Source organism: Cnephaeus nilssonii (assembly GCF_951640355.1).
Source record: "Cnephaeus nilssonii genome assembly, chromosome: 7".
NCBI classification, from domain to species: Eukaryota; Metazoa; Chordata; class Mammalia; order Chiroptera; family Vespertilionidae; genus Cnephaeus; species Cnephaeus nilssonii.
This window is the reverse complement of record NC_137078.1, coordinates 16105777-16249955: the sequence shown is the minus strand read 5'-3', so window position 1 is coordinate 16249955 and position 144179 is coordinate 16105777. Positions and strand designations below refer to the sequence as shown.

Sequence of the window (144179 nt, the reverse complement as noted above, 5' to 3'; positions counted from 1 at the left end):
TTGTTTCTATTGTGGAGAAGTGGAAGGTTGGTTTTTTTAAAGCAACGAGTTCTAAAAAATGCACAAGTCAAGACTGAAATAATTAAAATGGTATGGATAGTCTGCTCTTGCAAGCTTATATTTTTGAGTCACTCTTCTGACCTTGTGTGCTCATTCTGAAGTGCAATAATTATTTCTGAAAATTGGTTGTAAATACAAGCAACGAGGAGGTAACTAACCATGAAGGCAATTAATTAAAGAGCTCCCACTTCATTGCATGTTTTCTACAGTGAAATACTTTTAGGAAATGGCTCACATTATAGTCTCAGATGCACTATTAGTGAAATCTTGATTTTAAAAAATTACAGCCCAGCAGGTGTAGCTCAGTGGTTGAATGTTGACCCAGGAACTAAGATATCACAGTTCGATTCCCAATCAGGGAGCATGGCATGCCAAGGTTGTGGGCTCGATCCCCAGGAGGGGCCATGCAGGAGGCAGCCAATAGATAATACACTTTCCCGTCCTCCCTCTCCTTTCCTCTCCCTCTAAAAAAAATCAATAAAAACATATTTTTAAAAATTACAACCACATACAATTTCCCTAAGAAGCTGGCCTGACTGTAGTGCCCCACCCCCAGCCATGAAAGCTAGTTTTCTAAGGCTATATCTTAATGTGGAGACACACTAAAGCAAAAGTAAGGTGGGAAGGAAGAAATTGCAAGTAAACATACACATGTCATATCTCTTCCATAGCATTTTATATTCATAAAATTTAAGCATAAAGACAACACATGGAGTAAATAAATTATCAATAATATTTTTATTGTGGCAAAAAGTACATAACATGAAATTTAGCCTCTTAACAAACTTTTAAGTTTACAGTACAGTATTGTTGACTATAGACATAGTGGTGTACAGCAGATCTCCAGAATTTTTTCATCTTGCAAACCTAAAACTCTGTACCCATTGAACAGCTTGTTTCCACCACCCCGCCTTCCTGCCCCTGGAAACCACCATTCTACTTCTGTCTCTATGAATTCGACTGCTCTAAGTACCTCATTGCAGTGGAATCATACAGTGTCTGTCCTTTTGTGACTGGCTTGTTTAACTTAGTATCATGTCCTTAAGGCTCATCCATGTCATAGCATTATGTCAGAGTTCCTCTCCTTTTTAAAGATGAATAATATTCCATTGTCTATATATGCCACATTTTGTTTATCCATTTATTCCTCGATGGACATTTAGGTTGTCCACAACCTTGCTGTTGTGAACAATTCAGCAATGAACATGGGAGTGCAAATATCTCCCCCAAATCCTGATTTCAAGTCTTTTGGATAAATACTGAGAAATGGGATTACTGGATCATATGGTCATTCTATCTTTAATTTATTAATGATGCTTTATGCATATTAAATCTGCAATGATGGTTTTCCTACTATTAAATTCCATCTATCATGCTCTAATAGAAACCTTTCACAGTCTCCCTTCTGATTTCAGCAAAATGCTTGTTTTCTTTATAACAGATAATGAGCATGTAAATTTTTTTTTATTTTTTGTATCTCATGTTATTACATGGAATTTTTTATTCTTGATGTGATTGTAGAGACACAGGACAACTTGGATGTTTGAGAAGTTTTGTGTGTCCCTGTTTTTCCACAGCCTGGGTGAGTAGGTATTTCTTCCTACCCCCTCCCACTGCCTGGGGTTACACAGCTTGTCTTGTCAAGCATCACTTCAAGGCAAATCAGGAGCTGTCACCAACTCTGATTAATATCTCAGCAACCTCCCTACCACAGACAAGAGAATATGTTCCAAGACCCAGGTTACCTTTTCCTCATCTTCCTTCCTTTCTCCCAAATTTTAGTGGAAAAAACTTTCTTCCTGGTATTCATTCACATTGTCTTTCTTTTCTATTTCCAACCTCCCAATTTTATCCTTTTATAACTCACAAATATGAGAAACAAAGTTCTTGCAGTTGAGAAAATAGTTCACAGAAGTAAACTCCTGCATAACACAGCTGTGATGGGAAAGGGATTACTACTTTGCTCTGAAATCATGTTTTGAAGAAGTCGATTGAAATTCGAAAGCAAGCAACAGCTATGGGTATCTCTGAACATAGGCTACTAATAGGGTATTAATTCTGTTTTAAAGTTCTTGAGAACCCATCAAAAAAAGAAGTATAGAAATTGTGACATTGTATTTTCCAAGGATGGCCACAACAATATCTCATATCCAAAACTATTTACTTACAATCAACTTTGACAACCCTCCCACAGAGATGTGGAGTCTGTTTCCAACCCTTAAATGTGGATAGGCTCATAGCTGGTGAAAGGGGTGTTGTGTGACTTTGTAGAGTAGATGGTAAAGGATGACAAACCTTCCCCCTGGTTCTCTTGGACACTTGCTTCTAGAGGTCTGAGTTAGCATGTCAACCATCCATATACTCAGAGGCCACCATCCTGGGAGGAAGCCCTAACTAACCTATGAAGAGAGACCACATGGAGAGTCTGAGAGACTAACTGAAGTGAGAAATGCCTGGCCAGCCCAGCTGTTCCAGCTCCAGCCAATGTCTGACCGAAACCACAACCACTCAGCCAAGCCTTTCCTGAATTCCTGATCCATACAAACCATAAAATATAAGCCACTAAGTTTGGGGATGATTTCTTACACAGCAATAGATAACTGATACAGAATTCCTCATATTTTCTCTTCCCTTTTAAACTTTTTCTCTTACATCATCTTTCTTAAAATTGAGTATTGAATGGGCTTAATGTTCACTCAAATAATTTTTTATTATAAAGATACTTAAGTATGTATTATAGAGGTTAAGGGAGTCATTCTGCTGGATCAGTATCTTAGCTACCATTTGTTAACTACATGACCATGGGCAACTTACTAAATAGGGTGAAAATTGTGATTACTTCTACTCTCAGCTCCCTTTCAGCAGTCCTCCACTGTGTGGGAGTAAGTCTCCCTCAACTCCCTGAGCAGATTTTGGTGGGTCTATAGAGCTAATCATGATCATCCCATCTCCATTGACACAATGATTACCTCTAGCCTAACCTAATTGGTGTGAAACATTTTCCTGGCCACTGAGATTGGTTTGAAGCAACCCAATCACAGCAAAACCAGTAGCTATTGTGGAAGTGGCTCATATTCCTAGATGTAAATGAGGAAACGTGTGGTCTTGGCAGATGAAAGCAGCCATCTTGTGACCTGACAGAAGCCACATAGAAAATGAAGCTGATGTAAATAGCAGGGGTCGGGCCAAAGTAATTACAGAGAAATTGAGCCAGAGCCCTGGCCAAACCATACCTGAAGCTCCCCTACCTCTGGACTTTTCAATTATGTGAGCTGACAAATCTCTATTATCATTTAAGAAATTTGGGGCTGAGTTTTCTGTTACTTAAGCTTTACCTCTCTGTGCCTCGCTCCCCATATACAATATGGGGTTAAGACGGTACCTTCTTCATTGAGTTGTTGTGGGGAACAAAGGCAATAATACATGTAAAGTTTTTAGATCAGTGCCTGGCACAAAGAAACAAGCATAAGGCTAGGACTGAAGTAATAGTTCTTATGCAACTATAAATTAAAAATAATTTCATAAATTAAATTCAAACAAGCAGAGGGACTGAAAATATGTGACAGTACTTGGTCATAATATAGTCATTTGGATGATTCAGAATATGCTACTATTAATTTTCTTATAATGTCATAAAAATGAAAAATGAACGTATAAAATCCTATGGACAACTCATTAATCTCCTAGAATACATGCGCTACCTTAACAGGAACCAAAATGTCAACTCCATACACATCCAGAGCATTCCTACTGAATGAATGAGGAGCATAACAAATATGATTTGAGGCCTTTTCTAGGGAAAGTAAACCAGCTGACTCTTTGCTTTCTATCCTGAAATCCTTCAAATTAAAATATCACCATTCACCACAGAAAAAGTCTCAAAAAATGAACTTTAAAAAAATTGATTGAGCCCGGCTAGGGTGGCGCAGTGGTTGAGCATCAACCTATGAACCAGTAGGTCATGGTTCAATTCCTGGTCAGGATGCATACCCAGGTTGCAGGCCCGATTCCCAGTAGGGGGTGTGCAGGAGGCAGCCGATCAATGGTTCTCTCTCATCATTGATGTTTCTCTCTCTCCCTCTCACTTCCTCTCTAAAGTCAAGAAAAAATATATTTTAAAGCATTGAGGGAAAATTCAGTTTTCTAATAATGGAAAAAGAGTTGTTAAAAATCCTTAAATAGAGTCTATTAAGTTAACATCATTTGCTGTAGTGAGAGATATTGCCTCAGAAATGATGCCAGTCCTTAAGATTTTTTTATGCAGTTTCATAATAAGCCATTACATTCAGAGGACCACCTGACAAACACAATACAGCTAAAAGCATCTTAAACGCAATTACACGTTCATGGTTCTAGAGCCAAAAATTATTCACGCTGAGTAAATTGATTTTGTTTATTTTATTGTCTGTGTGATATATTCTGAGGCTTGAGCAGCTGGTAAATTTTGTAACTTACAATTTTTTTCCTTTAAAAAATATGTTTTTATTGATTTTAGAGAGAGAGAAAGGGAGAGGGATAAAGATATAGAAACATTAATGAGAGAGAGAGACATCAATCGGCTGCCTCCTGCATGTCCCTCTTCCCCCAGCCAGGGGATAGAGCCTACAACCTGGTCATGTGCTCTGACCAGGAATCCAACCAGTGATCTCTAGGTTCATGGGTCAGCACTCAACCATAATGGCTGGGCATAACTTAAGTGTTTTTATTCTTATCTTCAAAACTTGATCCTACTGTGTTCTTCCCACCCCCACCCCCAACTATAGCTGTACTTATTATGTGAATTCTTGTGATGAAAATTCACAGTTAAAGATAATTGTTATATACATTTTGCTTATATTTGGTAGGAGAACAACCTCACCCATCACTGTTTTATCAACATAGCAACAGGGAAGGAGTCATTTGATCCAGGAGCATTTGACAGAACAGAAATGCTGACCTGGGGTACAGGTGAGATACTGTTTTGACAGTAAGTCCTGGCATGAGCCCAAGCTGTGAGACCAGGAGATTCAGACCTGCACAGTTTAATGGACAGAGAGAGAGCCTGTCTATTGGAAGAATATTTGCAGAGGGGGCTGAGACAGACTTAGGCAGACATGTAACCTTGGCACTAGTTGAATCTGGGCCTCTAAGAGGTGTCTGTGACTCTCATCTGAAGAGGGCAAAATGTTTAGAGGAAACTCTCTCTCTGGGTTTATTTTTTATACAGTGCAATTCCTATAAATAGACTTCATCAAGGTACACCATGACAATGACTGAATTCTCTGCCTATTTCCTGGGTGGCAGCCTTGCCTGTTCCAGTTATATGTTGCTTCATAAATCAACTACCCACCATGTAATAACATAAAACTATAATGTTGTGGGTCAGAAATTTGAGCAGGATTTAGTTGGACAATTCTGCTCCTCATACTGTTGATCAGGGTCACCAGATGTTCAGCTATAAGGGAGTGAGAGATCCCAGGAGACCCTTAATCTGTGGTGGGTAAGGAGGGTCTAAGAAGGCTTTACTCACATGCCTGGTGTCTTGATAGAAATATTTGGAAGACTGAGCTCAGCTGGACCCTACTCCCACTCCATGCAGTCCCAAAGCCTTTACCTCTGGTTTCTCCAAAAGAGTAAGTAGTTGGCCTTCTTACCTGGCAGCTCAGCCCTCCAAGAAGCTGCAATTCTCTCAAGGCTTAGGTCTAGAGCTATTATAGTTTTGATTCTACTATACTCAGTTATGGGAACAGTCATAGGCCAGCTCAGATTCAAGGAGATAGGATGTGGGCTATACCTCTCAAAAGAAAGAAATGGCAGCCATCACGATGCCCATCCTCTGCTGAACAAGCAAAGACCTGTGGATCTTAGCTCAAGGTTACCATTAGTGGAATGAAACTTGAACTGAGATCTTCCTCCTGAAAAGCTGGGGTAGCTGACCTTGACCAGATTCCATGTTTTAGAAGTCACATTCCCCTTCTGTGGACCTCAGAGGGGCACTCTGTGATCAGTTAGGTCCTATCCTTGTGTTGCTTCTTGTCATTCTTCACTGCTCATCTGAATTTTCTCCAAGTTAAACAGATCAAGGGTCTCCTGGGATCTCTCACTCCCTTATAGGCTTAATCAGTTGAACAGGTCTCTGGCGTCTTGGAAAAAGCTCCACAATATTAAAATAAGATGTAATGAGGTCTCATCAAAAAGGCAGATTCTTGACCACCAGGGGAAAAAAAGAAAGAAAAGGGAAATTCATGTTTGAGAAAAACATAAATACTTGGTGAGCTTCCGCAGAGTGCTTCAAAGAAAGAATGTTATGACTAAATCACAATCTGAACATAAAAGTTCAACAGATAACATGGTAATGCTTGCTTGGCAATCCCGTCTTCCTGATGGAAATGCAAACAGGCAAAGGCAGAGCCTTCTTTTCAAAATGGATTGTAAACACTAGGCTCTACCAACATGCTGATTTGGAGATTATTTTATTACTATGTACTTTTCAAGGCTAAATTGGAAACATCTGTCTTCCTGAGAATTAACTGGAAAAAGATTACAGCTGAGGATGAGATGGCACAGTCCCTTTGAGTTGCCTCATGCTGAAGATGGGTGTACCTTAAAGATGTAGGAAGCTTTTTCTTTTGAGGATAGGTTTATTAATTTTAGAAAGAGAGGAAGGGAGAATAGAAAGAGAGAGAAACATTGATGTGAGAAAGAAACATTGATTGGTTGCCTCTTTTATACGCCCCAACTGGGAATCAAACCGCAACCTTTTGGCTTATGGGATGACACTCCAACTAACTGAGCCTCCAAGTCAGGGTATTGTGTGCCCCATTATTTTATAAACTATTATTAAGAACATATTACAAATAGATAATGCACAGACTCCTCTTTATGAAACAAGTTAATTCTTTAGATTGTTTTTTCTTTTCATTTTTCCAAAAAGCATCTGGAACCAGATAACCCAGGTGCTACTGACTTACATGTTCAAATTATCCATGTTCTATTCAAGCCATATCTAGATGGTCTGATTCCTCACTTGCTTGATTCTCATTGCCTTGAACCACAGGAAGGCCTGTCCTTTTCCAGCATCCCCTTCTCCAATAGTCCCCAAAATCATCATGGGAATTATATACATAACTAGATTGATCACTAGGCTTTCTCTCTAGTGGTCCCGAACCAGTTTAGCTATAGTCAAAGCTGCTATCTGCAGCTCTAGGGATCCTGGCTTCCTGGATCCACTGCCCTCTCTTTCCTCCCACTGACTTATTTCTCTGCCTTTCTCATGTTGCCTCCCCTGCCCCAACTATCATTCATCTTGGAACCCCCTCACCTCCTAATGCCCGCAAGTCTTCCACACCTCCAATCTCAGACCCTTGGGAAATGCTTCCTGATCCTCATGACCAGCTCTTTCAGAGGGACCTTCAGAGTTGTTAAGCAACTAAGTTAGATATGGTTGTTTTCTTCATATGAAAGTCCTCTTCTTCCCAGTGTGCATAAGAGGTTGGGCTAAGGGTTACTGGAGGAGGAGCCACTGGTCAAGCATAACCTCTCCACATATCTGGAACCACTGTAACTTGGTCAACCCAACAATACTATTCAACCTGTCAGTTCTGCCAGCCTTCTTTCTCATTTATTGTTGTTGTTGTTGTTTTCCCAGTGACCAAGATGTCCTCTCAGAAATATGGCTTCTTGAGACTCTGCAGTCAAGAATTAAACTCAAGTAAGAGGATCCCTGTTTTGAGCCCCATGTTTTGAAGAATTATGCTTTGCCTTTATAGACATTCCCCATCATAGGGTGAGGGGTCTACAGAACTAGGAGAACACGGTTACTCAGAGACCTAGTCTTTCATGTCCCAGGAACCCAGGATTCTGGGATCCCTACCCAAAGGGCTCCAAGATCACTTCTAGAGTCCTCACACCCTCTTATCTGGGGTCTGTCATCGCAAAGTCAGGCTGTACCTCCAGTACATGCAGCCTAGACCTGGGAGGTAACAAGGAGCAATTGTTGGGGAGAAAGGTACTGTGGGCAGAGCTTGGGTCTAGGGTGTTCACATGAATTTCTTGTAATGACAGATGGTGCTGCATGTGCAAACAGAAGACAGGCAGAACACAGGCCAGGGACTGGCTCTTCCACACTGTGATGTTCAGACGTGGAAATCTGTGTCGTCTAAAAATTCTGAATTTGAACATGGCCTTCTAGGTAATTATGAAAGTACATTTGTCAAAGTTGAAGGATATACTGTATTTGAATATATTGTAGTTCTGATAATTTATTAGGTTGATTTATAACTTTAAAATATGTGGACACATGGTTGTGGGCTTTCATTTGCTCTCTTGCCCTCGTTCTAGCCCATGTCCCTTGGAAAGATCAGTATATGCCTGAAGTTTTTCTGTGGATAAGGCTTGATTTATTTCCTTTGTACTCCCGAATCACCACACATCAAGGGGTGTAGATGAGCATCTGTTATAAGTGTAATAGTATATATTATGCCACCTAAGATGATACCCCAAAATTCTGTGGTTGGGAAATATGATCAAGAGCACCAGAGCACCTCTAGGGGTCAGTATTGCCTAACCCACCACTCTAGCCCAGTCAAGGGTCCCTAATAGTACTATATCCAGAAAACTTAAAAATGGAAATGTGATTATCCAGATCATCCAAAATTTTCCCTCCCTCAGCCAGGTGAAATTTTGGCTCTTTCTGAGACTCAGTTTTATAAGATGAAGCTTAGTGGAAAAGAAAGAGCCTTACTAAGGGTTAATCTGAGCATCACAATCCCACCCCTTCCCTTTTTCCTCCACACCAGGGGATACAGTATAGGAACCAGGCTGCATAGGGCTACAAAGGAGCCCCAGAAGGAAGAGATTTGTTGAGCAATGATTCTCATTCACCCTTCAGGCAAACTCCATGGTCCCAGGGCCTTTGAGATCCCTCTAACTCTGCCCCAGGTTTCATCAATGCTAGTTCCTCTGGGTGATGAAAGGCCCATAATTAGAGGAATCGCCTTTCACCTCCATGCCCAGAGGAATCGACCCCAGAGACTGTCAGGGCTTTGTATCAGGAGATCTTATTGCTCCTATGGAAGCTGACATAAGAAATAACTTTGTGTCATGCTGGTGTGCTCAGTGATTGAGCGTCGACCCAGGAACCAAGAGTTCGCTGGTTCAATTCCTGGTCAGGGCACATGCCCAGGTTGCAGGCTCGATCCCCAGTGGGGGCATGCAGGAGGCAGCCAATCAATGTTTTCTTCTCATCTATGTTTCCATCTCTCTCTCCCTCTCCCTTCCTCTCTCTCTAAAATCAATAAAAATATATAAATATATATTTTAAAAACAAAATACTTTGCCCGTCAAGTTATGACCACCAGCCTCAATTAGCATCTTCACAAGCATGGAATCAAGTGGGAAAGAAGAAGCATTGACTGAGCATCTACACCATGCCAGACTCAGGACTTTATTTCAATATCTCCTTTGGTTCTCACAGCAGCCATATGGCTAATATCTACATATCTATCTGTAGCTAACTTTATAGATGAGGGACCAACGTTCAGAGAAATTGTGCCAGGATATTAAAATGCAAGTTTTGCTTGAAGCATGAAGACAACACATACCCTATTCCAGAGAGAGAGAGAGTAAGAGACAGAATTGATTCATGACTTTCGGGTCCCTAAACCCCACAGAGAGAAGAAGGGCAGGTGGAGTTGACAAAGAGGGAGCATGGACAGACTGCTCAGTGTGTTGTGCCCTCCCCGCTCCCTGGGGTGGGGTGGGAGTGGTTTCCTCACCTCAAGCCTAGGGAAAGGGCTTTAGTGGGGCCACTCAAAAGTATATGTGTCCTCTGCAGTTTGCGGTACTCAGAGGACTGGTGTCTGACTCATGCCTGGTAAGTCTAAAGGGGGCTCCTGAGCTGTGGGCAGAGGTAAGGAGAGACTGCTGCTGCACTGGGTTTGGCCTGAGCACCTAAATAAGTCATCATACAGGATGTGTGATGGGCAAAGGATGGGCCATGAGACAAAGCTGGGAAGGGTTCTCTTAGTCCTGCTCTAAAAGGACAAGGGGACCCTTAATAGAAAGAGTCCGGAGGGATACATCCAGATGCCTGGGGACTGTGACAGGCTCACAAGAGACCAGCTATTACAGAGATGTATTCACCTATGTCCAGAGAAAGATGAGAGATCCCAGTTAAGACAGGCTCTCGCAAGAACTCATAAGAGAATCCTCCTAAAGAAATGCTCAGCTTCAAACAAGTCTGCCAAGTGGAGAACACACCAATGCTAGTCTCTAGATCAGGCCAGTCAAGACGACCAGAAAAACCGTGGGTCCTGCCCGAGTGTTCCTCCAGGGCCAGGGCCAGCGCCGGCCCTCCGCCAGCACCCAGGAGACACAAAATCAGCCTGCTTTGGATTACCCCTCAAAATGGTCACAGTGATTTTCCCCAAGATAAGGGAACATAGGTTATTTTAATTTGTATATATTCAGTCAATCAATTTTTAACACTATATGCAAGGCATCGTTTTATTTTTGTACATTTTTATAAGGTTATAAAATTTTAGAGCTGGAGAAAAAAGTCTATGGAAGTGAGAGCTGTCTCTGCCTGTTCCCTTGGCAAGCAAGATGTAAGGCGAGACTCCGAGTGTCAGGAGCGAGCATTTGGCATGAATCCACTCTCCACAGTTTCATCCAGAAAACACAGCTGCATGAGGATAATGTGCAAAAGCAAGACCTACTGGAAGCATCCCTTAAGTGTTAACACATGCTACACAAATGCAAAACTTGAGTTTCAGACTCTATTGACCCAAAATCAAAAGTTTACCAGAGCAGGATCTAAGACTACAAAAAAGAGTGATGTTTGTATCTTATGTATTGTATCTACTATCATAACAGCCAGATAACTTAAAAATTAAAAGATATATCACTGACTGAGCCTCTCCTCCCCAAATGCAACAGTACATATAGTAGTCTTCCACATTCATCATTTTGCCATACACAGGCTCAAGTACTAAAGAATGAGCTCAAATGTTTGTGTTTATGTCTCTAGCCTCATGTCTCCAAATTGCCCTTTATATTCACACACACATTCTCTCTCTCTCTCTCTCTCTCTCTCTCTCTCTCTCTCTCTCTCTCTCTCTCTCTTCTCTCCTCCTCTCTCTCCCTCTCTTTCTCCCCTACTGCCTCTACTTACCTAACCCTTCCCAACCATCCACGAGTCAGTCATAGTAAATCTTTTCTATTTCTTCAAAGCATCATGCTCTCTTTGGTTTCTATATATTCTCCCAAAATCCTTCTTTGTCACCAGGAAGCCCCCCTTAAACCCCAAGTCAGAATTAGGTACAAGCCCAATCACACACTCTATGTCTACAATTAAATTGTCTACTTTTTTGTGTATCCTCTAAACTAGCTATTTTCAGTGGGTGTGCTTTGGCATACTTGCATGCCACAAGAATTTTTAAAACATGCAATACCTGACTATTTGGTCAGGGGTACTGACCTCTTTTCTCTTAGACTGTCAAAAAAAAAAAAATGACAACAGCCACCCTGTCTGGTGTTACTTAGTGGTTAGAGCATCAGTCCATGCACCAAAGGGTCTTGGGTTTGATTCCCTGTCAAGGGCACATAACTGGGTTGCAGATTGGATTCCCCAGCCCTGATCAGGGTGCGTGCAGGAGGCAACCAATTGATGAGTCTCTCTCACTTGGATGTTTCTCTCCCTCTCTTCTCCCGCCCTTTCTCCCTCCCTTCCACTCTATCTAAAAATCAATGGGAAAATATCCTTGGGTGAGGATTAACAACAACAAAAAAGACAATAGCCAACACAACAATTGCCAACTGGTGTGAATTTTTTTATCAGATTGGCAAAAAATATATTTTTGTTGTTGTGCTGCAGAATTTTAGTAATTTTATGTGTGCCATGAGATGAAAAAATTTTAAAATCACTACTATAAACTATAATTTCCATTAAAGCAAGGAATTTGTCTTTCACTCATGAACTTAACACATAAATATTGATGACACTCTCTGGGCCAAGCTCAGCTTTGGTAAGAATAAGACACCACCTAGCTCCCTGTATGGAACACTGTAGGTACCTTCTAAAAACTGGTTGACTGGATGGATGGATGGATGGATGGATGGATGGATGGATGGATGGATGCATGGATGGATGGATGTATATAGCAATTAGGAATATGTCAGTTAGGAATGTGCTTAGATGAAATAAAACCTAAACAGTGGCTTAAACAGATAACAGAGCAGGATCTAAGCACATCAAAATTTATTTGACTCACACAACAGGAAGTCATAGGTAGGTTGTCCAAGGTTGGTAATGGTTCCTCCGGGCTATCAGGAGATTTTACCTTCCTATTTTCTATCCTTAGTGTATTTTATGACAAATTCCTGGTACCTGTGATCTTATTTGGAAATAAGGTCTTTGCCAATGCAATCAGGTTAAGATGAGGTCATAGTCTCCAAATCCAATGGACTGGTTCCCTTATAAGAAGAGACACACACAGAGAGAATGCAATGTAATAATAGAGCAGAGATTGGACTGATGCTTCTAAAGCCAAGGCTCACCATGGACTGTAGGCAACACTAGAAGCTAGGTAGAGGCAAGGAAGAATTCTCCCCTAGAGAGAATTCTTCCTGTTGACACCTTGATTTTTAACTTCTAGTCTCCAGAACTGTGAGAGAATAAATTTCTGTTGTTGTTTTTTGAGCCAGCCAATTTGTGGTCATTTGTTATGGCAACCCTAGGACTCTAAAACAGTGTGTGACTTCTATTCTCACAGTTACAGGAGGACAACTACATTTCTGGGAATCACATCTACGGTCTAGTCAGGTTGAAAGGGCAAGAAGCAAAAGTCTGATGGGCCATTCAAGTCTAGTCTGCACCTTTAAGAAGCTTTCTTAGGAGTCCAATCAGTGATATCAATGAACATCTCATTGACTAGGACTGGTCACCCAATCTAGTCACCCTTTACCTTCAAGGGAGTCTGGAAAAGTGAGTATATTTAGCTTTCAAGCTCTATAGTTGAGGAAGGCAAGGAGGATTGTAAATGACTGGGTTTGCCAATCCACGGCGACATCAATATATCAAGCATGTTCTGGGCACCTCCCCCGTCCCCAATATATATTTATTTAAGCAAATAAGTACTTCATTCATGAGAACAAGTGCTGTGGCACAGTTGGCTGGTTAGCACACTGCCATTGGAAACAGGTATTTCATAAATGGTGGGTGTGCATGTGACAGGCCTTAACCAGGGTGAGATGGGGCCAGGAAGGAGCACTGCTTCGGGGAGAGCGCTTCCAGCAAGCGCTCACTCTCTGGGCCTCCTCCCTGCCTGCGACTGCTCTTCACCTCCTGAGGTAACTTGTAAGCAACCCTTGAGCCTAAACTAAGCTATTGATAGACCAGGTCAGGAGTACCTGCAACCCCCTAGTGTTTGGTTTCTACATTTGAAAATCATGCAATTAGTAAATATCAACAATTCAAAGATTTTTAGAGAAGAAATGAAAAGTCTCCCAATACCAGCACTCCACATCACCTGTCCCAGTCACATGTCCCTTAGCAGATGCAACCTCTAATAACAGTGTGTGTTTCTTTGCTTGCTCTCATTAACACACACGTATACATACCTACACCACACACACTCTACACACACCCCACACATACACAGTTTGTATATTTCATAAACAGGATTATACTGCCACCCATTTGTTTCATGTTACAGTAAGTCTTGGTATTCCTTGTGAGGATTTTCTATTATTTAGTTAACCAGTCTTATACTGGCTGTACATTGTATAACAAGTGATGTAGAGCACAGACTCAGGCCAGACTGCTTGAGGTCGCATTACATCACAATCCTGCCTCCTGCTAGCTGTAATATATTGAATACTAGCTTGAATATATTGAATACTAGCTTGAATATATTGAATACTAGCTTGAATATATTGCTTCCTCACCATGTGTGTCTCAGGTCCTTCATCTATATAATGGGGATAATAAAGCACTTACAAGGTTGCCATGGAGGATTGAGTTCAGTTGTGTAAAGTGCTTAGAAAAGTGCAGACCCAGAGAAGGCCTTGTAATAAGTATTGTAATAACATTATTTCTCATTTTTTATTATAATATTTTAGCAAATACTTGTAGATAGTTCTGTGTAAACATGTACTTCTACAGAATAGATTTCTATTCCTAGAAGTGGAATTAGTGTATTAAAAGGCATGCACATTTTAATTTTGCTAGACCCTACTAAAATGTGTCTCAAAAAAAAATGTGTGTGAAGAGTGTGCATTTATTTGTATCTGCACCAACACTGGATGTTACCTCCAAGTCTTAGGCAATCTATGGGTTGAAATGGAATTTGGATGTTTTATTCTGCACATCCCTGATCACCAGGAGGGGTGCATATCTTTTTTCAGGCTCGTTAGCCACGTCTCACCTCTATTCCCCTTTTTTTTCTTCTGTGAATCCACCCAACCATGGGTTTTGCCTGTTTTGTCCCTGGGTTACTTTTCTCTTTTCTTATTGATTTGCTTCCTACATATCATGGCTATGAACATTTAGTGATTATGTATGTTACACAGATTTTCACCCAGTGAAGTGTTGGTGTATTTTTAGTCTGTTATACAAAAGTATTAAGTGGTCAATTCTGACAGTCTTTTCCTTTGGCATTTTTTGTCTTGCTTAGGAAGATATTTCCCACCACAACTTTATGGAAAACAGTCCTCATTATCCAAGGATAATTGGTACTAAGACAATAATTTTTTCTAAATTTGGGTTGAAATTTTATCTGGAAAAATAAAATTAAATGTGTTTTTTATATTATATCTAGCAACATTTTTATTATAATTTCAACCATTTGCAAAATGAACAAGAAATAAACCAGGCTTTTGGGAAAGAGGATAATTTTTCTGATAAAATTCTATGATTATGTAATATAGTCTCCTTCATTTTTTACAGCAGTCATTTTTACAAAAATATTTGTAGATGTCATAAATTCTCCCAAGGGTTTCTCTTAATCCTTTGATGTTTAAATCACTCCCTTTAGAAGAATCTATCCTGCTTTTCTTATAATCGTTCTTTTCTTCATTCTTTAACTGGTCTCATGCTTTCAGAGCATCATGCTGATGGCTTTGCACAAGATCTGGGCAGCGATCCACCATCATTATCATCAACTTCATGACAAATCCTACCTCTTCTGCCAGATTTGCACTGTCATTTATGCAGTCCCTTTGTTTTGGCATGATATTATCCAGTGTTTATAACACCAGACTATAATCAGAGAAATTCGGTATCTGGGACAGATGTTTGAGTAGAGCAAGATTTTATGAGGCCAATCCATTACTTAATATTTTCATGATGTGTATATTTTTGCTTTCTGGGTGACTCTATAACTTGAGGAACTCAGTTAATGAGGACTGGGATAACGAGCCTACTGTTCCATTTAATTCATCCAATAAAGGTGAGGCACTGTATTAGTCAGGTTTCTCTCTCCTCCCCCCGCCCCCTCCGCCATATATATATATCGTGTGTGTGATATTTATGGAATTGACATTGACTCACTTGATGATGAGGCTAAATTCTATGATCTGCTTTCTGCAAACTGGAGACTCAGGAAAGACAGTGATGTAAGCCTCAGTCCAAGGCAAGAAGATTGATGTCTCAACTCAAGTAGTCAGACAGAAAGAATGAATCATCTCTTCCTCCACCTTTTTGTTCTGTTCAAGCCCTCACAGAATGGGTGCAGCCCACCCACATTCAGGAGGGAGTGCAATCTGCTTTACTGAGTCCACTGATTCAAAAGCCAATCTCTTCTAGAAATACCCTCATACACACCCAGAAATAATGTTTAACCAGATATCTGGGCACCCCATGGTCAGTCAATTTGACACAAAATTAACCATCACAGCACCTTTGATGGTTCTACCCTCTTTATCCACAGCATACATTTTCCTTTCTACTGAAGCAGCAGTACACTCTGAATAACAGTCTCCTCTCTCCCCACCCTACATCGCCCCTCACACTCACACACATGTGCTAACACCTCTAGCCTGCTTTCTCTTAATATTTCCCATGAAAACCTTGAAAAGTTATTTCAAAAAACATTGGGGGGACACAAAACTAAATACCTGTGAGAAAATACAGTCCTGGCCAGGGCATGAGGAAAGTTCAGATGTCAATTACATCTCTCATCTGACAAACTGGTGGACCAGGTCAATCTTGGAAGAAGATGAACCCTCGTCCTCTCAGCTCTAGCATTCCATAGATCAGCATCTGGCTGAGTCATGTTAGACCAAGCCCCCCAATCCCTATGTTATACAACTGTATCTGAGCCGCTGATAATGCAACAACACCATGAAGAGGGAAGAGAGATGAAAAGGCCATGGTCCAAGCTCTCAAGGACCTTACATTGTAGTTGTGGAGATAATAAATAATACAGCAAATATCGAGAGGGTCATTCCTGAGGCTGCTAGGGTGGGTGTTGGATTCCACACTGGGTTCCTCAGGGCCCAAGAGGCTCAATGGAGATTTCTATGGGCCACCATGAGAAGGACAGGGCCCTAGGCTGCCTCCCATCTCCCCAAATTTTGACTAGAGCAGCTGCTTTTGTCATCTTGACATATTGGGTGTTATTGAAAACTAGAGGCCCGGTGCACAAAATTCGTGCATGGGGGGGGCGGGTCCCTCAGCCCAGCATGCATCCTCTCCTATCCAGGACCCCTTGGGGGATGTCCGACTGCCGGTTTAGGCCCGATCCAGGGGGTCAGGCCTAAACCGGCAGTCGAACATCCCTCTCATAATCCGGGACTGCTGGCTCTTAACTGCTCACCTGCCTGCCAGCCTGATCACCCCTAACCACCTCTGTCTGCTGGCCTGATTGCCCCTAACTGCCCCCCCCCTGCTGGCCTGGTCACCCCCAACTGCCCCCCCTGCTGGCCTGTTTGCCCTTCACTGCCCCCCTCTGCCAGCCTGGTCACCCCATGCAGCCTGCTGTTCAGTCATTTGGTCGTCCCTCACTAACCCCCTGCCGGCCTAGTTGCCCCACGCAGCCTGCTATTCTGTCATTACTGTGAGGGCATCCTGACCAATTTGCATATTACCCTTTTATTAGTATAGATGTTATTTATGGAAAAAATTCTGTTTTAAAGATGAAAAACCTGTGATCTAGAGCAAAGATCAGCAAACTACAGCCTGGGGTCCAAATCTGGCCCATCCACTATTTTTTTTTAAAATCTTTACCAGAGGATATTTTTTCCATTTATTTATTTATTTGTTTGTTTGTTTATTTATTTATTTTAGAGAGAGTAGAAGGGAGGGAGGGGGAGGAGAAAGAGGAAGAGAGAGAGAGAGAGAGAGAGAGAGAGAGAGAGAGAGAGAGAGAGAGAGATGTGAAAGAGATACATGGATGTGTTGCCTCCGGTACGCACCCCAACTGGGGCTGGGGATCAAACCCACCACCCTTCAGGACCCTTGCATGTGCCGGCCCGTACTCTAACCACTGAGCGCACCACCAGGGCCATCCACTATTTTTGTACAAAAAAATTAGTCTACAGGAAGCCAGCCATGCTCATTCATTTACCTATTGTCTGTGACTGCCTTGTGCTATGAGAGCTGAGTTGAGTAGTTGTGACAGAAGCCATCTGGCCCACAAAGCCTAAAATATTTACCCTCTGGCCTTTTCCAGGAAAAAGTTGCCAACCCCTGATTTAGAGGAAAGAAATCTGGAGACAGACAAGCTCCCAGAGCTGTGCTTCCAAGGACGTAGTAAGTTATGACTTAGAGGCAGAGCAAGCCTCTAGTGGCCAAGTCTTCCTCCCAATGATCACCCAACATTCACCATTTGAAGTTTCGATGCTTCAGCCACCTGCCGCAGTGCCAATACTGCCTCTCTGGGAATGCCGGGAATGCCAGGGGAGTGGCTTCTATCTTCTCTCCCTTTCACCTGAGTGCTACCTCACAGACGACTTACTATGAGGAAGTGAAGCTTATGCCTCAGGGCCCCTGTCAAGGCTGGTACCTAATTTTGTAATTTTCACTTTAAAAGAGCTTCAAAAAAATGGGATCTGCTCCCAATTCTATTTAATATGTTCCAGGGAGTACCTTCCTGTCTGGCAGAGCCTTTTGCCTTTAACTCCTTTAGGCCTCCTGAGTTCAGGAACAATGAATTCAGCTTTCCACCTGCAGCCTCCATAGGGCAACTAGGCTTCTTATCAGGGAAGGGGATCATTCTCCAGTTGACATCTGAACCAGGCAAATGTGATGGTTAATTTTATGTGTCAGCTTGACTGGGGCATAGTGCCCAGATATATGGTCAAATATTATTCCGGATGCTTCTGTGAGGGTGTTTTTGGATGAGATTTAACATTTAAATTAGTAGACTGAATAGAGCAGATTACTCTCTATAATGTGGGTGGGCCTCATCTAATGAATCAAAGGCCTGAATCAAACAAAAAGACTGACCTCCCACCAGCAAGAAGGAATTCTGCTAGCAGGTGGCCTCCTGACTCAAAAGGCAACACTGGCTCTTCCCCAAGTCTCCAGCCTGCTAGTCTACCCTATAGATAGATTCCGGACTTGCCTATATAATCACATGAGCCAATTCCTTACAATAAATCTCTCTCTCTCTCTCTCTCTCTCTCTCTCTCTCTCTCTCTCTCTCTCTCTCTCTCTCTCTCCCCTCCTATATACTGTATTTTTCTGTGTATAAGACGTCCCCATGTATAAGACACACCCCTCTTTTCCAACCCAAAATTAAGAAATCAATCTTTTAAACATTTTGCTGTTTTTCCTCTTAAGGCCTTCTTTTTTGGCATCTTAAGGAGTTGTTCTTCCTGTTTTCTCCACTGTTTGATCATACACTCAGTGGGAGGAGGTCTAAATTGTCTCTCTGCAGTTCTATTTCCATGCTCTTTTGCATAGCTGATTACATTCAGTTTGAATTTTGCAGATTAAGACAATTGCTTACCTGTATTTATCTTTTTATTTTTTTTACATCTTTATGGGCTCAGAACACTTGGTCCCTGTTGCATCTGTGCACTCTCCACTTCCACCTCCAATTACAGCATCAGCTGACATCAATAACAATAAGGCTCATGATTGGAGGAAGCCTGTTTGACAAGGTATGGGCAGCTATGCATCCGCCAGGCTCCCTCCTCAGCTGACTTCGGTGTAGAAGACACCCCTCGATTTTCAGTCTAATCATTTTAGAAAAAATAGCGTCTTATACATGGAAAAATGTGGTATATAATATATATATTAATCAGTAATTCAGTTCTTCAGTTCCCACAGGTTCAATATGGACAAAGGTGTGGGAAGTCCAGGTACATCCTCCAATCTGGCTTTGCAGGACTACTAGTAAACACATTGAGGGGCAGTGGGCACTGGTTTTGTTGCTATTAATAAAATCAATTTTTGTAATATCTCATTTGTGCCCCTTGAACCTTTTCTTTATCATTAGGGAGGGAAGAGGGACAAGCAGGTGGCATTTTTAACCTTAGGCATTTATTATAATCGATTTCAAAAAAGATCTGAAATTACACAGAAAACGATGTAAATGACAGGAGTCTGTAGTATTCTTTTTTCCAGAGAGAACTGAATTTCATAAGGGAATGAATTTTACTGGAGTTCTAATTTTGTGCTTTATAGCTTTGTGAATTTTCCATACATTCTCTGATTAGTAGGTATTATATTCATATTAGAAAAATACATTTTAAATACAAACTTACTGTGTTTCACCACTTCCTCCCCACCTAAATCATTGTTATCCTTCCCTTGTGTTTGATATTGAGTGGCTAGCATTCTAATCTAAAGCTGAAGTCCAACCTCCTTGTTTTTGCAGATTCATTGGTTCATGTATTGATTCATTCAACACATTTGTACTCAACACCTCTGTGCTGGTGGGTTCCAGGCACCAAGCCAGAGCAGGTGCGGGGCCTCCTGGAGTCAGTCTGACTGAGTTCATATCCCGGGCTGCATCTCGTTAGTTGTTCAAGTTCCGCCAAGTTACTTAAGTCTCTCTGTGCCTTGGTTTTCGGTTTTGGTGTCATGTTTGTTTAAGTACAGCAGGACAACTCACAGATGAAATGCGTTGGCAAGAGAAGCATTTAAGGCAACCCTGGGTGAAAGCTCTCAGTGCGCATCAGCTGTTATCACTAATAATATAGGAAACCGCTTTGGTGGGGGAGGTGGAAGAAGAAGTTTCTGTTGGTTTCAGTTTGGGAGTGAGAGGAGAAGTGGTCAAGCTGTCATTCTGAGGGAAGAAAAGCAGATGTGAAGAAAGAGGGAAGTGAGAGGGCTAGGGGGTAGTGATTGGGATCCATACTCCTGAAGTGGCACCAGGCTCGGGGGCTATGGCATCCTGAGGACATGGGGGTCGGAACAGAGAGAAAGACTTGGATTAGTCCAGGCTGGGTTTCAACTGGGTGTGATGAAAGGCCATCGGAACCAGGGACACGGCAAGAGAGTGGGCGATGAGACAGGCAGAAGAAGCAGATGGCAGGAGCGTTGCACTCTGCCTGCTTCTGCAGAGGACACCAGACTGTCTTGTAACCAGAATTAGCCACCCCACCAGCTTAGGGCACAAGGAAGGCAACATTACTTTTATTTCTCAAACATGTCTGATGATTAGCAGGAAGTTAAGCATATCCCACGTGCAGCTTCCTGCCAACCTCTCAGCATTGTCCAAACCTCCACGTGCTTATTAGTGTCTCCAAAGCCACTCCCATCCAATCACATGAAGCAAAACTGAGACAGATGCCCTTGGGGCTGAGGAAACCACCGCCATGCCCAGAACACAGCTGCTCCAGAATTAGCTGCCTGGCTAGGCAGTGAGGACCACGGGAACTACAATTAAGTATTCATCTTGTCTGATTCAAAAAAATCATTGGTGCTGTTGTGGGCTTCAAGACAGCGCTTCTTCAAGGCAGCAAAATCCAACTTTCCAAGGATATCTCTACCCAGGAAGCTCCACACCTGGACCATCCCAGGTTTCCAAGGTCCCACTGCCAGCACACACCCCATATCAGGCAGATGGGTGTCAGCAGCCAACACTGCTTCGGAAACTCTTTCCACCCCTGATGCCCATTGAGTCCAGGTCACTAGGCCAGACTTCTCCTTCCCTCATGGCCAGCAGCCTAAGGAAGACCTTGGAGGTTTCTTATCTCTGTTGACCTGTCTTAGCAGGAACCATCTCAATGTGTATTGAAATGGTTCCTGCTAAGACAGTGTTCAAATTATGTTCAATCTCAAAAGGAAAAAGATTGGAGTTTCCTTTTTCTTTTTTTTCCTCACAGAAAATTCCTCATCTTTCCATACTCTGGTGACCAGAGGGATAAGTAGCTCAATCAAGTCACCAAAAAGGTCCTGCCCCAACCCCACAGGACATGGCTTTATGTTCATTTACATAAACAGAGTGCTCCCCTGGCTCTTCCTGGGACAGAGAGAATCTGACTTGCTGTCTTCAGCTAGACAGAGAAACAACTAGCAATGGCAGTTTCTCTAAAAAAAATTATTTTATTAAAGATTAAAACTCAACAATAAGAAAATAAGCAACCCAATAAAAAAAAGTAGGCCAAAGGTCTTTCCAGACACCTCGCCAAAGAAGAAATCCAGATTGCAAGTAAGCATATGAAAAGATGATACACAAGGTATGTCATCAGAGAAGTGCAAATTAAAACAGCAATAAGATACAACCACACATCTGTTAGGATGGTCAAAATGTGAAACACAGCCTATACCAAGTGCTGGTGAGGATGTGGAACCATAGGAACTCTAGTTTACTACTGGCAGAAGTACTGGTATAAAATTAAAACACTTTAGAAAACACTTTGGGAAATTCTTACAAAGCTAAATGTAGTCTTATTATACGATCCAGTAATCCTGCTCCTTGGTATTTACCCAAAGGACTTGAAAACTTATGTTCACATAAAAATCTGCACACAGATGTTTATAGCAGCTTTATTCATAACTGCCAAAACATAGAAGGAACCAAGATGTCCTTCACTAGGTGAATGGATAAATAAACTCTAGTACCTATTATTCAACCCACCCCCACACAAAAAAATAAATGAGCTATCAAGCCATGAAAAATATGGAGGAACCTTAAATACATATTAGTAAGTGAAAAAAGTCAACCTGACAAGGCTACCTACTGTATGATTCCAACTACATGACATTATGGGAAAGACAAAACTATGGAGACATAGTAAAAGAGATCAGTGATTGATAGGGGTTAGGGAGGAGGGATTAAAAAGCAGAGTGCAGAGGATTTTTAGGGCAATCAAAATACTCTATGTGACACTATAATGATGGATGCATGTCATTATACATTTGTCCAAACTCATGGAATATACAAGACCAAGAGTGAACCCTAATGTGATTATGGGTGATTATGGTGTGTCCATGTAGGTCTGTCAACTGTAACAGAAGTACCACTCTGGTGGAGGATATTGAAATGGGATAGGCTATGCATGTGGGAGGCAGGGAGTATATGGAAAAATCTCTGTACCTTCCATCAATTTTGCCATGAGCCTAAAATTGCTCTAAAAAATAGTCTTAAAAACATTTTTAAATAAATAAATAATTGATCAAAGATGCTGTTGCTGTTGCTTTATTTAAACAGAAGTAGATGGGTTAGAGAGAATATGTTCCTTTTCTTGAAACTGGATTACCTTGGACACTGGTTTCCATTCATTCATCCATTGAATATTTATTGCATGCCTACCCTCTGTCAGGCACTGCCTTAGGCATCGGGATGCTGGAGAGTGAGCAGAGAGACCAGGTCTCCTGCTCCTGTGAAACTCACATTCTCATAAGCTGTGTTAGGAAATTAATGTTCTACAGGGGAAAATAAGAGTCAGGGAAAGGGAGGGAGGAGCATGATTTGGTATAGGATGATCTAGACAGGCTTGTGGGACTAGATGACTTTTGAATAGAGAACTGGATGATGTAACAACTGAGCTTTTCAGGCAGGTAGAAGAGGGAGGACCAAGCCTCATGTGCCGGAGGAGGCTGGAGCAGGGAGAGGAGAAAGACAGTGACAGGAGGTGAGATCAGAAGCATGGGGATGGGCACAGACCATGTAGGGCCTTGAAGGTCTCAGTGAGACCTTTGTGTTTTGCTCAGTGTGAGGTGGGGAGCCACTGAATGGTTTTGACCAGAGAAGTGATATGGTCTTACTTCCATTTTAAGAGGACCATGCTGGCCCATGGCTCCTAGATGAAGAAATAGACCATACGAGGACAAGGGAGAAATGGTAGGAAGTTTTTTTTCTAATAATCTAGAGTGTTGTCAGTTTGGACTAGGCTGATGGTAGTAGTGGTGGTAAGAAATGGTAAAATATTAGATAAAGCCAATACAATTTACAAGTGGATTGGATGTGGGTATAAGAAAAAGAGTGAAAAATAAGCCATTGGAAATAGGAGATCACAATTTACTGAGAGGAGAAAAAACAGAGAAGGGCCAGTTGAGATGGCAAGCTGGGAAGAAATCAAAAGTTTGATTTTAAAAATGCTAGTAGACAAGCAGTGGCAGTAATGTCGTGTTTGGAATTCGGGAGGAATGGCTGGAGTCATTTGCAGTGGTCAGCATATGAATGGTATTTAAATTGGAGGGACTGGATGAAGTGGCCTAGGGAGTGAATGTAGACACTGAAGAGGTTGGCAGGCTGAGCCATTCCAACACCCAAAGGTCAGAGATACAGCCCTACCGGTTTGGCTCAGTGGATAGAGCGACAACCTTCAGACCGAAGGGTCCCAGGATCAATTCTGGTCAAGGGCACAGGCCCCAGTTGTGGGCTTGATCCCCAGTAGGAGGCATGCAGGAGGCAGCCAATCAATGATTTTCTCTCATAGTTGATGTTTCTATCTCTCTCTCCCTCTCCCTTCCTCTCTGAAATGAACAAAAATATATTTTACAAAAATAAAGGTCAGAGATACAAAGAGGAACCAGCATTGCATGCAGAGAAGGACTAGCTTCTGAAGGAGAAGGGAGAACGTGCAGAGAATGGAGTCTTGGTTATGAGGAAAGTCTCTCAAGAAGGGACTCAATGATGTCAATGCTGGGTCAAGATGTGGACTGAGACTCGGCCATCCCATTTGGTAACGTGAAAGTCACTTTGGCCTTGATCCAGCAGTTTGGGTGGACTGTTAGAGGCAACAACCTAAGAGAAGAGCAAGAAAAAAGAAAGTGAGGACAGCAAGTACAGAAAAGTCTTCGGAAGAGGTTTACCATTAAAAAAAAAGAGAAGAGAAATGGGGTGGTAACTAGAGAGAAGTATAGAGTTAAGGTAAGTTATTTGGGGTTTTCTTGTTTGTTTTGCTTTAAAACAGATGATCTATCAATAGGTTTGAGTGCTATTGGGAATAAGTCAATAAAGACAGAGGAATTGATGATGCAAGATAGAGGGAAATGTGACAAACAATGTGTTTAGGTGACTCATAGGACAGTTTCTAGTGCTTAAGGAGAGGTGCTGTTCTTAGATGGAGCACAGACTAATTCACCCATTGTAACAGGAGACATGATCAGGCTTTTAGAAGTTAGTAGAATTTTATGCGTGGCAGTGTCTTTTAAACTTTTTGCCAGAAGGTGGCAGTAGAAGACTTCATATAAACCAAACAACCCATAATACCTGGAGAAAAGGGCAAAAACTGAAGTAGATTTTGAATTTTTTAAAGACCCAACAGGTGTTGTGAAGGAGAGCCACACTGGTGCCTCCTCATCCTTCTGACCTCATCTTAAACAGCCTCTTCTCAGTCAGTTCTTCCCTGTCTGACTTCTTTAAGCAGGCCCCCAAGGCTTTCTAGGAGTGGTCATCTTTGATCAGACTCTCCAAGAGTGTGTGGTGCCATCCTGGGAAGAACATGGGGAAGGGATTCCAGGCAATTACCTAGGCAACCATGGCTGATTCGAGAATGAGGATGAAGGCAGAAGGAGCAACTAGGGGATGGTTGCAGCATCTAGGCAAAAGATTCTTGCCGATGGGACTAGAGCAGGGTATCAAATATGGGAAGGACAAGATGGACTTAACACATACTTAGGAGGTAAGATGTATCAGTAAACGACAGGGAGAAACCAAGACTAGCTGTTGGGTCCCTAGCACAAGTGAACAGGAAGATGGTGATGTGAACTGAATGTAGGGGACAAGAACTCAGGAGGCAGAACCGGTTTGGGAGGAAGTGAGGAACACAGTTTTAGACAGTGGATTCGGAAGTATGTGGAGATCATTCATGGAAATGGGCACATAAATATGGTGCTTGGAGGAGAGGGCTAGGTTGAAATCATTAAACTGGTTATTGTCAACATAGTCAAAATGCGAGAGAATTGGTTACTGTCAACATAGTTCAAACGTAAGAGTGGGTGATAATCTTATCTAGGCAGAAGCGTATAGAACGAGAAAGGACATCACCTGCGAGAATCACCAGTGTTTAAGAATGGACAAAGGACAAGTAGTCCATCCAGAAAGAACAGTTGGAGAGTGAGAAGAGAACGGTGATGCTGTGGGAATCCAGGCAGAGGCGAGTTTCAAACAGGAGGTTGTGTTACTTGGCTTGGGCTGCCGTAACAAAGTACCGCAAACTGGGTGGCTTGAACAACAGAAGTCTATTTGCTCACAGCACTGGAAGTGAGAAGTCCATGGTAAGGGTGCTGGCAGGCTTGGTTTCTCCTGAGGCCTCTCTCCGTGGCTTGCAGATGGCTGCCTTCTCCCTGTGCCTTCACAATCATCTTTGTTCTGTGTATGTGTCCTAATCTCTTCCCATAAAGACACCAGTCATACTGGGTTCAGGCCCACCCTAATTACCTCATTTAACTTAATTACCTCTTCAAAGGCCCTGTCTGCAAATGAATACAGTCATATCCTGAAGCACCAGGGGAGGGGAAAATAATTCAGGCCATCACTGTGGGTTTCATAGAGTCAAACATTGCACAGAAGCCCAGCCATTTAAAGATGCCAAGTGTCCTTTGGATTTGGCAATGCAGAAATCATGGTGGTGCTTGCTGAAGGCAGATGGCAGTGGATTAAGGAAGTTCTTGAATTGAAAACAAATACTCACTGGAGAGGTGTGAATAAATGCATATACATAGGGAATTTAGAAGAGTAATTATTAGTATCTATGCCCACTTTTCTCATTTGGAAAGCAAGGTATAAGGATCTTTATTACCAAATAATTTAAGTGTTATGAATATTATGAGATGATCTCTAGAGTAGAATAATTTTATTTATTGAGCACTTTTTATATGCTAGAAAAATTCATTTAATCCTCACAACAAATCTATGAAATAGTATTTATTATTCTCATTACCGAATTGAGGGACTGATGCTTTGGGGGTTTTAAGCAATTGCTGCAATGGCCAGGCTGGGAGTCACCTCACAGCTGTTTGAAAGCTCCAAAGCCCATGTCCCTAACCACTTCATTATACTGTCTGTATTTAAAGTAGACAGTCAGCAAATTAGAGATAGGTTGTTTACTAAAAGTTTGTTTGTAAGTCATTTACTTGGATCTTGGAATACATTTTCCCATAGAAATGTGATCAGTGGTGATTGGGTTTCCACCAGCCCACAAACATATGTTTAAAGTATAATGTATAAGAAAGGCTTTTTATATACTATACACACACACACACACACACACACACACACACACACACACACACTAAGGCTTTTGCCATGCTAGTGATTAAATAAATCAGAGAAACAAGAATATCATGTGCAAGAAGTTTTTTTTAAAATTATGTGAAATGTTAGGATTTGATTAAATGTTGATAGAGAAGTAAATAGGGGAAGGCTCTGGGGCATTGTTTCAAACATTTAAGTTTGAAACTCTTCTTTCTCCTTTCCAATTTATGTCAGGCATACGGTTCCCCTCCTCCCTCCTTGATTCAAGTTATTTATGGGCCATGGTTGAGGAGTTTTTTGAGTCATAATGTAACTTCAAGATAAATAGAAAATTTTCTCAGAAATTAGTTAGTATATGTAAATTTTAGAACAGTGCCTAGCATATAGTAATTAGGTTATATGCGCTGCATATGTTGAATGTATTAACTCGTTCATATTAACTCATTTCATCCTTATAGAACAATCCTACTGTTGCCCCTAGTATATGTTGGGGACATGGAGGCCCACAGAGACAATTAACTTTCCCTAGGTAACACAGCTAGGCGATGGCAGAGCTCAAGTCCAAACCCAGACTTCTAATGCCTTTGAATGGGAGGGAAAAGCTAATGAGGATATGTGTATCCATTTGTGATGGTTCATTTTATGTGACAACTTGGCTAGATTATGGTATCCAGTTGTTTATTACAGCAACCAGTTGAGATGTTGCTATAATAAAGGTATTTTTAGAGGTAGTTAACATTTAAATTCAGTACACTTTGGATAAAGCAGAAAACCCAACGTAATGTGGGTGAGCCTCATTCAATCAATTGAAGGCCTTAAGAGAAAATACTGAAGTCCCCCCATCCCAAGCAGAAGGAATTTCATCTCTAGATTACAGCATAGGAATTCCGAGTTTCCAGCCTTCAGACTCAAGACTGCATCAACACGTAACTGAGTTTCCAGCCCACTGGCCTGCCCCGTGCATTTCAGACTTGCTAGACACAACACTTACAGGCGCCAATTTCATAAAATAAATCAATTTCTCTTTCTCTAGATAGATAGGTAGGTAAGTAGGTAGGCAGCTCATTGCCCGATAGATAGATGATAGATAGATAGATAGATAGATAGATAGATAGATAGATAGATAGATAGATAATAGATAGATAGATAGATAGATGATAGATAGATGATAGATAGATAGATAGATAGATGATAGATAGATATAGATAGATAGATAGATAGATAGATAGATAGATAGATAGATGATAGATAGATGATAGATAGATAGATAGATAGATAGATAGATAGATAGATAGATAGATAGATAGATAGATAGATAATAGATAGATCTCTGTTGGTCGGTTTCTCTGGAGAACCCTGACTAATGCACATGTAATAAATATTGCCTGGTGTCAGCAATAACGCTATGAGAGTGAACGGCAGAAGCCAAAGGAAAAAAAATTCCTGTGCCCTCCTGCCTCCTGCAGAGGAAGATGTGGGAAGGGTGAACGTTGGCTCATGTTCCTAGAGCCATACACCAGTTAGGAGTGTTGAACCGAGTCGGCTTGGCTGCTCACCCGTGAAAGAAGAGCTGTTGGAGAAGGAGCACTGGGGAGTGGGTGGGTGAGGGAAGACGTGTGCAATATGCAGTTCAAACGCATGAAAGAAAAATTGGCATTAGCAACCTGGGGAGTCCTTTACATGTCTCTCAAGTAATCAGGAACTAGTTGTTTTATAACTTCCTCTCTGTTATCTTTATGTCTTCCTTTCTTATGATTTCTGTCATCTTTTTGGAGGCATGTTACATACAATAGAATTCAGCAATATTAATACACCACTTGCTGAGTTTCCACAGATGTACTCAGTCGTGGTACCAATCACAATTCCGTGCCCCTTTGCAGTCAGCCCCTTCCCCACCCCTGGGCCAGGGCAACCACCGTACCCACTCTGCTTTCTATGGCTGCCGCTTGGCTTCCTGGAGAATTTCATATCGGTGGGATCATCCTGCATGGACTCTTGTTTACCTGCTTTCACTTCGTCCATATGGTCCCATGTATTAATAATTCATTCATGCAACTTGCTTAGTAGTGTTCCACTGTATGGATATGCCAGATTTGGGTTCCATTTATCAGTTTGACATGTGAATTGTTTCCAGTTTGTGTCTATTATGAATAAAGTTGCTATGAACATTTAGGTGCAGGCATTTGAGAAATATGTTTTTATTTCTTTTGGGCAAACACCTACGAGTGGGATTGCCAGATCATGCGTACGTGTATATTTAACTTTAAAGAAACTGGTTTCCAAAGTGCCTGTATCTGATTTTTAATTTACAAGAGGAAGGGAGAAATGAAGGGGGAAAATCTTGCTGTTGTTTAGTTAAAATCAACAACAAAAAAGGCTGTAAAGAAGGAAAAGCAGTTTGGGATAAGCAGTGGGTTCCATTTCTATGTGCTATTTTCCCCATGGGCCACAATATCAAGAACTGATTATACTTTGACTTCTTCAAACCAACGTAATGTGACACAGGTATGACTATTCTTAGACCTCAGATTCAAATATGCCAGAAAAATGTATTTTTAAGTTTTTCTTGAGATCAAGTTAATTTGGACTCGGTCATCCTTAGGGTTCTCTCCCTGGCTCTAGAGGCGTGAAAAGGTGCCAGGGTTTGCTGGACTAAGGCAGAGGGATGGGACCTGCGGTCGCTGGCCCTCAGCACCTCTGGGACACTGACTGGCCAGTCCTGAGGTCACTTGGCTGTGCTAGAGCGTCACTAAGGTATTTCTACCAACATGGGGCTGACAGGAGGCCCCTCTTGGTCCAAGAAGTTCCAAATGTCAAGCACCCTGATACTCTTATGAGGTTCTTGGGGCACAGGAATGTGAGAAAAGGTAGAGAACCTGCACCCCATTCCCCTCTGAGGCACTGCCACCCGTGGGAGCAGGATGCAGTTCCCAAAGAGATTGGTAAATGAAAAGCGGGGGGGGGGGGGGGGAGCGGTGTCTTGAAGATAACTTTTACTTTCTACCCAAGTGACCTGTTAGCTACTGGAATTGGAGAAGAGAAGGAGAAAGGAAGGGAAACATAAATTACTACTACAAAAATTATCCTGCCAATACAGGGTAAAGTTTGTAACATGGTTCATAATAATTCATGTTTTTAAAAATTGACAAAATAAACATACAAGATATTGATACCAAATAAAAAAAAGCCTTAGCTGCCAGCTTGCATTCTGCCTGCCAGAGATGAAGATACCCTCCAGGAGGCCTTCCGGCTCCCTGAGCAGCCTTCACAGTGCTCACCCAGAGTCAGCGAACAGGCTCACGTGCCTGGTTGAATCAGAGGGGAGAACGTGAGCCCAAAGGAAGCCACTTCTAGAAGGGCAGTGAGGTGAGGTGGGGTGGGGTGGGGTGGGGTGAGGTGGGATGAGGTGGGTGAGGTGGGGTGGGGTGGGGTGAGGTGAGGTGGGGTGAGGTGAGGTGAGGTGGGGTGGGGTGGGGTGGGGTGGGGTGGGGGATGGGTCATCTCTGACAGCAACAGCAGATTGAGCTGGGTTTGGGGGCTTTTCTCCTCTTCAACAACATGTTCTTTTTTAATCTCAGAATTTTCCATTTTTCATGCAACGAAGAGAGCAGAAGCTAGCCTTAGATAAGAGACACTGAGAAAGCGCATGCCCACCTCCGATGGGGAAGCTTGGTGCCAGGTGGCGCATCGCCAGTTCCCCTCTCACGGTGGCGAATGTGAATTGGGCCCGTGAGACCATCGCAGTGGACAGCCACCGGGTAACTCCACGAGCCACTGCAGCTGGACGGCAGCGGGACCCCTGGTCAGAGACCTCAGGGGCCTGAGTGGCATCAGCCAGAGGAATGGCTCCTGGGAGGGACCTCTCATGCCCATTCGCCAGGTCCATGGCAGTATCAGTGCTGCCCCCAGAATCCCTCAGTGGCACTCTTCACAGCAGGTGCAGCCTTCCTCTTGCCACACGCTCTTCGCTCCACCTGGTGGCATCGCCTGCTTTCCCCCTTCCTCTCTGGCCCCCTTCCTCTTTGCTGGCCCCCGATTCTTCAGTTCACCTCTAGCTGGTGGCATCTGCCCAGCCCAGCCCTTCCTCCTCCACTGTCCTCCTGGGCAGTCCCATAAGTCACCTGTTGGCTCACCCCTGCTCCCTGAGCAGCCTGTCGCTCCTCTGCCTCTACAGTTTGGAAGTCATTTGTGCGATTTGCAGCATTTCACGTACTCATTTCTCCCAGAGAGTGTTTCTGTGGAGGGTGTGGTTGGACGCGGTGGGGAACTAGATGGAGCTCCTGACCTGTTTGTTGGACACTCATTTCTTACCTTGTTATTGACAATCAGCCCTTCCCTTGTTTATCGCAGCTGGGGGATTTTGCTGACCCCTCTCTGGTTGTTCACACTGTTAACTTTGGGAGGAAGACTTCCCTCTGTCGATTTAAATCAGAGGTCAGAGACCAGATGAATATGTTTTCTTTTTATTTAAAAACCTCATTAGAAGAAGTACATGCTCTGGCGAATCTCATATGGCAGCCTATCAATCATTTTCCTTCCTAGCTCTTAGCACAGTTTGTAATTATGTATTTATTTGGGAAGTTATTTTTTAATTCATCCCCTCCCCCCCCCCAGTGGTGAAAGCAACAGGAAGACAAGGACTATGTCTGCATTGTGGCCTCAGTCATTAGCAAAATGACATGTACAAAGTGTATGAAATAGTTGTTAGATGAATTAATTAATTAATCAACCAATCAGTCAGTCAAGTAATCAGTCTATTACTAGGACCAGGACCAGGTTATCCTCTTCTACTCATAGTATTATACTAGCAGTTATCATGCCTCCCCCTACACACATTGAGTGTGTGTGTGTGTGTGTGTGTGTGTGTGTGTGTGTGTAAAGTTAGAATTAGCAGGCCTATTTGGGTAACATGCTGAATACCCTGCCACATGCAAAGGTGAATAAGTTCACAGTAGAAATCCTTGATTTCTTTGCCCTGGCCAGTGTGGCTCAGTTGGTCAGGCGTCATCCCGTGTATCGATTCCCAGTCAAGATCAGATGCCTGGGTTGTGGGCTCGATCCCCAGTGGGGAGTGTGCAGGAGGCAGCAGGTCGAGGTTGTGCTTTCATATCAATGTTTCTCTCTCTCTCCCTTCCTTCTTCTCTCTCTGAAAATCAATAAACTATTATTTTAAAAAAGTTATTGAGCTCTTTTTGTCCCCATGCAGTTCATAGGTTAAAAGAAACAGTAGCTGGTAAGTGCAATATCAAAAGTATAAGCCATGAAAATGCAAATCAAAACCACAATGAGGTATCATTTCACACGTTGGAATGGTTGTTATAATGGAAATAAGGTGCTTTAGAGAGAATGTGGAGAAAATGAAACCCTTGTGCATTGTTTTGTTTATGTTTTTAATATATTTTTATTGATTTCTGAGAGGAAGGGAGAGGGGAGAGAGAGAATCATTGATCAGCTGCCTCCCACATACCCCCTACTGGGGATCGAGCCTACAGCCCAGGCATGTGCCCTTGACTGGATTCGAACCCGGGACCCTTCAGTCCACAAGCTGATGTTCTATCCATTGAGCCAATCCAGCTAGGGCTGTGCACTGTTGATAGGAATGTAAATTGATGTAGCTGTTAGGGAAAACAGTATGAAGGTTCTTCAAAAAGTGAAAAATAGAACTACCATATGATCCAGTAATTCCACTTCTGGAAACAAAAACACCAAATTGAAATCTGCACCATCGTGTTTACTGCAGCGTTATGTACAATGGCCATTACATGAAAACAACCTAAGCATCCATCAGTAAATAAACAGATAAAGAAGATGTGTTATACATCTACACAATGGAATACTACTCAGCCATAAAAAAGAAGGAAATTCTGCCATTTGTGACAATATGACTAATCCTTGAGGGCATTATGCTAAGTGAAATAAGTCAGGCATAAAAAGAAAATACTGTATGGTCTCACTTACAAAATCTTAAAAAAAAATTTTTTTAAACCAAACTCATAGATACAGAGCACAGATTGGTGGTTGCCAGAGGTGGGGAATAGGGACGGGGTGAAATGGATAAAGCTGGCCAAAAGACACAAACTTCCAGTTTTAAAATAAATAAGTCCTGGGGATGTAATGTGCAGCATGGTCACTAGTTAATAATACTATGTTGTACATTTGAAAGTTGCTAAAAGAGTAGATCTTAAAAGTTCTCATCACACACAAAAATTTTGTAACTATGTGTGGTGATGTATGTTAACTAGACTTATTGTGGTGAACATTTGGCAATATAATACATATATCAAATCATTATGTAATATACCTGAAACTAATATTATATGTCAATCAGGCCCCATTTTTTAAAAAGTATATGCCAAGCCCTGGCCGGTGTGGCACAGTAACTAGAACGTTGGCCTGTGCACCAGAGGGTCTCAGGTTCAATTCCCAGTCAAGGGCACATGCCTGGGGTTGCAGGTTCGATCACTGCCCACTGTCGGGGCCTGTGCTGGAGGCAACCAATTGATGTGTAACTCCCCCATTGTGTAACTCCCCCATTGATGTTTCTCTCTCTCTCTCTCTCTCTCTCTCTCTCTCTCTCTCTCTCTCTCCCCCCTCACTCTCTCTAAAAATCAATAGAAAAATATCCTCATTCCTCGGATGAGGATTAAAATAAATAAAAGTTATAAGTCAAAATGTGGTATATACATACAATAGAATATTATTCAGAAAAGGAAATTCTGACACATGCTACAACATGGATGAAACTTGAGGACATTAAGCTAATTAAATTAAGTCAGACACATGAGGCCCCTAGAGTAGTCAAATTTATAAAGGCAGAAATGAGAATGGTGGTTGCCAAGGGCTGGGGGGCAAAAGGGATAAGGGGGGTTAATGTTTAATGGATAGAGCTTCAGTTTGGTAAGTTGAAAGGAAGTTCTGTGGATGGATGGTGGGGATGGTTGCACAGCAGTGTTAATGTACTTAATGCCACTGAACTGTACACCTAAAAATGACTAAAATAATAAATTCTGATTTACTTTACCACAATTTTTTTAAAACCTTGAAAAGTATAGGCCAAGTGCTGTGTGAACTCAGGGGAAGCTCCTCTGTAGCTTTCCTAAGAGGATGCTGATGCCAGCTGCTAAGCTCATGGATTTCCCATCCCTAGTATAGGGTATTGAGAGCATATGGGAGGAAGAGAGGCAGTGTTCGATTATTTAATGAAAACATGGGTAAAACTAATGTGATAAGAAAAACATTTTTCTTAAACTGTTTTTTTTTAATGTTTTTATCAATATTTAGAAAGAGAGGAATAGAGAGAAACATCAATGATGTGAGAGAAACATCATTGATTGGCTGCCTCCTGCATTCCCCCTACTGGGGATCAAAGCTGAAACCCAGACATGTGCCCTGACCAAGAATCAAACCTGTGACCTCTTGGTTCCTGTAGGAATCCCTTTCACGTCCCGCATGATTCAGGGTTCCAGTTCAGAGTTCGAGTTCTGGAGAAGGGCCGCACACAAATGAAAGGAGACTTGAAGAAATTCAATTTGGCGAAATGGGGGGCCAGGCGGTAGTCCACCTCTAGTGGGAGAACTACTCACTGCTCTGGCCCTGCCATCCCTTTTATTGAGGTTTTGGGGGAAACATCTTAGGCAAGATAAACAGAAATGTACATGTAGCCCTAAGGCAGGAAATAACAGAAACTTACATGGGACAAACAAAGGTGGAGGCTGCTTCAGCTAACAATGTCTCAACTAAAGGGTGAGTGGTTAGAGCAATTAAGGTTGTTGACCAGCCTTCCTGGCTTCCTGTCAACATCCCTCTTTTAGTGAAATTGATTTGTTTCCGGCAGGTTCCTAGGTCAATGCTCCACCGTTGAGCAGCACTGACCAGGCTCCTAAAGTGTTTTTCATGCACGAAGATGATTGAATGCTCTTCCTAAGCAGGGTTGGGGCACAATTTCTAAACAGCAGTCTCAAATTTGGACCTTGATCTTGAGTCCCTGTGACTGTAGGGGCCACCATTTCCATTTCAATATGGACCTCAGGACTGTTCACTTCTAGGGAGATTGGCCAGGCAGAAAAGAGCTCCTCGATTACATCTGCTGCTTCCAAATCATGCATTTTCCTCATTTTAAAAAAAGCAGCTTTCATATTACTGCCCGTTCCAATCAGCACTTAACCACTGAATGACCTCAGATATCCCAGATGTTCAAAGAGGATGGAAAACATTCACACTGCACGTGTGTACATGCCTCTGAGGCAAATGGAAAACACCAAGTAAGGGATGCTTAAGGGAAGGCCATGGTAGGCCTCAGAGATCACTGTCACCAGAGCCTGATAAATGTCACTCTGGCCCATGGCCTCTTTTGGCTTCCACTTTCTCCTTCGCTCTTTCACACTGGCCTGCGAATTGGTCATTCCCACCAAGGTGCAAGTGAGTCAACACAGCCTGGGGAGTTGGAGTGCCCTGAGTACAGGAGCTCCTCCCCTCCCCCATATGGACCCCCAGCACGCACAGCCTCTCAGGGTGGCTCTCACAGCAAGAGAGCAAAACCAAACATTAGAAGACTGGTTCTGTATGATTATGTGGTGTTCCAACAAGGGGTTCCATTTTTGTTCCTTTGAGTAGTAGATGCTCATAAAATACAATAAAAATTTCCTTCTAAGGCACTCAGTCTTTGTGAGAAGCACAAAAGAAAACATGGACTTACAACCTAACAATTCAATTTCTTTAGACGTGAAATCAATGTTATCATTTTTGATGAACTGGAAGTCTCATTGATTCCTACTTTGTTTTTAATATCTTTAGGATAAAATCTGGGCATTTGCTATGTTTCCAAGACCACCTTGTATTTGGGGCAAAAAAGCTTTTCTCAAACGAAAAATGCTCAGAGGTTTGTCTCCCTCCAGGTATAACTGCTGCCTTTCACCTGCCATTGTGGTGCAGGGATTGATCACGGAAGTGCTGGGATAAGGGAGGTGAGAAGCCAGCAGGCAGAGAAGGGCCAAGCTTCCTGAGACTCTGCTGGTCTTTTGTCGGCTCTCAAATAATCGGGACACAAAGATTGCTGACTCTTCCCACAAACTGATCTCAGTATTTCAAAAATAGCCAATCATTACCATTCTTGATTGATTTGATGACTTTCATCAGCCAAATATGTACTGGACTCTTGGCAGGAGAGCAGACCTCGATAAAGGTTTATTGAAAACTAGAGGCCGGGTGCACAAAATTTGTGCACTGGGGGGCGGGAGGGTCCCTCAGCCCAGCTGGCACCCTCTCGCAGTCCAGGACCCCTCGCTCCTTACCACCCGCCTGCTCGCTGCTCCTTACCACTCTGCTCACTGCTCCTTAGCGCTGCCACAGAAGAGGGAGAAGCTCCCACCACCTCCGCTGTGCTCACCAGCCATGAGCCAGACTTGTGGCTGAGCAGCACTCCCCCTGTGGGAGCACACTGACGACCAGGGCGCAGCTCCTGTGTTGAGCGTCTGCCCCCTGGTGGTCAGTGCACATCATAGCAGCTGGTCATTCTGCCAGTCATTCAGCCATTTGGTCGATTTGCATATTAGGGTTTTTATTATATAGGACTAGAGGCCCAGTGCACAAAATTCGTGCATAGGGAGTCCCTCAGCCCAGCCTGCACTCTCTTGCAACCAAGGAAACTGAGATTTCCCATAGAAGAAAATGTTTTTCCTTAAGACTGCAGCATCAAGCCCTGCCCTACAGATTTCAGACTTGCCAATTGCACTATCATGGGCACTAGGTCACACTGAGGAACAGACAAGTAATTGGCTTTATTATTTTTCACAATCTGGCATCACCTCCATTCTCCAGTGTGAAGCAGATCAAAAGACAATGTTAAATCAGTCCAATATTTTTCTCTTATCAGTCCTTAATCTGCAAAAAATACACTCAAATTTCTGCTGCTTACTTTTTCCAAATAACTTAATTTGAAGAAACTGGAACAGCTAAACAATAAAAAATGGAATATCCCAAATGTATGCCACAGAATCATTGAAGTGTTACACCCAGATATGGTAGGGTTACTGTAGTGGGCATCGTAGTGAGAAAAGTTAGCTTGATGTAAGCATACAGGGCAGCGGTCCAGTGGAAAACAAAGGCAGATGGAACATAGGCAGCGACAGATATGGCAGTGTGAGCAGCCTAATCACAGAAACCAACCACGCAGAAATAATAAAATATTTCTGGACTCAAAGCAGGGGGCATGAGAAATCAAGAGAGGGCCTGCAACAATAAGGTGTCCTGACACATAGAAACAAAGGAAGTTCAGCATAGACACAGAGAAAGAACACATAGAAACAGGGAGAGTTCAGGTCCGATGCTGGGCAAGAACAATTGAGAGAATCAATCAGGTGACGACACGAATAGATATAAAAGCAGGCTTAGAGCAAATATATAAGCCTGGACTACAAGGCTTCACCAGGCAGCCCATTGTTGGGCCCCCCTTTCCATGCGGTGAGTCTGAATCTGCTTGTCATCAATTTTCCACACTTTTGCTTCTTAAATCTTCTGGTCTATAGAGCTCATTCTTCGGCGTCGCAACACAACCCCAGGAAAAACCCTCAGCTCACCGTCCGGTTACCAGCAGGCTGGGAGATCTTTGGACTTGGAACTAGACTTGTCTGCAGTGGTGGGATTGGTGTTGGAGGTTCAACCTCAGCTTCTGCTGATGGGAGGCAGGTGGAACATGGGTTCCAGCAAGTAGAGTGCTATTAGGCAACTGGTGGGAGGCCAGGCAAGCAGGGGGCCTCAGAGAAGTCCAACTAGGTGGCAGATGGAACACAGCTACAAGCTGCAATATTCAGAGATGCAGGCAGGCAGGCCATGTAAGCAGCATCTGTCAGTGGGTAACAGTAGCTTCCTCAGGTACTGGGTTTGGATCAGAATTAAGACTCCTTATCTTTGTAGAGTCCGGGAAAGCAAAATTGCACCCGAGGTCTAAAATGACTGAGCAGAATGCAATCAAGATCTATTGAAGTTCCATATGAAAAAGAAAGGGTGAGGATAACTAAAAATTGATAACTTGGGTGGAGGGCCTAGAAAAGGTCTGTACAATGTAGGCATAAATTACATTGTTGTTTTCTTGTCGGCTTCCTTAGCTCAATGTTAGCATGCAAGATTAAAAGCCAAGCAAAAGTTACTCAGTGGTTGAGTGTCAACCCATGAACCAAGAGGTCACTAGTCCTTCTCAGAGCACATGCCTGGGTTGTGGGCTCGATCCCCAGTAGGGTGCATGAAGGAGGCAGCCGATTGAGGAGGTTTCTCTCATCAATGTTTTTCTCTCTATATCCCTCTCCTTTCCTCTCTAAAATCAATAAAAACATATTCTTAAAAAGCCAAGCAAAATTTTAGAATGAAGAGCATCTCTTTTTAATAGAATGTATTCCTGAGGCCAAGTAATTCAGCTACCAGGGAGTCCTAATGAAATACATTCACAGCAGGGTCAGAGGAAAGAGCCCTGACGAGGAGGACGAACTAGTGAAGTGGCCTCCTTGGATTCGGTGCTGAGCACAGGCTGGTATGTGCTTTGTGAGAGGGTTGTAAGGTTGTAAGGCCAATGTAATCTGGACTGTGATTGACCTCTTTGTATGCATAGGCTAGTGAGACCTGCAATGTTGCACACACACACACACACACACACACACACGCAAATGCACGCACAATTGCATACTTACATTTTTATTTCTGTCGTCTTGATGATACTATTTATGATGTGTGTATCCTGATTTGTTTCCTTTTAGTTATGGTATATGCATTTTTCTACCTATAAAACCACTTCTTCCATTTCTCAAGGCACTTTTTTTTTTTCAAGTTTTATTCAGGAATAATTGACATACACCACTGTATAAGTTTAAGGCAGACAGCATGATGGTTTGATTTGCATATTTTGTGAAATGATTACCACACTGCGTTCAGCTAACCTCCATCTAAGATGTGACAAACAAAATTTAAATCTCTAGTGGAGCAACTTGAGTTAATTTTCTCTTCAAAGTCAAAACCACAATTCTTACATTCTAGTGTTTTATTTAAAGGTTTCTTACACTGTTTCTTAAATTAGATATTAGATTTTGTGTTTGGATCTGATTTCATAGTTTACCCAATTTTATACACTAGAATAACTCTATTAATTTATTTCCTGAAAGGAACTACTTTTTAAAATTAGAAAGTCTACAATGCTTTAGAGTTCATTTAAAAATCAACTCTAAGAATTCTGTATTTTTTAAAAATTACATTACAGGCAAATTAATTGTAGATTTCAGGTATGTAAATAGTGACATTTTTAATAAGGCTAAACTGTTCCTGAGTGAAACCTGTGTGTAGTCAGGGGTGGGCTGACTTCCAAGACACATCTGTGAGGGTGGAGATTATTTTTCTTTTAATTTGAGGTCACTTTGTCTGGCTCGTCCTATCCCCATAGCCCAGTGACGGTTTCACTCACAGTGACCTAATGCATAGGGTAGGGATCTGGCAGAGGGGGAGCAGAGGCGGGCAAACCTCAGCGGAGCTGAAGGCTTCCCTGAGCTGGTTAAATGTGCCGTGCTCTCTAAGTGCTACATGCAGTGGAACCTGCCAGAAAGTCCTGCTCTCCCCCCGGAAATTCTGTTATTCTGAGCTCCTGGAGGAGGCAGGGACTTCCCCCACTCCTCTCTCTCTCTCTTATTCCTGCCCACGTGTATGTGTGTGTGTGTGTGACTGTGTGTGTAAGCATGTATGAAGGTATGTATAAATATGGATGTTACTGTGTGTAACTAAATGTTACTGTGTGTTTAAGCGTGTGTTACAGTGAGTGTGTGGTGGCATGTGAATGTCAACTTGTATGGTTGTTTATAGGTGTGTATGAATGTGTGTGTGAATGTATGAATTGTGTGACTGAATGTGTGAATGTGTATGTAAGCATGTATGAAGGGATGTGTGTGCATGTATGTGTGGCTGTGTGATTGTCAATGTGTATGAATGATCGTGAATGGGTGTATATGAATGTGTGTGTGGTCTCCTCTTCAGATGAAGTTCAAGTCACAGCAAGACACGGACAGCCTTGAACCACGATACCATGCACTTCTAGCACGTGTCCCACAGTGGACATCACCAACAAAGCCTGCTGAGTCAGCACTTTAGAAAGTAAATTCTACAGTTTTCTGTGGTGCCACAATTATCATATGGAATCAATTGTTTGGGGTTACAATATTTATTAATGTAGACATTAAAATAGGCCCCCGTTATAAACCCTGTTGGCACTTCTCAGCTCTCTCCTCCAAGGGCAGCTCGGCGGCGCGCTGGCAGGTGGGGTTGCCATGGAGGGTTCCACAACCAGCTGCAGGTGGCGGGGCATCAGGCGGGCTGCTGGGCTGGCCTCAGGGTGAGCGTCCCAGGGGCTGGTCTGCTGTGCGCCTCTCTGCACCTGCACACGATGGCGACCCCCACGCAGCTTCTCTGCTTCTCTTAACAGGCCTGTGGGGAAGACAGGGGGAACCAAGGCTTCCCCAGGGTTTCTCAAGGGATCTCACACCTCAGGCTCTTCTCATCACTGTGTGTCCAGAGGCCTCCTGGGAGCGGGGATTCAGGTGGCCTGAGCATGTCCCACCCCGGTTCTGTTTTAAGACCTGGCCTTCTTTTCCTTTCTCTTTTTTGGATAGTTTTATCACAGTGGAATTTACCATTTTCACTGTTTTTCCTTGCACAGTGCAGTGGCATTAAGGACATTCATACTGTTGTGTGGCCCACACCACCATCATCTCCATCACTTTTCCCATCTTCTCCAACCAAAACTCTGTCCCCAATTAACAACAATTCTGCAATCCACCCCACAACCACACACCACCACCGCTGGTACCTTCATCTTCCCTTCCATCTCTGACTCCGATGGTCCTAGGAACCTCATGTGAGTGGGATCACTCAGAAGTTGTCTTCTTTGACGGCCTGTTGCACGGAACATGTCGGCAAGGTCCATCCACATTATTGCTTGTGTCACAATATTCTTCCTGTTTTTTTTTAATTGAATCTATTGGGTAGACATTGGTTAATAAAGTCATGTGGCTTCAGGTGTACAATTCTATAACACATCATCTGCATATTGTATTGTGTGCTCACCACCCCAAGTCAACCCTCCTTCCATCACCATTTGACCCCCTTTACCCTCTTCCACCTCCCCCACCCCTTTCCCTCTGATAATCACCATAGTGATGTCTGTGTCTATGAGTTGTTTTTCTTTGCTTAATCCCTTCACCTTTTTCACCCAGCCCCACAACCCCCTTCCTCTCTGACAACTGTCAGTCTGTTCTCTTTCTATGAGTCCGTGTATATTTTATTTGTTAATTTATTTGGCTCATTAGATTCCACATATAAGTGAAAAAATATGGAATTAGTCTTTCTCTCACTGGCTTATTTCACTTACCATAAGGCTCTACAGGTCCATCCACCCTGTTACAAATAGTAATAATCCCTTCTTTTTCACAGCCAGGTAGTATTCCATGGTGTCAATGTACCAAAGCATCTTTATCCACTCACCTACTGATGGGCACATGGGCTGCTTCCAGATCTTGGTATTGTAAATAACACTGCAATGAACATAGCAGTGCTTATATTCTTTCCAATCAATGTCTCTGATTTCTTGGGATATATTTCCAGAAGTGGAATCTCTGTGTTACATGGAAGTTCCATTTTAATTTTTGAGGTAACTCCTTACTACTTTCCACAGTGGCTGCACAAAATGCATTCCCCACAGAGGTGCAACTCTCTGCACCTGCACACGATGGCGACCCCCACACAGCTTTCCTGCTTCTCTTAACAGGCATGTAGGGTAGACAGGGGGGAACAAGGCTTCCCCAGTGTTTTTTAACAGACCTCACACCTCAGGCTCTTCTCATCACTGTGTGTCCAGAGGCCTGCTGGGAGCGGGGATTCAGGTGGCCTGAGTACGTCCCAACGCAGTTCTGTTTTAAGACTTGGCCTTCTTTTCCTTTCTCTTTGTTGGATAGGTTTATCACAGTGGAATTTACCATTTTCACTGTTTTTCAATGCACAGTGCAGTGGCGTTAAGGACATTCGTACTATTGTGCGGCCATCACCACCATCATCTCCATCACTTTTCCCATATTCTCCAACCACAACTCTGTCCCCAATTAACAACAACTCTGCATCTCACCCTCCCCCAACCCCTCACCACCACTGTTACCTTCATCTTCCCTTCCATCTCTGACTCCCATGGCCCTAGGGACCTCAGGTGAGTGGAATCACACAGTAGTTGTCTTCTTTTGACTGGGTTTTGCACTGAAGAAGTCATCAAGGTCCATCCACGTTATAGCTTGTGTCACAATATTCTTCCTGTTTTTTTAATTGAATCTACTGGGTTGACATTGGTTAATAAAGTCATGTGGGCTTCAGGTGTACAATTCTATAACACATCATCTGCATATTGTATGTGTGCTCACCACCCCAAGTCAAGTCTCCTTCCACCACTATTTGACCCCCTTTACCCTCTTCCACGTCCCACCCCCTTTCCCTCTGATGATCACTATAGTGATGTCTGTGTCTATGAGTTGTTGTTTTTCTTTGCTTAATACCTTCACCTTTTTCACCCAGCCCCACAGCCCCCTTCCCCTCTGACAACTGTCAGTCTGTTCTCTTTCTATGAGTGTTTCTATTTTCTTTGTAATTTATTTTGCTCATTAGATTTCACATATAAGTGAGATCATATGGAATTAGTCTTTCTCTGACTGGCTTATTTCACTTACCATAAGGCTCTCCAGGTCCATCCACGCTGTCTCAAACAGTATGATTCCCTTCTTTTTCACAGCCAAGTAGCATTCCATGGTGTCAATGTACCAAAGCATTTTTATCCACTCACCTACTGATGGGCACATGGACTGCTTCTAGATCTTGGTATTGTAAATAACACTACAATGAATATAGCAGTGAATATATTCTTTCCAATCAATGTCTCTGATTTCTTGGGATACATTCCCAGATGTGGAATTGCAGTTGCATAAGGTAGTTCCATTTTAATTTTAGAGGTAACTCTTTACTACTTTCCACAGTGGCTGCACAAAATGCATTCCCCACAGAGGTGCGCCTCTCTGCACCTGCACTCAATGGCATACCCGACGCAGCTTCCCTGCTTCTCTTAACAGGCCTGTGGGGCAGACAGGGGGGACCAAGGCTTCCCCAGGGTTTCTCAAAGGACCTCACACCTCAGACTCTTCTCATCACTGTGTGTCCAGATGCCTCCTGGGAGTGGGGATTCAGGTGGTCTCAGCATGTCCGACCCCGGTTTGATTTTAAGACCTGGCCTTCTTTTCCTTTCTCTTTTTTGGATAGTTTTATCACAGTGAAACTTACCATTTTCACTGATTTTAATGCCACAGTGCAGTGGCATTAAGGGCATTCATACCATTGTGTGGCCCACACCACCATCATCTTCATCACTTTGCCCAACTTCTCCAACCGAAATTCTGTCCCCAGTAAACAATCAGCATTCCACCCCCTCCTCACCCCTTCACCTTTTCACCCAGCCCCACTACCCTCTCCCCCTAATCAACAACTCTGCATCCCACCCCCCAACCACCCACCACCACCACTGGTACCTTCATCTTCCCTTCCATCTCTGACTCCAATGGTCCTAGGAAGCTCATGTGAGTGGAATCACACAGTAGTTGTCTTCTTTTGACTGGCTTTTGACTGAACATGTCGTCAAGGTCCATGCACGTTATAGCTTGTGTCACAATATTCTTCCTGTTGTTTTAAATTGAATCTACTGGGTAGACATTGGTTAATAAAGTCATGTGGGCTTCAGGTGTACAATTCTATAACACATCATCAGCATATTGTATGTGTGCTCACCACCCCAAGTCAACCCTCCTTCCATCACCATTTGACCCCCTTTACCCTCTTCCACCTCTCCCACCCCCTTTCCCTCTGATAATCACTATAGTGATGTCTGTGTCTATGAGTTGTTGTTTTCTTTGCTTAATACCTTCACCTTTTCCACCCAGCCCCACAGCCCCCTTCCCCTCTGACAACTGTCAGTCTGTTCTCTTTCTATGAGTCCATTTCTACTTTCTTAATTTATATTGCTCATTAGATTCCACATATTAGTGAGATCATATGGAATTAGTCTTTCTCTGACTGGCTTATTTCACTTACCATAAGGCTCTCCAGGTCCATCCACACTGTCTCAAACAGTAAGATTCCCTTCCTTTTCACAGCCAGGTAGTATTCCATGGTGTCAATGTACCAAAGCATTTTTATCCACTCACCTACTGATGGGCACATGGACTGCTTCTAGATCTTGGTATTATAAATAACACTACAATGAATATAGCAGTGAATATATTCTTTCCAATCAATGTCTATGATTTCTTGGGATATATTTCCAGAAGTGGAATCCCTGTGTTACATGGAAGTTCCATTTTAATTTTAGAGCTAACTCCTTACTACTTCCACAGTGGCTGCACAAAATTCATTCCCCACAGAGGTGCGCTTTTCTGCACCTGCACACGATGGCGACCCCCACGCAGCTTTCCTTCTCTTAACAGGCATGTAGGGTAGACAGGGGGAACCAAGGCTTCCCCAGGGTTTCTCAGAGGACCTCACACCTCAGGCTCTTCTCATCACTGTGTGTCCAGAGGCCTCCTGGGAGCGGGGATTCAGGTGGCCTGAGCATGTCCCACCACGGTTCTTTTTTAAGACCTGGCCTTCTTTTCTCTTTTTTTTGGATAGTTTTATCACAGTGAAATTTACCATTTTCACTGTTTTTCAATGTACAGTGCAGTGGCATTAAGGACATTCATACTGTTGTGTGGCCCACACCACATTCATCTCCATCACTTTCCCCATGGTCTCCAACCAAAACTCTGTCCCAAATAAACAACAACTCTGCATCCCCCCCCCCCCCCCAACCACCCACCACCACTGGTACCTTCATCTTCCCTTCCATCTCTGACTCGGATGGTCCTAGGGACCTCATGTGAGTGGAATCACACAGTAGTTGTCTTCTTTTGACTGGCTTTTGCACTGAACATGTCATCAAGGTCCATCCACGTTATAGCTTGTGTCACAATATTCTTCCTGTTTTTTTAATTGAATCTACTGGGTTGACATTGGTTAATAAAGTTATGTGGGCTTCAGGTGTACAATTCTATAAGACATCATCTGCATATTGTATGTGTGCTCACCACCCCAAGTCAAGTATCCTTCCATCACCATTTGACCCCCTTTACCCTCTTCCACGTTCCCACCCCCTTTCCCTCTGAAGATCACTATAGTGATGTCTGTGTCTATGAGTTGTTGTTTTTCTTTGCTTAATCCCTTCACCTTTTTCACCCAGCCCCACAGCGCCCTTCCCCTCTGACAACTGTCAGTCTGTTCTCTTTCTATGAGTCCATTTCTACTTTCTTAATTTATATTGCTCATTAGATTTCACATATAAGTGAAATCATATGGCATTAGTCGTTCTCTGACTGGCTTATTTCACTTACCATAAGGCTCTCCAGGTCCATCCATGCTGTCACAAATAGTATGATTTCCTTCTTTTTCACTGCCAAGTAGTATTCCATGGTGTCAATGTACCAAAGCATTTTTATCCACTCACCTACTGATGGGCACATGGACTGCTTCCAGATCTTGATATTGTAAATAACACTGCAATGAACATAGCAGTGCATATACTCTTTCAAATCAATGTCTCTGATTTCTTGGGATACATTCCCAGAAGTGGAATTGATGTGGCATAAGGCAGTTCCATTTTAATTTTTGAGGTAACTCCTTACTACTTTCCACAGTGGCTGCACAAAATGCATTCCTCACAGAGGTGCGCCTCTCTGCACCTGCACACGATGGCGACCCCCACGCAGCTTCCCTGCATCTCCTAATAGGCCAGTGGGGCAGACAGGGGGGAACCAGGCTCTTCTCATGACTGTGTGTCCAGAGCCCTCCTGGGAGTGGGGATTCAGGTGGTCTGAGCATGTCCCACCCCGGTTCTGTTTTACGATCTTGCCTTCTTTTCCTTTCTCTTTTTTGGATCATTGTATCACAGTGGAATTTACCATTTTCACTGATTTTCAATGCACAGTGCAGTGGCATTAAGGACATTCATACTGTTGTGTGGCCCACACCACCATCATCTCCATCACTTTGCACATCTTCTCCAACTGAAATTCTGTCCCCAGTAAACAATCAGCATTCCACCCCCACCTCACCCCTTCAGCTTTTTCACCCAGGCCCACTACCCTCTCCCCCTATGACAACTTTTAGTCTGTTCTCTTTCTATGAGTCTGTTTCTATTTTCTTTGTTAATTTATTTTGCTCATTAGATTCTACATATAAATGAAATCATGTGGCATTAGTCTTTCTCTCACTGGCTTATTTCACTTACCTTTAAGGCTCTCCAGGTCCATCCACACCGTCTCAAACAGTAAAATTCCCTTCTTTTTCACAGCCAACTAGTATTTCATGGTGTCAATGTACCAAAGCATTTTTATCCACTCACCTACTGATGGGCATATGGGCTGCTTCCAGATCTTTGTATTGTAAATAACACTGCAAAGAACATAGCAGTGCATATATTCTTTCCAATCAATGTCTATGATTTCTTGGGATATATTTCCAGAAGTGGAATCCCTGTGTTACATGGAAGTTCCATTTTAATTTTTGAGGTAACTCCTTACTACTTTCCACAGTGGCTGCACAAAATGCATTCCCCACAGAGGTGCAACTCTCTGCACCTGCACAGGATGGCGACCCCCACACAGCTTCCCTGCTTCTCTTAACAGGCCTGTGGGGTAGATAGGGGGGAACAAGGCTTCCCCAGGGTTTCTCAACGGACCTCACACCTCAGGGTCTTTTCATCACTGTGTGTCCAGAGGCCTCCTGGGAGCGGGGATTCAGGTGGCCTGAGCACGTCCCATCCCGGTTCTGTTTTAAGACCTCTCCTTCTTTTCCTTTCTCTTTTTTGGACAATTTTATCACAGTGGAATTTACCATTGTCACTGATTTTCAATGTACAGTGCAGTGGCTTTAAGGACATTCATACTGTTGTGTGGCCCACACCACCATCATCTCCATCACTTTTCCCATCTTCTCCAACCAAACCTCTGTCCCCAATAAACAAAATCTCTGCAATCCACCCCGCAACCGCCAACCACCACCACTGGTACCTTCATCTTCCCTTCCATCTCTGACTCCGATGGCCCTAGGGACCTCATGTGAGTGGCATCGCACAGTAGTTGTCTTCTTTTGACTGGCTTCTGCACTGAAGATGTCAAGGTCCATCAACGATATAGCTTGTGTCACAATATTCTTCCTGTTTTTTTAATTGACTCTACTGGGTTGACATTGGTTAATAAAGTCATGTGGGCTTCAGGTGTACAATTCTATAACACATCATCTGCATATTGTATGTGTGCTCACCACCCTACGTCAAGTCTCCTTCCATCACCATTTGACCCCCTTTACCCTCTTCCACGTCCCCACCCCCTTTCCCTCTGATGATCACTATAGTGATGTCTGTGTCTATGAGTTGTTATTTATCTTGGCTTAATACCTTCAACTTTTTCACCCAGCCCCACCACCCCTCTCCCCTCTGACAACTGTCAGTCTGTTCTCTTTCTATGAGTCTGTTTCTATTTTCTTTGTTAATTTATTTTGCTCATTAAATATAACATATAAATGAAATCATATGGCATTAGTCTTTCTCTCACTGGCTTATTTCACTTACCATAAGGCTCTCCAGGTCCATCCACGCTGTCTCAAACAGTAAGATTCCCTTCTTTTTCACAGCCAAGTAGTATTCCATGGTGTCAATGTACCAAACATTTTTATCCACTCACCTACTGATGGGCACATGGACTGCTTCCAGATCTTGGTATTGAAAATAACACTGCCATGAACATAGCAGTGCATATACTCTTTCCAATCAATGTCTCTGATTTCTTGTGATACATTCCCAGAAGTGGAATTGCTGTGGCATAAGGCAGTTCCATTTTAATTTTTTGAGGTAACTCCTTACTACTTTCCACAGTGGCTGCACAAAATGCATTCCCCACAGAGGTGCGCCTCTCTGCACCTGCACACCATGGCGACCCCCACGCAGCTTCCCTGCTTCTCTTAACAGGCCTCTGGGGCAGACAGGGGGGAACCAAGCTCTTCTCATGACTGTGTGTCCAGAGCCCTCCTGGGAGTGGGGATGCAGGTGATCTGAGCATGTCCGACTCTGGTTCTGTTTTAAGATCTGGCCTTCTTTTCTTTTCTCTTTTTGGATCATTGTATCACAATGGAATTTACCATTTTCACTGTTTTTCAATGCACAGTGCAGTGGCATTAAGGACATTCATACTGTGGTGTGGCCCACACCACCATCATCTCCATCACTTTGCACATCTTCTCCAACCGAAATTCTGTCCCCAGTAAACAATCAGCATTCCACCTCCTCCTCACCCCTTCACCTTTTTCACTCAGCCCCACTACCCTCTCCCCCTATGACAACTTTTAGTCTGTTCTCTTTCTATGTGTCTGTTTCTATTTTTTTTTTTGTAATTTATTTTGCTCATTAGATTCCACATATAAGTGAGATCATATGGAATTACTCTTTCTGTGACTGGCTTATTTCACTTACCATAAGGCTCTCCAGGTCCATCCACGCTGTCCCAAATAGTAAGATTCCCTTCCTTTTCACAGCCAAGTAGTATTCCTAGGTGTCAATATACCAAAGCATTTTTATCCACTCACCTACTGATGGGCACATGGACTGCTTCCAGATCTTGGTATTGTAAATAACACTGCAATGAACATAGCAGTGCATATATTCTTTCCAATCAATGTCTATGATTTCTTGGTATATATTTCCAGAAGTAGAATCTCTGTGTTACATGGAAGTTGGATTTTAATTTTTGAGGTAACTCCTTACTACTTTCCACAGTGGCTGCACAAAATGCATTCCCCACAGAGGTGCAACTCTCTGCACCTGCACACGATGGCGACCCCCACGCAGCTTCCCTGCTTCTCTTAACAGGCCTGTGGGGCAGATAGGGGGGACCAAGGCTTCCCCAGGGTTTCTCAATGGACCTCACACCTCAGGCTCTTCTCATCACTGTGTGTCCTGAAGCCCCCTGGGAGCAGGAATTCAGATGGTTTGAGCACGTCCCACCACGGTTCTGTTTTAAGATTTCTCCTTTTTTTCCTTTCTCTTTTTGGATAGTTTTATCACGGTGGAATTTACCATTTTCACTATTTTTCAATGCACAGTGCAGTGGCGTTAGCGACATTCATACTGTGGTGTGGCCCATACCACCATCATCTCCATCACTTTTCCCATCTTCTCCAACCAAAACTCTGTCCCCAGTACACAATCTGCATTCCACCCCCTCCTCACCCCTTCACTTTTTTCACCTACTCCCACAGCCCCATTCCCCCCTGACAACTGTCAGTCTGTTCTCTTTCTATGAGTCTGTTTCTATTTTCTTTGTTAATTTATTTTCCTCATTAGATTCTACATATAAATGAAATCATGTGGCATTAGTCTTTCTCTGACTGGCTTATTTCACTTACCAATAAGGCTCTCCAGGTCCATCCACACCGTCTCAAACAGTAAAATTTCCTACTTTTTCACAGCCAACTATTATTTCATGGTGTCAATGTACCAAAGCATTTTTATCCACTCACCTAATGATGGGCACATGGGCTGCTTCCAGATCTTTGTATTGTAAATAACACTGCAATGAACATAGCAGTGCATATATTCTTTCCAATCAATGTCTATGATTTCTTTGGATATATTTCCAGAAGTGGAATCCCTGTGTTACATGGAAGTTCCATTTTAATTTTTGAGGTAACTCCTTACTACTTTCCACAGTGGCTGCACAAAATGCATTCCCCACAGAGGTGCAACTGTCTGCACCTGCACACGATGGCGGCCCCACGCAGCTTCCCTCCTTCTCTTAACAGGCCAGTGGGGCAGACAGGAGGGAACCAAGGCTTCCCCAGGGTTTCTCAAAGGACCTCACACCTCAGGCTCTTCTCATCAGTGTGTGTCCAGAGGCCTCCTGGGAGCGGGGATTCAGGTGGTCTGAGCATGTCCGACTCTGGTTCTGTTTTAAGATCTGGCCATCTTTTCCTTTCTCTTTGTTGGATAGGGTTATCACAGTGGAATTTACCATTTTCACTGTTTTTCAATGCACAGTGCAGTGGCATTAAGGACATTCATACTGTGGTGTGGCCCACACCACCATCATCTCCATCACTTTTCCCATCTTCTCCAACCGAAATTCTGTCCCCAGTAAACAATCAGCATTCCACCCCCTCCTCACCCCTTCAGCTTTTTCACCCAGGCCCAGTACCCTCTCCCACTATGACAACTTTTAGTCTGTTCTCTTTCTATGAGTCTGTTTCTATTTTCTTTGTTAATTTATTTTGCTCATTAGATTCTACATATAAATGGGATCATATGGCATTAGTCTTTCTCTGACTGGCTTATTTCACTTACCAATAAGGCTCTCCAGGTCCATCCACACCGTCTCAAACAGTTAAATTTCCTACTTTTTCACAGCCAACTAGTATTTCATGGTGTCAATGTACCAAAGCATTTTTATCCACTCACCTAATGATGGGCACATGGGCTGCTTCCAGATCTTTGTATTGTAAATAACACTGCAAAGAACATAGCAGTGCATATATTCTTTCCAATCAATGTCTATGATTTCTTGGGATATATTTCCAGAAGTGGAATCCCTGTGTTACATGGAAGTTCCATTTTAATTTTTTTAAGGTAACTCCTTACTCCTTTCCACATTGGCTGCACAAAATGCATTCCCCACAGAGGTGCAACTCTCTGCACCTGCACACGATGGCGGCCCCCACACAGCTTCCCTGTTTCTCTTAACAGGCCTGTGGGGCAGACAGGGGGGACCAAGGCTTCCCCACGGTTTCTCAACGGACTGACAGTTGAAAGGAGTGGCTTTGTAATACAGCTTGAAATCTGGTATTGAGATCCCTCCTACTTTATTCTGTAGTTGAGTCTTGATTTCTCTTGGCTTGTTCACATGTGGGGTCAACCCACAGCATGGCTGACTCTGAGGATAAACCATGACCACAGTTAATTAGCTGCTGTGGAGGTGCTGACCATATTGAGCAGAATTTGTCTCATCAGGTTCTGGTGCCTACAGAGATCTCCCTTTGGATATGCTGCTTGTAAAGCTACCTGGATCCTGCTCTGATGTCATCTGAATCTGGCCACTGGGTGCATTGGTCCTGGGCCTCCTGGGAGGGACTCTGGCACCAGCCAATGTCAGCTGCTTCCTATGACTGGCCCTGGGCAACCTCTTTGGGGCTACAAAGCAATTCACAGTTTGTGGCTACCTCTGCTAGGCCTGAATGAACACAAGAAGGTCCAAACCAAGGCTGGCTTTTCCCAGCACTGGGCCTAGAGTTGACATTCAATATTAGTTTCAAGTTTACAGCATAGACATATATAGAACTTACAAAGTGATTCCTTGGAATAGTCTAGTATGGGGTTTCTTTTAAAAGGGTATTAATCCTATTCATGAGAGCTCCACCCTCATGATCCAATCACCATCAAAGGCCCCCACCTTTTATTTACTTTTAATTGTATTGGACTGACATTGGTTAATAAAATTATATAGGTTTCAGGTATACACTTCTGTAATGCATTATCTGTATACTAGCGTTCCCGTTGCAGGAAAAATCCTGCAATAGGGTTTCCTGCTGCACTCTACCCCACCCTGCCTGCTCTCCTCCCTTGTCCCCCGCCCCGCGATCTCCGCCAGCCCCCCTGCTTTTCTAACTTCTCCGCCAGCCCGCTCTCCTCCCTTCTTCCCTGGCCCCGCCTCCGCTCCTCCCTTCTCCCCTGGCCCCGCCTCCGTTCCTCCCTTCTCCTCCCCCCCCCCCCCCCCCCCGGCCCGGCTTGCTTGCTTCTCTGCAGCTTTGCTCCCTTCTGCAGCTCTTGGCTTCTTTCTACGCTGTCGCGATATGCAAATTAGCCGCCATCTTTGTTGGGATAATTTGCATATTCGTCCTGATTGGCTGGTGGGCGTGGTTTGGCTGGTGGGCGTGGCTTGGGCGTGGCGAGGGTGCGGTCAATTTGCATATTTGTCTATTATTAGATTAGATTGTATTGTGAGTTCAACACCCCAAGGCAAGTCTCCTTCCATCACAATCTATCCCCCCTTTACCCTCTCCTGCTTTCCCCCATCCCCATCCCCTGTGGAGATCACTTTGTGATGTGACATTTGAAATGACATTTGAGATGTGCCTTGAGAACACAGGTAGCATTTAGACAGATGAAGAGGGTGAGAATGTGCTTCAGGTACAGAGAGTGGGCACGTGGCCTGGAGGCAGGAGAGATGAAGACCGGAAAGACCAGAGCACATGCCCCTCATTGCCTGTCAGTGAGGGGACAGGAGAGGGAAACAGAAGACCCTCCATGGAGGGGCAAGACTGAGGAGAAAAGGAACCAACCACAGAGTGGTCAGAACAAGAGAGATAGTGGGCCCTCCATGGGAGGGCAGGAAGAACAGGGGACCATGGGAAGGGGCAGGGCTGGGGGAACAGGGAAACTTTCTTGGGGGGATAGGGGGCCCTCCTTGGAGGGGGCAGTGACCCCGGTCATCCCTCCCTCCTCTTCTGTCTTCCCTGCTCTGCTCCCTCCATGGAGGGTCCCCTGTTCCTCTGCCCTGTACCCTCCATGGAGTGTCCCTGTCCCCCCTGCCCTGTACCCTCCATGGACGGTCCCCTGTCCCCCCTGCCCTATAACCTCATTGGAAGGTCCCTATCCCACCTGCCCTATACCCTTCATGGAGGGACCGCTAACCCCAGTCCTTCCCTCTCCATGGAGGGTCTCCAGTACCCCCTGTCCTGCCCCCTTTATGTAAGGTCCCCTGTCCTCCCTGCCCTGGCCCCTCCATGAAAGATCCCCTGTCTGCTCTGCCAGACCCCGTCCGTGAAGGGTCCATTGTTCCACCTGCCTTCCCCACTGCATGGAGCGGGCAGGACAGGGGGCACTGCAGACCCCCATTTCCTCTGTCCTGCCCATCCCTGAGATTCCCATGTCCCCACTCACCTGCTCCATCCATGGAGGGTTCCACCACCCAACGTCATACCCTTTTTCTTCGATGGAGGTGGTCCTGACCCCGCTGCTCTGCTTCTCCATAGAGGGTCCCTTGTTTTTCTGTCCTGCCACATCCATGAGGGATCCACAGTCCCCTACACCCCCTACCCTATACCCTCCACAGAGGGTCTCCTATCCCCCCTGCCGGTACCCTCTATGCAGGGTCCCCTAACCCTCTTGCCCTGTACCCTCCATGGAGGGTACCATACCCCCCTGACCTATACCCTCCATGGAGAGTCCCCTACCCACTGCCCTATACCCTCCATGGAGGGTCCTCTGTCCCCCCTGCCCTATACCCTCCAGGGAGGGTCCACTGTCCCCCACCTGCCCTATACCCTCCATGGAGGGTAGCCCGTCCCCCTGCCCTATAACCTCTATGGAGGGACCCTACCCCCCTGCACTATACCCTCCATGGAGGGTCCCCTACCCCCCCTCTATACCTTCCATGGAGGGTCCCCCGTCTCCCTTGCCCTATACCCTCCATGGAGGGTCCCCTACCCCCCTGCCCTATACCCTCCATGGAGGGTCCCCTGTCCCCCTTGCCCTATACCCTCCATGGAGGGTCCCCTACCCCCCTGCCCTATACCCTCCATGGAGGGTCCCCTGTCCCCCTTGCCCTATACCCTCCATGGAGGGTCCCCTACCCCCCTGCCCTATATCCTCATGGAAGGTCCCCTATCCCCCCTGCCCTGTCCCTCACTCACCGGCCTCTGAGAGGTGTGTGCTCAGGTCTCCAGTGTTCATCTCTCCTGCATCCAGGCCATGTTCCCATTCTCTGTACCTGAAGCACATCTCACCCTCTTCATCTGTCTAAATCCTACCCCCTCAAATATCATTTCAAATGCCAAATCACAGAATGACCTTTAAAAAATATAAACCTGATCATGTCATTCCCCACGCAAGGGCCATTTACTCACCCGTCCTCTCCTTCGCCCAGCCAGCCTGGTTCTCCCTGCCCCGGGGGCACTTACTGTGCCTTTGGTGGTGGCTTCCCCATTCCCCATGTGGCCAGCTCTGTCTCAACAGCTGAGTCTGACTTTAAATATGACAAGATTTTGGGGAGCTCTTCCTGAGCCTGCAGGGGAGTCACCCTGCAGTGGCCCCAGCCCAGCCTTGTGGGGTATCATGTGGCAACAGGTCACAGAGCCAAGACAGGTAACAATGGTAAGACAGGTCACAGAGGCAACCGGGCGACTGTCCTGGGTTAGGCAGGTGGTGAAGTTAACCAGGTGTTTTTTGTTTTTAAATCAGTGATTGGACATTTATTGAGCACCAAACCCCAGACCCTGTACTGAACGTGCAGAAGGTGTGGCCCCACCCTGAGGTCCTGGCCCTCAGTAACCAGGTGTTCTTGAAAGTGGGAAGTGAGAAGTGGGCAGGAGGGTGGGTCAGGGATGCCATGAGAGGGACTCCACACGCATTGCTGGCTTTGAGGCTAGAGAAAGGGATCACAGACCAAGGTTTTCTGGAGGCCCCTGGCAGCTGGCAGTGGCTTAGGCAGAGACATGGAACAGAATGGTCACATAGGAGCAGATTCTGCCGGCACCCGTGAGCAGGGGACGGGCTGGGTCTCCCTGAGCCTGCGGGGAGGAGCACAGCCCCATGCATCTGCCTCAGGTTTCTAACCCACAGCACCTGCCATCACTCTTCCATTTGAGGTCATTTGTTAGGGCAGCAATAGAAAACCAAGACAGTCCCTGTTGCTTCCTAGTCACAGCACCTAAGTGCTTTCTTCATGGCTCTGAGTATCTTCTGAAATAAAGTGTTGTTCTTGTTCACCTGTCTCCCAGCCCCTCTCAGCACCTGAAAGGTAACCTGTGAAGGCCCGCCCCCTAGACCCAGGTCCAGGGAGGGCCACAGGAGGAGCACATGTGTTCAATGGGTTTGGGACTGAAGGACTCTTTTCTGATTTGATAGAATGTTTTCTATATATATATATATTTATATATATATATATGTATATATATATATATATATATATATATATATATATATATATATATATATATAGAGAGAGAGAGAGAGAGAGAGAGAGAGAGAGAGAGAGAGAGAGAGAGAGAGGTAATATGCAAATTAGGCCAGAAGACTGTAACAGTCATGATCAGTCAGAAGGAGGCTGCGTGCGCAGGTGAGGCCCAGAGCAGAGACAGAGACAGAGACAGAGGACCTGACCGAGCTGCCGCAGCGGCTCAGGACATCCCAGAGCCAACACTGACAGGGGGGCCGTCCTGGAGCTGACACTGACGGGGGGCCTGGGGCTGCTCCAGCTGCAGCGCACCAGCAGTCCAACCTCTGGGCATGAGCTGCAGAGGAAACACCTTTTCTGACCGCTCATGGCTAAGCTCCCGGTATGCCCCTTGCAGTGTTCTTGGTAACTTGGGTAATAAGAATCCAAGAAGGCGATCTAGGGTTTTTCCACCACGCTCCTGGAGGAAAAAACAAAGGTCCACTGCTGGAGGGGCTGAGAAATGTCATATCCTGCCTTAGCCAGTTTGGCTCAGTGGATAGAGCCTCGGCCCGCCAACCGCAGGGTCCGGGTTTGATTCAGATCAAGGGCATGTACCTAGGTTGTAGGCTCCTCCCATGCAGAAGGCAACCAATCGAAGTGTCCCTCTCACATTGATGTTTCTCTCTGTCTTTCCCTCTCTCTTCCATGCTCTCTAAAAATCAATGGAAAAATATCCTCAGGTGAGGATTTAAAAAAAGAAAGAAAGAAAGAAATGTCATATCCTATGAAAGACACATCTTGAAAATGACTAAAGAAAGTTGTCATTTTTTCATGGTGAAGGGACTGGAGTCCATGTTGATGAAAACACCTTGGCAGGTGTGGCAGCCGGCAGTGGCAGCAGCAGTGGGGTGATGGGGGTGGTGCCTTCCCCTGATCAGCCCGTTGCCTCCCTCAGAGGAAGGCCAGACTGTGGCTTACCCGGGGAGTGGGCCTAAGCCATCAATAGGACATCCCCTGAGGGCTCCCAGACTGTGAGAGGGGCAGGCTGAGCTGAGGGAACACCCACGCCCCCAACCCCATGCAAAAATTTCATGCACCGAGCCTCTAGTTTTGTAATAAACTTGATTAATTAACATATAAATACATATGATTTCTTAAACCTCTTTAGAATATCCTAAATAAAGAAATTCACAAATTAAAAAAATCTTTTTATTTTTTTGTCAAAACCTGTGTCTCGTTTTTTGGTTCAGAAATGCAGGAGCTGCTCTGTGAGCTGCCTCAGGGAAGGAGAGGGTCCTGAGTGCAGACCAGGTTCACACTAGGATTGGCCTCCTGTCCCTTGTCCCCCACACACCAGCCCTTTGGCCTCTGGTGGCCTGTTGACCATGGTGCTCCTGACACATCATGTTCACCCACCCAGTGTTGCTTCCTGTGGGGCCCAGGGACTCCCATCCCAGGGCTGTGAGGGCACGGGCTGCCATGCAGGTTCACCTGACTTCTTGTTTCTTTACCTTCGCTCACCACTCCTCAGTGTGAAGGCTTTTGCCTCAATGACGTCATCATTCTGCTTAACTGGTAAAATACATTATTGGATCCCAATTAATCTGGGCCCTAGCATCTTCCCCTGAAAAGATCAGAGGTAAATTAGTTAATAATTCATTTGAACTGGTCTACTTTTCAGGGTTTTGATTTATAAGGTAACTGTACTGCCCCAGGTAACTTCCAATTTTTACCTGGGCCCATCTGCATGCACTTAGCACTCTATCTCAGTATTAGCAGAAGAAAGATTAAAAAGTAAGCTGGAGAGTTTTAATAGCTTTGTAACAATAGCATAAAATGCGAAAGAATGAACTATAAGTCTGTAATTACATAAATAATACATTTGTGTAATTGTCAAATAAGGGGAGGCATTTAATGGGCAAAAGTTTAATTTGATGAAATCCAACTTAGTGATTTTCTCTTTTGTTTTATGTATCCTTTTAAAGAAATATTTGCCTAACCCAAGGTCCCAAAGAATTTCTGCTATGTTTTCTTTTAGAAAATTTACATTTTAGCTCTTAAGTTAATGATTCCCTTCAGGCTGATGTTTGTATATTGTGTGAGGTAAAATTCAAGGTTCATTGTATTCCATACATCCTGTTTTCCAGCCCCATTGATTGAAAGCAGTATTATTCTCTTCTCATTAAATAACCTTGGTAGCTTGTCAAAATCAATTGATCAGATATCTGTGTTTTTCTTTCTGGATTTCCTCTTCTTTTCTACTCATCTATATGTCTATCCTTATGCCAGTACCACTCTATCTTGGTGACTGTAACTTCATAATAAATCTTGAAAACAGGTAGTATAAGTCTTCTAACTTTGTCATTTTCTTCTCGAGAAAAATGTTCTCTTTTAGGTCCATTGCATTTCCATATAAATTTTTTAATCACTGTCAATTTCTACCAAAAACAAAGAAAGAAGAAGTATGGGAGAAAGAGAGAAAGCCTGTTATCATGCTATAAAATAAACTAACCTGGAGGACATTATGCTAAGTGAAGTAAGCCAAAGGTAAAAAGATAAATATTGTATGATTCCACTTATATGGGGTACCTGGGATAGTCAAATTCATATACTTGCTGGTTGCTAGGGGTTGGGGAAATGGGAATAGAGAGTTATTGTTTAATGGATAGAATTTCAGTTTGGGAAAATAAAAAAAAGGCCTGGAAATGGATGGTGGTTATGGTTGCACAATAATGAGAATATACTGAACTGGACACTTAAATTTGTTAAAATGAAAATTTTCTATATTATGTATATTTATCACAATAAAAATGTGCTATACTTTTTTTGTAAAAATATCTGCTGGGAATGTATTGCAACTACATTGAATCTGTTGTTCAATCTAGAGAGAATGGTGCCTTAAAAATATTGAGTCTTCTGATTTTTAAGTGTGGTATATTTCTTCATTTATTTAAGTCTTCTTTATTTTCTCCCAGCAACATTTAGTTTAGAGTGCACAAGTCTCATTCATATTTTGTTAATGTCATCCCTATGTATTTTATGTTTCTCGATGCTATTTCCAATGTTTACTTCTAGCATATAAAAGTTATAATAGATTTTTTTATATTGACTGTGTATCCTGAGACCTTGCTAAATTTATTTATTTGGCTTAATAGCCTTTTTGTAAATTTCTCAGGACTTTCTACATAGATGATTATGTCATTTGTGAGTACAGACATTATTACTTCATTCTTTCCAATTGGTATGTATTTTATTTCTTTTCATTGCATCAATACACCAACTAGGACCTCAGTACAATGTTGAATATAAGTGACAAGAGCAGACATCTTTGCCTTGCTCCCAGTCATAGGAAGAAATTCAGTATTTCACCATTAAGAATAATGTTAGTGTTAGGATTTTTGTAGACGTCCCTTATCAGGTTGAGGAGATTTCCTTCCAATTCTAGTTTTCTGAGAATGATTTTGTTTATTTGTTTTAACCAGGAAGGAGTATTAAATTTTATCACATTCCTTTTCTACATCTATGGAGGATCATGTGACTTTTTCTTCTTTAGTCTGTCAAAAAGGTGAATTACGTTGAGTTTCAATGTTATACCATCCTTATATTCCTGGAATAAGACTCACTTGGTCATAAGGTGTGTGTGTGTTTTTAATGTATTGTTGGATTCATTTATTTGCTAACATTTGCCACAATTTTTTTAGTGTCTATGTTCATGAGATGTGTTGGTCTGTAATATTCGTGTCATTTATTTGTCTGGTTTTGGTATCAGGATAATGATGGCCAGGAAATTTCCCTTTCTCTTCCATTACCTGGGTTTGTGAAGAATTGATATTATTCCTCCTTAAATGTTTGGTGGAATTTAGCAGTGAAGTCATCAGGAACGGAAGTTTTCTTTGTGGAAAAGTTTTTAACTATCAATTCAATATATTTCATAGATATAGGATTATTTCACGTTATCTGTTTCTTCTTTAGGTAATTTGTGTATTGCAAGGATTTATCAATTTCATCCAAGTTATTGAATCTATTGGCATAATATTGTTTATAATATTCCCTTTCTTATAATTTTAAAGTCTGTAGAATCTATAGCAACATCTCCATGTTCATTCTCAATATTAGTCATTTGTGATTTCAATGCTCTCAAATGTATTGAGAGTTGTTTTATGGCTCAGAGCATGGTCTATCTTGGTGACTATCACAAGTGCATTGGGAAGGCATGTATACTGCTGGTTGCTGGGTTGAATGTTCTATAAATGTCAGGTCAAGTTTGTGGGTAGTATTGTTCAAGTCTTCTATCGTTTTATGGATTTGCTGTTTACTTGTGCTACAAATTAGTGAGGGCAAAGTGTCGAAATGTCCACCTGTAAACTCTGAATTTTCCTATTTCTCTCTTCAGTCAGGAAGCAGTCTTTGCTTATGTATTTGAACCTATCTCATTAGGTGCATACAAATGTATGATTTTTGTGGCCTGTTGATGAATTGAACTCTTTGACCTTTTGAAATATTCCTCTTTATCCCTTTACTAATTGTTCTGAAGTTTACTTTATCTGATAGTAAAATAGCTTCCTTTCTTTTTTTTCTTTTTTTAGATTCTTTTTTTTTTTTTTTTTAGAGAGAGAGAGGAAGGGAAAGGGAGAGAGAAACATCAATGTCTCCTTCATGCCCTCTACCAGAGATCAAGCCTGCAACCATGTGCCCTGATTGGGAATTGAACCTGCAACCTTCGGTGCAGGGATAACGCCCAGCCCACTGAGCCACACCAGCAATGACAAAATAAGCTTTCTTTTTATTAGTGTTAACATAATACATTTTTGTCATCTTTTTATTTTTAAACTATTTGCATCCTCATATTTAAAGTGCATTTCTTATAGACAACATATAGTTAGGTCTTGCTTTTTCACCCAAATTAACAATCTCTGCCTTTTGATTCAAATGTTTAAACATTTACATTAATGTTTAATATGGTCAATATGGTGGACTAAATCTACCTTTTTCATATATGTTTTCTATTTGTCTTATCTGTTCTTTTGTTCCATTTTCCTTCTTTCTTTTTTTTTTTATACTGTTCTTAATTATTCCATATCCTCTCTACTGTGGCTTATTAACTAAAACTTTTTTAAAGTATTTAGTAGCTTCTTTAGGGTTTATAATATACACTCTTTTTAAAAAATATTTTTTATTGATTTCAGAGAGAAGGGAGAGGGAGAGATAGAAACATCAATGATGAGAGAGACTCATTGATGGGCTGCCCCCTGCATGCCCCTAACCGAGGATCGAGCCCACAACCCGGGCATGTGCCCTTGACCAGAGTCGAACCCAGGATCCTTTAGTCCACAGGCCGGTGCTTTATCCACTGAACCAAACCGGCAAGGGCTATAATATACACTCTTAATTATCATAGTCTATCTTCAAATAATACACCACTCTATGTATAGTGTGAGAACCTTACAACAATATACTTCTAATTCCTCTTTCACACTTTGTTCTACTGTTGTCTACATACAGCTTTGGCCGATTCAAGTGTGTGTAACCATGTCCATGATCAGTAGTCCCACAATACAGCACACAGGGCCCACCATATAGGACAGAGAGAGAAATGGAATATAATGTCCCATGTTAGTAATATCATTTAGGGAGAGACTGACTGCAGAGTCACAAATTAATCAGAACAGCCACCAACCAGCCTTAGCCCAAGGGCTTTAGTTGCACCAAGCGTTAGTCTTTTATTTGCTGGATCATGGTAGTGTCAAGGAGAGGGTCAGGCACTTCCAGGGCTAAGACAGGGAGAGGGAAGGTGAGGTTCGGGACAGTAGTTATTTACTAAGCAGTTTAGAAGTACTTCAGTATTTTAACACTGGTTGGCCATTCAGGTGCACACCAGCTGTGTATGTCCTAGAGGTAGTGAAGTACCCCCTATACACACTTCCTTATGGAGTCTCCAATAATTTATGGCATGTTTGCTAATATAGTGTGAGAGAATTCTCGGGGGCACAAGCAGCGGTTGATCCATCAGCAAAGTCAAACATGGGAGGCAGAGCAGAAAGAAAAGAGCTTACAAGTATCTTATAAATCATAATAATGGCCGGTATTTTAGTACTTGCCATCTATCTCTAAACCTCTTCGCAACCTTTTGAGTGCACTGTTATTCTCAATCTATAGATGAGGATTAGGAGGTAAGATCAAGAATTTTCCCAGGGTCATATGGCGAAGAACCTATATTGTATCTATGACTCACTCCACTGCTCCTTTTGATCAAGGTTTTTTTCCTTCCAATATGTGAAGAATTTAGTCCCTTAAAAGGGTTTAATTTGTACTAGTGTTAGTAATACCGAATAAAGCCCAGGCTCATGCCTCATCTCTCTATTCCTGACACCTCCATTAACTACCTTTCTCAGTCTAGATAGAGGAATCATGGCTTGAAGCTGGAGGAACAAGATGGGTTACCAAAGCCCCATGCTTGTGGGAAATCCACCTCATAAATACGTAGCACTCAAGCAACCCAACCCCACATCCCTTAATTGGTGCCACAAGAAGTGACCCTAAGGCAGGACTCCCAGAGCCTGCAGCCTTCCCTAATTCAATATTGTCCATGTGGTATGGGTAGCAGCTCTTTAAACTGGAAGTGGCTCCTGCCTTGTATTACTAAACCAAAGGATCAAAAATAAAATGAGTTTACATTTTCTATTTAGGCAGCATCCTTTCTCTTAGGTGGCCTTAACTTGTTTTTTGAATGGGAAAGTGACTCAGCTTGCTCAATGAAGATGAATCCATTTACAGCTTTTTAAGTGTGACAAATTATATTTTTTTCTTTTCTGGAAAGGAGCACTGAAAACTACTGGTCCCAGTCAAAATATACAAAAGCTTTGAGGACTTTCCGTAACACCAAACTCCCAAATCTGTGACCATAGTAGGAAGTACAATCACTAATGTAATAAAACTAGTGTGGTTTAAAAGAGCTTTTGTTTAATAGTAAACACACCTGTTGGCTTAGTGTAGAAACTCAAAAGCAAAATACACAAAAAGAAACTGGCCTCATAAACATATTCAACTATGAATGGACTTTATTTTTTACTCTCAGAATTTAACAAGACTGTACACCAGAACTCTTGGACCTTTATAAACTCACTAAACATTAAAAAAAAAAAAAGCATTCTCAGTAGACCATATGGTTTTATAGTGTTAAATTAGTATTTCTGTACTATAGAGTACATAGGTGACTATATTTTTTAGCTTTAAAAAGAAAATATTTTCTCAGTACCAATTTAAAATATTCTACCTCCAATTTACCATTTGATAACTAATTTTCACTAAAAAGTTTGAGATTGTCCAATCAGTCTTACTCAAAAATGGCAGAGATCATTGACGGAGTTCAGTTTCTTACTTCATGTTATCAGTGCCCTGGGCTCTGTGCAGCAGCTGCCTTAACAGTATGTACATTTCAGTGACCGTATCAGTCTAAATACCTGAGAAGCTCCCTTCAATGCTTTTGCTCACAAATGCCTCCTCTCTTGAACTTCAATAAGCCATGTTTTCTGATGGCAGATTGAAGACACACGCATATTCTCCTCCTTGGGATGAGCAGATGGGGTACAGTGGACAGGAAGATAAAGAAGGTTTCAATTTTTCCTCAGCGGATTCCAACTTCCTTATGTTGATTGAGACTCCTCCAGGAAGTAGGCATTTAATTGTCCAGCAGTCTTAATTCTAGGAGGCGCTGTGAGCTCTTTTCACTTCATGTGAAATCCTGCTTTGCAAAGTTGATCAATGCAGTGAATTTTGGTGCATAACCAAATGGCCTCAAGATATAATCCAAATTTATTTGTGAATCAGTTTGAATTTAACAAAATGGCAGGTGGTAAAGTGTTTCAATTTTTTTTTTTTAATTTTATAAAGGAGTTCAAAGAACTCTGGTGGATATGAAGACTGCTATGAAATGACAGTTACTACCATGATGTCAGAATCCACTAAAAGGGTTCACAGTTAATAAAGTGGTTTATACAGTGGTCAAGAGCAGGGATTCTAGGTCCAATCTTTGTTGTATTACTTGCATGTTAGGGAAATAACTAAGCATCTCTATGACTAAATTTCCTCATCCATAAACATTTATCACCCCTATCATTCAAGAATTACACTAATCCCTTTGGGATTCAAAGATCATCATATATTTTACTTTCAAAAAAGTTTAAAACCTAGTTAGAGACAGTAGTACAAAAGAAACAGTACATAATTACAATACACTAGAGGCCAAGTGCACAAAATTTGTACACAGGTAGGGTCCCTAGGCCTGGCCGGTGATCAGGGCCTATCGGGGCCTTCTGGCTGTGGGTTGGGTCCTGCCTTCTCTGGCTGCCAGCCACTGGCCGGGGCCTTCCTTCATTCCGCGCCACCCCCTGGTGGTCAGCGCACATCATAGCGAGCGATCGAACTCCCAGTCTCCCGGTCAAACTCCCAAGGGGACACTTTGTGTATTAGCCTTTTATATATATAGATGAGGTGGGGAGGAGGGGGCGTGGATTGAAAGTGTGAACCCTGGAGCAAGATTGCCTGGATTGAAATTCTAGCTCCACCACTTTCCCTGAGAAGTAGAGCAAGTTACTTAACTCATGAGCCTTAGGTTCTTCATTTCTAAAATAGTGATAATATTTACACCTGAGTGTTTTATGAAAATTAAGTAAGTTTAATAGAAAGAGCTCATCAAAACCACAATGAGGTACCACTTTACACCCATTAAGATGGCTATTATCAAAAAACAAAATAACACCAAAAATAACAAATGTTGAAAAGGATGTAGAGAAACTGGATCCCTGGTATACTGCTGATGAGAATGTGAAAATATACAAACACTGTGGAAAACATTAAGGTGGTTTCTCAAAAAATTAAAACAGTTATCTTATGACCCAGCAGTTATAGTTCTAGGTATGCACTCAAAAGAATTGAAAACAGAGATTCAAACAAATATTTTACACCCATGTTCACAGTAGTGTGGAAGGAACAAAAAGTGGAAGCAACACATTTTCGTGCACAGATGAATACACAAAATATGACATATACATACAATGAAATATTTATTTATTTTTTAATATATTTTATTGATTTTTTTTACAGAGAGGAAGGGAGAGGGATAGAGTTAGAAACATTGATGAGAGAGGAACATAGATGAGCTGCCTCCTGCGCACCCCCCACTGGGGATGTGCCCGCAACCAAGGTACATGCCCTTGACCAGAATCGAACCTGGGACCCTTCAGTCTGCAGGCCGGCACTCTATCCACGGAGCCAAACCGGTTAGGGCTACAATGAAATATTTAATTTTAAAAAGAAGTTTTGACACACACTACATGGATGCACCTTGAAAACACTCTGCCAAGGGAAATAAGCCAGGCACAAATGCATAGACAGAAAGCAGAATGGGTGGTTCCCAGTGGCTTGTGGGGCAGAGAATGGAGAGTTGTTGTTTAATGGGCACAGAGTTTCAGTTGGGGAAGATGAAAGCGTTCTGGAGATGGATGGTGGTGATGGTTGTACAATAGAAGGTGTATAATGCCACTGAACTATACACTTAAAAAATGGTAACTTTACTGTATATTTTATTTTTTGGGGGCCAAGCCAGCTCAGCCAGGTTCAGTGAGCCTGAGAGGGGGCAGTGAAGGATTGAGAAGACAGACAAGAGAAAAAAGCTGGGTCTTGGTGGGACGCTGTCCTCTCTGATGGAGAGCTAGCGACAGCGCCACAGCCTGTAAGCTGTCTCTTCATTTTATAGCAGATTCCACGAGGCAAAGCGCGTGGTTACCACGTTCTCATGGGTTTCGAATCTACTCAACAGTAAGTGCTCAATGAACATTAACTATCCTTAGTGTTTTTGAAAGTGTTCAAGAGAGAAAATTTACACAGTAGATCAGAAATGTAGGTGAAAAGATGTCATCTGAGCTGGGACTTAGTGGATGAATAAGATGGATAGCAGTTATAGTAATTATTAACATCAGCCCTTTATGAATAAAAAGTCTGATGTTAGGTGAAAGGGGTCTTCAAATGCTCATCAAAATTTAAAATTAATTAACAACTATTACATGCAAGGCATGAGGGTTATATTTGATGAAGGAGTCCAAAACACAAATAGGTAAGCATAGAAAATTAATATGTTCAAGGATCAAATACCTCTTACTTAATTCCACATATTATAGGATAGTTTGCAGTAGTTACTTAAAATTTTGGACTTCAAAGTGTTACAGAATATCGGAGAAGAACCAAGCAACACTTAGAGAGATGGAACCAAGCAACACTTTATTATTACACACGGACGGAGAGAAACTGTATTTCAAATTCCGGCCCCAACGTGGTGGAGGAACTTCCCCTATTCAGTATATGTTTTTACCTTCTTTGTCTCCCAAATATGGGGTGTTTCCGGTCCCCTTTGCAAGTTCTTAAAGAGCCCTATGTGCTGGGGCTTTGAGACCTCAACAAAGGCTTGGCCTGGCGCCAGCACTGATAACTTCATCCAGGGAAGGTTTATGGCCTCTCTGGAATGGGAGTAGTTTTATTTTCCTTATTATTTAAGCAAGCAAGCATTTACAGAAGCCAAAATAGCAGGGTTAGAATTTCACAGAGCAGTTTTTATATAAGATGGATGCTTCAAAAGAACTCTGGTTACATCTTAGATCATCTATCTGATTTTCCACAACCCCACCATCCCACTCCCTTTCCACTTACTTTTCTACTAAAAACCCAAGTATGCCTTTTAATAACTCAATGAAAATTACACTTAAAATGGATGCATTTTATTTTATGTAAACAGTACCTCAATAAATTTCATTTACAAACAAAACAACAGTATATTTTTAAGAGTTCATTTAGAAAAAAGAAAATGACAATTTTTAATTAAAAAGTAAAATATGAATACCTTATTTTTTTCATTTTTAAAAAATATGTTTTCATTGATTTCAGAGAGAGAAAGGGAGAAGGAGAGATAAAAACATCCATCAGCTGCCACTTGCACACCCCCTATTGGCACATGTGCCCTGACCAGCAATTAAACCATGACCTCCTGCTCCATGGGATGAAGTTCAACCATGAGCCACACTGGCCGGGCTGAATACCTACCTTATTTTTAGGAAACTAATGTATTATGGGTAAAGCTAAAGTTTCCTTTGACCACCCTCCCAATCTTCACTGCCACTCCTTATCTCTCCCATTTATACTGTCTCCCCCGAATAATCACTGCTGTGAGTTTGATATGGGTTCTTCTGAACCTTTAAAAATATATTTACATACATATATAGCCATTGAAAATGTATAGTACTGTCTGCAACTTGCTGTTGTCACTCAACATTATGTTTCTGAAATGTATCCATATTCATATAAAGTTTATTTTTAAAATCTGATATAAATAATCTGTTATGACTATAGTGCATTTTATTTAGCCAGGCCTTTCCCCTCCTGACAGATATTTAGGTTGCTTTTCTCTATTACAACTCACCAGTGCAGTGGTAAATAGCAGTTACCGCTGGGGTGGCCATAGGAATGGGAGATGGTATTCTGTAAGGTTTAATTTTTTACAATGAGAATGCATTCGTGTATTATTTATATAATTTAAGTACTGAATTAAAGAATTTTCTGATACATAAATTATCGAAAAAGAAAAAAGAACAAAATTAGTAACAAGAAGCCGTCATCTATTAAAATATATGGAAAACAAAGTTATAGGGCATAACAGTGTACTCATGGTTTAAGACATAAGCACTTACTGAAAAATAGTGATCTGAGCACTAAACAGGTCATATAAACATTTTTCCCTATTCAAAGCAATTACAATGAAAATATCAGCATATTGGTTATCTTGCCATTAGCATAATTAACACATGCATGAATACTTAATTTATACTTTTTGCTTTCTTCTTTTATGACTATGATGTCTTTCCCCATCCCTGAAATGAAAGGGGTAAAAATAAAAACCGTCATAAATGATGGACACTTTAATAGAAGAGCTTTAAAATAATAATTCATACATCAGATACAGACCAGGAAAAATTAAAATATGCATTTCGAACTGAAAAGTGATTTTTAAAGAGTAAATATGGAAACCACATCATTAAAACTAAGGGACAAAATTGAGATGGGGATAAACAAAATGAATTTTTTAAAAGCTCCACTTGGGAGCTCCACTTTAAAATTAACTTTGAATATATGTACATGGCTGATTATCAGAGAATTCATTTCAAGTAGAATACTAAAGTCAGAGGAGAAATTAGAAACTGTCTGATGTCTTTATCTTGGCTCCTGTCTCAACTCATTCTATCTCAGGGAGAATATCAAAGATTAGCCTACTGAGAAACATTTCTGCTAATACTCAGTTTATCTTCTTTAAAAGAAAATTATTCATGTTTAGATTTTGAGGCTGTCTAATGAATTTAAGTCAATAGGGATTGATCAGACATATCAAAATTTACTTAAGTGGAAAAAGCACTAATAAACCAGGAAGAAGTTAAACAGCACGATTTCTGATAACTAATCAAGAGTTAACCCTTTGCACTCGCTTGCTTTTTTCTCGATTCCTTTATTCTACTCGGGATTTAATTTTTTAAATACCCCAGATTTTACAAAGCGGGGCATTAGAATAAAAAACTGGAGTATCTTTTCATACAAACTTATTTATTTGGATTTTTTTATATTTCAAATTATTGATACATTCAAAGAGTAATTTTAATCTCGACATCCGAGTGCAAAAGGTTAATTTGTATAAAATTATTATAAAATATCATTAATTATATTAATCAAAAGGGATTACTAAGTAAATATTTAATTTTTATAAGAGAACGACTAAATCATAGCTAGCTTTAAATCCTTGAACTGAATGATAGTAAGATAAGTAAAACTATTAAACCAGAAGCCTTACAATTTCCTGATCACCCTGGAGAGACAAGGTATCATTTGCGAGCCCATTTATCAGACAAGCACTGTGCACATAAACCCTACATAAGACATGGGCCTGCCCTCAAAGAGCTCACAGCCTAGTAGGGAGAGTAGTAATTACACATGTGCCAGGTAGACAGGTAACAAAATGGAAAAGATCAGCTTATTTGAGTGAGTGAAAAACGGCTTCATGGGAATTACTAAGCTGGGTCTTAAAAGATGAGGACTTTACCAAGCAGGCCTTAGGCAGCAGAACATGACATGGCAAGGTAGAAATGTAGCACAGTGTGGATGAGAAACTGTAGTAATTCGGGTTGGCTAAAGCACTAGCTACCCATTTCATGGGTAGTGGCAAAATACAAGGATAGGTAGGCAGATGCCCTGATCCTTGAGAGCCATTCTAAGGAATATGAATTTTGCCACTGAAGAGTTGTAAGAGGTGAAAGAAAGTTCACTCTGGCAGCAGGGTAGAGATGAATCCGTAAGGGACAAGCTTCTAGACAGGTAGAGCAATTAGGAAAACAACCATCCTTTTCCAGATGGACAGCAATAATGACAGAGGAAGAGGAGGAGTAAATGAGGACTCTTCAGGTAGAACTGACAGCAATTAAGACTAGATAGTAAGGAATAAGAAAGGAGTATCTAACATGACTCCTTGATTTCTGGCTCAGATGAACAAACGATGGTCATTCATTAACCAGGACAGGAAATGCTGGGAAAGAGGAACAGACGGAGAAAAAGATAACTTCAGGTATAGCCTCACTGAACATGGGATCTAGGCAGATGCCCAATAAGAAGCTGAAATATAGGAATAGACCTCAATTGCTTTAGTTCATATCTCTCAGCTATCAAAATTTTATCAGGGATATTCACAGGGCAAAAATGACTGCTATTAAAGTTTGGATCTTCTCAATGACACTATACACCCTACACCTTAGGAATTAGCAAAGGAAGAAAACAAAAAAAGAGAGAGGGACAGTTGAAGGGAGGAAGGAAGAAGCAGGAAAAAAAGCAAACACCTTTTTAACACAATTAACTGTCTACCTACACATTACTTAAGAAACGCTACCTTTTAAAGGTAAATAATTGACTGTTGGACAAAACAATGTTAGACTTACCTCTCTTTCCTCCTTCTTGAGTCCCAATTTTTATCTTTATCTTTATCTTTATTTCTTTTTCGTTTATGTGGGCTCCTACTCCGATCCCTTCTATGCCGTGAACACTCAGCATCCAAATAGCTTCCACCAGACTGCCGTGAATCTACTGAAGCTGATCGCCTTTCTTCTCTCCTGAAACATAGACAGGACCATTCATCAGTTCACTTTCTTCACTGGTCTTCAGTGTGCACCAGCCTAAAGTTAATGTTCTGCATCAGACCAATGATACAGTATCTAAATAAGTAATAAGTATGTGTAATCTTACATGTCATATAAGAGGGCAGAGAGACACAGTTTTTATAACATGTTTTATAACTCTGGTGTAATAATCCTAAGCAATGAAGAGAAACAATAAGTGCTCTGATGAATACTAGTGTGCTACTAATGCCCTTGGAAATACTAAAACTTAAATGATTATAAGAGTTTAAAAAGAGAATATTTTCACCAATAAACACAATGACATACTTTTCAGCATCATCCTCTGCTTTTTCCTGCTCTTCTTGCCAATTATTACTGAGTTCTTCCATATGCACATTTATCACATCCCGAATCACCTTAGAGAGTTAAGCACAGAATTTCAGATAAGAAAGCTGTTCGAAAAATTAAGTTTAATGCTATAAATAAATCACTGCTGACAATCAAATATTCATTAAAAGCTATGATACAGTGGACTGTGGGATGTATACAGTTTAGATAACATTAAAAAGGCAAGTCAAATTGGAATATGAATGGCAGATTTAAGTATATCTATGTTAAATTTGCTAAAGTTAATAACTATACTATGATTATGCAAGAAAATATCCCCATTCTTAGGAAATAGTATTAGGGATAAAGGATCATAATGAACAGTTCAGAAAAAAATTAATGTACAGATAGAGACAGAGCAAAAAAATGTAACGATAAAGAGTACAAACGACAAGCAAATGAAGCAAATGTTAACAATGGTGATCTGTATAAAAGACACACAGGAGTTCTTTGTATTATTTCCAGTTTTGCAATTTATTTGTATGTTCGAGCTTTACAAGTAAAACTCTTTCTAAAAAGTCTTATAATTAAGTCAAGATGACAGACAAAACATGAAACACATAGTCACTTCACAGATACTTTCCCAGTGAGCCTATAGGCCACTCCCTAAGAACCATTTAAAAGTTTTTTTCCTTCCTATTTATCCTATAGCATCGTCAAGCACAGGGGCTGGTCACTATTTCGGTGAAATTGAAATAGAAGGTTACAGTTGGTTCCTGCGAGCCTAATTAGGAAAGTTTTAAGAAGAAAGGTATGGGAAACAAGGGGCAATCTCAGAGACACACACTATGGTTCAGGTCTGACTGATTTTCTCCCCACCTCAAAGAACTTTTCAAAAGCTCCTGAAGTAAAATGAAACAATGTCTAAACTTCTTAATACAGCCTTTAAAGCCTTCCATGATTTTACTATACCACATAGAAGTCAGCTTTATCTCCTACTGGATGCTCCTTCAAAATCCTTAAATTCTAGCCACCCTGGATTACACCTGGGTCCCTGGAAAACTTCTATACTTATATTTATTTTTAGGAACACTAATCCTTCCACCTGGAAAATCCTTACCCACTATTTCCCCTCTTCCACTATATTCTCTTGTGAAAATCTAAGATAGGTGAAGGCCTACCTCAGGGAGTGGCATAAGTCACACATACCCGAATTCCAATTCAGCTCTAGCACTTCCCTGTATGACTCTCTGCCCAGTAGCTCTATGTGAGCTCTGTGAAGCCAAATGTTATTGGACATGGTATCCACAGAGCCACCACACAGAGCCTATAAACAGACATTCACTTATCCCCCTCTGCTTCTCCCTTCTCTCAAATACTATCTTCTCTATGAAGCCTATACCAATCTTCCCTTTTAAAAAATTGATCCCTCCACCCACACACTTTGATCTCACCTCATTTTAGCACTTACCACAATCTGTGTTTTGAAAAATCTTTTTTATATCTTAAACTATAATAGCTCCTTAAGGGTGGGGTCTGTGTGCATTTATCTTTACATACCCCACAGCAGTATGTTATGCATAGTAACTACACTAAAGATAAATTTTTTACTAAAATTAGCCAAAATTCAGATTCTAAGTCAGAGCAAACAAAAATTATCTATATATATATAAAACCCTAAGCAACAGTTCGACCGGTCGACTGTTCGACCATCTGACCAGTCACTATGATGTGCACTGACCACCAGGGGGCAGATGCTCAACGCAGGAGCTGCCCCTGGTAGTCAGTGCACTCCCACAGCGGGAGTGCCGCTCAGCTGACTGATGGGCACCAGACACCAGGCTTACCGCTGGCGAGTGCAGCTGTAGCAGCGCGAGCCTCTCCTGCCGCCACAACAGCTTTATTGAGTGGCAGCGGCGGCAGGCGCAGCAGGGCCCGGATGAGCAGGAGCAGCATAGCCCCAGCCCAGGCTCAGGCTCCTCCCCAGCCGCCTGCTGCTTCGCACACTACTACATCCCTCGAACACTACTACATCCCTCAGGGGATCCCGGATTACGAGAGGCCTCTAGTATAAGATATCAATGAAACTAGGATTGGATGAAATGTTGAAAAAGCCCTGGCCAGAGATAAATTACTAAGAAAAACTGTACACACTGAAGTATTTGCAGATGAAAGGTATTTGGGATGTTTCCAAAATTACCAAGCAACTGGGAGGAGAAGACAGGTGATAAATGGGGGAATAAAATAAGATCATATGTTGAGGCTGGGTCATGGTACATAAGGGTTCATTAGACAATTCCATCCACTTTAGAATACTGTATTTTCCAGCGTATAAGACGACTTTTTAACCGAGGAAAATCTTCTCAAAAATCGGGGGTCTTATACACTGGAAAATACGGTACTCACTCTCAGCTCCAGCACTGGGACAGCTGCTTGCGGGAGGGGGTGGGGGGTGGATACAGGTACCGTATTTTCTGGTGTAGAAGACCCCCAACTTTTGAGATGATTTTCCTGGGTTAAAAAGTCATCTTATACGCCGGAAAATACGGTATGTTTGAATACTTATGTAATAAAAAGTTAGCCATCAAATTGTAAAAAAACACTAGCAGCAACACAAACTTGATCACAAAGTTATGAGAGTAGAGAAGAAACAAATGATACACAACAAAGTATTTAATGGGCTGTAAGAATCACTAAGGTAGTATAACATGGTCCTAGACCTCTACTGGGAGAGATAAGTCTACAATACAAACATACTTTAATTGCAAAAAGAACAACATAAAATTAAGTGCTAAGCTGTGTGGTGCAGAACACCTATCCTATATAATAAAAGGCTAATAAGCAAATTGTCCCCACAGGCAGGATTTCAACCAACTGGAAGTCAGACGTGCGCTGACCATCAAGGGGCAGTGGCAGCAGACAGCCGGGGGAAGGGAGGCCCCAGCTGGCAGCCAGCAACCGCTAGGGACCCTACCCGTGCACGAATTTTGTGCACTGGGCCTCCAGTCTATACTAATAAAAGAGTAATATGCTAATTAGACCAGGAGACCTCCCGGAGACCTTCTAGATGTCCTTCCGGACAAAGCCAGGGGCTTGGCCGGCCTGCAAACCACCCCCAAACAGCCCTCAGCCCCTTGCCCAGGCCAGCCACGCCCCCCAGAGGGGACCCTCACCTCAATGAGGGTGTGGCCAGCCTGCAAATGGCCATCAGCCCCTTGCCCAGGCCCAGCCAGCCCCCAGCAGGGACCCTCACCCCAATGGGGGCGTGGCCAGCCTGCAAATGGCCATCAGCCCCTCGCCCAGGCTGGCCATGACTCCAAGCGGTGAACCTCACCCCGATGGGGGCGTGGCCGGCCTGCAAACTGCCCAAGGCCCCTTGCCCAGGCTGGCCCTGCCCCCCAAGGGAACCCCCACCCTGATCTGGGACTCCCTTCAGGGCAGACCAGTAGGGTCCCACCCATGCACCAGGCCTCTATTCTCTACACTAATAAAAGGGTAATATGCTAATTAGACCGGGACACCTTCCGGACAAAGCCATGGTGGCAGGGCCAAGGCAGAGGCGGTTAGGGGTGATCAGGCCAGGAGGGGAGGGCAGTTGGGGGTGATCAGGTTGGCAGGGGGGAGGTCAGTTGGGGGCGAGCAGGCTGGCAGCGGGGGCAGTTGGGGGTGAGCAGGCCGGCGAGGGGGGGCAGTTGGGGGTGAGCAGGCCGGCAAGGGGGGGCAGTTGGGGGCAAGAAGGCTAGCGGGGTGGGCAGTTGGGGGAGAGCAGGCCAGCAGGAAGAGTGGCTAGGGGCAATCAGGCAGGCAGGCAGGTGAGCGGTTAGGAGCCAGCAGTCCTGGATTGCAAGAAGGATGTCCCCCGAGGGGTCCCAGATTGGAGAGGGTGCAGGCCGGGCTGAGGGACACCCGCCCCATGCACAAATTTCATGCACTGGGCCACTAGTATATATATAAAAACCTAAGCGACAGTTCGGCCAGTAGCTATGATGTGCACTGACTACCAGGGGGCAGACACTCCAACTGGTAGGTTAGGTTGCTGGCCCTGGGTTAGCTTGCTCCTGGGACTGTCGGCCCTGAATCTGGTTCACCCGCACCCCAGACCCAGAGAGGAGGGAGCCCAATTCCTCACAGAATCAGCCATGGGTTAGCTTGCTGTGATATTAAAATATTTCTTCTAATTAATTTCCTTTCAATGTGCACGAATTTGTGCATCAGGCCACAAGTAAGTGCAATAAGCCAGGGGATGGCTCAGAGCCAACTAGTGCCTCATGGAAACAGTGGATATCAAGATTTAAAACTGAAGATTTTATTTCAGGACAGGAATAGGAAGACCCTGAACTCACCTCCTCCCACAGATACAACAAATTTAATTTTCTCCTGAAAAGGACCCGAGAGCGAGAGGAACAGCACCTCCCCAGCAAACGATAAAAGAGATGCATCGAGATGGGTAAGAGAGGCAGAGACACGGTCACACCTGAGTCCCTACTCCAGATGTGGTGACAGACCTACAACCAGAGGAATACAGAAAAATATGGAATTCTCCCTCGAAGAATGAAGGGATTATGCCCCACATTAAGCACCCCCCAACTCTTGGATCTGGCACTGAAAAACGAGCCCCCAAAATGTCTGGTTTTGAAAAGCAATGGGGATTAAATCCACAAGAAACAGAGCTATAAGGAATGGAGAATCTGCTCTTAAAGGGTTCATGTGCAGACCCACTCACCCTGAGATCCAACACAAAAGCAACAGTTTGAAAAAGCCTAAACCGTAAGTGAGGGAGACCCACTTACAACTTAATCTGGCTGCCAGAGAGGCAAGAACCTGCTAAGACTTTTCCCCGGAGACAGAGGCTCTGGATGGCACCATTTTTGCAATCTCATTCTAACTTGCTGGTAACAGAACTGGTATGTGCCATTTTTGGTACCCTTCCTCTAGCCTGCCAGCACTGGTAGAACTATCTTCCTACCCCATGCCAGTCAAGCACCCCAAACAGCAGCCACATTACAACCAGCCAGGCAAGCACACCATACCCCATCCTCCCATACATCAGTTGCACCACAGCCAGGCCAGATGAGCACCTGCAACCTGCCCATCTCACACTGCAGCTGGCCCTGCCACAGGCCATAGGTAAGCACAACCCACATAAGGGATGCACCTTGAGCACCTGGCTCTGGTAGCAAGAGGAGATTGTGCCTCTGGATCCCACAGATCATCTCCTACACAAGGTCACTCCTTCAGGACTATTTTGCCTAATATATATAGACAAACACTGGGAGTCAGGCAAAATGAGGAAACAAATATGGGTCAAACCAAAGAATAAAACTAACCTGGAAAAAATACCTTAATTTAACAGATAAGCACCCTACCTGACAAAGAGTTCAAGGTAATAGTCATAAAATTGCTAACTGAACTGCAGATGAACATGAGAACTTTAAGAGATGGAAAATATAAAAAAGGACCGAACAAATTATAACTGAACTAGAAAATACAATAGAGGAGTTCAACAGCCCGGTCGCCCCCAACTTCCTGCCTCTGCCAGTCTGGTCACCCATTAACTGCCCTCCCCTGCAGGCTTGATCACCCCCAACTGCTCTCCCTTGCAGGCCTGGTCCCTCCCAACTGCCCTCCCCTGCTGGCCTGATCGCCCACAACTGCCCTCCCTTGCAGACCTGGTCCCTCCCAACTGCCCTCCCCTGCTAGCCATCTTGTGGTGGCCATCTGGTGTCCACATGGGGGCAGCCATCTTGTGTGCTGGAGTGATGGTCAATTTGCATATTAGTTTTATTATATAGGATTAAATAGGATAGAGGCCTGGTGCACGGGTGGGGGCCAGCTGGTTTGCCCTGAAGGGTGTCCCTGATCAGGGTGGGGATTCCCTTGGGGCATGGGGCAGCCTGGGTGAGGAGCCTGTGGTTTGCAGGCTGGCCACACCCCCCGGCGACCCAAGCAGAGGCCCTGGTATCTGGGATTTATTTATCTTCTATAATTGAAACTTTGTAGCTTTGAGCAGAGCCAAGCCTCCTGCTCGCTCCATGGCCGCAGCCATTTTTGTTGGGATTTATTTATCTTCTATAATTGAAACTTTGTAGCCTTAAGCGGAGGCCAAGGCAGGCCAGGGCTGCAGAAACTTGGCTTCCTCCATTGCTGGGGGCAACTCAAGCCTCCTGCTCTCTCCAGCTTCATGGCTGCCGCCATTTTTGTTGGGATTTATTTATCTTCTATAATTGAAACTTTGTAGCCTTAAGCAGAGGCCAAGGCAGGCCAGGGCAGGCGGAAAGCTTGGCTTCCTCCATTGCCGGGGAAACCCAAGCCTCCTGCTCTCTCTGTGGCCGTAGCCATCTTTGTTGGGTTAATTTGCATACTCACTCCTGATTGGCTGGTGGGCATGGCTTGTGGGTGTAGTGCAGGTACAATTTGCATATTACTCTTTTATTAGATAGGACTAGAGGCCCGGTGCATAAAATCATACACTTGGGGGGGGGGGGTCTCCCAGCCTGGCCTGTGCCCTCTCACAGTGCGGGAGCCCTGCAATTGATCGCCCCAAAGAGGTAAGCACTTCCCATCTATCTGGGGCTCCTCGATGAATTGCCCCAAAGAGGTAGGCCGGAGCCAAGAGTCCTGCCTCCACTGTGCGTGCAGCCATCTTGTGATGGCGTGAGGGCATCACACATGAGGGCATTACAACTACTTAGCCTTTTATTAGTAAGAATAGTACTGGAAGTTCTAGTCAAAGCAATTAGACAAGAAAAAGAAATTAAAGGCATAGAAATCAGAAAGGAAGAAGTAAAACTGTATTTGCAGATGATGTAATAACTATATATAGAAAACCCTAAAGACTTCATCAAAAAACTGTTATAATAAATGAACTCAGTATAATTGCAGGATACATAATCAACATACAGAATTTTGTGACATTTCTATACACTGATAATTATCAGAAAGATAAATTAAGAAAACAATCCCATTTATAACTGCATAAAAAAAATACCTAGGGATAAATTTAACCAAGGCAGTGAAAGGCCTGTACACTGAAAATAATAAATGGATTTGAAGAATTCATATCATTAAAATGTCAACACTATCCAAAGCCATCAGCAAATTCAATGGAATCCCTATCAAAATTCCAATGGCATATTTCATAGAACTAGTACAAACAATTCTAAAATTTTTATGGAACTACAAAAGACCCTGAATAGCCAAAGCAATCATGAGAAAGAAAAACAAAGCAGGAGGTATCATACTCCCTGATTTCAAACTATACTACAAAACTACAGTAAGCAAAACAGTATATGATATTGACACATATGATACACAGACCAATGGAACAGAATTGAGGGCCCAGAAATAAACACATATATATGCAACTAATTTATGGCAAAGGAGCCAAGAACATATAATAAAGAACAGTCTCTTTAATAAATGGTGTTGGAAAAATTGGACAGCCACGTGCAAAAAATGAAACTAGACCACTATTTTACATTGTACATGAAAACTCACTCTAAATGGATTAAAGACTTGAATGGAAGACCTGAAACCATAAAATTCCTGGAAGAATATATAGGCAGTAAGCACCTTAACATCGGTCTTAGCAATGTTTTTGTGGCTCTCACTCCAAATAAAAGCTAAACAAAAACAAAAATAAACAAATGGGACTACATCTGCAAATCATGTATCTGCAAAGATGTTAATATCTAAAATGTATTTAAAAACTCACACAACTCAACAACAAAAGAAACAAAACACCCCCTTAAAAAATGGGCAGAAAATCTGAATAGACATTTTTCCAAAGATATACTGATAGCCAACAGGCACAAAAAACATGTTCAATATCACTAATTATTAGGGAAATACAATCAAAACCACAATGAGATATCACCTCACACCTATTAGAATATTATAAAAAGAATACAAAATAATAAGTATTGGAGAAGATGTGGAGAAAAGGTTAACCCTCATATGCTGTTGGTAAGACTGTAAATTGGTGCAGGTACTATGGACACACAAACAACAGTATGAAGATTCCTCAAAAAATTAAGAATAAAACTATTATATTATCCAGCTATTCTACTTCTGAATATTTATCCTAAGAATATGAAAAAACTGCCCTTGCCTAAGTGGTTCAGTGGTTAGAGTGCTGGCCTGTGCACTGAAGGGTCCCAGGTTTGATTCCCAGCCAAGGCCACCTACCTGGGTTGCAAGATTGATCCCCAGCCCTGGTTGGAGTATATGCAAGAGGCAACTGATCAATGTGTCTCTCACATTGATGTCTCTGTCTCTACCCTCCCTTTCACTCTCCCTAAAAATCAATGAAAAAATATCCTCAGGTGAGGATTAAAAACAAAACAGAAAACATTAATTGAAAAAGATATATGCACCCCTATGCTTATCACAGCATTATTTACAATAGCCAAGATATGGACACAACCAAAGTGTCCATTGATGGATGAATGAATAAAGATGTCACATACACATAATAGAGTACTACTAAGCCATAAAAGGGAATGAGATCTTGCCATTTGTGGCACTATGAATGGACCCTGAGGGTATAATATAAGCAAAATAAGTCAGGAATGGACCCTGAGGGTATGATGTAAGCAAAATAAGTCAGGAAGAGAAAGACAAATACCAAGTGACTTCACTCATGTGAAATCTTTTAGAAACCAAAAACAATTGAACAACAACAAAAAACAACACAAAATCTCATAGATACACATAACATATTGGGGGTTGCACAGTGAGCAAAAGGAGGAAAGTGGTCAATTGTATGGTGATGATAGTAATTAGACTTTTACTAGTAGAGGTGATCACTTTGTAGTAGCTATAGATATCAAAATATAATGTTGTACACCCGCAACTTATATAACAGGAAAAAAAATTAAAACAGCAAAACAAGAGCATGTCAGATGAGAAAACAACATGTATTGGGATGTGGAGGTAAGAATAAAGCTATGTAAAACCAGACATAGTTTAAGACACATGCAAAAGAAAATGCTTGGTAGAATGAGGCCAGATTGTGGAAGGTCTATGAAATCATAGAGAAAAGAAAGAAATATTGTGGAAACAATTAGGGTTTTGATGGGGAAATTATTTAGAATCTGGGCAAGGTAATTTATGTATGAAAAAATTCATCAACTCTACCCACTAAATGACATCTGAAAATAAATCTAGATAAACATCAAGAGATTAATGAAATTAATCATAATTTTATATATACATTTATACAATTATATAAATTATAAATAATTTTGCGTGGCTCAGGGGTTAAGCGTTAACCTAGGAGCCAGGAGGTAACGGTTCAATTCCTGGCCAGGCCATATGCCCGGGTTGGGACCCGATCCCCAGTGTAGGGCATGCAGGAGGTAGCTGATTAATTATTCTCTCTCATCATTGATCTCTTTCTCTCTCTCTCTCTCTCTTCCTTTCTCTCTGAAATCAATAAAAATATAATAAATAAATTATAAATAATTTATACCAAGACATTTCTTAATTCTAAATATTTAGCAGAGTACATAAAACACACTAAAATTTCTGCCAAAAAATCATAGCTATTTATTGAGCAATTTATATCCACACATATAATCTCAATCAATTCTTATAACAACCCTGCAAAGTCTATACTGTGATAATTTTTTTTTTAATGATTCTTAAAAAACTCAAATAACTTGCCCAAGTCAAACAGCAATGATAAGCAGCAGAATGAAAACTTAAGCCCAGGTGTGTTTAAAGCCAAAATCTAAAATCCTCTTATCACTTTCTCAAAAGTAGGTATTTTTTAAAGATTGAACAACCTCTTTATAGAAGGTTTCTGTATCCTAAAAAGCCTTTGTCTGGCAAGGGGTGGATCTGAAAGTGATGAAGCAACTACAGATCAGGTGTGTCTAGCTTGAAGATACTTATTTTTTCAGAAAGCCTCCAAGGAACTATGAAAATCCATAGTACAGACTTAGAAATCTACATAAAGGAAATGTCTGTTCTCAACAAAGCTCTACAAAATTATATAAAACTTACCTCAGTGTATGATTTCTTGGTAATGTGAACATTCTTAGCTCTATAGGACTGACGTCTTCTTTTATAATCCCTCACTTCTGCCAAGATTTCAAGGTAAGATTTTGGACTTTTTCGACTATTATCTAATAAAAAATAAAATTATTATATCCTCAGAAAAATTTACATTCTTAAAAATTAACAGGAAGGATCACAACAATCATATTTTAACATGTTTCAAAATATGTTAAAAATATTCTAAAAATTCAACATTATATAAATAGGCTAAGTTTTATACCATTCCTTTTCTCCAGTCATCAGTTGAACATAAGAGTGTTTAGGCACATAAATTACAGCAACAGCAAAGCTGTAAGTAACATTCTCACAGAAGGATGCTTTGCTTAATGTAAAAATCAGAGAGCAAACTTTCACTACTGAATAAACATCTTTTATATGTGAACTAGAGGCCTGGTGCATGAAATTTGGGGGTGTCCCTCAGCCCAACCTGCACCCTCACAATCTGGGACTGCTGCTCCCAACTGCTCTCCTGCTTGCCTGCCTGATTGCCCCTGCTTCTGCCTGCCAGCCTGATCGACGCCTAACTGCTCCCCTGATGGCCCGATTGCCCCAACTGCCCTCCCCTGCAGGCCCGATCGCCCCCAACTGCCCTCCCCTGCAGGCCTGGTCCCCCCAACTGCCCTCCCTCCCCTGCTGGCCTGGTTGCCCCTAACTGCCCTCCCCTGATGGCCTGATCACCCACAACTGCCCTCCCCTGCCAGCCATCTTGTGACCACATGGGGGCGGCGATCCTGTGTGAGGGTGTGATGGTCAATTTGCATATTACCTCTTTATTATATAGGATATCAGATGACACAAAACCATCTTATTCCTACTCAAAGTGGCCTGACAAATCATCTTAATTACAGCAAAGAATGGAATAACAATTAAGAAATAAACTATGATATTCATCTCAAACCTTGATTGACTTTTGCAGCCAAGTCTACAAAGAGATCACTGTCATTTTCGATAATTTGAGAGTCAGAGCGCTTTTTCTTTGTCTCCTCAATTACAAAATCATAGAGGGCAAGACGATCAGCTTGGGTCAGATCACAAACAAATCGTTTGTGATTCAGAGGAACTTCAACAGGTAAGGAAGAATAAATCCCTAAAGTAAAAATAAAACCACAAAAATAAAAATACATGAAGCATTGTGAACTTAAGATCTACTACTTATCTATAAACATGCGCTATAGTAATGCAGTATGAAATCAAATTTTTTCATAGTAATGCCTAAGTTACAAAATATCAATCTATGTGACAAGTGATAAACAATGACTTTATTCTGAATGCTACATTCACATACAGGATATATTGTGGATATACGCTCTTCTCTTCAACAATGTTAAAACAGATCCCATGAAGGCAGGCAGTAATTATCGTAAGACAATGTTCATAAGAAAACCTTTTGGTAAACAATTTTTAAAAGGCTACCCATATTATAAAACTAGATATTAACTTCCTTTCTGTGTATATGTTTTTTCCCATAAAAGCTGGTGGGGGGAGACTTTTAATAGGTAATACATATTATAGTTACATTGAAAATAAATCATAGAAATATGAAAAATGTGTTTTAAAATGTCCCTTTTTTATGAGACATCAAGCTACTCATTCCAAATTAAAAATATATCCCATTTGTGTAATGACTCAGAGCTATGGACCAAAAACAATTAAGTAGCCGAAATCCCACACTTCCTCAGACCGGAGAAAGACAGGTTACATTGAGACTAAACTTGTTTTAATTTTCAGAAGAGGAAGTATATTGGCTTAACCAAGTTAACTGAAAAAAGTTAACAGCAGTGCCCCACAACAGTTACAGAACTTACTAAAATCTGCTCATTAATGAAAAAAAGTAAATACAATACCTTGATATGATGTATTAAACTTTGAAGAAAAATTTTGTTTTGAGAATCAAATTTTCTCAAAGAAATAAAAAATTATTGTAACTGTAAATAAAGCAATTTAAAACGATAGTCCCAGACTCATTATTCACTAATGCAAAGAACATGAGCTATCAAATAAACCCTTTTAATGTTTGCTAGGTTACCCTAAAGTAATAACTCTGGTTCATAGAACAATATAAAATCAGTAGCTCTTCCCAGATACTTATATTTGATATTAGCTTTGTTGACTTCCTAAGTAAAGATGCAAAAAATAAATAAATAAATAAATAAAAGCATACTATAAACTAAGCATTGCAACACATACACACAAAAGATTACTTTATATTTGTCTACAAATTAAGAGGATAGCTACACTGAATCTGAGTCTGTGGTTTAGCAGCTATAGATAACTAAACATGTGCAAGTCAAAGGATTTTGAATTAGTGGGGAAGAAAGGTTTCCTTTGAAATCAATCAATTTTACTCCACTTCTAGGAAAAGCCCTTATGTGCAGCCAGATGTTAAAATATTTAATTATGTAATATAAAAAATGAGTTTGCTTTGATAAACCTAATTCCTTTGAATATAGGCTACAAAGTCTGGGAGAAAAACTAGAAAAGATTAGAAAACACTAATATTCAGTCATGCTCCACTTAATGAGGGGGATATATTCTGAGAAATGTATCATTAAGCAATTCCATCATTGTGGGACTATCATAGAATATACAAACCTAGATGGTACATCCTACTACACACCTAGGCTTTGTGGTATAACCTATTGCTCCTAGGCCTGCACAGCATGTTACTATTGTACTAAATACTGCAGGCAACTGTAACTCAATGGTATTTGTGTATCTAAATATAGCTAAACCTTAAAAAGGCAGATTAAAAATACTGTGTAAAAGATCAAGTATGTGTGGGCATGTGGCTTGGGGGGGTAGGGAAGGGTTGTGGAGGGAGAGAGAGTAGACATCAGGAGGATGGAGGAAAGAAGGAAGAAATAGAAGAGAAGGAGAGAGCAGAAGCAGAGATTGAAAGAGACACAGATAAAACTTAAGATGAGAATAAAGCGGGGAGGACAGAAGAGGGAAAAAGAGAGAGGGCCCTTGACAGAAAGAGTGAGAGACAGAGACAGGGGGTAGAAATGGGACTGGGAGGAGAGACAAAGAGAAATAAACAGAGGGAAGGGAAGTGAGTTTATGTGCTGTAGTGTGTGTTAATGCATGTGCAGGGGTGGGTGTCGGGGTGGGGGCAAGGAGCTCCTGGGTTCCCCTCCTTTACCAACTCTAGGCCCCAGCCAGGGGCAGGGTGCAGGGCAAGGAGACAACATGCCAAGCCTCCTTGTCTATTTAAAACACCCAGAATTAGAGGTAAATTCAACATCCTGGTTGGGTCCAGCCTTTTCTTTCAACATCACAAACAAACTTTTGCTTATAAACCATTATAATCTTATGAACCACCATGGTATATGCAGTTCACTGCATACCAAAACATCATTATGCAGTGCATGACTGGGTTATAAACAAGCTCCATATAAATCTTTGCCTGTTATTTTCAAACAAAGAAATATAATTTCCTCTTTGAAATATATTGGTTTTCTTTATTCATCTTAAATTTCTATATGAAGACTGATACTTAAATTCCTTGAAAATTCAACTCAAATTCCAAATCAAGACTGTAATACTGTGACAGTGACTAAGATAAAGTTTAGAAATTTAAATGATACTTTTAAAAGGATATCATTTGCAAAAAGGATACTGCATATCTTTAAATAAGGAGTACATTCAGGTTCCTAATTCCTCTTTATACTCACCCCAATTACTGAAAAAGAAAAAGTACAGGAAAAGTTAAACAACAAACTGCATTCAAATCATTCAGAACATAGATATTTCTGACAAAAAAATAAAGGGTAAACATACTTACATAAGCTTACATTTCCATAAAATGTAAATTTTCTAACAAGTTTCTATGCTTTAGATAGAGTGCATTTCAATGTGCTGTAATCATACCAATTCTGTGAACTTCTACTTTTTTGTATAATAATTTTTAATTGTGGTAAAAGATACATAACATAAAATTTACCATTTTAACCATCTTTAAGTGTACAGCTCACTGGCATTAGTATATTCACACTGCTGTGCACCCATTACTTCTGTCCATCTCCAGAGCTTTTCATCACCCTGAACTGACACTCTAAATCTACTTTTTAATAACTCTAATTTTCAATTCTTCCTTGTTAGTCACTTTTGCCATCATAGGGCATCTTAAACATATGAGATACTATACTATTTATTAACAAGAGGTACTGTTTCTGAGATACATATTTAGAATTTTAGAGAGAATTCAGAGTCAATTTCTTAACATTAGAGATAAATTACAGCCCCCAGAAGCAAAATGACTTGCCAAAGTTTCACAAGTGGTAGGAACAGATTAGCTATAGAACTACTCTATTTCTATCTCTTTAGGCTTTGTTAGCTATAGTACCCTGATCTTCAAATCACAGCCATGACTCATACCAAAATCTGTGGATGCTCAAGTCCCTTATATAAAATGGTGTAGAACAATATATAGTCAGCCCTCCACATGCCTGGATTCCAACTGTGGATCAAAAATACTATTTTGGTATCCTCCTCAGATACCAAACCCGTGGATGTAAAACCCACAAATACAGAGGGCCAATCGTATTTATTGAAAGAAATACACGTGTAAGTGGACCTATGCAGTTCAAACCTAGGTTATTCAAGGGTCAACTGTATGTCATGAAATTCAAGTATAACAACTTGAACCTTTAATACAGAAGGAAAAAGATAAACCACTAAGTATAAAATGATTGTTTATAATTAAAATTAATATCTTGGTTATAAAATTAACCAAAGTAACTATACCTAAAAATAAGTAAGTAGATCTAATGGTTATTTAAGCTTTCAGAAAGACTAATGAATTGAGACCTAATAAGACTGATAAAATGAAAACATAAATATATAACCTCACCAAAGAACTTAAAATTTAGTGAACAAAAAAATATTAATTACATAAAAAAATGTAAAATTGTTCATATTGGTTGTCTTCCTTCGAAATAAACACATCAAAAAGAAGATATTAAAGAGATTTTTGTCCTGGAGTAAAATGTTTAGGTATAAGTAAACTATAAAAATAATCTCTGTTGAGGAAATGCAGAACTCTACACAAGATGAAAAATAGTTTTAAAAAGAGAGTTACAGATCATATAAAAATAGTTCTTAACAGTTAAATCTTAATTTAAGCTAGTGCAAAAATTCAAAATCAAATAACATTTCCTCTCTTAATGTACGGAAAAAAGTATTCATTCAAAGTAATTATTTGCTTTTATAAAAAACTAAACTCCATGTCCAAATCTGCCTTATTACTCTTATATAAAAACCTGATTAGAAAATGATCTAGATAATTACTCATATATACATATATGAGTAATTATATATATATATGTACATATATATATAAACACACACACATATATAAAATTCTCACCCATTTCATCTTAATATTGCTTTCTACTGCTCTAAACACCAGGAGATAGTTTTATATTACAGATAAGAAAGTAAAAACTCAGAAAAGCTGTCATTTGTACAAGGCCAAGCAACTAGTTTATTTCTTTAAAATAAGCTTACCCAAAATATAATAAACAATGAAAAGTATTAATAGTATATTATGTACAGATTTGAAGTTTGTGACGTTCTTTTAATTAATAATGATAGACATAATAATGAATATATTTGAGCAATTATGTAAAATCCACAAATATCACTAAAAGTAGAGCTTCTAACAGAATGCAGAATAATTCAGTGGTGTTTGTGCCAAAATTCAGAACTTGGCTCTGGATCCAGCTTTGCTATTATCTAGCAAAGGAGTGTCAATTCAGTTACGTGTGCCTCTACTTCTGCACATACTATGGAGGGGAAAATACTCGTCCAACCTATCACAAGTTTATTGTGAAGGAGTAATAAAATATATAACAGGGCTTTGAAAAATAATATCTTAAAAGTATTAAGGACCTTTAGAACAGACACCAGAACCTTATCATCTCTATCAGTCAGGGTTTGTTTCCTTATCAGTAAAAGCAGACACTAGATTAGATGATCTCCAAGTTCTCTTTAAACTCTAATAAATTCAGTAAATCTATCTAACTAGGTAAGGTCAAATAAAGTCTTTTAACAATTAACCCCTCAAAAAAAACTTCTACTTTTTAACTGGTTGATTAATAGGGGCAATGGGCAGAACCAATAATAGGAGTTCAGTAATCTCTTCAATAAGAGAAAGTCAAATGTATCCCTCAAAGAGAAAAACCTGTAATTCAGCACAAAAGTACATAAAAACAGGAGCTTCAAAACAGGAAATACAATGTGCTTCTGCTGTTACAAGGAAACAATGTAATGCAGACTAAAGGTTAGGGACTTCCTCCTTTGAAACCACAGGGCACTTAGGAAGGTATCAAGCCCAGATATTGACTTAGAAAAATGGGCTAAGACCCTGAACTTAACAAGAGAGACAACAAACCATAATGGGCTGGTGAATATAATTCAGAAGAGTGAGGAAAAAAGGGTAAGATGTCTGGGGAAAGCTACCTTCAGAAGGTTCAAAAAACAACTCCAATCCTTATAAAAAGGAGCCAGTCATGTTTAGCTTAGATGTTTTATCTAGGTTCAAAATCTATTAAATCTATTTACTCCTTTACCTTCTATGTTTTTGATGGATTAAGTTTTCTTTCAATTTCCTAAAAGCTCACACTTAAAATTCTAACCTAGTCTCTGCTAACATAAGCCCCAGAAAGAAACTCTTAACCCAGCTTCAAAACTGGGCATAAAAGGATCCACAAACCCTCTGAAATTATATGTAACACTTTGTGTTTGCATTTTATTCTGAGGGGCAGCTGTGGGAACTAATCTCTTTTAGCCAAAGCCTTTCCTTTTAGTTCATTTCAATATTATATTTAACAATGGGCTAATCCTCAAGAGAGGAAATCTCAGGGTAACACAGTCTCAATAAATGGGATTTATTAACTAAATAATCATAATTTTAAAAAATGATCTATAAAGCAATCTAATCTATTAGGAAATTCCAAAGCATGAAGTCCTAGCTAAAACAGTGTCCTTGTCAGACTTGTGTATTTGAGCAGAAAATATCTAACAAATAAAGCTAACACCAAGCACAGTAGTCTAATATGTAAAACTTAACCTTTTCTATGTAATTGTTTTCACAAGATTTTTCTTAAAAATTAGTAACGTGTGCTTGTGGGAGAAAAATAGTTTTACTCATTATTTAGCTCAAACTATGATGCCACTTACTTTGATTATAATAGTCACCATCTTTTCCAACCGCAGTTCTAGCTTGTTTAATTATCTGGAATTGTGAGTCCTTATCTGTCAAAAAAATCCATAAACACAATATGAATCATCAGGGTCCACAATTAGATTATTAACTGGGTTCCAATTCAAGTTCTTTAGACACACAAACCTTTAAAAATCTTAAGAGAGGCAACACCCACAATCTCTGCCTAGGTAATCTGAAAGCAGAAATTCTTTCAGATCTAGCTAGATCCCAGTAAGTAACAGCGTTCAGGTGGTTCAGAAAACATAACCAGGCACAAAACAGTAGCCACTACGAATTTTAGCAACAAATAATATGTAACATTTCTTGAATCCTACAAAGTGTCAGGCACTATTCTAAGACTATGACATGTATCATTTAATCTTCATAAAAGTGCAAATACCCTACCCTAGCTGGTTTGGCTCAGTGAATAGAGTGTCGGCCTGCAGACTGAAGGGTCCCAGGTTCGATTCTGGTCAAGGGCACATGCCTGGGTTGTGGGCTTGATCCCCAGTAGGGGGAGTGCAGGAGGCAGACGATCAATGATTCTCTCTCATCATTGATATTTCTCTCTCTCCCTCTCCCTTCCTCTCTAAAATCAATAAAAATATATTTTTTAAAAAGTGCAAATACCGTCATCCCCATTTTATAAAGAAATGTAGACAACAAATAGGTTAATTACCTTGCTGAAAGTTACCCATCTGTTAGTGACAAAACCAGGAGCTGAATCAGGGCCTTCTATTTTAGAGCCCAAGATTTCAACCTCTTAGAACAGCAGTCGCCAACCGGTGGTCCAAGGACCACTGGTGGTCCGTGAGGTCCCAAAGGTTGGCGACCGCTGTCTTAGAACACATTTCCATCTTCAGTCCTGTCTTCAAACTGTGTTGTGTGGCCAGATTTTTGTTATAACTAAGAAGAAAGGTGTACAAAGCTTTCTAGGATTTTCACTATTAATATAACAAGCCTGGTATCTAACTTTCAGATTATAAAAACTAGTTTCACTATACATTAATCAATTCTACATTCTCTTAAAGTACAAATGTCCTTAATCATAAGCATACTTATAAAGTCCATTCTTTTGATAATTAAAAAATGAATTATCAATATATACATATAGTAAGATATTTTAAAATTATAATCTATTAAGTTAATACTTACTCAAAGTGATTGAAGGTATCTTCATATTCTCATAGAAAAATTCAGAATTATACATTTTATCCTAAACAGTAAAAAGAAAAACAAAAAGTCAGTGTTCTTGAGAATCAGATGATTAGCTATTTTAAGATTTGACATAAACCAACAATAGATTAGTATCACTGAAATATCTCTTGCAATAATTTGTGATATTAGGCTAGTACCATTCTATTCCACAAATGACTATTATTTCATGTCAGAAAACCTCACCCTATACTTCCATATATTGTGAATTTATTAATGCATCAATTATATGACACATGCATACCTCTTCTTCTTTGGTGTAGCCGAGTTTCCTCAATCTACATGATACCATGTGCTTTGCTAAAGATGATTTAGGCATGTGATGATTGAAATCATAAGGGCATATCACAACTTCATCCTATAAAAATCAAACAGAATCAAAGGAAAAAGGTACATAATATTTAAAGATTTAAATAATAATACCATTAAATGTTTACTACTTTATTAAGTGGTACTATCCAGTATGTCCTCTTCTGCAGGCCTCTCCCAACACCCTGTCTGAGTGTATGTGCATATTAAAAAAAAATTTTAAAGCCCCAGCCAGGTCATTCCATACACTAAAAGATTGGTATTTGATTCCCAGTCACGGCACATACCTAGGTTGCAGGTTTAATCCCCAGTTGGAAGTTGGGGTGTGTATGGGAGGCAACCAACCCAGCCAATTCATTCATTCATTCTCTCTCTCTCTCTCTTCTTACCCTCCCACCCCCCACCCCACCCCCGCCACCCCCTCTCTCCTTCTTTCCTTCCTCCTCTCTCTCTAAAACCAATAAACATATCCTCAGGTGAGAATAAAAAATAAATTTTAAAAATTAAAAACCTTTCCCTATAGCCTTTGCCCCCTCTCCACCTCATCAAAGCCCAACTCGGAAAGACTTGTTCACATTCACTGCCTCAACAACCTCACCCATCAGTCAGTAAATCACTAACAACCTTCTGGCTACGATGGCCAAAGCACATGTCATAGTCCTTAATAATGTTTGAATGCTTCTTAGAAGGTCACAATCCCATTGTCTATTTCTGTCATCCTGATACACTTTTCATGGTCCTTCTGCTTCTCTGGTTCCTTCTACCTGGTCTCCTCTAAAGATGTCTTCCTTGTTCTACCTGTTCCCTTTTCTTTTTTTTCCCCCCCAGAGGGAACTTATATACCTGGGCTACATATACATTTTCTTTTACTTAATTAACAACTCCCAACCTCCACTTCTTTGGCAACTATCAGCTAGTTCTCTACATCTGAGTCTGTTTCTGTACTGTTTGGCTTATTCATTTGTTTTGGTTGTTTTAGATTCCACATATAAGTGAAATCAGAGGGTATTCATCTTTCTCTGTGTGAATTATTTCACGTAGCACAATTTCTTCAAGGTCCATCCATGTTGTCCCAAGTGGCGGGATTTCCTCCTTTATTGCTGAACTAGAGGCCCAGTGCACAAAATTCATGCACGGGGGCGGGGGGTTGTCCCTCAGCCCAGCCTGCACCCTCTCCAATCTGGGACCCCTCGAGGGATGTCCGACTGCCCATTTAGACCCGATCCTGGTGGGATTGGGCCTAAACGTGCAGTCGGACATCCCTCTCACAATCCAGGACTGCTGGCTCCCAACTGCTCACCTTCCTGCCTTCCTGATTGCCCCTAACCACTTCTGCCTGCCAGTCTGATCACCCCCTAACCACTCCCATGCCAGCCTGATTGATGTCTAACTGCTCCCCTGCCAGCTTGTTTGCCCCCAACTTCCCTCCTCTGCCAGCCTGGTCACCCCTAACTGCCCTCCCCTGCAGGGTTGATCGCCTCCAACTGCCCTCCCTTGCAGGCCGGGTGCCTCCCAACTGCCCTCTCCTGCTAGCCATCTTGTGTCCACATGGGGGCAGGATCTTTGACCACATGGGGGTAGCTATCTTGATCTTGTGTGTTGGAGTGATGGTCAATCTGCATATTACTCTTTTATTAGATAGGATAGAGGCCTGGTGCATGGGTGGGGGCCAGCTGGTTTGCCCTGAAGGGTGTCCCAGATCAGGGTGGGGGCTCCCTTGGGGCGTGGGGCAGCCTGAGTGAGGGGCCTGTGGTGGTTTGCAGGCCGGCCACGCCCCCTGGCAACCCAAGCGGAGGCCCTGGTATCTGGGATATATTTACCTTCTACAATTGAAACTTTGTAGCCTGGAGCGGAGCCAAGCCTCCTGCTTGCTCTGTGGTCGGCAGCCATTTCTGTTGGGGTTAATTCACCTTGTATATTTGAAACTTTGTAGCCTGGAGTGGAGGCCTGGGCTGGCCAGGGTGTGCAGAAAGCTTTGCTTCCTCCATCACTGGGGGCAACGCTAGCCTCCCGCTCTTTCCAGCTCCATGGCTGCCGCCATTTCTGTTTGGATTTGTTTACCTTCTATAATTGAAACTTTGTAGCCTTGAGTGGAGGCTTAGGCAGGCAAGGGCAGGCGGAAAGCTTGGCTTCCTCCATTGCCGGGGAAACCCAAGCCTCCCTCCTGCTCTCTGTGGCTGTAGCCATCTTGGTTGGGTTTATTTGCATACTTGCTCTGATTGGCTGGCGGGTGTGGCTGGTGGATGTAGCGGAGTGATGGTTACTTTGCATATTACTCTTTTCTTAGGTAGGATAATATTCCATTGTGCATATGTACCACTCACTACCTGTCCCCCTTTCTATGTTGGTGTTTCATGCAGGTCTAACCAGTGGCCTTTGCCATTTGATACAGTTAGTAGACGAACTCATGGCTTCAACTTTCACTATATAGGGATGACTCCCAAAATCTATAGCTAATTTAGACCTTGTTTCTCTCTTGAGCACTTTACACTAAAGACACTAAAATTTCAACATGACCAAAAATAAATTCATTATATTCATGGTTTCCTGATCCCAAATCTGTTCATCTTGTGTTTTCCTATTTCAGTAAAAAGGTCCTACTTGCTCTTCTCCCACATCATCCACATCTTATCAATCATCTATCTATCCTTTTTACTCCTAAATAACTCTGAAATCCCTCCACATAATCCATCCAATATTACCACTATCCCAACTCAGGATATCATGGATTACAAGAGCCATTATCTAAGTACTTACTCCACTTGCAGTCATTTTTTTTTTTTACTTTTTTACTGAATTTATTGGGGTGACATTGGTTAATAAAATTACATAGGTTTCAGGTGTACAATTCTATAATATATACCTGTATATTGTATTATGTGTTCACTACAAGTGAAGTCTCCTTCCATCACCCTTTATCCCTCCTAAGCCCTCTTCGGCCTCCCCACACCGCCCTCCGCTTCCAGTCTTGTTATCCATTCCATTCTTCACACTGTAGCTAGTTTGAATCCCGGGTCTGCCATTTAATGACTGTATTAAGTTACTGGATTAAGATACCTTTTTTTGCTTCAGTTTCCTCATCTATAAATTGGGTATAATAGCAGGACCTCTCTCACAAAGCTACTGTGAAGATTAAGTTATACATGAATTTATATACATACAGCAATTCAAAAAGGGCCTAGTACCTAGCAAGTGTTCAATAAATGGAAGCAATTAATATGTTATTAAAAGGTAGGTATTAATTATTATATGCCCAGACTTAAAATGCTTCCCTGCCTCCCCCACTGCCCTCATGTGTATAGGTTCTTTGAAATGGCTGACCCAGGACCCATAAGACATCGCCCCTACCCACCATCCTTAGAACACTCTCCTTCCTGCCACGCCTTTAAAAAAATCACAACTGGTCACGAATACACTTGCCTACATTTTCTCAAAACAATCCTAAGGGAGGGCTGCTAGTCACCCTCCCTTAGTGATACCCTTAATAATTCTAGACTCGGTGCTCTCCCAGTCGGAAGTGTACAATTTGGGGCGGAGAAGGGTGAACTGAGCTCCCCAGCTCTCCCGGCACGGGATCTGGTGCCACTGCGGCATCCGTGTGACAGGTGACAAAGCACACGGCCAACACCTCTGCGGCAGCACTCGGAGGCCCGTTCACCGGTTTTCTAAATCATCAGCAGACCTGCCATTCCCTCCTCACCCAGAGCATTTCACCATTTCTTTAAACCCCAAGTTCCAGCAGGTGCGCCGCACAGGCGGCGCCGGGGCGCTCGGAGCCCGTCCCCGCAGCCCTCCGCGGCTCTGCACCGGGCGGGGCTCCCACGCCCTTCCCCCCGCCGCCCCGCGGGGATGCGGCCGCCAGAGAGAACCGCAGGCTCCGGGCCCCGAGGGCCCGCACCCCTCACCTCGGCCGCCGCCTCCTCCCCGGGGCCCAGCCGATCCAGGCTCCAGCCCAGGGACGACGTCACCTCCTCCAGCGTCCGACAGCAGCTCTCCACGAACCCGCTCAGCTCCTCCTGCAGCCGCCGCCGTTCCTCCACCGGGGGAGGCTCGCCCTCCATGGCCGCACCCAGCCCGCCAACGGGAAGCTGCCGAACTGCCAGCGGCGCGCGCGGGCTTCTGGGGGTTGTGGGCGGGGTCACCCCGCCACGTGACCAGAACCGCCTACAAGGGTCGGAGCTGTCATTCTGAGAGGTGCTTTCCTGTCTCTTTCCAATGTCGCTGCTTTAGTAACTTCTCCTGGATGCATTTGCTCCTGGCCTTCCCTGAACGGCATTACCACCCCCATATACTTTTGTTAAAAAAAAGGGTTTATATCTAAAGAACAATTTAAAGAATAGTACCGTGAGCATTTGCGCAGCTGTCGTCCCGCTCGCTCCTTAACTGCAAACATCTGGCCACGTTTGCTTTCTCCCACTCTACACAGACCCACACACTATTTTTGCTGAATTATTTGAAAGTAAGTTGCAGATACTTCACCCCCAAATGTCCGTATGGATCTTTTAAGAATGAGGATATTTTGCTTCCATAACCACGATAAATGATCAAATCTAAGAAAAAGAATCATTCCAAAATATCTAATATACAGTTCATATTCAAATTTCCCCAGTTGTCCCCCAAATTCCTTTTATAGCCGTTTTATTTTTTTCCAACTCATGACCTACAATTGGTTATTGTCTCTTTTACTTTACAAAAGTCTGTCTCCCCTACTCTCCTTTTTTAATTGAGCCAGTGAATTTTGTCAGGAGCCTCAGCCACTTGTCTTGTAGAATGTCCCTCTTTCTGGATTTGTCAGATTTTTTCCCTTTATGAGTGGATTCAGTTTAAGCATTGTTGCAAGATGTGGGTACCTCTTTATTACATCTCATAAAAGACACATATTTTAGATTCTCTGTGAGTAATGCAAAATTTGATCACTTAGTAAAGATGATGGCTGTATCTCTGCATTTTAATAGTACATTTCTTCTTGGTAATTGGTAATCTGTGGGATACCTTATGCCATATGAATGTCCTGTACTCTAACAAACTCACACAATCCTTCACTGAATCTCATTATGTTAGGAATTATGATGGTTATTTTTTTAAAGATTTTTTTAAAATTTATTTCTAGAGAGGAAGAGAGGAGGAGAGAAACATCCATGTGCGACATCGATTGGCTGCCTACCACACACATGCCACCTGGGATCAAGCCTGGGCATGTGCCCCACCTGGAAACAATGGGCAACCTTTCTGTAGTGCACAGAATTATGCCCAACAAGCTGAGCCACACCAGCCAGGGCTTATGACGAGTCTTTACTGCAATTATGGCTTCTACACACCTTCACTTTGTTTCACTGTGGAACCAAGGTTGTGTGTGTTTATTATTGAGTTATTAATGATAAATTATTTTTAAAGTCGTTATTACTATTCCATTACCATCATAATTCTTGTTGATGCTCAAATTTGACCTGTGGGAGCTATTTTAAACCAGCCCATGTCTGTTTGACATGTTCCTATGAGTCCTTGAGAACTTCCTTACATTGACTAATTCAAGTTTACTTTTTACATTTCCTTCCCAAGACCTGGAATCAGTTTCTGTAGATGGTTTTAACTCCTAGAATCTAATCCTTCTTATATTATTTATTTTATTCAAGCCTAATGCCAAATCTTTGGTTCCCTTGGCATTTGTATGCGCCAGATAAAGAAACAAACATGAAGGAAATTTTTGTGAACAGCTGTTTCCGAAGACAAATAGCACAATTTTCTCACCTACAGAAAAATGGTGATGAGTATAAAAAGGCAGTACCAGAAAATACAGAAACAATCCAATAGCTGCAAGCAGATGTGGGGTAAGGGATGAGTTCTAGAAGTAGCTTAGTCACTCTGCCCACAGCATCTTTACTTTTTATTCACATTTAGAGTTAGCCCAGCAGCCTAGAACAGACTATTTGAATGTGAGATGATTTTCACTGAAAATTTATATATTTCCCTTTTCATTGGGTGCACTGTGTATCTAAAGCAAATGAAAACTTAGTGCAGGTCAAGAATATCCTCTCTCCCAGGACACAGGTCCTATTTCATTTTAGAGCAGCTCGAAGTGGCTACGCTGTTTCGGAATTGTTTTACATTGATGCTTCTTAGTCTATTTAATCATCATTTTCCTAGAGCAGTCTCCTGCCCTATTCTAGTTTAGGCCTCTGTAATGGGCTGAATTGTGTCATCCCCCCAACCCCCCAAAAAATGCTGTCTAATCCCTAACCCCCAATATGACTATATTTGGAGATAGGGCCTTTAAAAGAGGTAATTATGGTTAAATGGGGGGAAAAAGGTTAAATGAGATTATAGAGTGGGGGCCTAATGTGATAGGACTAGTATCCTTAAAAGATTAGGAAGAGACACCAAAGCTCCCTCCATACCCACCACTGCCTACAAGCCCAAAAGAATTGTCACCGGAAACCAATCCTGTGTTGCAATTGAATCTTGGAATTTTACCTTCCAGAACTATGAGAAAACAAATGTAAGCCACCCCATCTGGGGTATCTTATTATGGCAGCCCAAGATAACACAGCCTTATAAGCTCTAGCATAAGGAATCTCTACTTCCCCCAACATTTATCGTATTTTTTTTCTTTTCATATTATAAGGGCTATTTTTTTTTTTTTTACGATAGATTCCTACCATGGGATCTACAGTTTCTGGCACGATGTATGGCACACAGAAGAACTCAATATTTAGTGAATGAAACTAATTACAAATCTTCCAGATTGGGCGGGGGGCAAGGGCAAGAAAAGAGGTAAGACATGAGTGCTGTTTCCACCCGAAGTACCAAAAGCCCCAATAATTTAAGTATTATCTTAAGTATGATCAGTTAGCATTTAACTTGCTTTCCTATTTTATCTCTGAACTATAAAATGTTTGATTGTATTTATACTAGTGATATATGCAAGTTGTTCCACTGAGTTATGTGTGCCTTCTGTCCCCATCCAGGCTGCAAAGGCCTGAAATCAGGGGTCTTCTAAAATCTACTGAATCCTCATAGTACCTAGAATACCAGTCACAAAATAGATATTTGGTAAAGCCATGTTAATTTAATGACAAATGTCTGAATTTCAAATTTCTCTTTGATCGAAAGAATAAACTTCTCATTGTCCTTCACCAGAGCGCCAAGAACTTTTCAGAAACTATTGTCATAGAATGAAGGACAATTCTTTTATGGGACAAAATGAAATACCCAAATGAGAATCTTGGTCACCTCATGTTTTTTAAATGTTATGATGATGACTTTTGCCCATGCTACTTGGTATTCATTGTCCAGAATAAAATAGAACTGGGTATTGACCTCTGGCCTGGCTTCTACAAAGGCTTATTTCCAAGGACTCTACCTGGTACACAGCAGGCACTTGAGAAACGCTGAAAAAAACTAACTTCAAAGACCAAATTCTAACACGAATTCAGAATGAAAATAGTTTATAAGTTGTCTTAATATGTATTTTGAAGTCAGATGGTTTTAGATATATTTTACAATAATCAAAAAGCTGTTGCTAAATGCCCTTGTGTGTATAAACATGCTATTAAATCAAAACACAAAAATTTAAAAGTCCAAAAGTTTATTGCCAGAACAGCAAACTTCATAGACATCTTTTTAAAGTACATTGAAAATGACAAGCAAAATAAACAGAAAACTTTGACCAAAGAAAAGCAAAGATTGCTGCTATCATGCACATACAGTCAAATTAATACCAAACCAAACAGATACATAAGAGTATATGGGTCATACAATACACATTCTAAAACTAAAAGGAGACTCATTCCAAAATGCTTAGTTTTGGGTGGGTTTTTCTTGGGGAGGGGTACTGTCTACTAATACAGAAAATGGAAATATTTAGATGAGAAACAAAATGACTAAAATATTAATAATCAATTTAATTTTCATCTCCAACAGAAATCTGTATCATAGGCCAAAAGATATTCAAGAAGAATGGATCAAAAATCTAAACAAAGAAGAAAAGAAACAAATTCTAAATTCAATTTGTGCTATCCTTACAACTGATTACCACTTCATATACACTACATTCAGTGTACTACATTAGTTAAGGTGAGCTGAGAAGATAAAAAGCCAGAACAGCCTTACTACTTGATTTTAACCCTGGCAATGTTTTCTTAAGCACAGAAAATTCTATCACTATATTGCAAGCATTAGATTTTCTTTATTATTTAATAAAGTGAGAATTCGTATAAATGAAGTCGAGGTATAGCAACCATTTCTAACGAACTACTAGTGCCCAATAGAGCTGCTGCTAAAGGAGTAGGAGGAGTAAGTGTAGGAAGAATTCCCTGTTGCATCAAAGCTTCCTCTCCTGGACCCACTGCGGGAACCAGAGCGGGAGCCTGAGCGAGATCCAGAGCGGGACCCGGAGCGGGAGCCTGGAGCAGAAGACATGTTATAAGGGCTAGGCAAGCCCTTGGATGAAACAGAGGCGGCCTCCAGAAGGCGTAGGCCAGTGACATCTTCTACCATGGAGCGATTCATGGCATCCTTGTAGGATATTTTTAATTTGGTTTTGGGGCAGGTCAGGATTTTGGCATAGCTGCTGATATCTTGCAGCCTCTGAGCTGCTCGGCCGTCGATAAACCCCTTTCTGATGGCTTCCTCGATGCTTATTCTCCCATGCACTTCGGGGTCAACCAGGCCCCCTGTGAGGTACTGGAACTCCATGAAGCGCTGGCCAGCCTCGTAGGGAAGCCATTTTTCTTTCACTGCCTCTGCTGCTGACATCTTCTTTCCCTTCACACCTTCAAAGCCAATGAAGGCTTTCTGAGCTGGCTTCAGCCTGGTAGCCATCTCTTGATCAACCAGGCCCTGGGAGATCGCATCCTGAAGCGACAGCTTCTGACCGGAGGTTGGATGGATAATGCCGCCTGTGCAGGCCTGAGCCTCCAGAAGCCTCTGACCAGTGATGCTATCCACAATGCCCCGCTCTATGCCTTCTGCAATGGAGATCTTCTCCAGGTTCTCTGTGTCAAAGATGGCTGCAATGGGGCTTGATTCCTCCAGGGGGTCAGACAGAGAGCTGCTCTTGATAGTCAAGTTCCTGACACTGGATATGGTGGAAATCTTACTTACGGACTCATGTCGGGAGTTGCTAAAAACATCATCGACACCACCACCTATGCCACTGCTGTTGCCAACACCATTTTTCAAGGAGATCATATCAGCAAACTGAGTGAGGCTGAGGCTGCCGGACCGGTACTGATCAAAGAACTTCCTGTCAACAAGGCCCTTGTCAATAGCATCTTGAATATCATACTGACTGCCTGTCTTTCTATCTACCAAGACCACCCTGGTGGAGCCGTCAGATCCAGTGATGGTTATTTCTTCCCACTCACACTCCTGCTCACATAGTTCCTTATAAGTTTCATAATCAATAAGGCCCTTCTTGTAAGCCTCCTGAACAGACATCTCCTTGTTGGTTTCTGGGTCCACGATGACCACTCTACGCTTCCTCAGGGTATTCTTCTGTGATGTCTGCACCTGCTTCTTCTTTTCTTTCAGAGGCAGTAGACAGAGCCCTGTTTCCTCATCCTTGATGCATCTTTCTTTTAGCTGTAGATAGGTAAGATTTTCTTCAGTGTTGGGGTCAAAAAATCCCTTTGTGTCATCAGTTGGATCTGAGAGAATCTCACTGAGCTCCTCATTAAAGTAGCCCCTCTTGTATGCCATGTCAACTGGTAATCGATGGCTCTCCTTCGGGTCGATGATCCCACCGGTTGCAATCTGTGCTTCTAATAATCGAATGCCATGGCCCTTCTCAATGAGTTCCTTGTTCATCGCTTGGAACAAAGAGATAATGTTTCCCGTTTCAGGATCATTATACCCAGTGACAGCTCGTTCTGCAGACAGGAGCTTCTCTTTGAACTCAATACCCACCAGACCTCTTTTATAGGCTTCCTCCACTGTTAACCTCAAGTTGCTAACAGGATCCACTATAAAGCCAGTAGCTGCTTGGGCTTCCAGCAACTCCAGAGCAGTACCAGGTCGGACCAAGCCAATTTTCATGGCCTCATAAATGCCAAGCTTCTGTTTTGTGGTCTCATTGTAAATGCCTGCTATGCAGCTTGAACCCTGAAGGAAGTCCTTAATTCTCTCACCAACTTCATCGTAAGAAATTTGACCTGATTCCAGTTCATTTACAGTGGATAGTCCCAATATACCAGAATCCACTAGCTCAGAAACGGTCACAGGCTGTCTGATTCCTTGGAAGGACATACTTCTCTTCTGTACTGACAGCAAGAGCAGACCAGTGTGGGGTTCAATTCTGCACCGTTCCCTCAGCTGCATGTAACTGACCTTCTTTTGGGTGACTGGATCCACAAAGTTTTTCTGACTATCTCGGGGATCATTCAGGGACCTATACAAATCTCTGTCAATCAGCCCACGGGCCAAGGCTACATCTTTTGGCAAAAAGACACTGTTCACGGGGTCCACTACACCCCCTGAAGCAATCTGGGCCTCCAGCAGGCGCATTCCGGTTTCTCTATCAATCAAATTTTTCTTTATGGCTTCTGAAAGGGATACTGTCTTGCCTGAAAATGGGTCATCAAAACCAGTGATAGCTTTTTCTGCTGTATATATCTGTTGTCGGTCATCGAAATCAACGAGGTCTCGAGCTATTGCATTGTCAACAGTCAGCTTCTCATTCCTATGGGGATCAATTATACCACCTGTAGCAGCCTGGGCCTCCAGAAGCATGACTGTGGATTCTGGGGTGATTAGATTCTTTCTCTTGGCCTCCACCAAAGAGTACTTTTCCTTAGGGGAAACAGAAGCTCCAGCAATAGCTCCTGCGCCCCGAAGGAAAGGCTGGATTTCAGAAGCAACTTCTTCCACTGACTTTTTCCCCTTCAGCAGTTTGTCCAAGGTTGTTTTGTCAATCAGCTGGCACTCGTAGAGCTGCATCGCCGTCACCTTCTTCCTCAGTCCATCAAACACCAGCTTGGAGGAGTCGACAGTCCATTCATACTCAGTCTGGGTCTCCCGATGGGATCCATACGGGCGCTGTTTGAGTTTATCGATTTCCCTCTGAAGTCGGCAACGTTCTGTTTCCAGCTGTGACTGTGTGTCCCTGGTGGAATCCTCCAACTTTCGCCTGCACCTCTCTTCAATCCTCTTGATCTCAGCCTGGAGTCTTTCGATCTCACTCCTAAGGCTGTTCTTCTCTCTCTCACTCTTTTCTCTTTCTGACTCTATCTTTCTAATAGCCTCTTCTTTGCGGGAATATTGAGTTTTCCACTGGTTCAGGTCGTTCTGGATTTGCTGTTTCTCACACTCAAGGCGCTGTTTCACCCTGCTTTCTGCCTCCAGAGTTGCTTTGGCGCGGTTCAGCTCATCCTCCAGCCTCTGCAGCCTGATCTTGTCTTGCTCCAGAACTTTGATTTTCACCAGCAGGCTCTCTCTTTCCTGCACCACCTGAGTGCACTGATTCTTTGATTCATGAATCCTATTAGATGCCTATAATTTAAAAAGAAAGAAATGGGAAAAACATGTTTGAATCATATCACATGAATACCATAATTTAACCTCTTTTCCTACAATTTTCAAAACAAACAAACAAAAAAAAAACAAGCAAACAACAACAACAAAAAAACTTGCTTATTTTCCCTTTCTTTGTTTCCCTGGGTATACTGTTATTTTGTTATCTTATAAATTCATGAAAAAAATTCTGAAGATTTATGTTGCCACTTTGCGAAATGGCTTCATACTTACTTTTTTTCCCCTATAAAAGGAACTAAAAGTTGTAGACCTGTCTTGTTCTTAACAGCAATTAAGGTTCCAAAAAAAAAAAAGCAGTTGTGTTCCAGATAATTAATTACAGCTGCTATACCTACATCTCACCTGTTACAGTTATACTAACATGTTTTAAAAAGCAATAAAAATCTTTGCAAATATACACATAACCCACACCCAGCCCCACATAAATATTGTCTATAGAAGTCAAATATATTAGAAGCTAAAGAAGTTGTTTTTAAATTAGGGGTTAAAAAAAATAAAAGCCAAACAAGTGGGGCCATGATCAAGAGAGTAGAATAATGCATGCAGAAAAAGCATGCAAGCAAGAGAGAAAAAGTGATTTTAAAATTGCACAGAAAACGCCTATGACGTGGCTTTTATTTAGGAAATTTTAAATTAAAAATATAGGTCATAGCTCACTAAGTAAGAGCTATCTTCTATAAAATAGAGTGAGACACTCAGAGGAATTGATCTCAGATGTTATACCTATGCTAAAGTTCTAAAAGCAGAGCCAAACACAGGTTACACACAAATTGGCATTGACACAGTGACAGAACGGAAGTGCAAAAAGCACTGAAGCTACTTTAAAGCAGTTGCCTGGATGATGACAGATAGTACAGTAATAAAAAGAAAAAGTAGACTTTCTACAAGCATCCATCTCAGTAACAAGAGCACAGTTCAGGTAAGGTGACAATGAAGTGAATTATTTGAGAGACAGTGGAGCTGGGATCAAATATTTGTGAATACCTCTAAAGCCTGCTTTTGGAATTTCTCAATTTCCTGTCTCAAATTTTCCCTCTCTCTCTGTAAATCATTAATCAGCCCCTGCAGTTCCAGGGTTCGGTTGTTGCTGATCTGCAGTTGGCTTCTGAGTTCAGAGATGGTTGCGTTTTTATCACTATCGGCTTCACTTCGGCCCCTCCTGAGCTCATCATATTCCAGCTTCAGGTTCCGTAGTTCTTCCTCCAACATCAAGTGCTCCTTGGTCAAGTTCTCTGTGAGAGACTGCAGCCTCTCGATTTCTATTTTGCTTTCATTTAAGCTTCTGCTTTTATCTTCTATCGCCTTCTGGAAATGCTCGTTCCTCGTGTGAGCCTGTTTGACATTTTCTTGTTCCTGGAGCAACTGGCGCCTCAGGGCCTCTACCTCCACGGCGAGCCTCCTCAGCTCTTCCTGGGTCCTCTGTTTCTCCCTCACGTGGCCGTCCAGCACGTCCCTCTGCTGCCGGAGGTCATCCTCACTCCTTTTCTTAACGATGGACACCTGCTCCAGCTGCTGGGTCAGGCTGGTGATTTTTATCGCTTGCTCCTTCAAAGACCTCCTCATGCCTTCCAGTTCCTCCTCTAGCTGCTTCCTCTTGCAGGAGTCTTCTGAGGCCGTCCTCTTCAGACGCATCAGCTCCTCCTCCACTTTCTGTTTCTGCAACTGCAAGTCTTTCAGAGAACTCTGGAATCTTGTGATGTCCTGGTCCTTCACGGTCCTCTCCTGGGAAATCCTTTCATAGTCGATTCTCAGGCGTGTTAGTTCTTTCTCGTGAACCTTCAATTTGCTTATGGTCTCTGTTGCACTGTCATTTGCTTTCTGCAGGTCATACTGGGCCCTTTGTAATTTAGCATTTTCATCTTTCAGGAATTGTCGTTCATTTGTTTCCGTTTCTATAAGTTGCTTTAATCTCTCTATCTCTTTGTTTTTATCCTGGATTGTCTTGGCAGCGTCATCAAGAGACTGCTTATATCTCAGGCTCTCTTCTGTTCGCATCTGAGTGACCTGCCTCAGCTCAATCTCCAGCTGCTGCTTTCTCTGAGACACCTCCGAGCCCGTGGCCTTTTGCTGCTGGACGTTTTCTTCAACCCTCCTGAGATTCTCTGTGGTCTGGGCTAACGTGTTCTTCAGCCTCTTTACCTCTTCAGATAGGCTCCTGTTTTCTCTGGTGAGGTTATCTATCTGGGCTCGGTAGCCGCTGGTGTCCTCTTCCCTCTTCATGGTGAGCTGGTGGATGGTCGTCTTGGTGATGTTGATCTCTGTCTCAAACTGGTTTTTTAAGCTAATGATTTCCTCGTCGTAATTGTTTCTTACCTTAGCCAGTTCATTTTCATATTCCCAGCGGCGCTTGGCCTCATCCTGAAAGTCAGCTTTGAGTCTTTCAATCTCCTTGTTTTTGTCCTGAATGGTTTTTGCAGCCTCCTCCAGGGAGTGCTTGTGCCTTGCATTGTCCTCTGAGCGCTGCTGGATGATCTGCTTAAGCTCCATCTCCAGCTGCTGCTTCTTTTGCATCATCTCAGAGCCACAGGCTTTTTGCTGAAGGGCATCTTCCTCAGCCCGCCTTCGCTGCTCAGTGGTCTGCAGGATGCTGTCATTCAGCCTGACGATCTCATCCTTCAGATCTCGATTTTCCCTTGTGAGTCTATCAAGCTGGTTTCTAAGATTTTTGGAATCATCCTCCTTTTGCATGCTTATCTCCTGGATGGTGGTCTTCGTAATGTTAATCTCTGTTTCAAACTTGTTCCTTAAATTACTCATCTCCTCATTATAGTGGTTTCTTACCTTTGCCAGCTCATTTTCATATTCTCTCTTCCGGGCACTCTCCTCCTGCAGAAGAATCCTCAACCTTTCTATCTCGAACTCCTTGTCTTTGATGGCTTTTTCAGACTCTATTTTTTGCCAACCAAGGCTCTCCTTTTCACATTGCCTGGCTTTCTGCAGTTGGTCATAGTCACTCTTCTGTTGGTCAAATCTGTCTTCCACAGCCTTTCTTCTTCTCTTTTCATCTTCAATCTCATAAGTAAGTCTGGTGATCTTCTCATTGAGTTCTTTTATTTGGCCGTAGCACTTGTCTAGATTTTGCTTAGCTGCCTTTCCATCCAGCTCAGCTTGTCTCTTTAGTTCCTCTAGGCTCACAAGCTTTGCTTTGAACTGGGAACACTCTGTCTGATATTTCTGCAGGTTCTGATCCAGGAATTTGTTCTTATTGCAGTTTTCAGAGTTGGCATCTCGGGCCAGTCTAAGCTCCTCTTCTAAAACTTCAATCTTGGTATTTTTCAGCTAGAAAAATAAAATCAGAAATATGTTGAAACAAAAACACCTCATATCACAAGAAGGAAGCAATACTTTCCCCCTCCCAGACCAGTGTACTTTTTTATTTCTCTTTACATACCTGCATACATGCACACATACTGACATATATATGAGCACACACATGTGCACACATATCACACACATAAGCACACTCATATAGAGGGATATAAGACAAAAACTACTTGACAAAAATTCAAGAAATCTGTATTTTCCTCATAATTTTTCAATTGCTTGTATGATCTTAGCAAATGATACACCTTTGAGTTTCAGCTTCCTCATCTATAAATGAGGTAATTTCTTCCAAAAGCAAAAGCTTATGATTTTATAAATCATGTTTGCTTTATTTCAAGAAATACAGTAAGTTTCTATATAAACTCAATTCAAGTATTAGAAATGATTAGTAAATTAAACAATCACTCAATATGAAAAATTCAAATGCAGCTATCATCCAGTATGTTCTTAGTCTTGATTTAACACAAAGAAATAAAGCAAATATCTTGACCAAACGATAAATGAAATTACTGGTTTGGGGAAAGGTAAAATAGTTATAATTTTGTAAATATTACCTAAGGCATTTTGAGCAGTGTCCTAGAGCACGGGACTAACCCCAGGCTCATGAGCAAACTATATTATACTAATTGTGTATAAAAAATAGTTTTACCGGTAAGTATGCCCAAATCCATGTTATAGTGAGACAGTATTAATAAGGTTCTACTCTATTTAACTTTTTGATGCTTCAAGGAAATAAAATAAATAAATTACCTTCAGGTCTTCCAAACTCTTCAGCATCTCACTTAAGAATCTGAAATAGTCTCCAGATCTTGTAATTAGTTCTATGTACCGAGAATGCATGTCTGCAGCCTTGGAGAAACGGAGTGAAAGAAGATAAAAAAGATTATTACATTCCAAAAAAGCCCTATGCAAGTTGACTAATTTGTTTTATAAAACAATGAAATAGCAAAATTACAATTTAAAGAGTGAATTCCCTTCTTTCATGCATGCTAATGCCAAATTCTAGCAGTACATCAGCATGAAAAGGGCTAAAATCATTGTATTCCATCCTTAGCACTACAGGGTGTTTCCCCTAAACCAGGGGTGGGGAACCTTTTTTCTGCCAAGGGCCATTTGGATATTTATAACATCATTCATGGGCCATACAAAATTATCAACTTAAAAATTAGCCTGCAATATTTGGTCAAACATTTAATAACTCAGACCTAATGCCTTGGCAGGCCCAGACCAATGGTTTCAAGGGCCTTATATGGCCCACAGACCAGACATTTCCTACCCTTGCCCTAAACCCGTGGTCGGCAAACTGTGGCTCTCGAGCTATATGCGGCCCTTTGGCCCATTGAGTGTGGCTCTTCCACAAAATACCATGGCCTGGGCGAGTCTATTTTGAAGGAGTGGTGTTAGAAGAAGTTTAAGTTTAAAAAATTTGGCTCTCAAAAGAAATTTCAATCGTTGTACTGTTGATATTTGGCTCTGTTGACTAATGAGTTTGCCGACCACTGCCCTAAACCATCTGATGGGTGAAGTTCTCTGACATTTTTTAGGGGAAAGTTGTCTTTTAAAAATCCACAAGGTATTTTCCACTCTTTAAAAGTCTCCCTCATTAAATCCAGAATTTGAGCCTAATTTCTACAAAAATTCTAATAGACAACAGATTCAGATGTCTACTGATCATTTCCTAAAATGCATCACATATTGGTCACTCACACTAGAAGGAACATAACCTTCTATTCAGCCTTTTTGAGTGGATACCCTATAACAAAAGCTGAATTTAGGACTGCAGGGAAGACAGGAAAAAGGGAGGAGGCAGAAGGAAGGGCAGGCCCTAAGAGATATGTAATGACATACATACCTCTTGCAGAATCACCCCAGAAGGAGACTGAACCATGGTTCTCTTAATAGGTATGTTCAGTAGAGTTTCCAGTCCTGAGGTGTATGATGCCAGCTGGAGTTCATAATCCTGCAGAATAATAGAGTTTAAGAAATACATACTCCGTGAACTTATAGTCACTGACAGCTACAATTCCGCATTTCAAAATATCAAACTGTAATTCTAATGACCAAATTTAAAGGCTATCATATGTAGCTAGTGCCCATGCAGCTAATATTACATTATTAAACCAAGCATTACATCTTTATATGCTAACTGGAGAATTTTGCACATGCCACCAGTCTAGAGAATGAGGACCCGCCCAGCCCCACAGATATTGTTAATGTGTAATGAATTCATGTTAATGGATAACAAATTTTTATGGTTTGTTTTTAGGAAAGAATATATAAAATCCATAATTGCTATCCTCAAGAAGTTTATAATCTTGAAACGGAATCAGAAAATAATGTAGTTAATAATATTCTTGATGAAATACCAACATTCTTTGTAAAAGCAGCATACCTTAATTGAATTTGCACAAAGTTCGGCAATTTTTTGTACTTCTTCTGATTTGTCTCGTTTGCCAGAAATTTCATTATGCAGGTTCTATATAAGAAAATAAAATATTATTTACAAATGTTAAAGTGTATGAATATTTTTTAAAAATTTTATTTCACTTTTAACCACTGTTACTTGTTTTTTCTCTCTCAGTTTATTACTACATGTACTGGCCTCCTCTTCTCACAGTTAAACCTTAAGAGATAAGCATATGTTCTATTCAGAAAATAGAATAAAGCTCTTCAACTTATCTACTCAAAAGGTTACTTTCAAGTCAGAATTCTTTTCTGGTCCTTTCACCTCAATTTATAAAAATACTTTAGTATAATATTACATTATTTCTATAGTCATAACTGCATTTCTTTGTAAATATCTCAATTGCTTTCCTCTGGGCAGCCTTTAAACATTCACAAAATAGGCTAGTAATATTAATCATTTCAAACCTAGGCACTGCTATGAAAACCAGAGGAAAATACAGCCTAGACCCAAGTAATTTTAAAATAGCTATGGAACGACAAGTTGACTTTTACCTTCTGCTCATTTAAAAATCGCATGACTGTGTTGGAATCTCCAAACTTCATGGATTCTAAGGAATCCTGGCGGCGTTTGGCATCATAGAGCCACTTGCAGAAAGCCTGGTAGTTATCACGATAATTCCTCAGTTGCTTGATTTGTTTCTCCAGGTCCCATAATCTAGAGAAAGCACAGATAAAATTACTGAAATTGTTAAAGCACTGCAGTTGTCCCTCAAAGTATTTAACAGAGAGTTCTTATATGACCAAGCCATTCCACTTCGTATTTACCCAAGAGAAATGAAAACATACATCCACACAAAAAGTTATACATGAATGTTCATAGCAGCATTTTTCACAATAGTAAAAAACTGGAGACGACCAAAATATCCATTGACGGATGAAAGGTTAAACAAAATGTAATATATCCATACATAAAATATTATTCAGCCATAAAAGAAATGTAGTACTAACACATGCTACACCATGTGCAAACCTTGAAAACACGCTAAGTGAAAAAAGCCAACTGCAAATGACCATATATTGTTTGATTCCATTGATATGAAATGTCCAGAACAGGCAAACCTATACAGAGAGGAAGTTGGGAGGTAATGATGGCTGGTGGGTAGAGGGATTTTTTTGTGAGGATGACAAAAATGTTCTAACTTAGATTGTAGTGATGGTTACACAATTCTGAATATACTAAAAACCGCTGAATTGTACACATTAAATGGGTGATCTGTATGACATGTGAAGTACATAACAATAAAGATGTTTTTTTAAAGCACTGATAGCTCTGGCCAGGTGACTTAGTTGGTTAGAGTGTCATTCCATACACCGTAAGGTTGCAGATTCGATTCCCAGTCAGGGCATATACCCAGGCTGCAAGTTCGATCCCTGGTCAAGGTGTGTACAGCAGGCAGCCAATCAATGTTTCTCTCTCACATAGATGTTCCTCTCTCTCATCAATAAAAACATATCCTCAGTGATGACTTAAAAAATAAAAATAAGTAAAATAAATAAAAAGCACTGCTAGCAAAATAAACTACAAGCAAAATTCAGGAGATATTTTTAAAACCTCATATGCAATAAGACATTTCTTTGGTTAAGATGTAATTTTCATAAACTTTTAGTGAAAACACATCTGCTTCCTTCAATAGTCATAACAAGAGTTTGTTTATGGGGCACAAAAGAGCTTGATCAATGTCTTCTACTATTTCCCCAAGAACCTGGATGGCACCTGGCTTGGGTGGGTTCAAGCTTGGCTATTGTGATGTACTGTCTTTCTATTTCCAACAAAGCTATCTACAGGCCGTCCAAAAACAGAACACCTGTATTGACTAACTTACACACAAAACAAAACAAAAATCATTATTTTTATAGTGATTATTTCAAGTGCCATTATCTTAACAAACAATTGGGAAGAAAGTGCAGAAGGAGGTTGGCATACCTGTAGTCTATCTGTTTATCTATTCTTTGCCAGCGATCTGTCAGCTGTGTGACTTTTTCACTGAACTTGCCCAGATCCAGGTCATAAAGTGGATACTGCTGTGAAGTCTGGGAGTGGATCTGCTGGGCTTTCTGCAGTTCTGTCTTCATGGTGGCCAACAATGACTTCTTCAAGTTCAAGTCATTTTTAATTTTCTGTCATCAGAGGAAAAAAGAGTATAAATTCATCTCATCTACTTCATGTCTCAATGCAAATCATCAAATAAAATGTTTTTTTTTATAAAACTCTATAGAATATTCATATTTTTTAAGTGATGATCAATTCAGGAAAATATATTTACTGATTGTATTTCCCAATATATGTGCCAGTGATTTAGTTCCTTGTGCTACCCCATTAAAAAAAGGATTAAATGTGTAAATTAATTTGAGAAATGCTAAATATTACACTCCATTCCCTTCCTGAATAATTATAACATGTATTCATGTATTAATGGCTCTGAGAAATCCCAGAGTAAAGAAACCAGTTTAACTACGTTTAGCTAGGCATTCCACCGACTAATCTCACCACAGATTACTTTCTCACATAGTTCCTACTAAGGCACTCTAAAAAGCAGTGTATTAGAGGTAACAGTTAATATCAACATGTGTGGCCAACAAAATTTGGTCCTCAAATCCATGAAAACTTGGTGAAGCTTTATCACTGGAACTGAGTCCCTGTTACTCCCTATCCCTGGGCCCCTGTGGCGTCCTTGCACATTACCTTCAGCCCACAGCGGTAAGCTTCCACCTTGTCCAGATCCAGGCAGACGGTTTCCTCTTCAGTGAGCCTGGCTTCGTAAACCTTCAACATGTCTTCTGTTTGGAGGATGGCCTGGAGCAGTGCTCGCACTGAGCATAAGCTGTAAAGACCAAAAGAGGCAAACAGCATTGCCCGTGATTTCATTAAACTTTGAACCTCTGGCTGCTGCCACTATTAATGAAAGAGGACAATCATAAAGCAGATAAAATTATTTTGCCTAGTTTATAAGCTGCAGGAGCAATACACCCCCTCCCGCTCCCCCATCATGCTTCAGGGCACCATTCTGCCTTAACTAGAGAATGCTAAGCTCCCGCCCTTAGAGTGTGCCTGAGTTGTAAGGTAAGTTAGATCTCAGAGCAGTGAAACTGACACCCTTGGCTGAGGGTGAGGAGCCTCTCTCAAAAGCACAGAAGAATGTTAACTAAGCCTCTAGTGACAACAGAAACTGTGAGGCAAAGGATTCAGCAAGCCAAGCTTGTAAAGCAAATAAGTGTGACAAAATGAAGCTTGAGCAAAGCAAAATGTCTGAGATAAAAGCATTAGTTGTGATTACCTATTTAAGTAGCCATCTGTAACGCCATTGATATTTTCCAGTTTCTGAAACAGCCCAAATACCTCATTCTGTAAATAGCAATATTTTTCCGAACCTCTGAAGTTAGCTAGCATGTCTTTAAGCTGGTTGAGGACTTCAGCAATGGCTTGAGAATCATTCTGCACACTCTGTCGGAAAAGAAGGAACACTCTCTTGATTTAATTGTGTGATTCCCGTGATCATGTTTGTCCTTAAAGAGTTCACTAAATGTAAAGGATTCAAGAAAGGGGACTGACTTGACCTTTCCCTTCCTTCTTCAGGGCGGCCTTATGAACACTGTGCAACGTGACCCCTTACTTACAATTTACACCTAGGACATGCCAATGCAGTGCCCAGGTGTGGCTGGGCAGAGAAGACTGAGCTACGAGCTGAAACACCTGGGCTGTGGTCCCAGCTCCACCAGTGGCTTTGAGTTTTTATTCCACCAACAAAATCTCTCAGTGCCAGTTTCCTGTCTGTAAATAAAGATAATTCCACCTGCCGGGCCAGCATGGCTCAGCGGTTGAGCGTTGACCTGTGATCCAGGAGGTCACGGTTCAATTCCCAATCAGGGCACATGCCCAGGTTGCAGGCTCCATCCCCGGTGGGGGTCGTGCAGGAGGCGGCCGATCAATGATTCTCATCATTGATGTTTCTATCTCCCTCTCCCTCTCCCTTCCTCTCTGAAATCAATAAAAACATTTAAAAAAAAAAGATAATTCCACCTGGCTAGCCCATATCATAGGCTGTTTTAGGCAGAAGCCAAATTAATGTTTGTGAAACGTTTGAAATGAACAAAGTACTACTTGGCACAAAGGAAAAACACTGTAGCTTGATTCAGCAACCCACAACCTAACAGCAAAAGTGGCTAATCCCCAGCCTGGTAAACGTCTACAAATCTGGGAGCATGGGAAAGAAAAAAAGAAATCATGCCAGAAACCCATTTTCTCGAAAATGAATGTTTCTTACCTATACATATTTAAAAACAGGAGTTTTTTTAAATAGTTTGCAAATAAATACAAATGTACCGGGAACCAGACAAAATACCGAAATACCTTTAGCTCGTTTATTTTCACTGTGATGTGGTGAGAAGAGCCTTGGTCTGCCAGAAGGATGTTTTTAAGCGCCATCCTGCCCTCGCAGTGCTCCATCTGCCTGCGAATCTTCTGGAGCTCTATCAGCATCCACGTTTCCTGCTTGTCGTTTTCTCTGTTGGCTTCAATTACTTTATTATGGTTGGCATCTTGGCAGGAACCAACATGAGTGATTTCAGTTGTGGTTACTGTAAAAATATGTTAGGACCACAAAAACCAGAGAATTCCTAGTTAGAAGGGTGGTAGGCTAAAAAAAAAAAAAAAAAGTCGATACTGCATACAAATGTAGCTACTTCCTTTATCTGATTGTGAAAATTTAGCGTATAAGTGAATTTTGATATATTATTTTTCAAAGAAATGATCCTGAAACTAGTTTTATGCTAACTACTTTCTTTTCTTTTTAAATCTGCATGGATGGTTGCCACAAAGAGAAAGATGCTCCAAACCAACCTGTCTGGTGCTGGGGGTGGCCAGGGAGCTGGATGACCAGCGTCTGGTAGTGCTTCTGGGCATCTGTGAACTGCGACTGCATTTTCCGTTTGTCGTCATCCCCGAACATCTCCGAGCCTTGGCTGTTTCTGATGAACTCTTGGTAATGTAACTCAAGGTCAGATATTGTCTTCATGTAATCTTCCTGCCGCATCGTTTTCAGCTGGAAGTAAGCCAGGCAAAGTGATTTACGGTTGCCCCCATAGCCCAGCCAAGAAAAAGTCTGCTGAAAAAGGCCCTATGCTAAATGGGGCTTGGGACAATGCTCATCATAGGCCCGTTAAGATACAAAAGGTCTCTGAGGGTGTACAGATTGCTCCTAAGAAACATAGCAATGGGCTGTCAATTTCTTTTTTCCTACAGAATTATATTCTTCAAAGGAAATATTATTCAGAAGCCCCAAATGTAAAGCAGATCACAGCAAAGCTGTTTTGACTAAAAAGAGAAAAGGTTAAAGAAAGCCAAAAACGGCCCATTTCTAGCCCCTCTCCTCACTTTGAGAGGACCCCCTCACCTGGAATTCTTAGACCACAACTTGAAAACCACTGATCTCCAGTAACTAATGCTTTGACATTCTGCCAATAACTCATTCCACCTTTTACTTCTATGATACCCAGTCAATAATTTATGACCTAACTTTCCATTACATCTAAGGAGAATAGGATCCAGAATACTACAGGACCTTTTCCGCAGGTACTACTGGCCTGTCAGGTAAGTTTAATTAGTCTCTAACCAGCTACATGTGAATCCCTCCCATTCTACATTGGACACGCCAGAACCTCTATGGCAGGCTGAGCTGATTCTCTCAATGAGATACAACAGCATTAGCTGCACCACTAGAAGGTGTGACTAGCAGAAACACACACACTGTGGGGAGCAGCTTGGTGCCTCTTGCAGGCAGCCTGGGGTCGTCCTGGGGACATACCTTGGCAATAGTCATGGCCCTGATTTTCTCGATGTCGATCATGCAGTAGTGCCAGGACACCAGGCTCTTCATGTTGATGTAGAGTTGGTTCCACAGAGCCAAGATGGCTTCGTAGTATTGCTCGATCCTAGGAAGCCAAGAGGGAAACGTGCTGAGCCTGGCTTTCAAACTTTCCCGTGTCCCATACGGGAAACCTGGCCATGCTTACATGACCACACAAGAAACTAAAGAACTAACAGTAATGGGTGAAGATATAATTTTCACAACATTCAACGTTGCAATACATTTGGACTAATTTACTCCCCAAAGTACATGCTCAGTGATCTATCTATATATATAAAAGGTTAATATGCAAAGCGTCCCCTCAGGAGTTCAACCTGGAGACAGGGAATTCAATCGCTCGCTATGACGTGCGCTGACCACCAGGGGGCAGCGCGGAATGAATGAAGGCCCTGGACGGCAGCCAGAAGGTCCCCATCAGCCCCGATTGCCAGCCAGGCCTATGGACCCACTCATGCATGAATTTCATGCACCGGGCCTCTAGTATTAGTATGTTTTCAATCATTTTGATCAAAATATACAGTATGATTTTTTTGGTGTGTGTGTTGTTTGTTTGCAGAACACACTTTTTAGTGTACAGAGGTCTAACACTGGGCAGGACTTCAGGGAATGCTGATGGCTGCCGAGGCTTAGAAATGAGCACACAGGACTCATGCTTCCCTCCCTATTCTGAGGGAGCTGAAGATTTCCACAACTAACAATTTAAAAGAATCTGCCATGGACTATCTGTAAAATGAATGTTCCACCTATTGAGGAACGAATATTGACATTAACAGCACTTTATATGTGTGGCTACACCCAAAATTATTGATTGTCTAAAAAGGAAGAACTTTGAAACAATGCCTTTTAAGCAAATGACAATTACATACTCTAGCCCTCTTACAGTCAGACATTCTTTCTGATGCTCTCACAATAACTATAGTATCTTCAATACAGAATTGTAAGACAATGTAAGGGGACCTTCATGAGGTTCCTTTGGAGGGGGTAGTTACAGTGACAAACGGTGTGTTTAAGTTTCTTGTATAGCATTTGCCCCATTTCTCCCCGCTCTCCCATCATGTCATGGGTATGAGGAGCTTGAGCAACTCACTTGCCAGCGAGGTCCACAGCCAGAGGATTGGGAGGAGGAATAATCAGGCCGACAGAGGGCACGAGCATGTCCACGCCTCCCGGGCCCGTCACGTACCACTTGCTGCGCTCATTGTTGTCCTTCAGGATGCACTCGTCCCCCTTGTGCACAATTTTCTGTAAGGCAAGCAGCCCAGGTTTTGGCTTTACTCATGAGTACACATTTTTATCTTTTTTCTCAAAGATAGAAACAGAAATGAAAATGTGCAAACTGTTTGAGCTTTCTATCTTATTAGTTTTTCCTCAAATGAAGATAATCTTTACACAACCAACAATATTGACGCTTTACATAATACATGTGAGCCTGTAAGGTGTGTATAAAGGGAATGAGATGAGGTAACTTGCCAAAGGTAGCCTGGGGAACCCACTAATTAAGCAAAAACTCACCACATGGCTTTTCTTTGTTTGTGACTTTGTGTTTTATATGTTAGATTTTAATGTGTGGGAGTCACTTGTCTTATTCATTTGCTCTTAACATTTTTAAATAAGAAATTCTGGTATCAGGTCCTCAGAAAAATAACTTTCTAAATTGACTCCAGCATCTAAATAGCTTCCTAAGTTAACACTATATAGCTTCTTAAAATGGGTAGCTAAAATATGATACTATCTTAACTAGTGAAATGTAACAAGCTTGCTATTCATGTACTTCAATCTCCATTTTAACTTCTTCTCATCTCCACATAAGCTCTTAAAACATTTCTGCATGGTAAAATAACTCCATTGTTTTATAACATTTATCTAACCAACTAAACACATTTTATATTTCTTAAGTCCTCCATAATTTTTACAAGAAAAATTATGTGGGAATTACATAAATAATTACTGAAAACAAGTCCTCAAGTGTCCCTCTCGGGGGACACTTTGCATAATTCCCTCATTTGTGGGAATTACATAAATAATTACTGAAAACAAGTCCTCTTTCCATACCAATACTTGTATTCACCACGGCGCCTGCAGACTTGGTATGCTCAATTACTGCATAAAATCTGCAATGACATGCACTCTATATGCAGCAGGACGCTCACATGTGTTATGATAGAAGTTTAAAGATAAGCGTGATCACAGACTAACAAGTTTTGCATATTAGGGAAAAAAGCATGAAGACTTGGAAGCGTTTAAAAATAAGCCCTGTCCTAATCATTGACACGACCATGTGATTGTGAACAAAGCTGCTGCGCTTGCTCAGCACTTGCTACTTTGTGTACAAAAAGACATTAACTGTGGCACTCGCTGGAACCTGCATCTGCTCTCTTGATGGACAAAAGTCTATCCCTAAAGGAAGGGAACGCTTTTGTATCGCTCTGCAGGCGCCAGTACACACCTGGTCTTGTTTGTAGTCACACAGAGCCCTGAGAATAATGGGCTTGCTGCTTCTGTAGTCTGGGTTCCGCGGCTTCAGCTGCACAATCTTCTTGGACTTGTTCACCAAGTTCTGTACCTGACGCTTGTATTCAAGGATTTTCTCTCGTTCTCTCTGCAATTGCAAATAAAATCATACCTTAACATAGACACTCTGTGAATTTTGGGTAAGATCTTTAAATGGCATTAGTATAGCTACTGTGACATTACAAATGACATATTGCTGTATTTGCGTTAGCCGTAAAAAGCCACAAATTCATCTATCTTCAGGGACTATGGGAACCTTTCATAATAAGCAACTCAAGAAGCTACAGAGCTGTGAATTAAGTGGGCAGGAAAGAATATCATTGGGTAAAAGGACACTGATGTTGATAAAACCTGAAGTATGCTTTTCCAAAGGAATTTTCATGTTATCCTCTCCATTTTCATTTTGAGCAATAGTAATTACTTTAGTAAAAGTAATTTTCAACAGTAGCTGAGGATATAAAGGAATTTATTTTGAGAAAAGCCACTGAGAGATGAAGAAAACGCTTGTCTGAGCTTTAGACACGTGTTCTATACAATAATGCAAATCCGCAGTCTGAACTGCGTCGGTGGCATTTTATCTGCCCTGCTAAGACCGCTGAGAGCCGGGGCCTGGGCCTGAGGTGGTACCTCCAGCTCCTTGATCTGGTCCAGCAGGCGCTGCAGGGGCATGTTCTTGTCACAGGGGTACTTCTTCCTGATGGAGTCTTGAAGGCCCTTCAGGTAGGCTTCAGTTGACTGGGCCTCTTCAAAAAACTGTTCAGGGTGAGAGTGATCCCGTGTCCATGAAAAGCAATTCAATAAGCAATATCATCTACTATTTCTATTTCAAGGACTATCTTCCCTAAGAATCTGTTGCTCGGTGGCTAAAGAAAAGTCATAGCAGAAAGGATTTTGACTCATGTGACAATAGGAGACTATTTGAGTGATGGATGACCAGGTTACCAATCTATGTTCCTCTAAATTAAAAACTAATAAGTAGTATTTACGCAATGCTTTGAACAGTGTTTTCAGTACTTTTTAAAACATTCAGAAGATAAGGTATTATGACCTACAAGACAATTAAATTATTACTAAGTATAAAAACCTGAAAGTAGGCAGCATTTTCTTTGAGATGAACATCAATGCACTTGGTGATCTGAAGAATCCAGCTCCACTGTGTCTGAAGAGTATCCATATAGGCCTGCAACCAGAAAACATCGGCTGTATCGGCTGTCTCACCACCACTCAGCCAGAGAGGGGCATCTATTCTACCATAGACACGTGAGCCTGAATGAAAGCTATGAAATATTTTTTAAATATATTTTTATTGATTTCAGAGAGGAAGGAAGAGGGAGAGAGAGATAGAAACACCCATGATGAGAAAGAATCATGGATCGGCTGCCTCCTGCAAGTCCCCCACTGGGGATCGAGCCCACAACCCGGGCATGTGCCCTTGACTGGAATCGAACCTGGGACCTTTCAGTTCGCAGGCCAACGCTCTATCCACTGAGCCAAACCGGCTAGGGCATGAAACATTTTTTTATCTAATTCCAAATCAAGGAAACTTCTTTCCAAATATTAAAAACAGAATTTTCCAACTGGGAACTCTTGATATGACAGAAATTAAATTTTAAAACAAGTTTTAACGAATAGATGCCATTAGGAGTATCAGACAAAACACTCACCCAAATGGCATTGCTACTGACCAATGAGAACAGACCCTGGGGACAGCCCTGGAACAGGGTTCCTCTTGCACCACACAAGCCCTTTTCCTAGACCCTGGGAGGCCCAGGCACCCATGTGAGGCCTGAGGGGCCTACGGCAGAGACTCTTACCAACTGATATGGAAATACTTAAATGTTTTAAACAACCAATATGACCTTACCAGGGCTACCAGCTAATGTCAGCCTTGAGCCCAGCCCACAGATGGCAGTCCAGGGCAGAGGTCAGCAAACTACAGCCCCAAGGACCACAGCTGGCCCACTTGCCTGCATTCACTCATACAGTTTTATGGTCATGCTCATTCATTCACATATTGTTACGGTTGTTTTCACAGTGCAATGGTGGCAGTTAAAGAAGTTCAACAGACACCCAATGGCTGGCTAGTCTAAAATATTATTTGGTCCTTTCCAGAAAAAGATTGTCAAGCCCTGGTCTAGGTTCCCATTTTATCCTAATAAAAACGTAAATCTCATGACACCTACCTCAATTTTGTCTGAAGCTGGATGCTGATTGAGGACAAGCTGGTCACTTTCTTGCTTAAGCTTATTGAGCTCTTTTTCCTTAACTTCCAGTTGACTCATGCGTATCTGTGAATGAACAAAAAACAAATCCTTCAGGCAAGTCACCAACAGCCTTCCAGCATTTCCACCACAGGATGTTAAATACAAATTGCATCTGGGAAATGGACAACACCAAAGAATCTCGTTAAGTTTTCCTCAAGAATCCTGGCATTTTTAAGACTGGAAAGGGCGTTAGACATCACTCAGTATGTGGCTGAGGCCAGCCTGGTGATACGTCTCTCCAAATTCACACAGGGAAAGTGACCGAGCTACAACGAACACTGAGACTTTCTAATTCTAGGTTTTAATGCACCCTGCTACTACGCTACACCACTCTAGGATATGTGAGAGAACTAATTCTTACACTATCTACTGTCTTCTGGGAAGTTAATGCATAAGTCACTGAAAGGAATGGTTTTCATGACCGTTTTGACAGGCTGAATGCCAACGGGCTGGTGAAATTATTGCGAGTCCATTCACCCCTGCCTCCAGGCGAGCATCTACTACTTAGGGACAAGCTTACGGAGAAGGCCTCCTGTTTCTGGGCGATGTTGGTGTTCTTGTCACTCCAGTCATAGAGCAGCTCCTCCTCCTCGCAGTCGTTGATCCACATGATCTCTCGGGACGTGGCCTGGATGATGTTCTGCAGCTGTCGCAGGTGATCCATTCTCTCAAAGGACCCTTTCTGCACGGGATGTTCAAAAGCAGCATTAGGATACCTACATGCAGTTAACGGTATTCCCTGCAGATTTCACAGATACACCCGTATGGTCCCTTTTTTAAAAACAACAACAACACAAGAATCCATAAAATATTAACCTCTTGCATGCACTGACCACCTGGTATGTGACCCAGCCAAACTTGCGAGGAGCAAGGGAGCAATTTTAGATTCCCTGAAACAGCCGAATCCAGAAGGATCTTCTTTCAGATACTGATGTTTGGGTTCAATAATTAGTTTTAGACTATAACGGGGAAAATGGGATTCTTCAAGAGATAAATCAAGCTTTTTCTGCCCTTTCCCACACCCCCAAAATTTAGGCTGCCATCAAACACACCCCGGACCTAATAGAAGTGCCACTATTAGCCACCTGATGTAAAAAGTAGCACTGCCAATAAGAAACTATAGAGAAAGTGAAGATAGGGTGACACAGGCAAAAGAATGGAAATATAACTTCTTCTGAGTCAAGTAATTGATTCAGAGTTTTATCATAAAATGATGACAATGGTCTGGTAACCTCTGTCTAAGAAAAGCAAGCCTTATTCTTGCCTACACCTCATTAAAAGACTGCAATTCGCCAGTAGAAAAACTTTATTGCTTTAACTGCATGCATGACTGATGTGGCACTTAACTCGCAAACCGAACAGCCCTCAGTACTGTCTTCAGAAAAAAATCTTTTAAAATTCAGTTCCAACGGAAACCATCAGTGGAAATATTAGCATATTCATGCCCCTAAGTGTGCTTGCAGAGTCCCGAGATATAACACCTAGCAGGTGCCTTACCCCAAGGCAGTGCTCCGTGTTTATGGAGCTGCACTGAATTGAACATGAAGACTTCAGAAATAAGTTGGCTTACCAGCAGGTTTTCATACTCCTCCTCCAACTGGTAGATGGCAGATTTCTCACGCTAGAAGGCAACAAACAGCAGGTAATGATTTCATTCCCCTTGTGGGTTTGTAGAGAAAGAACAGTTCCTCCAAACCTCCGTTTTGTCAGATCCTGACTTCACATCGCTCGGCAGACTGTTTTCTCTAGGAAATCTTTCACTCATAGGGACCTCTCCCCAGCTGGGGTGAAGGCGAACCCTCGCTGGTCTGGCAGTGCCATCTCCCCAAGTGAAGGCCTGGTCACTGTCACTTAAAGACTCACTGTTACAAACTTGTAAAAGTTTGAAAATATGATTTAGGACTCCCTAGATCTTAGGGAAAATCGGTCAGATACTCAAGTGGACAAATGTAAGGCAAAAAAGAAAGCAAGAAAAAAAGGAGGATGAGTAACTCTGTTCTAAGAAAAAACAGTATGTTGCCCTGGCCTGTGTCGCTCAGTTGGTTGAGCATCGTCCCACGCACCTCCCAGTCAGGGCACATGCCCCGGGTTGCAGGCTCGATCCCCTGTAAGGTGCATGCAGGGGGCAGCGAGTGATGTTTCTCTCTCACATCAATGTTTCTCTCTCTCCCTCCTCCTTTCCCCTGTCTAGAAAAAAAATATTTTTAATTCTTTGAAAAAAAAACACATATACAAGTCTAGGGGGAAAATGAGCGCTTAAAATCAAATGAATATTTTATGTTGTAATTCTCAACCCAGCTTCGAGTCAGTCCTTTTAGCAAAGGAAAGGTATCAGGATGAGACATAATTTCCCTCAATGGAGATATGTTTTAATTACCACATAGAAAAGAATTCACCAAGGACATAAAACTGTATGCCTGTTGGATTTTCCCGATTTGAAGAGATGCTCTGCATTCTGCAGAAAGGAACTACCACCCCCAAAACACTCCTTTACAAACTGCACACAGTGAGTGTTTGTATATCCTTAGCCTTTTGTTTAACTGCTCCCACCCAGTGTTAACGCAGTCTCTGGGAGATCTATCAGATTCTACTTCCCCATTTATGAGATGGGATTTTTAAAAATTTCCAGTCATTTGGGAAAGTAATCATAGACTAATGTTTCAGACAAAACTGGCTCGGATCAAGTAACTGCACAATCCCTCACTATGCTTTCTGGAGATTCTAAAGGGAAACATTTCAAAGTACCAGGTCGGCTTTAATTTTGTCCAGCTGCCAGCGGTAGTCTCCGATGGCATTGTGGATGCTCCTGTGGCTGGCGATGTGCTGCTCCACTGAGGCCAGGTCCACGCCCCAGGAGACCATGTCCATCTCCGCCTGCCGAGGGAGAGAGAGTGCCCTTCATTTCTGATCCTGTGCATCGGACACACCTTACCTACAGCATCAGGGGTCAGTGTACCAGGGCCACACATAGATCCACTCAGATCAAACTGAATATTCAGTGTTGAAACCAAAAAATCTTTTTTAAAGGCTTGGGATTTCCAAACAGCTAAGAGGGGTTGCTGAATATTTCCCTCAACTTGTCTGACCCCCAGGCTCAAGATGGGCTGAGAGGTGATTCATAAATGAGGTCCTTGAAGCCTAGATGATGTCCTCTGAAGAAGAAAAGTCTACATGTGCATATGCAAGTGGCATGTGTGTGTGTGTGTGTGTGTGTGTGTGTAGTGTGTGCAATACCTATGTGTCACACCTAACATATAGTATGTCATAAAATACTGATAAGTTTCTACAGTTAGTCATTTTAAAATGGGCATCAAAACAATCATATACTACTTCCCAAGCTAAAGAGGTAACCTAAAAGTACTTTTGTTGTTTTTCTTTAAATTGTTTTTGGTTAATATAATTTGTTTGACTCTTTAAATCCAGCATTCACTATTACCTTTCAGGATACAAAACTACCTATGGCCCGTTTCAAAGAGAAGTTACAACAAACACCCAATGCCTGACCTTCAATTAATTGGTAACATTGAGATTGTGGATTTATGTTTAGCTTTTTAAAAATTAAATCTAACTTCCTATTTTGTCTCTACTGCTTCAAATTTAAGAATGTCCCATAATAAGAATCAAACACATTGTTCCACAAATTTCATACGGTGGCCAGTCTATTTTCTCATCTTTCTTTTGCATGAGCTCATGTACAAATCACCTGTGTCATCTCCAAGACATGCCAAGGGCAAACATTCCAGTCTCTTATTACAGCAAGAACATAACACATGTTGTTCTACGCCACATCCGTGTTCTAACATACTTGGCAAGCTTTCAGAAAGGGGAGCCATTTCAGAGTCAGACAACTGAAATTTACCCAGGACTTTGACCCTTCTCTCCCACAGCTCATTTGGGGTTTAACAGAAACAGGTGAGTGCACTGGGAAGTTAATAAGATGACCAGGCTCCTGCTCAAGCCCCTCATTACCAACCTTGTGTATAGTATCTGATTGGCCCATCAGCACAAACACAAATCAGGGAAACAAAACAGAAACCTGGCACAGGAGATGTGTGACTGCCTACTCATTGTGCTGCTGGGGACACTGTTCCCTTATCAGCGGGGCCCTGTGGCTCAGTCTCCTGGGACAGAGAGGAAGAATGCAAGCTATGCTTTGGGAAAGAGGGGATAAGAGAAAAGGGACCCAAGAGAATCCCAGAGCACACCAGCAATGAAGGATAAAACTGCATATTCTTTTGAAAACACAGGGGCCATCTGATCTAAAAAGCATGGCTCATCCACGGTTAGAAAACGCTCCCTACTCCATGACAACTGAGTCCGTGTAATATGCCATTTTCCAAAATTTTTAAATGTTGAGCCTTTGCTACAAAGAAATTCTTACAAAGGTACACCCAACATGAATACAGAAAATGACAAATTCTGAGTTGTCATTTTACGTAACTGTCACAGTAAAAAGAAATTAGGGAATTGGACGTTTCATAATTTGGTTCAAAGGTTGTCTAACCTAACATCGCAGCTCCTTAAGCCCTATTAAACTAAGCCTTCCTTTGACCTCTCCAGTCCCCAAGTACTGAAGTGCCACCCTTTCCCCAGTCCTATCTGAGCAGGGTTTTATTCCAGTTCAAACACAGTATTTAATTCTACTCTTTTCGGCATAAAAATTTGGCATTTGGATGTGTGTATTTTGTTTTCTTCAATAACATTCATTTTCAGGGCCATGGAACATAATTTTTGAAACCACAATTTCTGGCATGGTGCCAATACATATAAAATGCTCAAGAAATGTGTGTTCAGAGATTAGAAGGGAATTTCACAATGTATACAAATGTTTAATCACTATGTTGTACATCTGGAACTTATATAATATTGTATTTCAATCATACCTCAACTAAAAAAATTAGAAGGGAATTTGAAAACATGCAATTAAGCTTGTATTTAAGTATCGGGGATTAGTAACTTAACTTTTATTCTACCTCCTGTAATGGTGTTATATAGCCCTTATAATAGGTGAGAGAAAAAGTAATGAATGACTATTTAGTCTCCTAAGCCCTCACCACTTAGGAAAATACACATACAAAAAATTTTAGGTTGTCAAGAAATTTTAGAAACACTGCTGAATTGGTCCAAGAACAAGTAATAAAACCAGTGTTTCTTACCACCACAACCACACTGCATAACAAACAATCTCTCCACAACTTATCATTCTGACATATCCACCTTCTCAAGAGGAGGATGCCTCACTAGTGCAGGTTTTCATTATAAAATTCCCATCGACATGATTATGGCACATTTCTACTGCCACCTGTTCATTACAGCGCATAATTACCACATGAAACAACAAAATAGCAATTAACATTGAAAAATACTTTGTAGGAACTCCGGCTCTCGGGAAGGCTCTGCACACTTGTGTTGCCATGACTTCACTTTACTCCCACACAGCGACCTGCGATTGCACAAGACAGCTGACACTTCAAAATATGAGGTGAGCCGCCAGTGAGTCCAAACCAGAATATCCAGTTTTAGCCAGTTTCCAGCTCCTTCAATTTTGTTAACATTTTAAATGAGCCTCCACAACATTCTTTTGTTTTTTAAGTACCTATCAGTGACACCGATGAGATCAGCTACCATGCAAGGAGATCAGTGTCGTTTGTTAGCACATTCAGTCCCACAACAGACGGTTTTCCGGTTGTGCACAGAAAGAGCTAGTCAGTCAAAATCTACTACTTAAACCATCCCTGTTAAATACTACCTGGGTGATAAAGTTTGGCTATAGAGCAATGAGGCTAATTCTCTAAGCCATACAAGGGGAAAAGAACTGATAAGTTTCATACATTTCAAAACAGAAGCCCACTTGCAAATTGTATATGAGGAAAATTCCAAAAGGAGCAAGTCGTTGCTGCCCGCTGAGGGCCAGCACACCTGTCTCTGTGCTCCTGACTGCCGGGCTGACCCTGCCCCGTCCGTCCCTCTGGCCTACAGACTTGGGACGTTTGAGAACAGCCCGTGTCCCTCCGAAAGCTGCTTACTTACCCTCTGCTGCCTCATCCACCCCAGACATTCGCTGGTGAGGCGCTTGGTGAATTCATCCCACCCGGAGCCGCTCTGGCAGGTGTACCCTCCACCACCCTTGGAGCTGGCCCTTCGGACGCGAGGGACACTGATGGCTTTGTACAGGGCCCGCATTTGCTCCTGGAGCTGCAGGAGTCTGAAAGGAAAGGAAGACAATTATCCCCGCACAGGAAACAGCCCAGGAAAACACCCCTTTTCTGGGTCTCCTGTGTGTCAGTGTGGAGGCCACAAACGTTTTATTTGAAGAATATTTGTCTTTACCACTTGATGTGAATCTTGATCACATACAAAAACGTAAGGATGATGATACTCAAAGCCTGAAATATCATGGAACATGCCTTGGCTTTGCCTAACCTGGCCACACCTTCCGCTTTCTCATGAGTTTCACCATGGGAATTTTGAGAGCAAAATTCCAGGTACCCTGATAGCAAAACCAGGCTGCACATCTCTGCTTCAAACTGCATTTCCAACTCTAAGACTCTCAATTTTGTTTTCATTAAACTGAGCTTGACTTGGTACCAGATTCTTAGAAGACAAATGTGCCAAAGGCCGCTGCCGTCCCCTCAAGAGAGGTACAATGAACATCTTCTAACTCAACTCTTCAAAACACACACACTCTTTTAGGCAGGTCTGCTCAATTCTCATGGCAACTCTGTGATTCCACAAAAGATGAAGGTAGTGGTTTTAGTCACTTTGGATTAGAGAGACATAAAGATGCAAAATGCCAAATAAGCGAGCCTGTCCTTGTGAATATCGGTGCTCCTTTCAAGAGAAGACCTGGGTCCTGGGACTGAGGGTAACTGGTTGTGTGACATTCTCCCGCATTCGTGCTCTCTGGGCAATACCTTTTCTGATAAGCATCACAAGGCTGGCCCATCTGCCGCATCTCTCTGATCAAGCTATCAGTAATTTCCATCTGGTCATTGGCCTGAGCAAAACACTCATCCAGTTCTCTGCTCCGAGCCAGCTGTATTCCATCTCCATATTTCAGTTCCTAAAAAAAAGGATATGAGAGGTTCTTTAGCCAAAACCTGTGGACTAGATTTTAAATTTTCACTGGGCTTTTAAAAGTGTATTTACAGATTGCTGATCTTTCCCTTTCTTCTGTATCTTAAATGCCTATCTTTCATATTTACACACAACTCTCATCTAATGGGAATATTTCTGAGGTAAGAACACTGTGCCATTACACTGGCTAAGGTCTTTCAGACACAAACTAAACTTTTGCTGCATCTTATGAGAAAATAATTTTTCAGTTCTTAAAAAGAAAGCTCTCTTATCCACTACATTCAGACAATGGATTTCCTGGTTTTGATGATGCATTAATTATGTGAGATGTCACCTTGGAGGAAACTGAATGATGGATACCCAAGACTTCTTGTGAATCTAGAATTATTTTGCAATAAAAAGGTGTTTTTTGTTTTTTTTTAAAAAGGAAGCTTCCTCTGTTCACATAGAAAGGCTGATGCTTCAGTGCCGTATATGAGCTTTACCTAGAATGTTAGAATTGCTGCTTTCATTCAGCTTCAGCCAAATGACCCTTATTTCTCTGAACAGAAATGTTAGTGGACATGGTACATTTCCCTGACATGACTGCACCTCAGTGCATATAAATATGAAAACATGATGCCATGTGAATCTGTGGAAATACATGTAAAATGTATCCATAGCCATCGCAAACTGTCCAGGACTGGGTGTGAATGTGTTCAAAGTGAAGTCACTAGTGCCCCTGCTTAGCTTTCTGTAAAGGAATCATGTGAACATTTTTTAAAATATATTTTTTATTGTTGATAGTATTACAGACATCTCCCATTCCCCCCGCCCCCCTTTACCGTTCTCCTCCGAGCCTCTACTCTTCACTACCCTACTGCCCGTGTCCATGGGCTATGCATATAAGTATTTAAGTTCTTTGCTTTATCTCTTCTCGTCCCCCCAACCCCACATCGAGGTATATCACTCTGTTCCATGCCTCCATGCTTCGGATCTTATTTTGTTGACCAATTCATTTTGTTCATTAGATTCCAAAAATAAGTGAGATCATATGATATTTGTCTTTCTCAGATTGGCTTATTTCACTTAGGACAATATTTTCCAGGTCCATCCATGCTGTCCAAAAGGGTAAGAGATCCCTCTTTTCTACAGCTGCATTGTATTCCATTTTGTAAATGTCGCACAGCTTTTTTATCCAATCGTCTACTGATGGGCACTTGGGCTATTTCCAAATCTTAGCTATTGTAAATAACACTACTATGAACATAGTTGGTGCATACATTCTTTTTGATTGGTGTTTTTTGGGTTTTTAGGATATATTCCCAGAAGTAGGATCACTGGATTAAACAGAAGTTCCATTTTTAATTTTTTGAGGAAACTCCATACTACATGTGAACATTTAGAGGTGTGTATTTCAAATCAGATACTTGAAACAGCCAGAACTAGAACCAAGTTGGTTTGCTGAGCCCCAAATACCTTTTTACATGGATTAAAGTAAAGTTGTCTTTATAACTGGACAAAATAAACCAGAACAAGAACCCATGCATTATTTAAAATTAAGAAATTAGAACATTAAGATCGTCTCCAAAGAGATATATAAATTCATTTGATTAAAATCCCTCTTTTTATTTAACAGGGGTCCTGTGGGATGAGCCAGATTCCAGATATAGCCTGTGCATTAATTAATGTTAGCATCAAGGAGACTGAAGAGATACTATAAATTGGGGAAGGAATGGAAAAAGTGGCTATGGCCCCACCATTTTCTAGCCTGTTTTTAGCAAACTCAGAGTTAATGTGAATGCTACCGTCTTTTAAAATAAACACTTTAAACAGGAAGATCATCATGGGACCCGTGATTTCTAAGCTTGTTCCAATGGGATCATAACTTTCTCAGTAACATCAAGGAATATCATAAGGCTTTCATAAATGTTACCATTTTTTCCTCAAATTTCAATAGCTTATTTTAATTATATATATATATATATATATATACATATATATATATATATATATGTGTGTGTGTGTGTGTGTGTATTATATATATATATATATGTGTGTGTGTGTGTGTGTATTATATATATATATATATATATATATATATATTCTCAAATAGAATTGTTCTTACAATATGGTTATTTTTTCCCCAAAAAACCTTATTAAATTGATGGTGTACATCACAATCCAGTGACATACAGCATTTCTAGGAAAAGGAAGTATTAAAAAATAAATGGCAACAGGTTGCTGCAATTCCAACAGGTTGTTGCAATCTGCAGTGTAAACATTTGTTGAAAAAAAAGGTGTAAAAACTGGTTTCCATTGTTAAACCAACATTACAAGCAGGTTAAGAAGATATACATCGCTATCTCGTCTGTTTTGAAAAGATAATCTCCAAAGTGAAGGAGGGCAGTGAATAAGGACGCAGGGTGAGGGCGAGGAGAGCCTAAGCCAACCGGGAACCAAACGGGGCGTGGGTGATACCTGAGAAAGAGAAAGCTTACCGGCTGCACAATCAGCTCGGCCCGCATCAAGCAATCTGAGCAGTTCTGCAGCAGCTCCTGGATGGTGTTCTGGTTCTGGTGCCTGGATATCGTTCCGGTCTGACTGATGAGACAAACACAGTGAAGCGGGCATGAATGACTTCTTTCAATTCTGAAATCATTTCCAACGTTCAGAAAAGTGGCAAAAATGAGACGAAACACTCCTGCAGTCCCTTAGCCCAGATTCCCCAATTGTTAACATTTGCTGAGTAACCTTTTCCCCCTCTCTGTATGTAAGTGCATTTATACATTTTTCTGAACCATTTGAGAACAGTCATGTCTCTCTAACCCAAAATATTTCAGCATGAAATTCCTAAGAATAAAGATATTCAACTATATAACCACAGTATAATTCTCAAATCAGAACATTAAAAATGGATTGAATACTAGTTTCTACTCTACAGAACTTTTTCATATTTTTCTAATTAGTTCAATAATGACCTTAACATCAAGTTATTTGTGTGTGGTTTTTTTTCCAGGTCCAAGGTCCAACCCAGAAATACTCCTTTGAGTTGTAAAAACATTTCTGGCAGCTTCTCTATCACACCTCTTGCTTCCCTTCCACCACCACCCCGTTTCCACCCCCCACCCCCACCCCACCCCCGCCAATATCCATAAAGCCCAGCCCCCAAGTCCCTGGGGGAAGACCTCAGAGCATAAAGGTGTTACTGGCAAGTCTGGCTACAGGAAATACTAGGAGACAAGAGAAAAGCTTATTCAACGAAAATACTTTCTGTAATCACAGGGAAAGAAAGCATCAGTAAAGAAATAATGGTGTGAAGAAAGTGATGGAAAGTTAAGCATCTTTAATGCAAAAAAGAAGCTACTTTTCCTTTCAAGATGATCCTAGAATATTTTTCTCTACAATGATGCTCATGTACATGTCAAATGAAGCACTTTTCTGGAAGAGGCGTGATAGAAACCTTAAAACAACAGTGGTGCTTAAGAAGAAAGGTTGTAGATGTTCCATATTTTAAAGAAAGACATTACAGGAATTTAATTTGCACCAGATGTAAGTAAAAAGAGCAAGGTATAATAACACAGTCTTACTTTTAATTTGCCTGGATACATTATGCCGCAGCACAGCCTACTGTAGTTTAGTTTAAGACAGATGTAAAGCATATTAAATTATTGTTTAATGATCGGGAAAAGGCCTCATGAATGGGCTACAAGAAGCCTGTGTCCCTCGTGAGACTTCACAGCCACCCAGGCTTTTGGCCAGGGCCGCCTGTAGATAAAACTGATTGACGCCTGTTTGATGTACGGATTTTCTCTTATGTGCGTCTGTGTCTGTGTCTGGGGTGGGTGTGTCTGTAAAAGTTTTAAAGAAAGAATTTCACTGTTTGAAAAAAAGGGTTTGAAAAATGGCCCAAATGAACTGCAGGCTGTGCTATGCATACCTGGGGTAAAATCACAAGAACGTGGGGAACTTCTCCCACCAGGCCTCATTCTGTGTCATTTCACATCAGGAAGCACTCACCGACTTTCTCTCTCCGCCACCCAGGTGGTCCCTCCCTGCAAGCAAGGCTCCCCAACAAGCCCGCACTAGCTGAATCTGTGTGGGTGAGGACCCAAGCTTTCCCTGCGAACCACTCCCAGGTGACGGCATGGCTCCGCCAGGCAGGCCCAGGCGATGTGCCGCCTGCACTGCCCACCTATCCAAACCAGGTCACCACACCCCCCATGAATGCAGTCAGTCTTTCTTCCACTCAGACTTACTCAGGCAATCTGGCACACTTCTCGTCCTGCTGAGGTATAAACAGGGCTGCTTCCGTTGTCTAAACTTGCACAAAATTCCAATTGACTTAGAATCAGAACACTTTCCAAAATATACTTATTATAAAATAGAGGAAAGAAATCCAAGAGACAGAAGAAAAACTTCAGAAATACAGACACCTCAGTGAGAACCTTAGGATGGATAAGGAATTAGGAAGGTCCTGTGTAATTACATTTGTTTTCTTTTATTGAAGGGAGATGAGAGTAACCTTTCTTCTGAAACATTTAGTAATTCTGTTCAGCGATGTGGTTTACAGGGCAATTCCCACAAAGATTGCCAGTCCCTAGGATATAAGAGAAAGGGCTATCCCTTAGCACAATGGAAAGGCCAAGCTTCTTAAATGATTTAATAATATGCACTCCTGTCAACTATCACAAACCCAGCTATTAGGCAGAGGCAGATGGGGGAAACTGGGTGGAGTATGTGAGAACTCTCCAGGATCTTTGCAACTCTCCTATAAATCTAAAATCATTCCAAAATAAAAATGTATTTTAAAAAAGAGAGACCAACTCAGCTGTGAGTGAATATACCAAAGTGTACATATGTCTTTTTAAAGCCAGTTTATGACTAAATTCATTTGAGAACAAAATATAAAGGAAAAAGAAAGGGGAGGCAATTAAATGTTGGCTTAAAATAGTGAACTTTCCACATTTTTCTTTTTTTGGTCCCCTCCTACTTTTAGAAGACATTCCTACTTCTAGAGAGAGCAGTTGACATGTCTATTAAGATAAGTCATCTTATCTGCTTCCCCTCACTTTCATGCATCTGAACTTTAAAAACAAACAAACTTCATATGCTGTTAATAATGCTAAAAAGAATTATTCATGCTTACTGAAGGACTTGGTAAGTTTATCACACATGCCCTTGATATCCACTAAAACCCTATGGATTTTGCTTGACATTTTAGTAAATATATTAACAATTATGTAGAAAAGAGGAATTGAATGCACAAAAATCTAATCCCTGAAAGGGTCAAAAATGAAAAGCTAAAGTGTTAGACCAATGGAATGAAGAATCTTTGGTATTGCTATTTGTCTACGGGAAACTATGATCTGATTAACCGAATTTCACCTTATACACAACTCCTGAAGACTGTCTGGTCCTTAAAGCAAGCCCTACCTCTCCCGCCTTCCATCTGTCAGAATCTCACTGCAGTCTGAGGGTGGCTGTGGACACCCTTTGGAAGCTGACCTAGGTGAGAAAGGGAACCTTCTGAAGAGCTGTCATCAAAATGAAATGGAGGAAGGGAGACACAGGCCTGAGGTGTAATGACTGGGGGGAAGACAACCCACCTTCCCATTTCAGTTTGCTGCCTCAGCCCATTGAAGAACCCACACAGAACTGGCTGCACTCAAGTCAAGGAGGAAGTGCAGATAGAAAGAATTTTGACCTCTGGGGTCAGTCGGGTGTCAGACATTCAACACTGTGCAGAGCTGGATTCTTCAGCATGACAGCCTGGAGAGCTTGCTTCAGGGGACATGTGCATTTTTTTTAAGTTGTGTGTCTTTCAAAATTTTTTCATCCTATTTTTATTGACCTCATTACATTTTAGATCTTTTTTTTTTAATCTCAGAAATTTTCTAGACCTCAGTTTTTCATCTGTTAGGCTACACAGTTCTACGAATTCTCTAGCTCGTGCTTTCTCTAACTCTATTTTATAAAACTCATTCCTTCTTTGAAAATAATCCAAAAGTCTATGTTCTGTCTCATGGTAGTAAGTTTCCACTTCAATTCATATACTGAGCGTACTTTGGGAAAATGCAAAATTCTATCAAATGTGAAAAAAAATAGTCTTTAAATAAATGAACTTATTGAACAAGGGTGTAAGGATTTAAAAATCTCTTGCTTTGAAGAAATTTTCAATGTTGGTACATATAGGTGTTAGGGGTGCAGAGATTTTTAATCCATGTTAGGACTGAACTAACAAGCTCGAAGTTCAATATTTAAATCCCATTTCAGTGGCATGAAGATGAAAGATGGCATGAAAAGAAAAGAAGAGAAAAAAAGAGAAAAAGAGAGAGAAGAGAAGAGAAGAGAAGAGAAGAGAAGAGAAGAGAAGAGAAAATAAAAATTCATTTGGGTCAAATCAATAAAAAAAATTGACTTCTTAAACTAAAATTAATAGCTGTCCTTAAAAAAATAACATTTGCTCTTAAAAGTTTTTAACTTTCTGAAATTCTGTTTTATCTTCAAACTCACAAAGACAAATGACTCATGTTTCTTAAGTTCCTTCTGACTTGTTTAAACAAGTAGTGGTTCCAACAGATTGCCTTAAAGATCCCTTGTCAGTGGCTAAAAGGAAAACACGTTCTGGATTTTAATCCAAGGATGGAGCACATGAACATGTGAACAATATTATAGAGCTTTGTATGTTTTATTTTACCACCTCTAAGTAACACTCTTTTCTTTAAAAATGACTCCAAAATTAGCTATCTGAAGGCATTAGTTTAACATTTGTTACCAAGAATAGTATAAAAGAACAAGGACAATTATTTTGAAGAGAGGCATGCAGCATTACAAAGTAAAAATATTTTTAAATAATAATAGTTACTCTCCTTGTTTTATAAAAGTAATTTTATAACAATCTATTCTGTTTATTAGACCCTTGGCCCATACCACCTAACTCTGTATTTCTTTTGTGTATATACTTTCTCAACCATTGGATTCCTTCTTTCCCTTCCTTCATCTCTATCTTTGTACCCCTCTTCTTCCCTCTATCATCTCTACCTCTATCTCCAGTCTTACTTTTGTCCATTCATCAATGTAGGGTCCTGTACAAATGCCAGAAATGGTATCATGTCTTTTTGCATTCGGGTTCATGAAATAATGGCCTCAGAAAAGCTCAATAACGGTTGGAAATATAATGCACTAATATTGATCTTAAACCCAATTTGCTCAGCTCTTTATAATTTTCAAACCATTTTCACATATACTATTTTGAGTTTTTTAAAGAATCTTAAGTAAAAAAAAAAAATGTGGTGTCTGTAAAAAAGTATTTTTACTTCTTCATTTAAGGACAATGCCCTAGCTCCATGACTCTACTAAACACTCTACCATCCTCCAGAAGTTGCAGAGCAAATGCTGCCTCCTCTATTGAGCTTTCCCACACACACCTCTGCCCTCATTCCACTATTTACACACCTGTCTTCCCCACTCCTGGAGATCAAAGTGCCACATACAGTCCCACACCTTCGACTCCTGAGTGCACCTAACAACACAGAGTTTGCACACAGAAGGTGCTTAATGTATGTTTGTTTGGTTTAGTAAAATAGAAGAAAAACAAAGTCAAATAAAAGACTGATATGAGGATGTTACCACCTATCTATTTTCCCCAATTTCTAAAGCTCAATCAGGTAGCACATCTCTCCCCATCCATTCCCACCCAAACAGTAAGCAGAAAGGGGTGTTTTTTACCTACAAATTTTAAAAAGAGGGCTTCCCTCTGATCCTTCATTTTTGTCCTCACCCAGGAGCTTTGGAATCAGTACTCTAATAAGAGTTCCATTTCCTTTCCATGTTTATTCTTTTCACACGGTTTGGGGTGGGTTGGAGGTGGGGGAAGACAGATCACATATCCTAAACTTCAAAAAGACTTTGAAGTGGGGCAGACTTGGAGTCCACTCCCCGCCCAGCCACTTCCAGTTGTACAGTCTGTGATACTGAGCAAGTTAGACTCCCTGTGCCTGGAGTTTCTGCATCTGCAATGTGGAGGCACACCCACCTCCTGCGGTTGCCAGGTGCTTGAGCCACTAAGGTCTGCAAGGCCCAGCAAAAACTAAATCCTCACTGCAAGCTAGCTCTTGTGTGGTGGCTGCTGCTGATATGACATGGTTCTTAAATTTCATTTTTGATTTTCCACTTGGAAATTTTTGCCCCAGTTCATAATTTTAAAGATATCCTGCAGCAAATTAAGAGTGGGATGAGAAGCCGAAAAAGGAAAAAGGAAAAAGGAAAAAGGAAAAAGGAAAGGAAAGGAAAGGAAAGGAAAGGAAAGGAAAGGAAAGGAAAGGAAAGGAAAGGATTGAGTATTAAGTGTGAGACATTGCAGAGGTTCCTAAAATTATCTACAAGATCCCCAAATAATAGTTTAAGACAATTCCAAGAGAGTGATACATTTTAACAGCATGAAAGAAAGGCATTGAAGGGATAAGGAAATTCAGAAAAAGATGTGTTCCTTTCCTCTATTAAGCAGGGATGACAAATGAATACTTGGTCCTTACAAATTCAATGTCAAAAATAGGGATTTCTATTTTGAACTATTTCTCTATCTGAAAACTTCCATTTAGTCTGAAGCCTAAAAGAATCATTTACTGATTCTTTTAGGCTTCAGAATAGTTATCTGATTATCCATCAAGAAGTCAACTCCTTTTTAAATTTTCTTCAGGTACCAGATAAAGCAAGGGACATTATGTTTGTGTGTCAAAAATTTTAATTCCAAGCAAAAACTTAGACCTCTTACTAACATGTTGTCATTTTCATGAAATGTAGATGTCACATTCATGAGGTTTTTGAAGACCCTGGACCCTTCCAGCCCAAGGTGTAAATGACTGGGCTGCACTAGCATTTCACAGGACGGACGTTGCTTCCAATGAGTGGCTCACTGAGTCTTGAGGTCCGAGGGCCAGTGGCTTCAACATCAGAGCCACACCTGACCATTTTCCCGTAAGTGCAAGAGGGAGAAAGAGAAAGACAAAGGGTGGGGCAGTGCTCCAACGCCGAAGCCTCCAGACTGAAGCAGCACTCTTCTAGAACCACACCTTCTGGAAAGACTGGTTAGCGGAGAATTGAGTTAGACTCTCCAAGTCACACCCAAGTCCTCCTTTGCTCCACCCTAAGAAGTCAGCATTGAGGCATCAGGGGCATCAGCAGTTTTTCTTCTTTCCCAGGACATCTCAATCACCTGAGCAACAATGAGTTACGCCCATATTTAGAAAAAAAAATTAACTACTGTTGAAAGCTGTTTTGTAGATCTGACCAACCATTAGTTGGCCGAGTGTAGCATCAGACTGTTTTCCTAAGCGGATGGAAACTCCACAGGAGTATTCATGAAAGAACACAATGATTATGAAATAACTATTTCACAGGAATGCAACAAATTAATGACTAAAAACTCATATTAGATGGAAGAGTTTACAAGTAGAAGAGATAAATCCTAATCACTACAGTTCGATAGTTTGATTTTTTTTTTTTTTCTTGAGTCATTGTGGTATGCTGGATTTAAATGTAGCTCAATCACTGTGTGACCAGGGCCAAGTCGATTAACTACTTTAACCACAGTTTTCCATCTGTAAAATGGGAAGTTTGTCATGAGGCTTGAAATAAATACATAATATACCTGGCACATCATAGAAGTGTTTGCCAGGTGATGGTAACTATTACTAACCACTGATCTGATATTTTTTTAATAAAATATATAACTTTTTCAAATTTAATAACCATGTAAATGTTATCTGCACATATTAAGCTAAACTGAATCTTACTTTGCAATCATTTCCCAGAAAAATGTTTAGAAAATCTATTCTATGAGTCACCCAACCCTCAGCCTGTTTTCTCAGACTCTCCCTTGCCTCTCCCATCCAAATCTTAGCTGAAGGTGCCACTCCACCTAGCAATATCCACTTTCCTGACATACTGCCACCAAACTCGATCTGACTTTTGTCACCTCCCTCCTTCACTGGTGTAATTACTTCCTTATGCCAACCCACTCCTGTAGGCTCTCCCCACTTCATGCCACCCTGCACACTGAGGCCACAGAAACAGTGCAAAAGCCCTCAATGCAGGAGACCTTCACCGGCTTCAATGAAAATCTGCAATGGCTCCCCTCTGCCTATCCAAATCCCCCCTCTCCCCCCATTGAAGTCAAGGTCTCTCAGGCACTAGTCCCAACCAATCCTTCCTCCTTAGGTCTTACTGCTTCCCCAGGTACAGTGAATGCTCAAAAAGGACATCACTCTATAGGCCTTGAATTTGCTCCTGGTTTTCCACCTCTCCTACTCTTCTCATGCTCTCTCCCCCCTTGGAATGCTCTCTGCCCACCCACCTTTACCAGCTGAAATAAATACTCATAGTCTAATTCAACACCACTTCCTTTATAAAGTCTTACTTGTTAAAGTCTTACTGGAGATGTTATCTTGTCTCCTTTTGAAGCCTCTCAGTCATTTATACCCTTCTTGTCCATAATCCTTTTGTATTATAGTACTGTGTACTTATTTTCCTTTAAAGAGCACGTGCTCCTTTAAAGAAGCCTTTTATTCTCACATTTGAAACACCTAACACACAGCAGATGCCTAGTAAATATTTGCTAAATGAATGAAGAAATGGAATTGAGATACTTTCCTTGTGTAAGTACAGAACTAATACACAAGGAACACTCTTTAAAGGCAGAGGATGACCGCAGGACGGAGGGGCGGGGCCTTGGCTTCTCACTCCACTCAGCCAAGAGTGGACTGGGGTTTGGGGCAAGTCTTAATCTCCTTGTCTCTAAAGTGGAAAAGTGAGGTGTTTGCACGCCTTACATTCCCTCTGACTCTAATTCAGGGCAAATGGACCTATGTGTTTCATGCAAATATATAGGCTTCTTTTAAAAAGTAGTTTAAAACAAAATATTAAGGGTGTCCCAGAAAATGTATACACACACTTTAACAGCTGACAGTTCAGCTTTGAAAGTGAAATGTATTTTAATAAACACTACCTTTATAATTATCCAAAGTGTGTATACAACTTTTGGGGACAACCTCTATATCAAATAGTGATCACATGCACTTTGGTTTTGAAATCATGAGTTCTGGAGAAAACTAATAGTATTATGACCACATTTCTGAAGCTTAATAACTGTATTTGGCTTTTAATCTTATAAAATCCACACTTTAATCAGTGAAAGATTTAGCTGTGGGACTCTGTCACTGGCCACCAAATTTTACTACAAATTTGTAATTTATTTGAACTATCGGAATAAAATGAAAAATTCTGCCTTAATCAAAACAATAGTAATATAACAACTATACAAGAAAAACCCAAAGTTTATATTTTTAAAAGCATACCTATTATGTTATCAAGCATATAACATTTACCAAACTTTAAAATATTAAGTAGAACAGAGAAGTTAAAGAAAATAGATTCAAATTCCACCCAGCCTAAAATAAAGAAGACGCAAAAGACAGGTCAGGGACGAAGGAGAATTAGAAGTTAGATATAATACGGTCCCAAAAACTGACAATTGTTAATAACGGAAAGGACAAAGCGAAGATGTTTTAAAGTCACTTTTTAAAAAATAAGAATTGAGCTCTCTACACACTCAAATCAGTTTCTTAGGGAAGGGCTAAATACAAACACTAAGCACGTGAAAAACCACCAATCTAATTCAGCTATTAAAATATCAATTTTTAAAAATAAAGTCTGAATTGAAACTCAACCAGTAGTTTTCATGCTGGTTTTGTGCTTTAAAAACAAAACACCTTCAGGAAGGGCAGTAGGAGTGGATGGCGTGACAAACAAATCCCTCCGCAGAAACCAGAAAGCCTCCAGGAAAGCAGGTGCGGATGCATGCCCTCCCTGCCATGCAGAACTCTGCATTTGCGGGTAATTTTGTATTAAGTTAATCCTTCCGGAAGCACTGAGGCAGGCCCCACAGGCTTGGGGAAACTCCAGGGCGCCCAATGCCTCCAGGCCCTCGGCCAGACGCTCCGCACACCCGGCTGATCAGCATTCACGCGCAGAAAGACCCCCTTCTCAGAGTTAGGTCATTTTTCACTTGGGTCTGTTTGCCCTGCTCAGAGGTGTAAACCTTGACAGGTTTATAACCCGCCTTTCGGTTGGAATAACCGAACACAAGGAATGATGCTATACTATGAGGAAACATCGAAACTCCCCAAAATGTACTGTTTCAGGAAAGAATCCTTATAAACCATGTATCTTTATGAAGTTCATTAATTAAGCAATACATTAAACTACAAATTCCTCCTACAAGAAGCCACGTAAGTTTAATTTCAATGAACAGTAATGTTTACTGTCAATTTTAGAAATAGAGACTCTAGGATAACAGAAGCATATTAAACACACACACACACACACACACCCCAAAAACAATCTTGGTTCCTAAAATGCCACCAAAAAAGAGCTGCTCAAGAACCCTTGAAAATTCTGACTTGGATTTAAAACTGTGGATACTGAAAATGTGCTTTCCAAATACTGGAAGACTGGGAGGGGGACGCAAAGTTTCAGATTTAAATGGTTGGCCGCGTTTTAAAACAAATTTAAACATTTAAAACTTTCTCCCCATTCTCCCTTTTGCTTGGCACTTTTTTTTTTTCCCCCTGGAAATCCCCAGGTGCATTTTGTTTAGGAAAAAAAAAAAAAGAGAGAGAGCTCAAGATGGAGACAATTCTTTGCCAACTCACAGTTAGCAAAATAAGTTACCAAGGTGCTCCGGGAAATAAGTATAAATCTAAGCAGAAAACACGCAGCAACTCGAACAGTCCCTGCCTTCAAAGCTGCTGGCCGTACAAAACTCCCCTGGAGTGTATTCCGGTTGCTCCTCCCCAGCCTGAGGCCACAAAGCAGGGAAAAATTTGTTCTGGAAATCAGGCGTCTTTCCTCCCCATATAGGGCTTGTGCGGGGAGGGTTTGCAGGAGTTGGGGAGGGTGAGGAATGCAAATTCTCACGGCTCACGTGGGCATCCCGAGCCCAGCGCCCGGGACCTGGGACAGGCAGGTTCACTCTCTTCCTCCACCCACTCAAGTGACTCCCTCGGTCGGTTTCCTCGATAATCCCGAGAAATAGACCAACTCTTCCCAGGGGGGCCTTTCTGGGGTCCCTCAGCCGGGGCCGGCCCCCAACATTGCGGGTGGGCACGGGTGGGACGCGGCGCCCTCCGGTCCCAGCCCCCTCCCCGTCCTGCTCCAGGTGCAGGACACTCGGCCGCGCTGCGCGATGAGAACATGAGATCGTTCCCGGGCGCTTTGCGGAAAGAGGGAAACAAAGGACGCGACCGCGGGGCACAGGTGCGCTCGCGGGCGGAGGCTGCCGCGCGGCGGACCGACGGGGACCGGCGTGTCCCCGCGGGGTGGGACCGGGGCCAGGCCGCCGCCCCCGCCGCGAAGCTGCGTTGGAGTCACCGAAGAGGGCGAGGCGGGGAGGTCCCAGGACGCCACCCCGCGCCTCCGGGACTCGCAGCCGCCACAAAAGACCTGGGGCTGCCGACGTGGTCTCGAGGTGACCGGGCATTTGGGGTGAGCCAGGAGCCACCGTGGAGCGCTGAGGCCGACCCTGGCCAGTGGAGAGGCCCGAGGCCCCGCTCCTTGGCCGTTTTACTTTTGGTTACAATCAGAAGTTGGGTTTAGCCGCAGCCCCGCCTGCCTGACCCCCCACCTGCCGGCCGGGACAAAGGGGGTGCGGTCCTGGAAGCAGCCGCGACCCCCGCGGCCCGGCCCGGACCCTCACCGGCCGGCCTCCGGCCCCGGAAAGCGACAAAGGCGGGATGAAGTCGCCGCTCGCACACGCCCACCGGCCGGCGCAGCGCAGCGCAGGGGGCGTCAGGCCCCCTGGGTCCGGCCCCCGCGGGAACAGGAAATGCTTTCGTGACCTCGGGCGAACAGACGTTTCTCTTTCCGAACCTCGGTGCCCCGGGCGTCGGGGGAGAGCGGTCCCTCTCCTTCCCAACCGGCTGGGATTGATTCCGCCAGGAGAGCGCGGAGACCCCGCAGCCCCGACCCCGGAGCCCCGCGCACGCCGCGCGCTCGGGCACCGGCCGGGTACCCACCAGTAGCCGTCCGAGTTCTGGTCGTTGAGCGTGTAGCGCCGGGAGTAGTACATCCTGCTGGTGCCCCCGCCGCCGCCGCCGCCACCGCCGCCGCCGCCGCCGTAGGTCACCTCGTAGCGCAGGTCGGGGCCGGACTCGGCGCGGGTCATGCGGCCCAGCGTGTTGATCCGCGGGTGGGACCCTCCGTTGCAGCTCATGTTGGCGGGCACTCAGAGAGCGCTCAGCGCCGAGGCATAAGCGAGGAGGCGACCGGCTCGGGGAGGGCAGCGGGCTCCAAAGGCCAAAACCCCGGGACCAGAGCGGGACGCAGAAGGGTCGCGGGGACGCTCCTCTCCGCCGGGGCTGTCTGGCCGCTGCGGGCGCGGCGGGGGTGGGTCGGGCGCTGGCGGCGGCGGCGAGGGGCCGGGAGCCGGAGCGGGAGGAAGAGCTGTGGACCCGAGGGCGGCGAGAACGCACTGGAGCTGGGTCGCGGCGGGGTGTCGGTGTTGGTCGGTGGGGCGCGCGAGTCTCCTCCCCGCTGGCAGCCGGCGCCGGGCCACACCTGGCCCGTTTCTTTCCAGGGCGGGGTGCGGCCGCCGCTCCTCCTCCGGCCCCCGCGGGTGTCGCCGACGCGCTCCGGCCGCCCCTCCCCACCTGCCCGCCCGCCCGCGGCTCCGCCCTGCGTTCCCCGGGCCTGAGTAACACCCGGAGGGGCGGGGTCCCCGAGACCCGAACGCCCCTTGCGCGCCGCCGAGGAAAGGACGTGCGGTTTCAGCGCTCCGGCTGCAGGGGCCAGAGAGCGCGGCCCTGCTTTGGATGATCTATGGTCCCCCAAAGCGGAAATAAGCTGAAAAATAAGGGCCATTCAATTAGTTATTAAACATTTACTTTTGCTCATCCCTGCAAACAGTGCTAACCAAGCTTTGACCAGAGACAATTGAGAGAATGTTTAGATGATGAGGTTTTGTTTGGGGGCTTTTTTGAATTTTCTTTTATTCCAGGATTCCAGAAAATTGCCTCAGAGGTCCGATTTCCGACAGGTAAAAACGATTTCCACACAGAACCACCACTTTCCGGAGAAGTCTGCATCATAAATAAATAATTTCTCTGGCATGAAGATAAAAACACTACACCCCATTTTTCACGGGTTAACATGAAAATATAAATTGCATTTCTTTTTATTTTTTGCCTGTTCGTGGTCATTTAAAACTAGAAATTGCAAAGACTTTCACCCTTAGACCCAGTTTCCAAATTTCGTAAAACAACCTTGGGAAAGCTTTGTCTGTCGCGCCCGCAGCACCTACTCGCTAGACCCAGAGACCCAGCCCTTTGGGAACTCAGCGGTCCTGGGACTTCAGTCCCTGAGAGCAGCAAAGAACCCTGGACCGAGATCAGCCACTTGGTACTGGTGAGTAACTCTGAGCCAGAACATTCCAGCCACTTGCTCCAGGGCCCCTCCCAGTTAGTGGCTCAGTGTGAACTACACCATAGTCTCTATGCCCAGGTGTAGATACAGTCCCTTCACAGCACCCATAAAAAGCTGTTTCTATCATTCGGAAAACTGTTAAATTACTCTTTAATAAACATTTAGAGATCTTTATAATGAATATTCGTCATCTTCCCAAACAATGCCGGTTAACGTACTTTCTTAAACAGTATATTTTTGAAGTGTTTATGAACTAAAAAGAACAAAAATGGAACTACATTTGCATGTTGTAAAGGCATAGGGGGCGTTTTCTAAACATTCCCATATTATAGCACCACTAATTACCCCTCATTTTTTAGGCACAAATCTTTGGCAAAGTGTCCTATTCTTTTTCTTCGGGATTGACCACAGAGTTGACCAGCTTAATCCAAGAAGTCAAACATGCAATAAGCGTTGACCACTGTTAGCACACCCTGTCTCACTTTCCTGTCATTTTTAATAAAGGCAAATGCAATAAAGTGCTCAAATGATTACATGAACACTGGTGTATAGACATGGACAGTGTTTCTTCTGAAATGAATCAATGGCTGTAAGTCAGCGCCAGCACAAATGGCCCAGGATGTCCATTGGTTGGAAGGGATAAAAGCTATTTGAGGGTGTCAGTGCAAAAAGTACAAAGTTTGATTTAGGATGTTTCCCCTCTATGTACCTCACTTGCTCAGCAAATAATTGGGATTTACAATATGGAAGGGTCAGTGCTACTCTTTGGAAAATACAAAGATGAATAAGGCATAGTCACTGTCCTTAAAAATATTACAGTAAAACTTATATTTTAAAAATGCAGGGATTCTTTTATTTCAATAACATGTAATAAAAAGATTATGCACCCAGCCCCAGCATGGCTCAGTGATTGAGCATCAACCTATGGACCAGGAGGTCACAGTTCAATTCCGGGTCAGGGCACATGCCGGAGTTGCAGGCTTGGTCCCCAGTGGGGGACATACAGGACGTAGCCAATCAATGATTCTCTCTCATCATTGATGTTTCTATCTCTCCCTCTTCTTTCCTCTCTGAAATCAATAAAAATGTTTTTTAAGTTTTTTTGGTTTTTTTTTTTTTTAAAGAAGATCATGCAGTTGCACAGTAGAATTCTCCTTAAAAACAGCACACACCTATGAACCTCCTGCCAGGGATGAGGAAAGGTCCACTCAACCCAGCGGTCCCTTTGAGAGCTCACACAGGCTAGTCACAGACCCAAACACCACCCAGACTCACAGAGCCCTTCAGTCCGTTTACAAAAGGGGAAGATAGGAAAAGCACAGCCCACCAATGACACACCTCCATTGCCATGGCTTCATAACAGACTTCACTGCTCCCTGCGCTTCTTCAGGGATTCCCAGCTAACCAAGCATGCCAGGTCTGGCGAGACAATGCCTTTCATATACTGTCTTTGTCTAGGGGTGATAAAGGAAGGTAAGAGAATGTAATAAATAGATTGACATGAGAGATGGAATCCAGACATACGCGCATGAATCTAAGCTGGCCCCTCTCCTAAAAGGGCACACAGGGATCAGAAGGCCACAGTTCTGACCTTAGTGCCACAATGTACTTGGGCAAGAGCTCAATTTCCTCATGTACAAAGTGGAAATAATAATACTTGTCCTGCCAACTTTCCAGCCCTACAGTGAGGATCAAATGAGATGAAATAAGTGAACATTCTTGAAAACTGAAACATTATATATAGCCAAGGTACCACTCATTAAAACAAAAACTCTTAGCTGGACGTGAAATTTTAACCTTCAGTGTTTCCGTCTTATCCCACATGTGAATCAGGAAGACTCCCTTCTGTAGACATTTAACATCCATTCACTTAAAAAGCAGTTGCTAAACACCTGCTATGTGACACACATTAGACTCAGTACTTGTCACTCAAACATGAATAAGACATGGCTCCTGGTCTGTGGGATATCAGGTCTGAAACAGGAAGACAAATCATTACAATACGATGTTAGGTGTGCTATCATAAAGGTATAGTTATATAAATGCAGGAGAAATTCAGTAGAGGGTTTTTAAAGTGGCTCATTTCTTAAAATTAGGTTTTAAAAGTTCAGAATCCTAATCTGGCAAAGTCCTCGCTAGCCCACCTAAGGTCAGCTATTTTTTCCCTGCCACTTATAGATACCTCCCCTTGTACTGTCAGAGACAGATCACTGACGTGTAACTTTCTCTCTGTCTGACCTTATAAACAACCTTGCGGTTAGGAAAGAGGCATCAATCATATCCTGAGCATATTTTGTAGACTAAACAGAGCACCTTAACTTCAATGAGCTGAAGAGCAATCATTTACTTGCTCAAAATCCCATGGGAACCCTCATATCTCTTTGTTGGTAAATGATATCCCTTTGCAGCAGGAAGGGGTATCATTTGCAGCCTGTCGGTTGAATGAGCTGTTCTGCCTGCCAGGGGAGTTGTATTTTAACAGATCAGAACTACAGAAGCTAGGATTGGAACTGTAATGTGAGATAACGAAAATGCCTAATGGTTAAAATTGGTCATGCTTAAGATGGCCGACAATTTAATTTTTAGTAATTATATATCATTGCTCTTTCTTACTTGCTCTATCTTCTGTGTGAATAAATTTGAATCCTACAGAATTAATGAAATCTGAGTTCTCACTATCATAAAAATCAGATTGATCTCTCCCAGTTAAAGTTGAAACTATTCAAAGCTTTCACTGAAGAAAGCAGTTTGATAAACCACATAAATTCCATCTAGTTGGGGGGGGGGGGGACTGTTGGTGAAATTTATACATTAGGCCAGAACTATCTCTATTTTCCTTGGTGCAATTATCTTCCAGGAACAAGAGAATTTTTCTGTTTGTAGTGGTTTTTCATGTCTGCCCGGGGAAGGTGGTTAACTTTTAAGAAGTTAAATAGAAGGGAGTAACATTCAAATATATTTTCTGTCACTGTAGTGAGGTTTTTATGTTGTTGTCAATTGTTCTAGTTTCTGCACAAGTAATAGCTAACAAAATGTTCTGTTTTGTTGTGGCTTAAGAGTTTGTTTTTTGGCTGCCTTCATGGATATAGGGGATTTACTCATACATTTCTGCCTGATCCTCTTTTACATTAAGAGCCCAAGTTTGCAAGATGGGAGAGGTTGGAGATTAAGGTTACAGATGACGGTGAGCACAGTGATGGACCACACAGGGGCCAGACGAGGTCAAGTGACTTCTAACCCACCAAGTTAAACAAAAACTTGCACTCATTTTGGTGGGCAAGCCACACAGTCAATAAATAAAATACAGAAGCCAAGTAAGTTAGCCTTTTTAGTATAGTCTCCAAGTAATTTTGTAAGCTTATGACTGTGGGGGACTGTAATGCTGGGACTGCAACACTCAAACTTCTATAAATATAAAGTCAAGATACAGGTTATTGCTGGTAAACCCAGTTATCAGCAAACACCACAAGGATATGTAATGTGCTAATCTATGTGAAGAAAATTATGAATAGCTACTCAGCCTTTATTGAAGGACTTCAAAATTTATATTCCATAGAGAATTTCAGAAATGAAAGCTACTTAAAGAACTTTTATACCAGCTGTTTTCAAAACGTGTATAGTCTCTGAACTCTTTCTACAAATGCAACCCTATGCAGACAGCCAGTAACGGAAACAGATTTATGATGGGGTCAAACTGGTTTTAACCGGTGGGAGCCCATTCCCCACCCACTGTACCTAGACCACAACTTCTCATGCTCACCCCCCAGTATTTCCCCAACCAAATTGCCAAATACACCCAAACCCACACTTTAATTTAAAAAAAAAATAGTGAGTCCCACAGAAATTAAGAAACTTCCCTGATTTACTTAATATCTAAAATATCAGAATTCTGGCAGGTGAGAATTCTACTACTGAACAACCAGAGCAGAGTGAAATTAGCCAGTCAGAGCAAGACAATTACCATATGATTTCACTTATATGTGGAATCTAATGAACAAAATAAACTAACAGACAAAGTAGAGACAGACTTATGGATACAGAGATACAGACTGACAGCTGTCAGAGGGGAAGGGAATGGGGGCTGGGTGAGAAGGGTGAAGGGATTGAGCAAATTTAAAAAAAAGGAAGACTCATCGACACTGACTACAGAATGGCGATTGCCAGAGGAAAGAGGGAGGGGAGAGGTAGAAAAAGGTAAAGGGGGGATAAGTGGTGATGGAAGGAGACTTGACTTGGGGTGGTAATACACAATACAATATACAAATGACATACTGTAGAATTGTATACCTGGAACCTGTATAATTTTATTAACTGGTGTCTCTCCAATAAATCCAGTAAAATATAAATAAAATGTCAGAATTCTGTCTGTTTCTAGCTTCATGCCTTCTCTACTATGTCAAAATTCCTGTCCAATCAGGCATGAGTGAACACCTTTCTAAGCAGTGACTTGGTATCAATTTGAAACCCAGAAACTATCCTATCAACTATTATTTTCATAAACTAAACACATAACATGTCTGGAAATGCAGTAAGTATGAAGTAATCAGCCTGTTTTGCAAAAGACATGTCAAAAAATTATTCATTAATTTTAATCATATTCCTTTAAGTGAGGTGATTGTTTTTTTGACATCCTCAAATCATAATGCATATTTTTGTTTTGGTTTGGTTGTGTGCTTTTTTTAATATATAGGTTTGATCACTTAGAAAAAGTGGAATTATATTCATATACAAACAACATAAAATCATAATGTAAACAATACCATAAATGATTTGATATCTAACTTTGGGTAGAGTATAATGCAAACAAAGTGCAACCTAGTCTTTGAAGTGGCCATCTTTCAAAATGTAGACATTCATAGGCAGTAACAAGTTCCCACAGCCATTACTGTTTTATCATCATGAAGGATTTATTGCACATACCCCGTTGCCCTGCTGCAGAGAGAAGTGTTGGCATAAGGGAGTTCAAATTAGTTCCTATCTTCAATTATCTTAACAGCTAAAGCGGAAGACAAAATATGAAACATAAACCAACAAAAACACAAAAAGTGAGCATCTAAATATAGCAAAAGCCAAGAAAAACAAAAACCATCCCCAGCTTCAACTGGCTCTTCTAATCTAGGATTGCTGCAATAGTTTAATTTTGTTAGACATGTAAGATCACAGATCACAGGAAGAAACTCTATTCAAACTCCTCATTGTACACAGAGAAAACTGAGGTCATGAACATTTGCATTACTTGCCAAGTTAGCCTGTGAGAGACAAGACCCAGGCTAGAGCTGAGAGTTTACTAGCAAATCAAGTAAGAGGCTTGCTTAGAAGGATGAATGTAAAGTTAAGATCCCCACCACCACCACCACCACCATTATACAAATATGTATGTTTGCTGTAGAATACTCAGAAAGGTAGAAGGGAATGTAGAGAAGCTAAGAACATTTTACCTATAATTATAGCATCCAAACAAGGCAACCACACTAAGGGTTTTGAGTAGATTTCCTTCTAGTTTATGGTTTTTAATGATTTTTTTTTTTTTACCTAACTGATTAACATTAGTTATATATAAAGTTGTGTCCAGCTTCTTAATTTAGCATTATATCAGGAGTGTTTTCCAACCTTATTTGTTAGCATTGCTTTAAAAAGATGCATACTTTTTTTTTTTTTAAGGCTCTT

At 41.9% G+C, this 144179-nt stretch overlaps 2 protein-coding genes across 4 annotated transcripts; both read right to left on the bottom strand.

The window, feature by feature from the left end:
* Nucleotides 1–64961: 64961 nt before the first annotated feature.
* SNRNP48 (small nuclear ribonucleoprotein U11/U12 subunit 48) lies at nt 64962–92104 on the bottom strand. Its single transcript, XM_079777082.1, has 9 exons — nt 91924–92104; nt 87954–88067; nt 87650–87710; nt 86470–86544; nt 80186–80374; nt 79234–79355; nt 69226–69314; nt 68722–68892; nt 64962–66618 (listed from the first exon to the last, which is right to left on the bottom strand). The coding sequence occupies exons 1-9, from the start codon at nt 92077–92079 to the stop codon at nt 66570–66572; spliced, it is 1026 nt and encodes a 341-aa protein (XP_079633208.1). The 5' UTR covers nt 92080–92104; the 3' UTR covers nt 64962–66569.
* Nucleotides 92105–95586: 3482 nt separating this feature from the next.
* DSP (desmoplakin) lies at nt 95587–137860 on the bottom strand. 3 transcript variants are annotated; one of them, XM_079776836.1, is made up of 24 exons: nt 137108–137860; nt 125534–125636; nt 122891–123039; nt 122007–122181; nt 118722–118850; nt 117547–117597; nt 116497–116658; nt 115896–116000; nt 114797–114892; nt 114340–114465; nt 113648–113800; nt 112289–112443; nt 111139–111265; nt 110175–110376; nt 109686–109912; nt 108613–108779; nt 108021–108159; nt 107262–107455; nt 105830–105992; nt 105264–105347; nt 104724–104831; nt 103622–103720; nt 100532–102826; nt 95587–99505 (listed from the first exon to the last, which is right to left on the bottom strand). In XM_079776836.1, the coding sequence occupies exons 1-24, from the start codon at nt 137302–137304 to the stop codon at nt 96272–96274; spliced, it is 8640 nt and encodes a 2879-aa protein (XP_079632962.1). In that variant the 5' UTR covers nt 137305–137860; the 3' UTR covers nt 95587–96271. The 3 variants fall into 3 exon arrangements, with proteins under 3 accessions (XP_079632962.1, XP_079632964.1, XP_079632963.1); XM_079776838.1 differs by having other exon boundaries at nt 102329–102826; nt 137108–137854; XM_079776837.1 differs by lacking the exon at nt 137108–137860 and adding an exon at nt 135746–136033.
* Between the last annotated feature and the right edge of the window lie 6319 nt (nt 137861–144179).

Bases quoted from the DNA above. Each gene is read 5' to 3' on its own strand.
- DSP (XM_079776836.1), bottom strand. From the start codon at position 137,304: ATGAGCTGCAACGGAGGGTCCCACCCGCGGATCAACACGCTGGGCCGC. The intron at 123,040-125,533 runs GTAAGCTTTCTC...CCTTTTTTTTAG, and splicing joins CCGAGCTGATTGTGCAGCCG to GAACTGAAATATGGAGATGG. The intron at 114,466-114,796 runs GTTTTTATACTT...CACCCTGAACAG, and splicing joins AAAATGCTGCCTACTTTCAG to TTTTTTGAAGAGGCCCAGTC.
- SNRNP48 (XM_079777082.1), bottom strand. From the start codon at position 92,079: ATGGAGGGCGAGCCTCCCCCGGTGGAGGAACGGCGGCGGCTGCAGGAG. The intron at 80,375-86,469 runs GTAAGTGGCATC...TTTTTACTTTAG, and splicing joins TGGTGACTATTATAATCAAA to GGATTTATTCTTCCTTACCT. The intron at 69,315-79,233 runs GTAAGTTTTATA...TAACTCTCTAAG, and splicing joins CCAAGAAATCATACACTGAG to GTGATTCGGGATGTGATAAA.